This window comes from Sebastes fasciatus, chromosome 20 (assembly GCF_043250625.1).
Source record: "Sebastes fasciatus isolate fSebFas1 chromosome 20, fSebFas1.pri, whole genome shotgun sequence".
Taxonomy (NCBI): Eukaryota; Metazoa; Chordata; class Actinopteri; order Perciformes; family Sebastidae; genus Sebastes; species Sebastes fasciatus.
The window spans coordinates 16,819,501-16,950,800 of NC_133814.1; the positions used below are offsets into that span (position 1 = coordinate 16,819,501).

General features: G+C 42.9%; 1 protein-coding gene across 28 annotated transcripts; it reads right to left on the reverse strand.

Annotated features, from left to right (window-relative positions):
• Positions 1 to 6,807: 6,807 nt before the first annotated feature.
• Positions 6,808 to 104,781, reverse strand: tcf7l2 (transcription factor 7 like 2). Of its 28 annotated transcripts, none has more exons than XM_074621060.1 (16): positions 104,130 to 104,779; positions 103,904 to 103,970; positions 103,604 to 103,728; positions 69,275 to 69,376; positions 60,390 to 60,449; positions 24,761 to 24,893; positions 21,544 to 21,646; positions 20,483 to 20,569; positions 16,195 to 16,332; positions 15,939 to 16,137; positions 15,079 to 15,187; positions 14,363 to 14,425; positions 13,548 to 13,598; positions 12,438 to 12,510; positions 11,159 to 11,183; positions 8,991 to 9,141 (listed from the first exon to the last, which is right to left on the reverse strand). In XM_074621060.1, the coding sequence occupies exons 1-15, from the start codon at positions 104,316 to 104,318 to the stop codon at positions 11,177 to 11,179; spliced, it is 1,506 nt and encodes a 501-aa protein (XP_074477161.1). In that variant the 5' UTR covers positions 104,319 to 104,779; the 3' UTR covers positions 8,991 to 9,141; positions 11,159 to 11,176. The 28 variants fall into 28 exon arrangements, with proteins under 28 accessions (XP_074477144.1, XP_074477141.1, XP_074477140.1 ...); XM_074621058.1 differs by having other exon boundaries at positions 11,159 to 11,219; positions 104,130 to 104,778; XM_074621043.1 differs by lacking the exon at positions 11,159 to 11,183 and having other exon boundaries at positions 6,808 to 9,141; positions 16,195 to 16,317; positions 104,130 to 104,781.
• Between the last annotated feature and the right edge of the window lie 26,519 nt (positions 104,782 to 131,300).

Consider the following 131,300-nt stretch of genomic DNA (forward strand, 5'->3'; position numbering starts at 1 on the left):
TATGTTCATCCATGTGTTGAAAATGTCCTGACAATCACCTGATGTTAAAATCTATTAACATATCTTTTTCAACTGAACCTCTGATGAAATAAGTACTGAAATACTTTTCTTTGTTGTGTGAACTGGTTCCTTTCATTTCATGCTGTAACACTTATTTTCATCCAGTGTTGATTAAATAAATGTTCTAAAAATCAAAAGGATGTCTATTTTTGTAGCTTCTGTTGTAGGATTTTTTTTATAAATTATTTTTTTTTAAAGAAAATTAGGACAATAGATATTTTGAAGAACTATTAAAATGGCACAATTGTTAAGTAAACTTACTTTCTAAAGTGTCTGCTTATTCCAAGGTACTATATGACCTTTTACTGGCATTATTTATGAAATCTGACTTTATGACACTATATGACTTTTTTCTGACTTTAAACAATATATTACTATGACATTTTTATGATAAACCATATTGTGGCTTTTTTATTTATTTTTTTCTGATATACTATACTATATACTATGACCTTTTATGACATGCTATACTATGGCTTTTTATGATTTTATTACTTTTTTATGACAAACTACTATTTTTATGACATATTACACTATGATATTTTTATGGCATACTATACTACAGAGTGCGCACAGCCTGTTAAAGCTGTATCGCCCAGTTTATAGTGTACAGCTGCTTTTATATGGATCAACCAGTCATGGTGTTCAAATCAACTGGGAAAAAAAGTTCGGAAACTTGTGTTTGGTGGATTATTTCTCTGTTGTTACAATGCTAATTGGCATTGTATTTTACATCTTTGGAAAGCCTGTTTATTTACCTTCACAATGATGTCCAACTTGTAAGGATCATGCATTTGTGGGATGAGCAGCACAGCTGATTATGTGGGTAGAGCCCAAGAAAAAATTGCCAAAATGATCTGTCAATGGCAGGCTTTTTGAAACGTTAACTTTGTTCTTGTAAACCGAATAATCAAAAGTGGCCCAACAAGTGTTTGCAGTTTTGGCATTTATGTGATATAGGCCACGGCTTCTCAACCTTTTGAAACTTGAGGCCTACGTCTGATTGGTAAAATAATTCCGAGGACCACTTTCCCAAATAAATGACAAACCGGGCTATAAATATGTGTTATATGCCACTGTCAGGTGTAATGACCCACATAAATATTCAGCTTACCCTCACCCATCACTGCCGTCCAATATGAATCCAAAGTATTCAGGGTCATATTTCTTCACCACACGCGTTGGAGCTTTTACTGGAGCAGGGTTGTCTCCAACATCACTTTTTAGTTTCAAAACCCATTCCATTTTGTGTCACTGCATCCGAGAACATTATGTCTGTAAAGGGGAGACTCGTGTGTCCCCATAGAACCCATTTTTATTCACATATCTGGAGGTCAGAGGTCAAGGAACCCCTTTGAAAATGGCCATGCCAGTTTTTCTTCACCAAAATTTAGTGTAACTTTGGAGCGTTATTTTCGTTCTCTTCCCGACAAGCTAGCATGACATGGTTACCAATGGATTCCTTCGATTTTTTTAGTTTCATATGATACCAGTATCTTCACTCTAGCTTTAAAACTGAGCCACTACAACCTCTGAAAGACAGAATAGCGTCCGTCAGATTTTGAAGAGGTTACTCTAACCATTTGAAGTACCTCCGTGGTCCACTACGTGGCGCTCTGAGGCCCACCAGGGGGCCCCGGCCCACCGGTTGAGAATAGCTGATATAGGCAATACTATTGTTTCCAATAAAATGTGTTTGGTATGTCTAATATCCTTGGTTTTATTTGGAAAGTAGACTGTAATTATAATGCTTTACGGATGGGCTTTCTTTCGCATTATGGCTTATGCTTTTGCCCAACTGTTGCCACATGACCTTCGGTTACATCAGACGTTGTGGCATTTGATCCTAAAGGAGGACAGCAAGTTTATGAGAGAGACTGAAGCCAGAAAAAGGCTCTTCACGTTGTGGTCTGAATTGCTGAAATGTTCTCCGATGGAACATCCCTACTCTCCCTGTTGCTTATCCCTCTCCTCTGTGTACTCGATCGCTGCTTTCATTGTCCCTCTTTTTCCGAATCCATTGTAGTGCAATACACACAATATGTCCTTAATGTGGCCAAAATCTTTCTGATTAAAGGTGGCCTTGTTACTGGCACACAACAGGATAGTCCTTTAGGGAAAGCATTGTGCACCAAATTGTACCAAAATTTCCCTTGTGTGGTAGCCCTTATTTATTTCTTAGATAAAAGAGACGCTTTCATATTGGAGGAAAGAGAAAATCTCTCAAAATACCTACCTTTCATGTGCATCATTTTGTTCTTCAAGGTTAGAGGGCAATTGTTACTGAATAAAGAGTGGGGCGATTCTTTCAAAAAATAGTTTCGGAAAAGAGAAGGATATTTAGTCTACAAGTTACTCGTTGGTATGTATTAAAATGGATGAAAAATAGGTGTAACATTTCTAAAGGCAAAAATGCTTTTAGTTTCAAGGCTCCTGCCATCCAGGAGTTCTTTGTGTTTGTGTTTACTCTGTTTATCAAGAACTGGATTTTTTTCATGTATTTAGCTGAAGCTGCATGCAGCTCATATAGCAACATATGGCAAACACGTAGCAACAAATAATCTTAAATTAGTTCCCCTAACAAAGAAAAAAAAGGTGTAAAAAGGATGCATCCAATATCAAAAATAGATTTAACTAGCAAAATTCATTTAAATGACTCGTGACTTTTTCTTCTGCCAATCTTTTGAATGTTTTTTTGTTTATTTTAGCAAATTTATGTTAAACTGACAAGAGCCAAAAGTGACGGCATCTGCATGACTCCTGTAATTGAAATACTGTAGCACCAAAATCCTCTTTTAAGTTAATGTAGGCCAGATCCTACACTTTGTCAGTTTGCAGTGATTCTGCTAATGTAGGCTGTACTCTTTTTCCTAAAAGCACTTGTTGAGAAACATTCAGACCTTGATGTACGGTATTTTTTTCTTACAATGACCCCTTTGTTGCCATCTTCTTCTTCACATTCTTCTCCTATAGAGTGCAAACTTCGAATAAGTATTGATGTGACCTCAGCATCCTTTGCCTCCTCCTACAATCCTGCAAAAAAAAAGAAAGAAATCAATTTACTCCAGTTCATCCTTGGACACTTAAATCTTGAGATCAGGAGATACGGTCAAGAACTCCATTGCTTTTTGAACCAATGAATGTTGTTGGCAGAGCAGTGGTCTTCTTTAGGGAGCAGCGCATAAAGGTGCATACGGAGGTTTGCTCCTCCCTGATGAAGGTCATTGCAATGCATTGGTTCCAATATGTTCATTTGAACTATCCGTGCATTTCAGGCTTTGTAATTTTTGTAATTTCAAGAGCATTACAAGATCTCCTTTCACGAGAAAGAGCCAAACTAAAGAGCACCTTCGAAAACTCGCCGATACACAGAAAGCGAATAGCAACCCTCTGTCTTCTTTTCTTTCAACTTCACATTAAACCTAATTGGGGTGAGAGGAGGAATGTCATTATGGAGGACAACATAAATCTGCGAATATGAAGCCGTATGAAAATATGTCATCTTCAGCAAAGATGTTTATACTATAAGCTGCGGCCATTCCTTCAACCTTTCAATTTTGTTCTACTACCGTGATCAGGGTCAGGGGTATACGTCTCTTTTTTTAATAACATCCGAAACAAAACCTTTTTGTGTTTTATTTGTTGTAACCTAGGGGACATATTTAATGTTCTGCAATGTTTTCTGATTTGTATGCTTGCCTGCAGCGATGGCCTTCAACATTGTTCCTCCATGCCACACTGACATCAAAAAACATAATTTCTTTACTCAGGTATACAATGTCTTTCCTGCTTCTTGAAATGTAATAGAACCGTCACGGACGCTCGCGTGTTATACGTTGCTAGTCTAATGGTTTATAGTTCAAGGGTATAGCCCACACAAATGCATTAAGTGTGCATATTGTATACACTCAAAGGGAACAAAGAAGAGTCCCGCGTTTGCTTGATCACAACTGAACCCATCCCCCTGGTTTCACTTCTTCTTTGCTTGGTATTCACTAGAGGACGGTCAATACATTATGGCTCTGTTCAAGTACAACATGCACGCTGTATTTCGAGCTACACTTTAATACTTTTTCCGTTGTTTGCTTGAATACTTTGTAGATTCAAGAAAACTTCAAATAAATAAGAAATCATTGCTTCTCTCCACAGTGTATACGGAGTGAATCCATAAGATGCTGCAGTCACTTGCCAGCGTGTACACACAAAGACTGTTGTCTTGCAAAGCTGTTGTTGATCTATTGGAGACCAAGCCGAACAACACAGCCGCCATTGACTGCAACGTGTGTGCTGCTTCTAATAGACCATTTCACAGTTGTAAATGTGTCCCAGTTTATTTCCTGTTGCAGCGTATGATAATGACATCAGCTGACAGGAAGTAAACGTGGACCCAAGCTGTTGTCAAGCAATGCAATTCTGTTGAAACCATAGATATTATAAAGACAACAAAAACCTCTTTCACCCTAGGTGAAGGAGTTTAAAACTGTACCAAGGTAGGATGGGCGCCACATGGTTCCATCCTGGAATAGCAAGTCATTAGAACATGTCACATCTACTGTTTTATATCTATGGTTGAAACGGTCTGTATAGAACTACTGAGAGAACATTTCACAGATGAAACAGCAAGAAATTGACCATATTAACCAACGCAAAATTAAATAATTACGTTCCATAATATCAAACAACCTATGTATTAAAAGAGGCTTTGAAGTGCTGAATGTGTTGATGTCCGAATACACAATACACACAGCAATGTACAAGCCCCTTTGTCAGCAGCCTTGTTTAAGTGTTCATCAGCAAGTCGCTCCAGAGGTGCTGCTCTGAGCTAATCCTGAACTCTGGCCTCCACGTAGACGGAGGCAAGGGAATCGAGAGGTTCCCTACGGGGATCTGACAAATATCACTTTATTATTAATTTTCTGCTAGAGGTCCATTTGCATGACGCACTGGTATATGGCCGAACGGGGCCAGAGAGTGGAGGCAAAAGGGGATTTGTGTAATGTAAGTGTTAGTGATCGGAGCATCAGAACAGAACTTTTTTTGTACAGTAGTTCTTGCACTCTCCTCCAGTTTCCAGCATGGTCCTGTAGCCTTCTTTTTCTACAAATGTATGCACAATGTAGTCTTCTTTGTCCTCTTTTTGATACTTGGCACTAAAATGCATCTTCGGTTATGTAGGCAGTTGAATACAGACATATTTGGAGACCTATTTATGTACTGCATGTGTTACAGTGTGGACATAAATCGATTTCAGACGCACATTCAAATGTACTGTACATACAGTATAGCACAACCCAGTTGATTTGCCATGTGCTTCATGCCTTGCAATAGGTTCAGTTCGTACCTCACAAAGAGTACCAAATACTGACAGTGATCCTCCTCTCTGTCTATATGTATGCATATAGACAGAGAGGTGCATTTAGTGGAGAATTAAATCACAAAGGCTCACACAAGCTGCTATATCGAGATGCATTTTGATGCTTGTTGTGAACTTTAGTTTGTCTGAGCTGGAGCACAATCTGGTCAGTGTCAACATCTGGACACAAAACATATCTATTCTGAAGAATGAATGATAGATCAGTAGCTTCAATATTTGTTTATGTACTAAGATGTGGACTAAAACTGATTTTTAAATGATGACCCAGCATTATTAAGCTGTAAATTAAATAAGAAAGGCCACACTGACCTCACTGACATATCTGTTAAACGGAGAAGAACCTCTGCAGTGAGTATCCCAGGTGTACTCTGACACGATAACACTACAGAGAGAAAAATTAGAAAACATGAGTTTGCACTTATCTTGGAGAAAGTCATAATGTGGGGAGTAAAATTAGATTTTCTGATTCTGACATTTTGAACAAACATATTTCCTGACAAAACCTTCACTCACTCAGTTTGTTTGTTTTCTAAATTGCACACGATTGATTTGCCTGCAGACTGTGAACATAATTAGATATTTATTCTCTTTTATCAGATGTCTCCTGGTATTCTTTTTTTTAGCTGTACAGTCCAATATTCACATTAAAAAATTCCACATCATTTGTGATAAAGTATCGGTGAGTAAATGCAGTTTAGGGATCTCTGTGATCATATGAATGAAACATTCTCACCATGAAAAATAAAGGTTTATTATCTTTACAACACCCAGTAAATTGGAAATTGCTGAGGATCTTTCAGAACAAGTGGAGAAAACACTTGATCAGAACTCTGTTGTTTATGACTTATTAGATGGCTAAGTGAGTGAATTTGATGTGAAATAGTAATTGGCTTAAAGCTGCATATAAAATAACTGATATGAAGCATTTTAGGTACACAAAGTACTGAAAACGATGGAATTTGTGTTTCTTGAGCTGAACTCTACTAAAAGTCTTCATTTTTTGGCATTACATTTTTGACAATTAGAGTTGGGAACACAATGAGCTTCTCATTGATCATTTCTTGCTTTCTGTTGGTGCTTACACAAGAAACACTGTGTAAACTCTGTTTACAAGGTTGCTGGGTTTGAATACTACTAATTTGGCCATTGCATTTCATGAAACCTGATACAATATTTCCAATTTTTAATTGCAATGTCATAATTCTCTATTAGACTTTTACTTTAAGGTATCTAAATGACTGTCATATTCTCTGTTATGAACTGTAGAGGAGAACTGCAGCTGAATAAGAGCTATTTGCCAAGACGCTGTTAAAACACTTTCTTAGGTCGCTGCACCTGCCAGAGAATTTCCGAATAAAAGGAAGACACAGATGTGCACATACTAAGTTGCTTTTATTAATACAGAACTGCATGCTACAGAGACTGTACAGCATAAACATTTATTCATTACAAAAAAACATGGTTTTGGAACCATTTAAAATAACAGGAAAAACAAACAAACAAAAAGATAAGAGCATAAAATAGAACAGGAACATCACAGCCGTTAAGGAAACATTCAAACTATTTATCATTAGCATCTTAATAAACCAGAGAAGAAATCGACAGATTACAGTCGCGTCATGTCAACTACAATGGCACCGAGTGGATGATTCTCTTGTAGCTTTTTTTACAGCCTCTTGCAACATCAACATGCCTATTTTTTCTATCTACCTATATGTAGTAGTGTACTTAAAAGTGGCAGTTTGTGTATTTTTTTGTATTTAATAGTTTTTTTATGAACCTCCTAATATACATAATTTGGCCCTTGTGGGTTTATACAGTATGATGTCCGCCTTTTTATTAAGTTTAAATTTTAATATTTGACAATTTGCTACCAAACACATTTGTTATAGCAACATTTATACTACATACATAGCAATCTATGTAACGTCACAGCAAAGAATGGTATCGAAATAAAAAAAAAAAACGACAAAAAAAAAAAAAAGAAAAAAAAAAGAGGATCCCTACAGCATGGTTAGAGGGGCAGAGAAAATTATCACAAAATTTGGCACGGAAAATCTGTACACGAATCTACAGTCGGAGAGATGTGACTGTGCAATAAAAAAGAAGGGCTTTAGACACTTTTCCAACTACTGAAGACACGGCACCCACTGTCTTGTTTCAAGTTTTCTTTTCTTCTTTTTTTTGTAAAATGGCTTATAGACGCATTTCTTGAAATGAAGTTGTGCATACTTCTGTTCATGAGATCTACACAGTACACTGAGTGGAATCCAGGTTTTCAGCGAGGAAAGAAATCAATAACAAAAGATTTGCCTTTTAAAACCTCCGTGTAAAAATGGATCATTCATATATAAGTCGCTTACCTTAAGAAAAAATATTTGTACAATGTATTAAGAAAAAAAAAAGTCAAAAAGAGACACGTACAAGATACAACAAGCAATCTCTAAAGCAATAAATACTACTGGTCCTAGCGTTGTGACATTTTGAATTTAATACCCCCCAACCCTCCCCACCCCGACTTCCCCTCAAGCCCACCCAACTTGCCTGACTCCACCCCAAAGGTAAACAACAAAGAAAAAAGACAACGCAGTGGAAGAATGCATATTTAACACAGTAATCCCCCCCTCCCCATTATTCTGTACATTTAAACAAGAACAAGTAACATCACAATTAAAGTTGTTCCTCGGAGAGGTGTGTCGCCGCCAGCCTCATGCCCTCCTAGAGTTTGAACAGATGTCAAATGATTGGTTCGCAAGCTCGTATTTAATACAAATAAAGAAGGAGAACCAACTCTTTCAAGAAAAGGGCTCACTGAATAATCTAGCCTACCTTTTTATATCCGTCTTTTAAACATTTTGAAGTTGAACTAGATAATTTTTCTGTTTGCACTGTTTAACACTACAAAAAAAAAGACAAAAACAAAAGTCATAAAAATTTTGGCAGATTCACAAAGCTATACTACAGCTCATTGTATCATTTCCTTATAATAATTAGATTTTTTTTGATAATGACGGGTCAAATATTGACCAATGAACTTTAATAAAACAAAACTAAAAATTTCAAAGCCAGTTGGCACAGAAACATAAAGAGAAATGAACCGACAGCAAGTGAAATATAGCAGAGAGAGGGCCGAGAAAGGTGTGTGAGAGTGTGTGTGTGTGTGTGTCTGAGTGTGTGTGTGTGTGTGTGTGTGTGTGTGTGTGTATGTGTGTGTGTACAGAGCTAGAAAAGAGGAGAAGAATAGGGTAGACTATTCTATAGACTTGGTCACTAGCGACAGAGGCTGAGGGGCCGTGGAGGAGAGGAGCGAGTGGGAATGACACAGCGATGCCGAGGGCCGGGCCATTGAGGACGCCACAGAGGAGCCCGGCTGCCGCGAGGACGAGACGTCGCCGTGCTCCAGGGCTCCGTTGTGGGAGGAGGCGCCGGGCGTTTTCCTCGCTGCGGCGGAGTTTCCCAGCTGAACCAAAGATGGCGGTGGAGGCCCAGCCAGGAGGTGCGGGTGGTGGAGTGGCTGGTGGGCCGGTTTCATAGTCAGTGAGAGAGGTTGCATTTGTTCAGTCTGAGGTTTGGACTCTTTTGAGGAGGGGGAGGGGACCACGGAGGAGGGGGAGGATGGGGGGGAGTCTAGTAAGCTTCCGTCCGTAGAGGGAGGACTGGCACAGCTGCCTTCACCTTGGATGTAGCGAATGCACTTTTTTTTTCTCCTGAGGGACAAGGCAAGAGAGAGAGAGCATCTTTTAGCATCACATCTTCAAACCGCATCGCCTCTTAGCACTGCTGCCGACTTAAATGCACCTTTGCCTTTTTTTAAATCCATTACTTGAAACTGGTTTTTAACATAACAAATAAGATGTTACAGGTGCATTTAAGTAGCTCGTGCTAAGACAAAAAGGTGGTATAGAAATGATTTCCAAATACTAAACCATCAGACAAGGACAGACATGAAGGAAAGATCACAGGTGAAGCAGCTGGACAGGAAGCAGCAGGGAAATGGAAAAGCACATATGATGATGATGATGATGATGATGATGAGAGAAGATCAGATGGAGTAATGGTTGCTCTCTGGATGTAAACTCAGCCTTTTCTTACAGGCAGAGATACAGCTGGGGGATCAGCCTGTTCTCTCCAGCAACACTATGAGGTTACTGGACCCGTCTCACTCGTCTCCCTCTATCTGGCCCTACTCTCTCTTCTCCTGAGGGGACAGAGTTTGGATATGAGGCGTAAAAAAAAAAAAGTCCACACTACTCCGCATCTGCCCCAAAGACACAAGTGTGTGTGTGTGCGTGAGGGGTCAAGGCATCATGTTTGCATTCCTGCCTGAGGTCGGGACCCCTCCCCCCTGCCTCCTGAGTCCTGAGGCCAGGCCCGTTTCAGCGCTCGGTGGAACCGGATGAGCGAGCATGAGAGGAGAGGGGGGGGGGGGGAGTTAGGAGAGAAGAGGATTGTTGCATTTGTCTGTGGTGACTCTGCTCTGAAGGCTGCGTTCAGATTTGGTTAAGGGGGAATCTCTGCCCACCTCATCTTTACCCTGACCCTGGCAGTGACCCCTCTCTCAGCTCTCCACTCTATCACAAGGATGCCTGAAGGCCATGGAGCATTTAAGACTCACAGGGACAAGGAGTAGGTGAAAAGAAGAAGGTGTTTAAAAAAAAAAAAGGCTTTTGAGGCTGATCTACTGTTTAATTATCAAATCCAACCTTTTCCTGTGATTCTGAAGGGGAAATAGTAAATACAAACAAAGAGAGCAGATTACTGTGAATGAAAAGGAAGAGGGACAATAACATCACATAAAAAAAGGGCTCACGAAACCTTGATCGCATGCTAGGGGTGAAAGACAAGCATGCATTTCCGATAAGCTCGACAGTACAGGCACACAACACCGGACAGTATAGGAAAAAGTCTAGAAAAGAGTGGGGATCAGGCTTTTAGTGCATTCTGCACTGATACTGCAGCGCCGGGGTGGTGCGGAGTATCGACCCGCCGTAAAAAGGTATCATTTGCCACTACATAGACATCTTGCTCTCGATAACTGTCTGTCAAACTGCAACAAATGAGCTAATATCCATTTTTTAACAGACATATCGATTCATAGTATGTGCCCGTGTACGTTATTGATTTTCCCGTCTCGGGGGAAATTACACCAGATGCATCTTTTAGGAAATGGAGCCCAGAGAGAACTTTTAACCTCTCGGCTCCTAAAACGAAGACTGGATTATCACGCTTTCCCGTCTCCTGATCTGCTGTTATTGTTTAAGGAATAATGCAGTATTTTTTTGATAATGTGTGTTTCAGCTGGGAGGGAAATAAGAGAGAGCCAAGGAGTGGAAACACCAACAATGGTGGACTGTCTGTAGATGGGGCAAGTGTGATGTCTTACTTATTTGAATTTTTATACAAAAAGGTGTTGATGTCTTGTTGGACATTCAGTGCATTTGCAATTGTGGCAAAAACTTGAGATGTGCCCTTTCAAATCGGCTTATAAACTGCTAAGAATGACCTCAAAATAGAAAAATCTTCTGAAAAAAATTGAGATTAATTCGAGCCGTCCCCTTTAAACGATAAAAACAACACAAATGAAACGTGTAGCAGCGTAAACAAACAATGTGTTGCGATGGTTGGGTGTTTGAAGAGTTGTGTCAAGAGAAAAGAGGTGGGGCTGGGGGTGTGGTGCAAGCCGGACACAGAGAAGGGTATTACTTAGCAGAAACAAATACCTACCATGAAAATATTCCCAATTCAAAGACTGCTTGTGTCAGAACAGAAAGACAACAGGTAGGGACTAAGTAAGGGTTATTAAAGAGGAGTTTGGAGGAAGAAGAGGTGGAGAGGGAGGAGGAAGAGGGCACAGAAAAGAGTGTCACTGAGCAGGCCCTCAGAGAAAGCAGGGCTAAATTTGTAAGCATAACATTGTTATAAAAAAAGGACGCCAATTAGAACAAACATGACAGTTAAGATGGGAGGGAATTATCCACGGCATGGAGAGAAAATGGATTTCAACAAGTCGGATTGTAAATGTAAAATGTGATTCCAAATGACATTAGGGAAGATCAAGATATTTTTGTTGAGATGAAATATTCAGTAATCTTATTTAGAAATCCATTTTCTGCCACTGGGCTTGAACTGAGTTCAATGAGGAAAAAATTGCTGTGAGGGAATTTATAGCAGGAAGCTCCTCGGCGAGGAAAAAGGAGCAGAGGAGTTTGCCATCTGTTACCACACTGATGGAAACGCGTTTGAGAGGGATATCTGAGCAAATAATCAAGGAGGAGAAGAAGAAGCTGCTCATTGTGGATGTCTTCCTCCCATGTGGTTACTACAGCAGTTTTATACCTGCATGGTTTGCACCATAAACTCAGCTGGTCAAGCCCGAACAAGGCACGACACTTCTTTGGGGTATTTGCATCTGTTAGCCAAAGAGGTAGACACAAACATACACACAAGAGACAAATAACGAAAAGGAAAAAGAAAGAAAAAACAAAAATGGACACGTCATTGCACAGACAAAAACATGTAGCCAGGGCTTAGGTTTAGGCTGGCAAACACTGGGATGTCCTCCATATTGAACAAAGCCATCAGGCTTCCAGATCCTCCGAGCCCCGACCTGCCAGTTTAGACCAATCTCAGTGAGGCTTATTGTACTGTACACATCCTGCAATGAAACCCCCCACATCTTCATCAATACACACGCACAGACGCCATTCATACAAACACTCCGCTGTTAATACCCTTCTTCCCAAAAAAACAGGAGGTAAAAAAATCAAATAGTGGGAGCCTAGAGATAGACCGGCAGGGCGTGGCTGGAGGAAGCTGAGAGGTCACGATAGCCTGGCGGGACAGACAGACAGACAGAGGGAGGGGGGAGGAGGAGGAGGAGAAGAGGAAGAGAAGAGGAAGAAGAGGCAGCAGCGGCAGCAAGAGAGCGAAGGAGGAAGTCCCAGTGTACAGTTAGCCAGCCTTCACCTGGCCCCCGGCCGGTGCAAGCACACACCATACACACCTGCACGGGCCACACCAGTTATTCTGTTGGTCGAGCCCAAAGCGCGCTCGACACTTCTTAGGAGCGCTCAGGTCTGATGCCGCGACAGGGAGGGGGAAGCCAGCAGAGAGGAGGAGGGGAAAAGAACCCAAAAACCAAAAACAATAAGGAACAGAAATCAAAAAAAAGGAGGAGGAGAGAAATAAAGGAGAAAAAACAGGTAACAGTGAATCTATGAAGCTTGGCAGTGGCTCATTGTGCAAGAAATCCCCCCCCAAAAAACACCCGTAAAAGCCATTCTCAAGAGAATACACAATTAGTGTGTTTCAGACAAAAATCAAAACGCATGCAAATTATCATAAAAACGGAAACTTTTAGTAAATCTAAACTCTGGAGTTAAAGCTGAAGATAAGATGCTTGTTTGGCCGAGAGGGTATAAATGCAGGTTACTGCTAGATGTTATCAGTGGTTTCAAAAAGTGCAAGGTGGCAGTAGTAGCAGACTGCTAAACACAGCGTGGTCGTGAGTTAGCCCTACAGCCAGAGGAAGGATTAAAAAGGCTGGAACCTGAAGAGGGAATCTACTCTTTAGACCTGGCATCAAACTGTTGACTGTTTTCCATCAACATTGGCTGCAGGAAAAGCTGCCACTAGCTCTACCCAGTAGTGTTTGAGACCAGGTCTTGGCCGAGTAGAGGCAGATTTTAAAAAAGGGGGAGGAAGCCAAACTCATGCTGGCCTATAGGAAAGCGCAGCTACTGACAGATTAAGGAGGTTTACCCTGACATCACATCCTTCAGGTCATACTCCACCATGATAACTTTATATAATCACTTCCTCAAGCATACTGCATTGTGATTATGCCAAAATACGGACTAGACTAAATAGAAACATGAGTAAACTAAATGAGATATAATCTTAGCTTGAAGTCAAATAAACATCATTTTAAAAGAAAGGAAAGCAGCAAACAAAGCAAAAAGTGCATATTTAGATATAGAATTTAATCTTAAAAAAAGGCCTAATATTGCACAGTCATTTTTAAAATAAATAAATAATATACATTGATAAATAAAAAAAGAAGAAAAAAAAAAAAAACAAGTTAGTAATTTAATACTCAAAATGACATTAGCACCTGTAATCGGAGGGAGTGAAAGGCAAGGGTTTGGAAAATATTCTCTGTGTTCTGAAAAAAAAGAACAGATAGAGAGGCCTTCAAGAAGAAATCCGTCACCAAACGAGCGCAAAATACATAATAATAACAAAGCCGCCATTGTTTCCTCACAACACGATCAAGAAGAATATGAATCATAGGAATAAAAAAAAAAAAAAAAATCATAGAATTAGCAAACCTCCTTAATTTTAAGTGATTTGTTTTCTTATGTTGATATAAAAGCATGCATGAAAGCAAGCAAGGGAGCAGCCCAGCAAGCACACACACACTACACACACATACACACACATACACATAGTACAGTAGTGCAGTCTATCTGCAGGGCACAGGCATTATAAAACGGGGGCCACGCACACAACACTAGCAAAGTTAATGGCTCTCACAATGCTTCAACTTCACATTCTCAAAAACATACATATCACAATACCAAGAACGCTAAGGGGCAAAGTGGGGAAGGAGGGAGGGAAGGGGGGGGGGGTGTCAAGAGGGGAGGTGAGGAGGAGTGTGGGGGGGGTCATGCATATTCAGTTGTTATTAGCTAGGGGAAGGCTAGGGGAAAATGGGAAAAGGGGGGGTATTACAAGCAACTCTACCATTTAAATATTGCATTGGGAAGCATAACTATACAAAAAAAGAAAAAAAGCCAGGCACAATAACACACACACACAAAAAAACATAACACACACAAAAACTTGACTTTTATCTTGCAAGATGTCACATCTGCCTGACACATGATGGGGCTCTTCTAATATGAGAGATAATTGCAGCTCACTTACCATTGCTCTCTGCTTGCTGCTTTTCCCTTTTTCTCTTCTTCCTTTTCCCCTGTTGGTTAGCCGCCAAAAAAATAGAAAGAAAAAATAGACACAGACAGGAACCTTAGTTATTATATTGCAGAATGCCCAAAACATGAAACAGAGAATAGGACTGTTCTTTGTGTTTACTTATTTATTCATTCATTCTTTCTCTGCCTTGTGTTTTTTTTTTTTTTTCTCCATCTCTGCCCTCCGGTTTGTAACAGCCACTGCAGGCCAGACCAGAATTATCCCTCCTCTCTCTGCTCTCTTCTTCTTCTTTTTTTTCCTGTAATCTTTTGTCTTATTTTCCTCTGCTCTGTGAACATCTAGACATCTTGACGAGCTTCTGGGTTTTTTGGGAAGACAGATGTCTCAAAAGAGGCTGCTCGTGGAATACTCTGGTCAGCTTGATCCCAAGAACTAGACAAAGTTGATGAGAATCTGCGCACTTGTGTGTCAGAACAAAAGTGTCTAAGGATTCATATAAGAATCATCACGATCAGACTTTGTTACATATATTTCCTTTGTGTCATAACAAGGTGGGGCTTAGGTCAAGTCTCAGATATGAATATCAAAAAGAAAAATTACAAGAAGAAAAGAGATCCCTCAGGCTAGCAAAAGAAATCCTGGTGATGTCACCTAGTGAAAACGGGGGGGAAGAGCAGCCCGTTACGACTTGTAAAATTAAAAACTTACATAGTTGTCTCGTGCTGACCAGCCCGGGTACAGCTGCATGTGGAGCTGTCGCTCTTTCCTGGCCAGCTCGTAGTACTTGGCCTGCTCCTCCCGCGATAGGGCGTGCCACTGGAAGATGTGAAACAGAAAGATTTTCACCATGAACAGGAAACATATAGGTACGCAGGACTTACATCTACAATACTGGGCTGTTAACCGCATTCACCTTGAGTTACAGGTATAAAATCAACGATTGACAACGCCGTGGTTACGACCTGTCAATCACAAGATAGCCACTCCCTAAAGCATCCCCTGCTTTATGGTCTATTTGGCTCTAAATAAAACCATAATTTACTAAATGAACATCATAGTGTTTTGATGGAGACTTGAAACTAGCGATTGAGACCATAAACTCATGTTTACAATGTTTACTGAGGTAATAAATCAAGTGAGAAGAAGGGTCATCTTCTCATAGACTTCTATACAATCCGACTTCTTTTTGCAACCAGAGGAGTCGCCCCCTGCTGGCTATTAGAAAGAATGCAAGTTTAAGACACTTCCGCGTTGGCTTCACTTCTTAGACCCGGAGGTTGCCCAAAGCTCCGTAGTTCAAACCAAGACGGCAAACTTTATTACTCCTTTCAGCCTTGACAAAGGCAGCGCAGACTAGATCCCCTTCTTCCGTTCTTACCTTTCACAATAAAAGCCCTAGACATATAATATTCGTTGGCGTGTATTTCGCATTTTCATGTTTATTCGTCACGCTCCCGGTGTGTAAAGGCCAAAATTAGCAGGGCGGAGGATCCATTGGGAACCACTGCGATAAGCCCTTCAGTTTGACCATAACAGTGTTGGAGTGTGTCTAGTGGTTAGGACTTACCCTCCGACCCAGGATCTGGTTGATGGCAGCACTTTCCTTCAGTGTGCACTCGGCCACCACCTTGGCCCTCATCTCCTTCATGTATAGCATGAAGGCGTTCAGGGGCTTCTTTATGTGGACCTGTTTCTTTTTCTCCTCTTCCTTTTTAGCGTCAGACTGTTTCCTGTGGAGGAAGAGAAGGGCAGAAGGGTGAATCATCCTATGACTGGTTTTAAGAAAAGTAAGCATGCGTTGAGGCCGCTGGAAATGGACTCACGAGCTGTTGAGGGAGATGTCGCTGTGGGAGGATTCCTGCTTGACGTTGGGTGTGACGATGGCTGGGTGTGGGATGCCCGTGGTGTGCAAACTGTGGTGAGGGGGCACCATGTGTGGGGGGAACCTGGAGGACAGAAGACTGTGTAAATCGTCAGAATGGACACGGGTGAAATGAGGAGATGGAACACATGTATACAACAAGACTAAAAGGGCTAAATTCCATTTCCATCTTTCAATGACACGTCAAAGTACAATCTATTTCTTAGAAATGGAATTGGCCTTTAGCCACAAGTAAAGACATAAATGCACATACAAACATCCACATGAAAACGTCCAAGGCTGATTATTTATATTATATTCACAGCCAGATAGGATCGATTTTACTCTTCAAAATGAGCGTTAGATCAAATGTCACGCATTTAACTTGAGCACCACCTGGACAGCTATACACTTCACACAAAACAGCAAGTTATGACAAAACCATCAGTAAAATACGATTTAAAAGCACAAACGCTATATTGTGTGGCAATAATTAAGTGCAATTGCACAAGGATAAATCTCTTGAAATGCCATTTTTGAACAACCCAAAATACAAAATGATACAGGGAGCACATTTGAGCCGAGTGCATTTCTTCACCTTTATTTAATCAAAACCTCATTGAGATTTGTAATTTCTACCGATACAGGCGACAATTCATATAATGGATTCAATGAAGCGTGTTAGCTTGAGGGCTCTGCGCACCTTGAACTTTTCTATTCATAGTTACAGAGAGACTGCGCAGGCCGATACAGTATATCGGTGCTTTTAATGGAGCCGAGACTGATGTAGCACTCCTCAGGTGTAGAGGAGGTTTAAACTTAACAATTGTCACCTATGATAGCTGAGGAAATGGTTTCCAAATACAGTACCGTAGATGACAAATGGCATAACTTCAAGCCATTGTTATATTTGAGGAAACTGCATTTTTTAGCAGTTGCACTGATAGGAGGGTTTTGGAAGGGGTAAACCATTATTTCTTATCAAGGAATATTGCAAACTAGATTAAAAACGTTCTATCAAAGTCTAGTATCACTTCAGGTATTGGGTCTCTTATTTCCCTCCCATTCTTTTTCTGCCAGTTCAGCACTGTCAGCAGCACTGACATTTTTATCTTCATCCCTCCACGCTCCTATCATCATTCCATCGTCTCCAAACCGCTCCGCACATCGAAGGCCAGAAAACCCTTATTTGTGAAATCGCTTCACTGGCCAGAGCAGCCATATAAGACACTGTATGTGCCAGCGGATGTATGACACTAATTATTTGTGTCAGGATTATTTGAACGCGTCTTATCCGCATGTGTACGTTTGCAGCGCGCCACCTCGGCTCCACGTGACCACACGCAAATTTAAGAGAGAGAAGAGAGGAGGATGAAGGAGAAGGGAAAAAAAGGAGGAATAATTCTTTTTTTTTCTCTCTCTCTCTTTTTTTTTTTTTTAAAGCAGCTCATTATCCGGCTGTGTCTGGCTGCATGGCTCCGAGCCAGAATATAATGATGAGGATAAACTCGCCAGGAACAACTACTTTCTGTTGGAGGCCATCTCAGGGGAGTGCCAGTGCGCTCCCCCCTCAAACTCTTTCCCTCTTTTTCTCCTTTTCCCCTCTTCTCCCTTCATCACTGACACATTGGTGTTTGTGCCATGTCATCCCGTTGATGGGGAGCTCGGCAGCAGTGGCTGCATATCGCCCATCATTAGGGCTGCTGCGTTTTCCTCGCTCACTCCGCTTCCTCTCTCCCTTGCTCACCCTGCCCTCCTTCTCTCTCTGTGCACTTGTTAAAATTTCCTCTGTTCCAAGATCTATTTTTTTTCTTCTTCTTCTTCTTCTCTACTCCTCCCTGTCCCCTCACCACCTCCGCTCTCCTTCGCTTCCTCTCCCCTCCTCCTCCTCCTGCTGCCACTGCATGGCCCAGGTTATGGTTTAAACATGACGGCCATCCCTTTGAAGCATGGGGGCATCATCATCATCATCATCATCATCATCATCATCATCATCCGGGCTCATCAGCAGCAAGCAGAGCCTTGGACCAATTTAAGCAACACAGAGAGGCAGCAGAGACCCCCACCCATCCACCCACCCCCAACCCTGGGGCTCCTACGTCTCAATCTAAAAGGTAAGAATGGCTGGCGGTGTTGGGGTGAGGAGGAGAGGGGGGTCACTGGCGCAGCAAGCCCAGTGTCAGCCAGTGCCATTTAATTGCCAATGCGAAGCAGTAGCCCCCGTGCCTGTTTAATGTATAATGATCCGGCCGGTGCGCTTCTCCCGTTCCCAAGGAAAAGAGAGGGAGCGGGATGATGGGGGGAACATATCAAAGGGCAGGCTTAAGCATAAGGGGCAAAGGGGCCTTCACATCCTCCTACCTGTCACACACACACACACAATATCGTGGAACTGCACTGGCTCCAACCCCATTATCAAAATAATGTCTTTCATTTGTTCCGCTGACTGTCTCTACTCTCCTTGGCTCTTTTTTTCTTTCTCCCTACCGTCCTAAAAGAATGCATTTTTTAACAGGACCTAGGTGTAAGGTGCTCATTGCAGGACTACGAGGTACCAGATTCCCTTCCCTGCATCCTAATGCAGTCCGGGCTACGGCACAGGGGACTGATACTGAAAGCAGCGCGCTCCTGCAAAAGAACCCGACAAGAGTACAAGGCCAGGATGTCTTTTCTCTCCGATTTCCTCCAGTCAGCCGCGCTCCCTACAAATCGTTTGAGCCATCACAACAGTCTGGTCCGTTCTTTGAACAAAACCAAGTGGCTGAAGGCTATGTATAAAAGGATTCTGCCATTTTGCTGACACAATTAGACAGATTTTTTACTAGATTTTGTCAACAAATTGAGTTTCTTCTCTGCCCTGTCAAAGCCAGAATTTTCTTTTTTTTTTGGAGATGTGTTAAACCCTCCCATTCTCCAGAGAGCTCCCAGAGCCCTCCATCTATTCAGTTATACTAATTCAATTAGGGGCCTCATCACAGGGCATTAGCTCTTCCCCATGGCCAGTCCCCCCCACACACCCCAGCCTGTATATTCAATTAGCTGCACTGGAAATAAGATGATCACAATGTAGAGGCTGTCATTAAGGGACCAAATTAGCAGTCACTCAGAGAACCAGGTTGGCTGGGTGCTGCTGCCAGATGCCGATGTCTGGACAAACCCACCGTCTGACCCTTTGCACCTGAGACTTGCTCGGGAAGAGCTCGGGGCAAATCTGACTCTAATCCAGACACCAGAATGAGTTTAAATATAACCTTTGATGCAAGAACTGAATCCCTAAAAAGGACAGCAAAAAAAAACAGCTGAAAAACTGAACTGTCTGGGTGAGTTTACAAACTCAGCTTTCCCTTATTCTTAGCGCTATGCTTTACAAAAAATGTCATTCCCCCTTGCGACTCCTCCCTCCCCTGCATCTACATGATCCATCAATGTCACAGAGGTCTAAACACGCCGCCCTCAGGAGCTGCTTTTCCAATCAGGCTGTAATTAAACTGAAGCTTGGCCTCATCCCTAGACTCTAAACCAGCCCCGTCCATAGTCCCCTGCTGCAAGGGCGTGTAGAGAGAAGGAGGTGGAGGAGGGAGGAGGAGGAGAAGGAGGAGGAGGCTGTTTGTTTTTTGGGTTGTTGCTTTTTTGGGGCATTTAGTCATCGAAAATTAATTCTTTTCCACACAATATAGAGGACATACGTCCCTCAAGGGAGCCGTAAGCAGTTTAACACCAACTGACAAACACACACACATGTATACAAGATGGCAACAAACACACATACCCCCCATGGGTGCACTAATGTCCACAGCAGCACTTGAGCTGGACCCTAATGGGCTGGACCAAAGCACCAGCCAAGTGTCAGGCCCCGGCTTTATATCATCTAGCCGCCACCCCCCCCCCCTTCAAAGTGTTGCCGTGTTTGTTTATCTGTCTGGCTGCTCAAACTCACAGCATGGACATGCCCCGGCTCATTTCAGATCTGCCTGACATGCAGTGGGGGTAAATGTTCTTCAGGGGCCTCATTAGAAAAATTATAAATATAATTAATATTTGAGCACGCTAGCTGGAGCGCCACACTGGAGAATTGGCCTTTTGAACACAGAGATGGGGAGTGCGAGCTCTCCTTAAGGGAGAAGTTGCTGCTCACCGTCTCTGCTTTGTGTGTGTGTGTTGCTTGTGCATTGCCCTCACAGCCAACACAAACACACAATGTAAGTGTGAGAGTGTGTGTGTGTGTGTTTAGCTCCTAGGTCTCAGCTCACCTTGACATGGATGCGTTGACAGTGAGCGCAGTTGGGTAGGGGTGTCTGAAACCCCCTGTTGTGATTGGATAAACAGGTTGACCTTGCCTGCGAAGGGGGAAGAAAAGAAGAAAGGTAAAGGAACAGGGTTGATGGAAGAGGAGAAGTTAAAGCCCTTCGTCTCCTCTCCCTCTCCCCACCGTGGGCCTCTTTATTCTCATTTGATCAGGACAAAAATCTAGGGGATTGCAGAGCGCAGATCAAAGGGAGAAAAACTCTGAACAATTTGAATGCCACAAATCTTGATAGCGATGGCTAATTAAATTTCATAACCCTTCGCTCGGTGTCGACAGAGTGGGGCCCCGTTCCTCCCCGAGCTGGAACTAGGTGTTTTGTTGTGATAATTAAAGACGAAGCGCGGGTCTCTTTAATGGAGCCATCACGCTAATTGAGGTCTACACATCCAAAGACAAACAATAATGAATGTAAATTTATACCAAAAATAAAGTGCAGCAAATCAAAGGGCGCAGTGGCTGCGCTCGGGGCCTCTCTCGGTATTTAGATCGCGGTGAGAAAACATTAAATTAACAGAGCTTAATTTGTAGCCTTTTGTCATATTAACAAGTGTTGACAAGAGTTACCAGGGGAGAGCCCCCGTGTGGAATTGTGGGTAAAATACGGGCAATCACGGTTCATTACTCTAATTGGACCATACAGAGACATGCAAAATAGTATTTGCCACAAAGTAGCGAGTTAGGGTTGGCGAGGGCCTGAGGAAGCGGCGATGGGCCGCTGTGGTCCGGGAGCGAGTGCGTTACAAACTTAAAGGATCAAGTTTGAGCTTAAGAGGCCTTTTAACACAGAGAGGAGACAGAGACAGCTTCTGTAATTGACTTTGTGTGCGTAAAGAACAACATCCTGCAGTACAGTGTACACACATGTAAGGTGATATCTGCTGCTACTGTTTGATGTTATCCTCTGTAATGATTTGGCTTCATATACAGTTTATTAATCATAACAATATGTGGGTGTTGCTAGCCTTTTCACACGAGAGAATACAGCAGAGAAAGGGATTTGCTTACTGTGGTACTAGCCATCCTAGCGGATGGGGGATCTGGCCGACAGCGCCAGGTGACAGCGGGTAATAAGGAGATATATCTGGAGGATGTGGAGGCCTCGGGATTCCTGCGGAAGAAAAAGGAGGATGACAGGAGGCGCAGGGAGGAGGTGGACAGACGAGATGATGACAGAGAGAGAGAGAGAGAGAGAGAACCAAATCTTTGTCAGCGCTGAATTCACTCTTTGTTGAAGAGTTTCACATCTGAACGGGGCAGACATCACAGGAGTGCAGATGGGAGGATGAGGAGGAGGAAGAGGGCTTGTTGCTCGCATGTACACACAGTGCTAAATCACACTTCCTGATCAAAGGCCTTTGAGGCGGCGGCGGCACAATGTGTTGGAAGAGGCAGAGGGGAGAGAGGTGAGGGGAGAACACCAACACGATTCTTGTCACATTTGTCTACTGATTCGGAAGATTAATTATATAAAATGACTGAAGTTTAGAAGTTAACAGAACACAACAATATAATTAAAGGCTTCTCTGTGATCAGAGAGCGGCTAATGCAGGGTTGAGTCAGGCTGATGTACTGGCGTACTGACGTACTGGCTGGATGGATTTTACCTGATATTATACATGAAGAAGTCAATATTAGAAATGTGCAACAGTTACAGATTACGAGCTGAAAGTCAAAAAGTTCATTTTTTAATGACTACGTGAAGGTTCGTATTGGTTTGTTTGTTTGCATTCGTCCCAACTGATCCTCAGATTTAACATAAAAACTGAATTTTGTTTATTCCCCCAAACAGACGAACGGTGACAAAGATGTCCAATTTAAGGACAGCTCTCGCTGAAGGAATCGCCGAGCAGTCGCAGCGTCCGCGGTGTTGCCTTTGCTTTCCGTGGCAGCTGACAGGCGGAGAAACCGCATCGACAAGCTGCCCTGAACGAACGCCTTGAAAAGGTCTCGTACACAGCCGGGTGTGTAAAAATAACTTTCTCTCTCATGGCAAACTTGAAACAGGGAACACTAGACATGTGTAAAAAAGCACAGCAGGGGAAGGTGTGTGTGCGCTCGGTAGACCAGGAACTGGGGGGACTTTCATTTTTGGCTGATGTGCGTTTTCTTCCACACAGCTGGCTCGCCTGTGCAGCTGTTGTTGCAGATATTTTGACCGGTCGCAGAAGAGCCAGATCGATCTTCATAGATCAGAACTTGGCCGGTGTTGGCGGTTACACCCAAACTCTGCGGCTGGTCCAGGTTATCCGGGATCTGACTCTTGAGGGGGATTCTGTTACTGATGGACAACGTGCTGCGCAGAAACTTTTTTTCTTGGAGCACCGAAATAACAAAAGGCAAATTCTATTAAAAAGGAAAGCGAATATTATCCCATCGCCACCCAGCGCTGAAGACCTAATACAGCTCATTAATTAATTAAACACTGAGCCCAATTAAGCAGCCCTATTAAGCACTACATTAAACAGCAGCTGGCACATTATTTCCCCTTTGTAAGGGCCATCATAATAAGGGAACATTATTACCTAAAACATTGACTGAATCCACCAGAGAACACTGAAAAGCATGAAATTATTGCTCGCACTGGAAATGCATTAACCTGAAAGGATGGGCTGGAAAAAACATGAGGTCAAGATGCTCACGGAAATGAATGGAGTTGCCTAAAATTGTTTGCTGGGAGAGACGTGTGGGCAGAATCTGACTGATGAACGTGGACAACAGTCCACGTTATTGGTATTTTTCCGATACCGATACCAGTATCGGACATAAATCTGATACTGCCCAAAATTCGGTACTGGGCAAGTACGCCATTCTATGTACTGATTTGATACCATCATTTATTAACCCAGAAAAAAAATCATGTTTAATGTTTAACCGGAAATCAATTCTTGTTCGCCGCTCTAAAACAGTAGCCGTAACTTAATATTTCACAGTGGAAAAAGTAAAACTGATTGTTAGCAAAGCTCAGTTGGTCGAGCGGGTCGTCCTTTAACCACAAGGTTGGCGGTTCGATCCCCGGCTTTTACAGTCTACATGTCGAAGTGTCCTTTAGCGAGACACTCCACCCCAAGTTGCTCCCTGGGCGCTTACAGCAAAATACTTAGGATTGGTTAAATGCAGAGTTCAAATTTCATGTGTGTACCTGTATGTATATGATGAATGTAATAAAGGTTTTATTTATATTCTTTGTAACTGACAAAATAATTAAAGAAAGATCTACTGCATTCATTCTCTGTATGTGTTGTTCATGTTTTACAAAGGGGCAGATACCGCAAGTTCAAGTATCAGAATCGGTATCGGGAAGGGAAAAATTGCATCGGAACATCTCTACAGTCGAGGATCGAAAACCTGCATAAATCCAAGTGGTCACGTCTTCCATTTGGAGGATTATTATTATTTATTTTTTTTAGACATCATTGCGAGCAGACAGTCGTGAGATCTCTGGTGTTTAGATGAGACGACCTCCAACTTAATACAGAGGCTGTCTTGTTTTGAGTCTTGGCAAGTGGAGTTGCGGTCATGAGAAGTCGTGGTTGTTTGCTGAATTCCATGTTTTACGGGGAGGTTTATGAGCCACTGTTCAGGTTTTCTTGCAAGGCCACTTTGCACTGAAGCCAAACCACGTTAATGAGCGTGATGGCTAAATCAACCAGGAACAGATGAGAGCAGCAGTTGACACAAGAAGTACTTGAGATGACTTTGTCCCTCTTTAAGTCTCACAGTCTCGTAAACAGTCCTAGTTATGTTTCTGAGGTCATTAAATGAGCAATTAATGGACAAATTTGACATTTATATTTCATAATACTTGAATAGGATAGTAATTTAAACAACGCAGTCTACTTTATGGTATAACTGTATGGTAAATATGACATTTGACACATGTGACACAATCTTGAATTGTTTTTACAAGATTGTATCTACAGACAGACAGGCGGACGCCATCAAGACAAACGGAGTCGTGTATATGTGAACCGTGGTGGCGGCCAGGGCATAATAAAACATTTACACACCCATGGGTGCAAACACTTTCTGAGAGTTGACGTGCTTTATCTAAGGAGAGCTGCCTCTGTGGTTTTCTCAACTTCTTGAAAACGTACTGGGGCGTTCAGAAGTTTCATCCTGACACCTTTAAAAACAAACTGTACTCTAAAAAGGTGTTTTTCACAGGAATCAAGTAGCATGTTGCTAACTGAAAAAATACACATGCATGCAGTGGAAAAAATACCTGTTTTGGGATCCACGTCTGTCTGTAGGTGAGGTGGGGGGTTCCCCGGTGTGAAGTGCTCATTGCTGTAGGTGATCAGAGGTGTGAGAGGGTGCACATGGTGAGGGTGCTGTACCACTGGAACCTTATTAGACTGAGAGAAAGACAGAGAGAGAAAAAGGGGAAAAGAAAAAGAGGCCAGGGTGTTAATATTTGGGTTTCGGGGTTAGAGATCGCAGGCGCCTGCCACTGAATTACAACTCGAAAGAAGAGCTATCAAATTCACGGTGATCCCGGGGCCGCCAAACCGCCAAGCCACAGCGAAAATAGTGCGGTTTGTAATTAAAAACACTTCTGCGGTGTCACCCTGGAATTCAGTAACACAATCTAAGAGGCTTGGGGAGGTTGCCAGTTCACATTTGGGTCTGATGTTGTGATGAGGCACTTTTAACCACGGTTGCAGTCAAGTAATCGATCATCTGTAAACCACGAAATCAAGGCAGCGCGTGTAAATCCACAGTCATTAGCAGCTCCAGTCGGCGCTCTCCTCCTCCTCCTCCTCCTCCTCCTGGTACTCCCCTCTTCCTCATCCATTCCCCCCAGGGGCCCGGTTCACGGAGGGTAGAGGTGTATTGTAATAAAAGGGGTTAGGAGAGAGAGGAGGTGGGGCCCGAAAATCCATTTCTGCATTTTTGCCAAATTAGTTTTAGCTATGTAATCTTCTCTTTGTGCTCCTAAGTGGTGCAGGCCCCCTTTTTTCAATTACCCAAAGATTACAGTGGAGCTTTAGGGGTGTGCTGCCGTGGGCCCCTGCGTTAACCGGAGCTCAGCCCCTCTCATCAGGCCAAGGCTGAGACAGACACACACACACACACACACACACAGTCCCCCCGACCACAAGATAACCAGATTAGAGCTCTGCTGTAGATTAGGCTGCTGGAGAAGAGGCTGCTCTCGCCTCTTTACCCACACATCCTTATCCTGCCCTCAGCAGTCAAAGAAGCAGCACTAATCAGGCTTATCATAACATGGATGATATGTTCAGGGGGGAGAGGAGAGGAGAGCAGGAGAGCTGCTTATGTGTGTGCTCTCTCATAGGCCACACACCCTCATTAGTGACTTTAACCCATGCAAAAAAAAAAAAAAAAAAAAAAAAAAAAAAGCACTCCACTGTGGCACATTTCCAAAAGACTTTGAAAAACATTAATGGGACTAGATGTTGGCAGGGGGGCATACATACAAATGATGCTCAGTTGCCCGATGCTCATTGACAATACAAATGCAAAGCTGTGGGCCCAGGGCGAGACAAATGTGAGCAGAACATAACGCTGCAAACTAATCACCCGCCCGGGCTGAAGTTAATATCGGAGGCCCGTGTGAGAGCTTAATACAACCAGAAGTCCATTCCCGTGCTAAATTCTCACTGGGTAGCTAAACCATATGTATGGTCCGTACAAGCCTGGCCATCTAGACCTCTATTCTGTAGTGGCAGTGGTGGGGGAGTGGAGAACGGGAGGGAAGGGGAGGGAAAGGGGGGGGGCATTCCCTATTGCCATGGTCCCAATGAAAGATTAATGAACCCCAGCAGAACTCCAGGGAGGCAGAGAGACTCCTGGGACTCATTCACAGCCCTGAGCTGAAAAGGCTATGGAGGAGAGAAGCAGAGAGAGGTTGGGGGTGTGTTTGTGTGTCGGGTGGTGTGGTGGGGGGGGTGGAATGGGATTCGTTAAAAAAAAAAGAAAAGCAAGGCACTCCTCGTTGCTCCTGATCTGATCTGCACATCTAGAAATAGTGGGATGAAAAAGAATAAACTGGTAGAAAAACAATCAGGACGAAGGGGGTTATGACAGCTGATGAGTCTGCAGCTGGATGCTAGAAGATGGCCTCTTGTCGTCGTCCCCCCCACCCTCCTCATCTATCTCTCACCTCCTAACCTCCTCCTTCGCTCCTCCCTCGGGTAATGATGTGAAAGAATGTTGTCAATTCTTCATCTCTCCGTGCTGAAAAAGCTTTAGTGGCCATTTAAATGAGTTCTTTTGTCCAGGGGCCCCGGCCATTGAGAGGACAGTTCAAAATGCCCATCCACTGAGTCCACATTTAGACAGAGGGTGTTAGAGAGGGGTGTGTATGGGACCGAGAGAGACGGAGGGGAGCTAGAAGCCAGCCGATTTACATCATAGTCACTTGTGGTCGAAGTAGAGTGTGCTCTTTTTTTTTTTCTTTCTGAAAAGCCCAGAGCGAGGCAAATAACAACGGGCTGCTGCCTCCACGGTCGGCTCAGTCCACTACAGACGAGAAAAAGAACATGGCAACACAAACTTAGGGTTGCACAATAAATCAAATATTAATCGGGATCAAGATTTTGACTTCCCACGATTAAATGAATGTGATTGACTGCAATATTGACGTTTTAAACGCTCCGCTCAAACTGAAAACTGCATATCAAATCAAGCGCTCCCTAAATTACCAACCAGCCACCAGGGGGCGATTGAGAAGTTTTGCCTTCACTTTTGAGTAGCTGTGTACCCTACAGCGGCAGCCTGAGAAAAACTTTCCCGAATGTTGCAGCTGCAGTCCAAAGTAGAAGAGTAATATACTCTATTTGCCCGTCTGCTCTCTGTTATACAACAGAAGAAATCGAAATGCACTGAATTCAGGTGAAGAAGAACCTTATTTAAGTCTTATTTTGATGCAGAGATTTGTCAATTGGCAGGAATGTAGCACGACTTAAAAGTGAAAGCAGTGCTCTGTTAATTTAATTTTGTGTGAAAAGTTTTGCTAGAATTTTATTTTGCTTCTAGGAGATGAACTGTGAATAAGAACCAGTCTTATTTTGGTGCAACGATTTGTTTTATTTAAATGTGAAATTGTAATAAAAATATTTTGTCCCCCAAAATCAATGAATAATCTCCTAATATCCTTTTGGCCATAATAGTGCAGCCTAACTCATTCCCCTTTCCATCTTTTTACATTCCTTTAAAGGTCTTTTCTTTGATTTCATTCTGCTGACATAGGTGATGTTGATCACCAAACGCATATATGGTGAGCTGATGTGGACTTCCTGTGATCTGATATCTTCAATCAGCTCACCTGCTCACTCTACATGCCACGTGATCACCGCACACGCAATCCACTTCACCTCCCGCTGATGTCAAGGCAGCACCCGGTGGTCCCCTAGCGGAAAGGAGGCCCGAGCACCTGCCCAGTTGCCACCGCGGGACAATGCAAGCCCAGGACTCCTCTGGCAGGCTGCTGGGGTGCTTCAGCCGCACGGAGCCCAAAGAGCGCCGAGAAACAAAAGCAGGCAACGACGTGGGAGGCTTTTTTTTAACTCTCCCTGCTCGACAAAAGCCAGGGGAAAAGAAAGAACACTTCCTGCCCCTTACACCCCCGCTGACTCGCATCCTTCCCACCACCTCCGTCATTACAATAAACAAATATAGCAGAAGACAAACAAAAAACACGCTCGCTCTGTAGTCGTAAAGAGCAGGTTCTCGAGCCTCAAAAAAGAAGATTTGGCATTCAAAAGACCCTGCAGAAAAATTTAAAAGCGCACTCTTGTACGAACATCAATGAGCACATTGACTCCTTCCTCGTCCAGGACACATACAGCGCCCGCTGCTGAGGAGGGCCAGCGCTGTGAAGTGCAGGCAGCACACTTAAGTACAGCAGACACAAACAGAAGCAGTAGTTGCCGCCTCTGGTTATGTTATTGATATCGCCTTGGCTCTATTTATTCTATTCTATTCTTCTATTTCCAGCTTCAAGGCTCAAAGATGCCTCAAAGATGCTCGTATGCCTGAATTTAGTTTTTGGTGTCATTGTGATCACCGTCTACTACACATCTACGAGCCATTGATGGATAACAAACACCACTATTTTTTGGTTTCAAAAACTTCGAACAAAGTAACTCTGCAAACTCATTTCACAAGCTGCAACGCTGGAACGAGCATAATGTTATCTCAAGTGTAAAATATTTCCCATACTGGCTGAATGCTGTTGCGCCACCGTGTGAAAAGAGCCCCTTTTTTTGGAAGTGGACAAATGAATGAGCTGCTTCAAGTCGGACCTCTGGGGAGAGAGAGAGAGGAGGGGGTACAGGAGAAAGTGACAGCAGGACGGAGTGAGACAAAAGGGAGGGAGACGGAGAGGTGGAGCCCGGACAGGAAAAAGCTGTTGGCCTTGCATTTCCGCCTGGTGGCACCTCGCAGGGCCAATTTGAGCCCTAAATGTGAAGGTGGCGACCTCGCGGGCCCAGAGGGGTGGCTGGACGGGTGGGGGGGGCTCGAGCCTCTGTCTCTCTGCTTTATGTCATGATATGATGAGTTGTCACAACAGCTTGCGGGGCGCTAATGAGCTGTAGTGAGGGCCGGGGCAGGGGAAGGGGAAGGGGAAGGGGAAGGGGAAGGGGAAGGGGAAGGGGAAGGGGAAGGGGAAGGGGAAGGGGAGGCCAGGAAGAGAGGAGAGATGTGGGGATGACAGTGCCGTGATGGATTGGGGTCCTCTCAGGCCTCCGAATTCCAAAGCAAGCAGAAAAAGCTGCCAGAGCGCCCTGAGCCTCTCCCAGAGCGTGCAAGTGGCCCACGTCCAAGGCACATGGAGCGACACCACGCAGAAAACACACACACAACAGCAATACTAGGCAGCTCGGGGAAAGTGTCAGAGTAATTTGTATTTGATTCCAGCAAAACAAAAAAGTACAAACTGTGCTGCCACCGATCTAATGAATCATCTGGTATCACTCAAATTCTGTTTACACACATGATTGCTGTTTTCCTCTGGGAGGTATAGAGTGCCCCCTCCAGGCTAAAAGATCTTCATCTCCTTGCAAAACATTCACACACTAGCCCTGGTAGCACTCCTCAGTCAAATCAATCCTCAGATTCAAGCAGACAATCTAAAAGGAATACTTAGAGATTAACGCCAACGGAATATGAAATGCTCCGACAAATTAAAGGCTTATCAGAGCCGCCGATCCTGCAGCATACCACGCTGATTAAAAAAAAAAAAAGCAGCTACATTTCAGAGATAATATTTCTTGGTTAATCACTAGAGAGGGAAAAAAAAAACTCCACAATATTAAGAACCTGGGAATTGTAGAGGGGGGAGCAAAAGGATTTAAAAAGCAGATATGGAGGTGTTGATCAGTTTTCTCTCGCAGAGAAGATGCGTCTCCGAGGGCAAGGGGGCTCCCGAGACCACAGTATATTTAAAAGTTAATCTATTCACTTTGCTGCAGTGACACGCCGACTGCTTGATCAGAGCGCCGAACAAAAATATTATGTGGGCCAGAGCCTTTGCTCCCCTTTTCCCTCCTGCTCTCTTCGCTAGCACTCAAGTCGTTCGTCACCATTTATTTTTGCTTCCCATCTTTGATAGTCGGCACATCAAATGGAATCACAGAAAAGGACGTGTTCTGATATGTCACAGACAAATAAAAAACTGCGCACAAATAGCTTAAATATGAAGTGGTATTTGGTAGAACTGTTGTGTTCTGTGAAGACAAATCGCCTCTTAAAAGACACACACGTGTGTTAAAGCTTTTTTTCTTTTCAATGTAAACAGCCTCTTGAGCTCTCGTACCTGAGTTTAAAGGGGGCTTCTCTGAGAGGTGATATTGTATCGCGGTGTTAAGAGCCAGACTGAATTCTGCCTTTTGAAATGCAATCAGCCCCCTCAGAATTTCAGTTGAAAGCCAGGCAATTAAGAATCTGAATTGGGTGGCAACATTAACAAAGGGATATGTTAATCTGCGAGGTTATTGAAATCTTATTTTACATTTCATGGTTAAGACATGAGCTCGATCAAATAATGTTTTGTCGAGTAAATAATATTCCTCTCGAGAGAGAACCGTGTTCCTCAAAATGCACTTTTTAAATTAACTTGGATGCATTTATCATCTAGGCCTCAATTTAAGAGCATCAATAACATTTTAGGGATTTTTTTAAAAGTGTGTCAACCCATGGTTTGAGCCATTAGCATTAGGGGTGTAAGAAAATATCGCAATATTATGGTTTGTGATATCGATTCTCAAAAACACTGTATTGATTTTTAATTAATAGTTTACATGCAAAGATGAACTCAGTCAATACTTTATTACATTTGCAAAAAGATGCGCCCTCTCAATGTATGTGCCCTCTCAAAGTAGTGTTATGATGTTGGATGTTACAGGGACTGTGATACATGCAAATGCAGATCCCACTGTTTTGATTGCATAAACTTTTTATTACTCAGATTTTATGCATATGGCGGTGTGTTCTTTATACGACAGTTTCCCTAAAATTAGATTTAAATAGCAATATATCGCCTTGCTTACAGTATCGCAATATATTGAATTGTAAACCCTGTATCATGATATTGTATTGCCAGATTCTTGTCAATACACAGCCCTAATTATTATGCATATTTCATATAACACGCACAAAAACATGTGGCGGGACACATTTTAAACACTTTAAAAAAAAATCAGATGGCCACGACTCTCTCCGCCCAAATACTACCACCACCACCACCCCCCCCCCCCCCCCCCTCCCTTCCCCTCCACTACCAACCTGCACCACAACAACAACAACAACAACAACCTGTCAGAATAATGCTAAAAGCCTTCAGTGTGTGAAGAAAAAGCAGAGACAGTGAAGAAGCAGGGGAGCGGTTGCTGCGTTACTCACCCAGCTGCTCAGATTGAGGTGCCAGCAGCCCACCTGCTGGAGGAGAGAGAGCCCCGGGCCCAGGACTCCTGCCTTGGCTCCCGTCTCCTCCGGCCCGGCTGAAGCTCCATCCCGCGGGTACATGACCCCCTCGGTCCCACCCCCGCCCCCTCCTCCTTCTCCTTCTCCTTCCACCTGGCCCCCCCAGCTCCTCCTTCCTTCCCTGTCTCTACGCCGGGGAGAAGCCCTTTCGCTTCTCTTGGCCGCTTCTCTCCTCCACTTCTCCTTCTTTGTCTGCCTTGGCTCCTTCCTCCACTGTTCATGTGTGGTGCGTGTGCAGTGTGTGTTTATCGTCCCCCCTCTCTTTGCACTTGGTGCCGTGGCCGGCTGACCATTGTTCCCTCAGGTTTTGACATTAGAGAGTGTGCGGGTTCAGGGTCTGAGGCCTACTTTCACCCACAAACACACAGTCACCCACCCACAGCCATCCTTAAAAAAAACTCTAACCACAGACGCTCTTGCTCTTAGCGGCCAGAAGTCTCCTCTTCTTCTCAGGGAAAGTTTTGATGCCGGTGACAAGAAGCACAAGAATGTGGACAGAGAGGAGGAAAAATTACTCTGAGCAGCTTCTCAGCACTGCAGCAGTCTTCCCACTAGCAAAAAAAAAAATACTCACAAACACACAGACACACACACACAAATCAGTTATTACCCAAATCCCTACTGTACGTTGGGTCTGTGTTTTCTTAGAGTATATGTGTGTGTGTATGTGTGTGGGCTCTGCTGTGCCTCCAGGATGCCCAGAGACGAACTGGCAGCTTGAAAAGCTTTGGCTACAAGGTAAAGCGAGCAAGGCGAGAGATGGAGACAAAGAGGAGAGAGCAGGAGAGGGAGAGAGATAGAAGAAGGAGAGAAAAAAAAAAAGGAACAAGACACAACAACATCCACAAAGGGAGGGCAGGCTCAGCAAAGTGTGGCCAACAGTCACTTTATCTGTGTGATGCTGACAGTCCCCTCTTCATACCCGCTTTCCAGGGGGGGAAACCGAGGGAGAGGGAGAGGAAGTCTTCACTCTGACACGGACGTGGCACCTTTTCGTCGCAATCCTTTTTATTTTTTTTCCTAAACAATACCTCAGAGTGGAGAACAATTCTTCTCTTAACTCCGTCTCCCATTCAAGGTTCATGTGAACAAGGCCTCCAGCCCCTCCTCGCCGCCCTCTTCGTCTCTGCAACTATTTCACCTTCAAATCCATTATTCTTCATGTCAAATGATGAGTCTCGCACGGTCAAGACTTTCTTTCAACAAGCGCAAAGAAATTCAAGAGATCTGTTTGGCCATCAGAGCAAGACACAGACATGGTGCATTAAAGGGGAACTCCATCAAATACATGAGTTCTTTATTTGTTATTTTGGAAAACTAAAAATGTTCCTAAAATCTGCCACGTTATTTTTTAACAAATACTAGTTTAAAAAAATAAGTCAATGCAAAAATCTTTTGTTTTTTCCTGAGATGGCTGAGAGAAAAGATTTGTTCCCACATTAAACATTTAATCTTAGGGGATTTTATCAAGATTATTAATAAATAAAGGAACAAAAAAATGTTAAACCCCATCAGATAAATACATTTAATTTTTAATAGTGACTTAAAAATATCACAAAATCTAACAACAGAATTACCCGTTTCTAAATGTAAATCTAATTTGTATTTTTACTTTCTATAATTAACAAGCCATGTCATCCGTTTATTACCTTTTATAACCTCTAACAACCTGAATCTGACTAATTACCACGACAAATTAAATATTTATAGGAAATAAAAAATCCATGCAAGCACAGTAACGTGTAATATATTTTTAATATAACCCGATGAAGGTTATTGAAGGGGAAAATAATTATGAAAAAAATAAAGGGAATTTAGAAATGTTGGAAAAAATAAAACAAAAAAATATCTTTAAAAGCGAGGCCAATAAAACAAAAAGGATTAATGTTTTTCAGCTGTATTAAGGCGTATTAGAAGTTGGCAACAGAAACAACTAAAGACTTTTCTGTTAATACGCTGTTCCTTTCTTTTCCTGCTGCACTCGTTCAGCCTCTCTGTCTCTGTTAGGACCCTGCTCGTCCCCTGGCCTGCAGCAGGCAGTCCTGAGGCCCTTAAAGCCAAAACAAAGCCCTGGGAATGTCCTTTACACAGCGTGGACAATAGCGCCGGGGCTCTAGTTTGACAAGTAAAAGAGCCCCGACAAGGCGGTGGCTAATTGCCTGCCCTCCCTCTATTCAGCCGGCCTGCCACACTCCTGCCATCTCCTTTTGTCCCACGTGCACTTTCTTAAGTAAACTGCCAGTTCGCCAGCGAGTGATGGACAGCTCCCAATCACCCGGCGACAATGGCATCAACGCCACAACACAAGAGAGCACAGGGGGAGAAAAAAAATACTCTATTCCACTCCACTGTCTGAGATGTTCGCACGAGACCAAAAAGTGTGCAATACAAGAAAAAAAAGGAAGGACAAAAACTTTACAAAACAACGACACGGAACGGCCTCTGACCTTTTACACATTCATTATTTTCACAGATAAATTTGAACAATGCAAGAAAAAAAAACGCAAAGAGAAAACACTTTAAACAAATCTAATGTCAAAGTCTCTTCTTTTAACCTATACTGTAATAATTACGGTATAATTGTGTTATTGACAAAAATCAGATTTGATTCAAAATGACATTAAGATTATAGACATGAACTATAAAAAATATTAACCCTGATGTATTAATGTTAACACAAGCAGAGAAACAGCAGATACGATCAAAACTCCTTGAATGTAGATGTCAATACAACATGTAATATTTGAAATTGCTTCAATAAAAATAATGGTATTTATCAAGTAGATTTAATATAATTGTGTCTAACCATACAATAAGCAATAATAATATTTAGTTTGATGTCTTAGAATAATGCACCCCTGTCAGGCTGTCAAGACAAAGCAATCAAACACTGCCTTTCATTATCCAAATTGTCAATCTGTCACTTAGCAACATAAGTGTTATAAATTGCCAAACGGAGCCCATAAAAAATAACCATGAATAAATTCAATCAAAACATTATATTTAAAGCCAAACAAGCAGTGGCAAATAAAAGCACAGCTGTAATTAAAATGTTGAAAAGTCTTACCATTTAAAAGAGCTGTATTTGGGATGCTGCTCGGTTCCTGGTTAAAACAAGCATGCTGGCACTCGTGGTAGTGCACAGACTCCAAGCAGACTCCCACCACCATGTCAGCCACTAATCCACTGGGGGGCAGCACCTCATCTACGGCAGCCCCTCGCTAACGCCCGATGGCTTAAGCCGATAAGAAAGCGGTCGGAGGACCGGGCGAGAGCCCAGGTACGCTGGATCAACTTAGGACGGCAGCCCCTTCAGGTCCCAGAGCGGAGAGTACCGCGGTGGCCAGAGATGGCTGTTCACTCTCAGCCCCCTCATGCATTCACACGCACACTTCTCAGGCTGCGCTGCTCTTCTCCGCGTCTGACCGGGACTCCCTCTTTCCCCCTCGCCCATCTTCATATCCCCCCTAATAAGCTCTTTTGTGTCCATCTCTCTTTCTTTGATAAGTTGAAAGAACAACAAAAAAGAGGGAGAGAAAGAGAGAGGCTTTCATTCAGCGGCTTGGCAGACATAAAGGTAGTGGAGTGCCGTCTATAGGAGTTGCCCTAACTTGGCTAAACTCAAGCAGCGGGGTGTCTCTCGTCATGTCATTAATCCCCAAAACTAGCCACGCTCCATTCACCGCGAGTCACACTAAATTAAATACAAAATCAAAAACACAAACGCCGGGCAGAAAAAGTGTCAGGAAAAAAAAAAAAAAAGGCTAGAGAAATCATTCCGATCCGGGGCAAAGGGTGTGTGGTGTCGCAGCCACGTCGCCCCTCGGTCCTGCCCGTCGGTCGCCCCGATTTTTGATGTAAAAAAAGCAGCCACACAAAAGACAAAAAGCAGACATTTATCAGCGAAAGAGCCCGGCATTGTAGTGCAGCTTTTGCACCTCCAACTATCCTGCCTGAACTCTCTTAAGACAACTGAGAGGGGGAAAAGGAACCCCAACTCCAAAGTCAAACCTGCCACACAACAAGCCAACAACAGCAGTTAAAACAATACCAAAAATACCAATAAATGGATACAAGCCCTGTGTGGTTTTCGGGAGAGCTGGCAATAGAAAATTCAACCCGGCCAACTGGTGGCTTGAAGAGAGGAAGCCCACTCTTAAAGCCGTGATCCGACCATCCACTATACCACCGCTGTGAGCCTTTTAACAACAGCAGAAAAAAAATGACTATTGATCTTCAAATAGCGATAATTGAAAAGATCAAAAAGATTAAACAAAAAATCAAGAATGTGCTGACTTACCATGTTGTGCTCCTTTTTTTGTTGCAAGTTTTTTGCTTAAATAAAAAAAAAGATTTGCTCAAAGATGCAGCATTGGAGGTGTCAAATTTTTGTAGCCGTCTCTTGATCGTATTACTTCCACCGTCCTGGTTTCCAATGCGTCTGAACTTTTTCCCTTTCTCTTTTATTTTGTTTGTGGTACCTAGCCTTTTTTTCCCCTGCTTAAGACTTTAAAAGCCTTCAGCTCAGCAAAGCAGCACAAATTATCTTGCCACCTTGCTCAGCTCTGATGCTTTGGCCGCTAACTTTGGAAGGCCCTTTACTACTGCATCAAAATTAGCATTGTCAAAGCAGTTAATGAATATTAATATTGTATTTGTCATTGGAGCTGGCCCATTGCTGAACTCCAAGTCATCCATCAGGGACAAGATTAAGCACACAATTATTTCTGACTGACAGGGACCAAATCTGGAAGATTTTTTTTTTTTTTCCTTCAACAATTTAAAGAAAAAGACACAACATCATCTTAAGGTACCTCCCATGAGACGAGACAAGATTAATACACTTTTAATGAAGCAAGATTTCATGGTGCATGAACAGCGGGATCCTCGAAAAAAAAAAAGGAGAGGAATATAGAAATATTTTGACTCATAATTTTAAACATTTTTTTAAGGGTTCGAAATCATAAATTACAAATAATTTTGATGACGGCAGACTAAATTTAAATTCAAAGAACATGCCTCTTTTTTTCTTTTTCTTTTGATGAACGGATTTATTCTCCTTGATTTTCTTTTTTTTTTTTTTTACAAGAAGATCTGGATTTGATTTTTTCACCTTTTTTTTTTGTTGGAACATTAATAGAAATAAGATGTACAAGCGCTGCTGCACTGTGAACAACGCTGGCGCTAAATTTAACATGAAACATTCATTAAAACCCTGGACCTCCAGCGCTCTCGGCAGAGCCCGGCGGAGCGCCGACCGCTGAGGACCACACAGGCAGCCTCCATCAGCACCACCCGCTGCAGCGCTCCAGCTCCATCCTGGAGCTCTCTCCCTGCTCTGCCACCCGCTTCCCACTCAAACAGCTTCACACCGGGAAACCACGGCTCTGTCAAACACGGCTCTCTGCACAATTTTTCATCAAATATGTCACAATGCACACGTTTAAATATTTCCAACACAATGATGTCATTCCAAATTTTTCTCGGGGAAATTATTCCTGGAACGGTTTAATAAATATAAAGCTCTCTCATACCTGAACTATTTGAAGTATTCCTACCGGTGCCTGTCTTGAAAAATTAAGCAGATGACATGCCATCTTCCTCACTCCTCTCTACACAAAGCATCACTGTGTCTTTTGCATGATTTTAAAAACCCTTTTCTCTTTTCTCACATATTGCAAGCAACACAAAGTCGAGCTTCGAAAGCAACATTCACAATGCTTTTTCCACAATTATCTGATTCCTTTCAATGATTTCCGTCCAGAGGAGTGGCCGCATGCAAAATCTTATTTGGGTCAAATTAAAACTTATTTTCTACTTGCGCCCTTCTGAAGAATACAATGATAAAATAAAGGAGAAAGCACAGAGGGGGGGTCGCACAAAAAGAAATGGCAGATGTGGGGCACTAATGCCAGTAGCCCAGTGAATCGGTGTGAGTGCGGGGGTCAAGCTGCGGGCTCACCTTGGAGCGCCGGGCCCCTGCCGACCACCCTGCCGGCTCCCTAATACCATTAGCAACCCTTAGATGAACATACTAAATTGGCCTTTTGTTCTCCGGGTGCCGATCCAGCATCGCCGGCTCACTGGTGTCACGGAACCAAATACAGATGGTTTCTGGGATGAATAGCGCGCATAAGAAAGCGCTCCGTCTACCCGGTTCCTCCAATCTCCAAAAGCCGTCGGCTTTGCCGTAATTTTTTTTTTCAGCGCTCCGTTCACATATAAAACTTTAGATATCACTTTGTTATGTTTTTAATCAATTTAATTAATATTATAAAGTTACCTAAATGTGTATTATTATATACACTTAATTACAATTTAGAACTTATATTTACAAAGATCTCACAATAAGACGTCTAATGAATTAGACTCGATCCAATTCAGAATGATAAATGTAATAAAATTAGGGAGCCAAACTGGATTTCATCAAAAATAACTTCATTAATTTGAGCCTAATAATTATTATTTTGAGCCGGACAAATTAAATAAATTGTTGCCCAAAATATCAGAGAAATAAAATATCCGCATTGCAGCTCAGACAGTATTAATTCCCATTAATAATACAAACATTAAAAATATGGATCTTAATTGTAGATCTTAAAATTCAAACGGCTGCGGAGGAACGGCGTAAATTAAATTCTAATTAAACAAATTAATTGTTGTGACACGAGCTCAGACGCTGATTAAGTGTTCACGTCTATGGAAACAGGCACCGAACACAGAATCCCACCGCGGCTTTAATTCAAGTTGAGAGCCTAAAACAGGTCCAATCTAGGTGAGGAGGAGAGAAGGGGAAGAGAGGGAGACGAGAGGGAGCAGCTCTGTGGCCCAGCGTGATCACATCAGCGCTGGTATCAAATTAACTCTCTGACTTTGAAACTTATTGATCTGCTATTAAGACACTAGTGAACTTGATGAAGTGAGTGCTGTAGGTGACTCTGGGACTTCAAAGTCTCACACCAGCCACATAAAACAAGTCACTTTGATCCCCGCTCCGCTCCTCGGATCTGGAGAGGGGGCTTCAGAGGAACCCCCCAATTCTCCTCTTCTCCCACTCACCCCGGGCCCGGGCTCCAGCTCTCTCTTTCCCTTTTTCCACGTCTGCCGCCGATGCCCCGAGAACCGGCTAAAAAAGCGCCGGCGCCACGCAAACGTTCAATCGCTACACATTTTTTTTTATACAGAACAGTCAGTTCAGTGGTGCTTTTTTTGATTCACTGAGAAATAATAAACCAACACTCACACACACAGAATGCAATATGATGTCAAAACAACTACTAGAATAAGGCAGCCATGTAAGCGCACTCGCATTAAAATTCAGTGTCGATAAGGAGGGGATTCTTCATGCCAAATACGGCATGTAATAAGGTCGGCGATGAGAGAGACAATGCAGAGTGGGAGATAGCAGCACTATTGTGTGCTGAATACATCCCCCTCTTTGCTTAAGGCAAGTCTTCCCACTACATTAAATACTGTGTGCTGCCAATCACACCTGCCTTTTTTTTTTCATTTTGTGCCACTGGGTGGAGGTAGTAGTTAATGTTTTCAACATGCAGCGTATCACTAGAATATACTGAAGCAGACACAGCCGGCCCACAGAATTCTTCCATCTCTTACAAGCTAAAACCACTATGGGACAAATTTAAAAAATAGAAAACAAGGAAACAAAAAATTTATTTTTTTCCTCCTCATTTTTGCAACAAGACAGGCTGCAAGAGTGAGGAAGTAAATCTCAGGTTCGCCCTCCACTGAGCTGCTAACTTAGCAGGACGGAGTAAAATAAATATTAACGGCTAAATTAATCATCGGCAGGACAGTGTTTGCGCTCAGGCTCCAGTGCTCACAGGCAGGGTGTGTGTGTTTGTGTGTGTGTGTGTGTGTGCGCTTGGAGTGCCGGTGCTAAGCTGCGTCTGTTTAATTAAGAGGGGTAAAACAGATGACAAATGCGAGACAGTTAAACATTTAATGTGTGCTTATCTCCCCCCTCATTTATTTAGTTGGGAGCGATTCAGAGTGGGTGGCGTTTAAGAGTGATGCGCCGGCGAGAACGCCTGTTGGAGTCAGAACGCAGCAGCCCCGTGCGCCGTGACAAGTCAGCGAGCGACGCGCAGCCATTTCCCTGACAATTGTTTTGACGTTTTGCAACTTAATTCTGTTTGATGAGAAAGAAAGGGGGATTACGTGATAAATCAAATAAACACAAATTCTGCTGCACAGCTGTTTGTGGGGGAAAAAAAATAAAATAAATGAGTTTCAACGTAAATGACACAGTGTCACTTAATTATGGATGTGGTATTTATAGCAGCCGTGCCGAAATTATCAAAATAAACCATGCAATTAAAAAATGCAATTGTATCAAAAGGTCTGGTTTCTCCTTCATTTCACCTGACAAAGATTTAATTTTTTTTTTCTTCTGGATGATCCCCATTGTGTATGTGGTGCTGATGCACATTGCCTAGAGTCAATGTCAAATCCCAGCTCCAATAGTCCCGCAAAAAAATACAGAACGAACAGTGCCCGCGGCGCTCACATCCCTTTACTCAACCCACTTGCAATATCTCATCCAAAGTTATCACTTCCAATGTGACAATGTTAAAATGAAAAACAAAAAAATATATATTTTATATATATATATATTTATATATATAGGGAGAGAGAGAAAGAGATAAAAAATGGGTGGCGGCGGTGGGGGTGTGGATGGGGATGGGGAAAGAGAAGCTAAAAAAGCAAAAAAAAAGAGGGAGAGGGAGAAAAAGAAGAAAAGGAGGAGGTGGAGGAGAAAAAAAAAAGCCCTGTGCCACGAGCATATATAAGAGAAACCTTCACCAATTAGTGGGGAGAAACGGGAGAGGGAGCTGCCGCGGCGTCGGCACTCAAAGAGCCAGGCCTCGCGGCGAAGCTGTCATGTCGGCAGGATTGATCAACAGGCCTGCTATTTCTAATGGCATGTTGTCATGAAGCTGCAGCCATGGGGAGCCACCTGCCTCAGTCCTCGCACAGCACTCTGTATGTGTGTGTGTGTGTGTGTGTGTGTACGCGAGTGTGTTTGTGTGTGCATGAAAGATGGGGTTGGGGGGTACTGCAGCAGCCATACCTGTTCTGTGCCCATATATCTTTTACTAACAATTTAAAAACAGCCTGGAATCCTCCTCCCACTCTCTGGCAGTCTACCTTGCCTATCCCTGAAGGTGGAAGAAGAAATGTGCCAACCTGGATTGTTCTTTATTCTCACAGAGCAGAGCCAAGCTATTGTAAAATCCAACACAATGTATACAAAATGTATACGGTGTTGTGTAGAAAGGGGAACCGTAAATGAAAGGGTTGTTTCAGAATAATAAAACTAATAATTCAGTAGAAATGCAAATTATTCTTTTTAATCAATTTCACTTTCTTCACGGGGAATATTTTCACAAATTAATTCATCAGTCGTACTGAAACAGCACATTACATGGATAAAACTATCCTGAGTTATCATCTGAAAAGGCGTTGCATTTGATTATTTCCTTTTTATGGAGAAAGAAGCCGTCAAATAAATCAGCCGACAATAGAAACGCGTCTGCAAAATGCCATCGCAGGGAGAGCACAATCAAAAACAAGGAAATTGCTTTATAAAAAAATAAAAACTGTCACGTTATCCTCGTTTTTCCAGTAATACGGACGACAAAAAAAAAGAAGAAAACGGCTTCTTTTTCGGCCTCCGCGGGCAAACAAGCACCGGCCTCGCAAACAATAAAAAGTCAAATAAAAGTTACAGAACTTGAGAGTTCAAGGTACCGCGGGCTACTTGGAGTGCGTGTCACGTACAGTTAACCTTTTTATCGGGCGCGCCTGTGGTCTCATCAGTCGATGAAATTCTTTGCCCGCGGCGGTGGCTTAGCCGAGGGACACGGACCAATAGAAAAATATTTCATTGTGTTAGCATTTCAAATGGCGAGTGGAGGGTGGAGAGGAGGGCGTTTGGAGGGGCGGTGGGGGAAGAAGCTCTAACCGATCGTTGCCAGCGGAATTAATTGCCTATTCTGAGAATAATGTCCCTTATCCACGATCCTCGGAGGGCCGAACGCTAGCAGAGGCCACTTTTTTTTTTTTGTTTGGTGTCTTCAAAAAGAAGAGCGCTTAGGGGTACTGGCCGTATTAGGGGTTTAGCTCAGTCCCCTTTAGGCCAGGAAAAATAATCAGAAGCACTGAACCAAACTCCACTAATCCGTACCCCAATTAAAAACGCAGAACCCATTACACTTTACGTTAATGTCAATCGACAAATAAATACTTTTAAATGAATGATACATTTATTAAAACATTGGGAAATTCGGACTAATAATTAGATAAATTCGATGAAATTTCACTTTAAGAGGAAAAGAACATGAGAAGTGAAGCGGCTACGTTTGGCTTTCAGCCAGCTCCCGATAAATGGCTCAAGATGGAGCGACCCCGGTGGTGCTTCTATCCTTTTATTTAAGGGGATTTAAGTTCAGGCTCTGTTACACATTGGCCAAGCATATGCAATGACCCTAACTGATATTGGTGCATCTTTTAGCCACATCTTAATCTAACCTTTGTGAAGCTCCGCGGCTTTTCAGACTCAAAACAGCATTAAAAACGAGTATTGTTTGGAGCGAGGAGGGAGGCAGCCCTGGGAGACGACTTTGCCGAAAAGCCGGGCCCGGGCTGGAAAAACAGCTGCTTATGCACTCCAATCAGTGAGAAAACAAAACCAAAACCCAGAGTTTTTTTTTGAGGTGGTGGAGGGGGCATCCCAAATGCTCCATCCCTGCATATCGACCTCTACGGGCCCATTCGCGCTAGGTGTCGATTTCATCCCTCGGCAGATGGACGGGCGAATTCGCAGCAGTCCCCATTACACGCCTCTCCGTCGCTCATTGTGAATTCAGTCAACGAAGTCAATCTTATTAACTTCCGCGCCGGTTCACACATGACATTTTCTTCAATTTTCTCGCCGACATCAAAAACATCAATTAGCAGCTCGAAAATGGGAAGGAGCGAATGACAGAGTCCGATAACGCCGACTTATTTGAAGCCGAGGGTAAATCTATTCTCCAGTTTTGAATGTGTTCATTACAATTGCATTTTCAAAGAAGACCTCCAAATAGCAAAGAAATTAAATTTATCTCCTAGAAATGTCCAGAAATTGTTTTTCCCCCCCCCCCCCTCTTTCTTTTTTTTTTTTTTTTTTTAATCCTGTGTCTATCTCTCAGCCTCAGTGGGTGACACAAAGCATTGTGGTGCTGCATTTTCTTTTTCTCATTAGAACAGATCACAACTCCCACAGAAGTTGAAACCCTATACTGTAACCTCTGGAGTAACCCGTAAAAATCATTTTAAAAGGAGTCCAACATTTCTTTAGGAAGAAAGGGAGGCGATAAAGTAGCTCGCTTGTGACCTACAGTTTTAACAAAAATACTATGATGACGATGATAAACGCAGTATCTATTCTTACCCAACAAGGGGAGCTATTATCAGATTAAAGACGCTTTACAGGAAAAACGCTATGCCCTTTTTTCAAAATCAATCTTCACATAAGCATTTATCATTAATTTACAGACTCACTGAATTTTTTAAAATTTATTATTACATTGTGTCTGCCTTGCAGCCACAATGTCAGTAGGTTATTGTGCTAATTAAATGATATGTAAATAAAATAATATTTTTTTTTAATAAATTATATCTTAAATTCAGGACATTAAACAATTTAAAAATTCATTCAAAAATTTTTTTTTTTATATATATACTGCTTATTACTAGGACTGCATCCTCTACATAAATAAATATATTATAATACATTTCTAAAATAGTGGAATTTACAATCCTATTTAAAAATAGTTTTTACATAGATTAGATGTTGTTCTGTTAAATAAATAAAACAAACAGCACATCTGCTCAAAACCCAACTTCCATTTAACTACCATTTTATCCACAGCCTCATTGATCATTTCCTGCTCCTCTACATCACGGTTACATCAAAATGTGAAATACAAACCAACACATTAATGAAGCCCTCTCATGGCTCAACTCTTCTGCCTCCCGCCGCTGACGAACATGTAACTCAATAAACCTTGGCCCGTAACCTTTAAGTAAAAGGCTATTTTTTGCCGATATCCAAACATTGTCAGACGGCTTCCTCATGCTTGAGTTACATCTCGGAGGGGGTGAACAAAAGCAACTTTAGTGGCTGTGGAAAGACACTCGTAATGCGAGGGAGGGTTGGTTGGGTAGGGGGGGGGGTCGGTCGCACACGGAGCCGTGCGGATCACGTTCCTCCGGCCCATTGATTTCTGATCTTTTGACATTATTTAGTTGCTTTTTATTTTCTTGCCCGTCTTTTATTCCATGTCACAAAAGACAGGAATGTCCAAACAAGTGATGTCGGGAATATCTACTATCTGTCAAAAGAGCAGGCTTTTCCCGGCATTAAAGCGACCAAATGCTCTGACGCAGTGCCGAGAATCGGCGGGATGAAAATATCACTCTTTATAATGGAGGCTAATCAGATTTCGGGTGCCGTTTGCCTTCTAGCTAAAGGGAGATAGAAACGCGTGGAGCAATGGGGCTGTAACCAATACACTCCCAGTTCATCGCCATCCTGACCTCGAGACAAAAGGCCTTCTATTTCTTTTCCTCGTATCTAATCTACATGGTATGTACAGCCAAGAAAATTTTTCTAATTTTCTAATTTCTGCTCTAAACAGACATGGCTGAAGGGATGAAGCGGGCATGCTAAATGCAGGACGAGAAAAAGACGAGGAGATGCATCTATAAAACGTCTGTCGGCTGAATGTTGAACACACAGCACTGATCAGTTCCATTAAGCGGGGATTTGATCATCTCCCCCGCGCGCTTTCACAGCCCGGCTTCAGATTAGATCACTGTGAAAATGGTCAAATGGTGTGTTTATCTCACTGTAATTATTTTGATGCGGATGACAGAGATTTGGATGTTTGCATGTGGCTTGATGAGTGTGCGCGGCGCGAGCCAAGACGCGCACACGCAGACACACATGCGCCCGGCAGTGGAAAAGAGCTGAATGGGTTTTCCTCTCAATGCCATTAACCCATTAGATAGTTTCAACAAAGGCCCTGAGAATAATGTTTAATGTGCAGGGGGGAAAAAGAGCACGGTGCATGTGCAATTACTGCGCCGTAATCCTCAAGTTAGGACTAATATTAATGTTGTTGGTGGGTGACACAAATGGACTTTCAATGAGATTGAAAGAGGCAACAATGGAGCTAAGCTTACAAATGCAACCAAAGCAAGGAAAACACCAGCGCACACATCTATACGTCGGTGGTAAACAATAATATGTAGCTCTTTGTTCAAATTCCAGGGCAGGCTGTGTGCTTCCAAAGAAATTTATCCTACAGAAAAACATTAAAATTGGTATATTGTAGTTGATAACTGGAATAATTTGCAGAACAACTCCCCTGGCAACCAAGTGAACTGACCTCTATTGTGTTTGGTGGAGATGTTTCAGTCCTTCCAGCTGCTGTTGCACCCAGGACGCCCCTCAACCATGTGGTGACCTTGAGTGAAATTGTCTTTATCCCGCGGGGCAACTTTTAAGAACTCCGGCACACTGTTGCCCTTCCACAGCCTGATAATATATTCAGAGATCATCTGTGTGATGGATCCGTCCCCCCCTGTCTTCAATAATCACCTCTATTTTCACTTCACTCGAGTTAGGCTGTGTCACTAGATTACTGGCCCTTCGTATCTACCTTTCCAATTACTTTTAAGAGTTTTGGGTGGACAAATTTGTGCTTTCATATCCCGTGTTAGCGGATGAGTCGCCGCTTCTGGCCATGAAAGGAGAGTTTTTAATGAGCTGAGGTGAGGTTAATTGGTTCGCTAAGATCCTCCGAGTCATGTGCCTCTATATGAAATTAAGTCCATTTCCTGGAGTTTCTCCGGACGTACTTAATAACAAACACTTCAGCCCAATTTCCCACAGAGAGGGGGGGTAGGGGGAGATACAGGGAGAGGGCGGTGGAGGGGGGAGAGTTTGGTTGTTTGTGCTTGTTTTATTCGCCTTCGCCATCCCACCCTGTACACGCTATCTGTGTTTGTGTTTCTTCAAAGACCCGACGGTGTAATGTCAGCTCCCATTCAGAATTAGCGCTGTTGCTTATAACTGCAAATGCAGCAGTGTTTTCCACAGATACCTGAAAGCTAATTACCAGCCACATACTTTGTCTAAGGTTTGTTTGTAAAAAAATCTGCAATTTCCATGAAGCTGGATGGTGTATTTATGCAAGTTACTGTGGTTGCACATTTGACATTACAACATAATTACTAGGGGTGTAAGAAAATATTGAATATTGTGTTTTGTGATACTGTATCGATTCTCAAAAACGCAGTATCGATTTTTAATTAATAACAGTTTACGTGCAAAGATGTGCTATTATGTTGGATGTTACAGAGACTGTAATGAAGGCAAATGCAGATCCCACTGTTCAGATTGCATGAAAAAGTAAACTTTTTTTAAAAATCAGATTGTATGCATATGATGGTGTTCTTTTTACTATGACAATTTTCCTAAAATTAGGTTAAAAAAAATGCAATATATCGCCTCGCTTACAGTATCGCAACATAATATTGAATCGTAACCCCTGTATCGTAATACATATCGTATCGCCAGATTCATGCCAATACACAGCCCTAATAATTCCCTGCACAAAATTCATAATTAACCAGAAGTGAGTTGCAAAGTCAGAATGCAAGAATCAAAATAGTGTGTCTTATGGGGAGAGCATCCCCCAAAAGTGTGCATTAACTTCTCTGCAAATCAACTGCTGAGTACTGTGGTTCAAGAAAACTTCACATTGTGTCTGTATACATAAAGGTAACATATCCAGGACACGTTCCACCGTCCAAGATCTCATGCATCAGTGATAATGTGGGTCCTTTTTTAACACATGCAGTTCCAAACTACCCTTTTTCTAGTTCCAAACATGATTGTGTGTATTTATTCATAAAGACACAGCATGAAGCTTTTGCTGTTGTTTTCATTTCTCTAACAATAAAGGTAAATGTGCAGCAGTCGGCCAATTGTAGGGGAACCGCTGCACTAATCCTCTGCAAATGATTACTGGTCCTTTCACTTGCTATTAGGAACTACATGATGTGAATCTGCCCAGACTAAGCGACCTTGTAATCAACACGGGTGCAAATGTGTTAAGTTCAGCGTCGCGTTGAGAGGGGTTCAATGGACCTGACAGTGTAATTACGGGTTGCCGCCACAATGCAGCGGCCAGCGCACTCAACACTAATTCAATCCATCTTCATTTCCAAGCGCAACGCCCCTACCATTGATGGATAGTTATCATTAGAGAGTGACAAAGCACTGAGACAACTGAGGCGTGAGCTGCAAAGTGTGTGTGTGTGTGTGTGTGTGTGTGTGGATGCCGGGCGTAAAGTCAAGGAGCAGGAGGATGCGTCCTCTCAGATACACACTATTGCCCCGGACGGCAGGATTATATATTACCACGGGGATGAATACGGAGAGACGGAGCGGGGGAAGGAACTTTGGGTCAGGGAGCAGGGGTTTGCATCCTTCACACACAAATAAATACATCGAATACCCACAGAGTACGTGTACGTGTTCACAGCAGCTTGGCTCGCCGTGACCCCGACACACAGAGAGGCGATGGCTCGACTCACCAGCCTTTTATAGCATGCTGCTCAGACACAAACACACACACACACACACACACACACACACACACACTCGTACAGGTCTGGGCACCGTCTGCAGCCAAACACTAAACCACAGACTGTGATTGAGGCCGACTGGTCTGCTCCTCTATATTTTCAGTCTATATATTCAGTCCACCCTGGGCTGTATATCTTAATTATGTGCTCTGCCTCTTTTCCTAAAAGAAGGGGTGACAGAGTGTGCTAGTCGGGCCCTGAAGCAGCAGCAGGCCACTGAAATGAGGCCCTTTCCAGTATTTATGGGGCCTCCAGCTCAGCCACTGCATCATTACATGACTTTTAAGCTCCGGACAAAAACACCGTGGATGCCTCGTTCCCCGCGTCTTTCCTGGCACAACGCGCTCGCACACAACAGATCCTGTTTGTGGCATTTTCCGTATCAAGCTGTACGCCTTCAAAAACAAAACTGGAAGTCTAAAAAACTTTTTCGGGGGAAGACTAACAGGCTGTGAAAGGCTGTAATGAGTAAATAGCTCAGAGGGTAGAAGGGGGAACAAATGGCCAGAAGAATTTTAGCACCGCGCTGTGCTCAATGTGATTATCTCCTTTTTCCTTGCGGGTCGCAGCTTTAGGGGTCACCGCCGCCTTATACTCTCAGTCTCACACACACACACACACACAGGTTTTGCCATTTCAATGACTCAATCGCATCTGGAGCTCTCCATCGATTGTGCTCAGTGACCCGGCAAAGGCCCATGTGGCGAGCGTCTGCCCCACCTCTACTGAATTAGACCACGTTCGAATGGGAGCACCGTCGCCCCGTGTCCGTCAACCAGGAGGTGGTGCTGCTGGGATGCAGAGCACTACTTCATCTTTTTTTTTTTGCTTATGCCGCTGCAAAAGCAGACGGGGGGATTTGTTTGGTCGGGGTTTTTCCATAATAGTGGGGATTTAAAAAGGCTTTTTCCTGACACCTAGAGTTGTAGACACATCCTCAAAGACACAGACGCGCTCTGTTTTACTGTCGGTGTCGATTTAGCGGCGGAGAGCGCGCGTGGAGGTTCACAGTCAGGTGCCGCTGCCTGCTTGAATGCATAAGATTCTCAGACTTGTGAGCTCTTGTTCTGTTGGCTCACTGCGAGGAATGAATGGTTCGCTACAACCTCAGAGCACATACACCCACGCAATTAAATCCGTTGCTTACTCATGCACATTCCTAATGTGCCATTATACACTCACACTGTACAGCTTTGGCGATTTGCGCGCATACATGCAGGCATGAGGCTCAGCGGCCAACGTGCTGCCGTAGACTGGCTGGCCTGCTTGCAGACCCTGCAGTTTGTTTAGCAACACTCCTTTTGACGACGCCCGAAGGGTGCAATTAAGCCCAATTAGAGCCTGTCAGTTTTATTAAGAGGCACAGACTGGCCAGGCTCGGGGGCAGTGAGGGGTAGAGGAGGGAGGAGGAAGAGGAGAGGGAGGGAGGAGGAGAGACGGCAGCACCGAGCTACTGCTACTCTTGAGAAGCACCACTGAGGGGTGTAAATATACTGTATGCCAACTAAACAGAAATGACAGCTGTGACAGACGAAATGACGAACCGGTGTTGGACTTAGAAATTTGCCAAAGGCCCGATCAAGTCTTCATAACCGGGTCAGGCTCCGCAGGTAACCTCTCAGTTCAAATACACAGAGATTACCTTTATGATGCCACATAAAAAGCTACTTAAAAGTGCAGTTTTGTGATCAGAGAAGCCAAAGGGATCAATGGATGACAAAACCAACTCGTCTATAAATACTCTCTGGCTGCAGTGAATGCAGACATGTGTGGATGCAGATGTCACAAAGCATTTTCGGAAAGGGGGATCGGGGGGCTGTGTAGTTATGTGAGCCTGCCCCTGATATATTAGTGTGGTTGTGAATAGAGCAATACAGCTGGCTGGGAACAAAAAAACTGCAGCATCTCTTTCATCAGCAAATCAAAAAAGGAAAAAAAAAGACGCAAATGAATGTATCATTCCCTCACAATTCCTTTTCCGTCGACCCCTCGACAGAGATGTTTACAGATAGCTATCATTCCCCCTCTTTTTCACATTTGCGCTTGGACATGTTTCAAAAGACCGGGCCTTTTCATCTCCCCTCTCTCTGTGAGGAAATTTGCTCCTTAATGGCTTTCAAAACAGGAAGCGCAGACAATAAAAAAAAAAAGGAGAAGTGAGGAAAAACGCTCCCCCCAGCCCCCTTCAGTCAAACGCATCCTTTTCGCGGAGCCGAGTGCAGCGGCGCACTGCTGCCGTGCCAAGGTGCCAACTGTGCCAGTCACACTGACCTCCATCTGCAGCAGGCAACTTGATACCATCTCTCCAACCGCCGCCGTACTCCCACTGAATGGGTTCGCTCAGTCACAGTGGAGTCTGAATGCCATTCAAGGCTCAGGCTCGGAATTGTGTTTCGAGTTTGCGCGCTATTGTATTCTTTGTTCACAGCTGCTGTGTAAAAAAATCCTTTATCACTAAACTGAATACTAAAACGGTTGTATTGGAGGAATGCACACGGGAATACATTACTGCCGACGTGCAAATCATTCCACTATCAGGCAAATTAGAGATGATTTTACCACGAGTCTTTATCAATGACCCTCAGAAGAGTGAGGTTGAACTGCTAGGGACCGGCTCAAATTACTACTTAGGCGCCTCTCCTGCAAAGTGCTAGGCTTACTATTTTAATAGTATATGTAGGTGTCTGTTTACTCATGTTGTATTCATAATTCCGCCTCCTGCAGGGCATCCGTGTCCACTGAGTGCCCTTGAACATGCCATGAGTAGTCTTTCTGCGCCTCAACTAAAAAGAGACCTGAAAGACAGCTACACACGCTTCCGCACAGTTGGATAAAACAAACCTTAACCACACAACTCAACCTCACCAAAGAACTTGCTATTTTCAAAAGATGTTCAGAAGAGTGTTTTTTTTTCTCTCTCTCTTTCCTCGTCTTTGCTTTTTCTCTCCCTGGGTAAAACAAATGCATCATTTTTCTGTAAAAAAAAAATATCTATACTCCCTCCTCTCCCTCCCATTGTGCCATTTCCGTGTATGGAAGTGTTCCCTCCCATTGATTTTTCTCCACAGCCAGGGCCCTACCCAACACGAGCCGCTTCCTCGCCGGTGTCATCTCCTTGTGCCTTTTAACTGCGTTGTACTCTTGTGGCATTATGTACAACTGCCAAACCGGCGTTGGGGGATGAGGGGGTGTGTGCGAATGGGAGGAAAAAGCCGATACATGCGCTCAAAAGTTTCGGCTATTGATTTCTTTTTGATGCAGATGGGGGGAAAAAAGAGAACTGTTCAAAGCTGCGGAGAGCCTTTTTGATCACCACTACAGTCGAGCCAGTTGGTAACGTTCGCTGGTAGTAAGGATTGTGCGTGTTTGTCTGTGCATTACATCGCTTTGTTATGCATTGTGTTCGGGGTTCATCCTCTGATGCGGCGCGGTCAGAAGGCTTATTAAATGTAACGACCAACATGCACTCCGGTCATGACTTCTCGGTGCGCTTGCATCATTAATGTGCGCAAACGCCTGGAGAAAGTGTCAATTCCGATGGAGACTAGTGAGCAGATTAGGCCTACAGCTCCATCTCAGGGAAGAAAAAACACGAAAAAAGGCTTGTGAGAAAACACAAAGATGGGCTACTCGAGGGAAATGAAATGTGCAGCACAATAAATGAGAAATAGAGAGATATATATATGTCGGGAATATCCATATGCTTAAAGACAGGAGAGTGAAATCAAAGGTGCCATGTGCAGAAATCCAGAGATGGAGGAGGGAAGCTAGCAGCCAGTGCAGCAGCTCCTCATCCACAGACTCCAGCTCCCCGCTCTGCCGGGCCCCTCTGTGATGTGTGCCTGTGTCCACTGGGGGCTACAATTAGCCCATCAAACTCATTCCAGCCGGGAATCCACACCGCCTCTCCAATCCCCTTTTTCTGGCTCTCCGAAGCCCGGGCTCCTCCAAAGAGACAGGCAACTTGTAAGACGAGGGGAGGTAGCCTTTGATGTGCCAGGTTCTGCCGAGGCCTCCCTTTTTGCTCATATCAAGGCTGAGGAGATGCAACAATTAAAATGGCGGGAGAGGCAGGCTGACACCGCAGTATGCAGCTCGCCTGCACCTTGGACCTGGCCCTCACAGGTAGGGGGTGCACCTCAGTATTAGAGCAGCTCCCCAGTGACTCGTGAAGCAATGACAGGTTGAGAAGAGACGTTTCTTTATGCCAGTGCTATAAATCTGTCATGTGGCTTCTGATTGGCTGGCCTTGTTTCCAGTCACTCTATCCCCGTGGCGGTGGTGGTGCAGCATTTCACAACAGTTTCTGGCCAATGGCCCTGTGCTTACTTTAGTGTTCAAATAATTCCTCTATAAATCAATTAGTCAATGTCAAATTTGAATTGTTTAAGTATTTGATCACGCAAAATTTTTGTTTTATATTATTTCATATCTTTGGGTTTTGGACAAAACAGGGAATTTGAGGATGCCACCTTGAGCTGTGCGAACTTGTAATGGCCATTTTCCTAATTGTCTGGTATGAGTATTAGTTGCAATCCTAATTTTATCGTGACCCTAGCAATTAAAAGCCGTGAAGCTCTCATGTAAATTCAAGTGTGGTATATTTCTGTTGGGGGTTTTATTCCAACAACATGAATGCAGCTCCAAATGTATTATATGGAAGGATACACTTCAAAAACCTGTTTTTTTTTCCTCAACAATGTCTCTAAATATATGTATATTCTGTTTTTAGAAAGCTCCCCCGACCTCGTCTCTAGAGATCCCATGTCGTGTCCATCCAGACCCCAAGCTGAACAAACTCTGGGCCAGTGGTTGAGACGGGCTGCTGCTGCGTTACGTTGTGTAAGACACAGCTCCACGTCTGTCTCTGCTCCAGTGGGGCTCGGTGGCAGACAGCCAGGTAATTACACAGCACTGACTACCAGCCCGGAGAGAAAGGCCCACTGCCACACACACAAAAACACTTATTTGTATGTGAGTATACAGATCACACTACCCCACCTGCACACAAGATATCTCTCTCTCCTCCTCGCACACACTCACACACACTCAGAGGCCCCAGCCAAACACAAGGACTACATTATGTCAAGGAGGATTACAATGACTCCAACCTGACCCGGCTCCGCAGCTGCTCTGCCTCTGGCGTGAGTGTGCCTGAGTTTACTGTTTGAGGTAAAAAGACTGCCCACAGTTTAAACAGGTGTGTACTTATGCAGATACGCAGCTCGAGCATGTGGTTTGCATTAGCTGCTGCAGGGGAGCCGGCGAGAGCTTTCTGCGGAGCAGGAGTCTGGACCAACATGTCATTTTGGGGTTGGTGATCTATTCACTTTCAAATCCCTGAACTCAGGGAGTTGATATTTCCTAAAAAACAAAATCCCCCCAAAACTAGTGCTAAACTACTGACCATACGCAGATTTAACCCTTTAAAAATGGAGATCGCTGTTTGCATGATCCTATTTAAAACAATAATAATAGCTAGAGCATTCATTCTTTTTGCAGCAGAAAGCTAAGGCTTCTGTCTTTTGTGTCATCACGTTGTACGCTCATGATGGCGTCGTTACGTTACGTTACGTTACGAAACTATATATATATATAAATGCCGTTGCACTTGATCTGCTCATAAAAATGAGCATATCTCAAAAACGAAAAAATGTGCATAGTTCAAATAACGTATACTGTGTTTAGAAATATTTTGTTCATGATTTTACATTTAGAAATCTTTTGGAGCAACACGTTTTGTGGGTTAATTTAGTAAAATGCACTGAAACAAATGTCCAATTTTTGTATTTATGATACAATTTCAATACTTTTATCAATTATTACGGTTTATTGACTGACATAACCTTTTATCTTAGGTTGTGCAGATTTTAGGGATATGAAGTATTTGAAGATATTCCAAAAAATGACGTCACAATAAGCAAAAATACCAACGTAGGCACTGGCGGACCATTTCTATTTCAGGGTTCAAAGGGTTAATCTCTAAGCATTAATCTTTCTGAATTATTGTCGATGACTTCTGGAACAGAAACAGTAGGTGTAGTTGTTGTCTCTTTATGATTGCATCGGGGGAAAAAAAGCTAAAATGCACCATATTGAGCATCTACCCAGGTTTCTACCTCCGTCACATCACATGTACGCACGTTTTATCAGCTCTGTTCAACTCATTTGCTTGCTTGAACTTGAACGTGCACAAAGATCCCTGGCATGATATCACTATTTCTTAAAGCTCTTGCAACAGCTTAAGACGTCCAAACACAATGGTGCATAACAGAGTCATGACTAACTCTGCCACACAGTCTTAAGACTGAGTGTCACTTCAACAAAGCACATATCTTAAATTATCTTCAGGGCTGATTCCATCAGTTTGTTTTTTTATTCTGCACTAATCCCAACACGTTAGTGTTAGTAGACTGATAATTCATTATGTGATTATTTCAATTATCACGAGCACATTCAATTTCAAAACCAAGTTGTAGAGTGAATGGCTGGAACACAGCAACAACATGGGTTGGCCATTTTATCCTGACGTAACAAAAAGCACCAAAAAGTGAGTTGGCATAAAGGCAAGTAAACTGCACCGACAAAACAAAAAGGAAGTCATGCTTCAAGGAGGCAGGAGGTATTCTCTCTCTCTCTCTCTCTCTCCCTTGTTGGTTCTTCCAGACTTTATCCAAAGAAAGAATCTTGTTTAAAAAAAAAAACTGCAATGGATTCCAGTGAATGCCAGTGAGAATCAAGCGAGCTATTCATGCTGCCAGTTGATTTAGGCACGCCTCGCTACACACCAATCAGCCCGGTCCCCGGCCTCGCCAGCCACTCACTTGTCTGCCATTCCAACACAAGATGGAGACAGTGCCAAAAGTTCCAATTAAAATATCCATTTGTGATGTCTGTGCAGAAAAAAAACGAACAAAAAAAAAAAACAAGTACCAGGCTTTTTCGATAGCGTAGGAGAAAATACAACAAAAGCTGCCAAAATTCTGTGGACAAGCCACATACTTAAGAGTTTTTCTGTCTACACAAACTAAATAAGTGCGAGGAGTGTGTGTGTGTAGGCAGAACGTGTGTGCACGAGAGAGTAAAGCGAGACAGACAGAGCGTGTGTGTGTGTGTGTGTGTGTGCTCGCACGCCGGGAGAGGGAGCGTCTTGTTATGGAGGAACAGAGCATGTTGCAGATAAGAGGGCGACGCTGTTCAAAGGGAAAGGCAGGCCGGTAAAGTGCGCGCCGATTCGACATCGTCGCCTTACTGTCCCTTAATGAGCCTGCAGAGGAAGTCTGGTGTCCATAGAATCCGCTCCTGTCTCGCTCCAATCACGCTGCCGGGCTTTTTATTCAAATCTCACACACAACTGTCACACAGCCAGTCTGGCCGCGCTGTTTATCTTACTCCAGGAGGATGTTAACAAGACAAATGAATGAATAAATACACAAATAATGCGTTTAGGTAATGTTAATAATGTATGAAATGGAAGCTGCTTTTTGACAGAAGCGCTGCACTAAGGATTCTTCCACAACTTCGGTGACAGGCTTGTTTATTCTTTTCCCAGCATGCAATTCTCTGCATCTTTTCGCAAGGCGACGTCTGGCCAATGCTATATAGCACATCTCGCTGATGAGGGAAAAAGTGGTCTGACACATTAGTTCAGACTTCTCTCCCATGAAATAATAAAAACCATATAGCGCGAGGATTGAGCCGTCTCTGCCTTCATCCAGAACGTCGAGTATGATGATCCTCCTTAATCTCGTGGAATCCACGTCTCCTTTTTCACCCCATCACACTTCCCCTCCTGCTATTACATGACTGATTCCAGTGACGTTTTAACAGGCCGTTCAATTAGAGTACATTTTTTGGAGAGGCTGGATGAGTAAATACGAAAGCATGTGCACACCTGCACAGGTATGCGAGAGCAGTCGAATCACCTGCCTCAAAAGAAAGTGTCCCAAACTTCCAGGACTATTAGAAAAAACAAAACAAAAACAGCAGCAGGGGGGGGGGTTGGAAATGCTCAAAGAAACTGACTGGGTAGGAAAATAAGTCTCACATCAAATTCCTTCCCTGGGCCGAGACAAAAGCAGGGCCTGGCGCTCAGGCACCGTCGACTACACACACTTGGAAGAGGAAAAAAAATAACAACACGCACATCAAAACCGGAGCCAAACAAATCCAAGAAAAAGTTCAGATAGGTCTTCCGTGGAACTGCCAAGAGGAACAAAATCAAATAAATTGGGGGGTTAGTCTCGTTCAGGCTGGCCCGACAAACCTGAAAACATTGTTTAGAATATATGAGGGAGGTGACGGTGAGGACGATGCTAAATGACTCAGAAAGCATATACCCCGTGTTTACCCCTGCAAACTCCAAAGAAAAGCCCCTCTGCTGTTATAACGCGGGCGGGAACAGAAAAGTGAATTCAAGGCGGCTTAAGTGCTCTCTGGAATCACTCAGCATTCCACCGTCTTCAACGCACACACACATCCACAGAGTTAAAATTTGACTGTGACAGTGTATTCATCCATAACTGTGATTTGTTCTTTGGGGAATTTGGCGGGGGTTTCATATTCTTCCCCCCCATCTTTCCCCATGCACTCTAGTCCCTATCTACTCTCCCTGTCCAGAGAGCTGTCTCCATCACTCTCAATCATAAGTAAATATATACAACAGACAGTCGCCATAGCGATTGCGGGATCACTCGACGCCAAAGTCATTACAAAACCAGAGGGAGTCACGAGGCGGCGTAGTGATCTGGAGCTTATAATTAAGGACGCAGTTTGGTGCATCTTTGAAACACCTTTTCTAGTGTTATTATTAATTGCTTTTCTGATTATTGATTGCTATGAGGTACATGGTTGAATTCTTAAATGATAATGTCTTAGGGCGCGTTCACAAATAGTTCCTTTGGCCAGTCCGAATCAGAGTGAAATTGATACTCATGGTTCATTTTCTATTTAATTTGGTTCAGTTTCGAAGTGCAAATTAAAGCGGACCAAATTTTAAAAATTAATTTGCTGAGGGTACAAAGGAGCAAATTTATCTTTTTCATCTCGAGAGGGAATCGCAGACTTTGAAATATTGCTATCTGTTTTTTTCACTGTGACTCGCCACTGGTCTACTGTACTCATGAATCCCTCCTCCTCCAGTTTATCTTGAATTATTTTATAAATGTCACTGTTTTTAGGACTTTATTTAGCATATTCGGTATGTTCTCTTCGGCCCAGATGTCAAGCAAAAATTTTACTTCTGCAGAAGTATCAAATGAGTATGATTATTGCGTTCACAACTGCCCAAACGAACCGCTCCAGAGTTTGTTTAAAAGGGACTAAATGTTGGCTTGTGAAAGCGCCCTTAATCCATCTTAGCGCTGTCCTGGGTGCCCACAAGATATGGGTATCAACACTGGTATAAATATTTAGGCTTCAAGTGTCCAAGCCTAAATATTTATTTAAAAAGCATTCCTGGTGCTACTGAATTCAGTCCTGCTCAGTGATAATAGGAAAATAAGAAGTGTTAGGACCATTTATAAAGATTAAGTGAAGCTTTCTAGCTCACATCAACGCTGCGTAATCTTAAAAGGTGCAGTGTGTAGGATTTGGCGACATCTAGTGGCGAGGTTGCAGACTGCAACCATCTGAAACTTTTCCTGTGTGCAAAGCGTGTAGGAGAACTACGTGAAAACGCGAATGGCCCTATCTAGAGACCGTGTTTGGTTTGTCTGTTCTGGGCTACTGTAGAAACATGGCGACCGGCTTCGTGAAGAGGACCCGCTCCCTATGTAGATATAAACTGCTCTACTAAGTTAACGAAAACACAACGATTCTTAATTTCAGGTGTTTAAACACTAAAGAAAACATAAATATTAATATTATATTCCATTTCTGCCAATAGATCCCCCTAAATGTTACACACTGTTCATATAAAGGCCTTATTATGGCACGTCAATACACAAGAGTTCTCCTGGAGACCACTAAAACGTTTTCTATGACTTGTGACTTTATTTGAAACTTAAAAGTCTAGCATTAAGCAGCGACTGTATTGTGAACCCAGGTCACTAGTTTCCCTAAAGACAACAGTGAACAGTGACTCCAAAAGAAGACATCCCATGCACTGCCTAAAGACTAAAAGATCAGACAAACAGCGTCTCCTCTGCTACCACAGTTTTGGTTGTTGTTGTAGTAAACTGACAGCTTCCTACATATAGAGAGAGACAGTCCTTTGTTGTGATTGGTCGGCTCAAATATGCACACACACACACAAAATAAAGCGTGCTCCTCTAAAAAGTGGAACTTTTCTCAACTTCAGAACGGCTGTCATTTTGAACGAAGCACAATATCGCTGAACTAGTTCTATATTTTCAGCCCCCTTGTTTTTTGACTAAACAACGGTCGGTGATTTCACGGTGCTACCTGCAGCACATGCACGCTTCATCATGTGCGCGTGTGTGAATTAGTGTCATAACACTCAAGAGCCCAAAGAATTTCTGCAGGCCACCCCTGGGATATTCACTAAATCACTCTCAAAAGTTCACTTTCCAAAACTTCCTGGGAAGAAGGAGCAGACATTTCTGAGGCATAACAAAAGAGGGTTAGTGAGAGTAATAACATTGTGTTTAATCCCACACAATTCTGCCTCGTACCGGAGTGAGAACAGCGAGCCAACGGGGGGAACTTGCAGCGAAAACAAACCGACGCTCCTGCAGACGGATGTGTGTGTTTTAGCGACGCGTAGCAACAGAATCAGGAGTTTATCTTTGACAAATTACCTAAATATATGCTGAAAAGTTCAGCTGAGATGAGGTGTATGTTGAGAACACGTTTTCCTCCTGCCCCCTTCTTCTTCTGTTTCTACATAGTTCCCCTCCTCTTTGTGGCTCTTCCATACTGCTGCTGGGAAAAAAACGAGGTCACGGATCGCCTTACTCCAGCCTGCCTCCGTATGGTCACAACCCACCCCCCCTCTCCTTCCTCCACACCTTCCCCTACCAGCACCTCTCACTCAAAACCTCATTCCATCACTGTGGCCAAATCCGCCTCATCCATTCTCCCTCCTCCTTCTTCTTCTCCCCCCCCGTTTCATTTCTTCCCTCCCCTCTTCTCTCCTCCTCCTCCCACCCTCCCTGTGCCCTCAGCCCAGTGCTAATTGGTAAATCTGTTGAACCATGCCAGCACCAACAATGAGACACCTGGAGTTCTGTCAAAACAAGTTTCCCTGTGAAACGGGCCTCCTGTGTTAATACAGTAGCGTAGGGGAGCTGCTGTTGTCGCTCACGAGGCCGGCCGCTGATCGCGCTATCTTGGGAGGAAGACGAGTGCACTCGAGCGTCGCTCTGTTAGGAGTGGTCCCATCATAAATCAGATAATTTATCAATATCACTCCTGAACCTTGATCCTAGTTCTTTGTGCAAGTGAACCATGACCAAATCATGATTACCACATCCCTCTAAAAGTTTCCTCTTCCTCAGTATCCGTCTCTGGGTTAAACAAGTTCACAGTGTTGTATGCAAACACACGAAACATATAACCTGACCTGACCCAGCTCCGACTGCCTGTCGTCTAAAACTCAGATCACACCTTAGACGCGGCGATACTACATATACACTGGTGTAGACAAAGGCGTGTTTGTAAGACACAAACATACACGCAGAAAGACAGGCACACCCAACAGTGATCCTGCCAGACCTTGTCAAACAAGTTCTAGCAAAGGTGCTTGTATAAGAGAGGGAGGCAGATAGTTGACATGGGAAGACGGAGGTTTGTTTTGTTGCTTCTTTTTTAAAAATCCTAGAGGACTATTTGCACAAGAAAGCCTCATTTTACTTTCTTTCTTTCTTTTTCTTTTTAGACAACTGGCAACAAAGGCCCTGCGGAGTGTGCAAAATCAACAAGCAATTGATTAGTCAAACAATTCAAGTAGGCAATCCACAGAGCCACGGTCACCTCAGAGGAGATTAATAAGTTACCCTTTGGGTTTCATACTGCCAGCGTCTATCCAGCTTCACACAGACGGACTGAAGCGAACCAAAACAAGGCTCGCTGATGTCCTCGGTGTGTCAGATCTGCAGTCAAATCAAGACTGACTTTACCTTTAGGTTCTTTAAATTACAGCTTGTATTCAGGGGATTTTCTTTAATAAAAAGTTGCAGGACAATGACAGAGGAATTTGAATTAGAGGATATGCGGTGTGTCCAAAATCTTCAACCAGTAGGGGTGTCATGATTCCGATTATAAATAGGAAATGGATCGAAATTAGCTTCCGATCTAGACCATCGAAATCATAAGCAGGATCGTCGATTTAACAGTAAATGACAACAAAACCGTATTTTTGTGGATTACAGCACACTATGTACTGAGGTGGGTCACACAGATAATGATATTGAAAAGACGCAGCTTTTTATATTGTCCACTGTTGTAGTCTAATTTTTTAAACACTTTCTAAATAAAAACGGAGTTCAGTTCTCTTTTTAAAGAAGAATTTTAAAGTGTAAACAACAGCTGTCAGGGCATAAAACCAATGATCTGTTGATCTTTACGACTACATAGTCTAACAATGACATATCTAAATCGAAAAAGTCAAAGAATCGTGACATTCCTATCAACCAGTGGACATGAACGGTGTGTGTTATTGCTCCATCATGTTTTACGTTCAGGCCCAGATGTTGCTCATAAAGACCGCAAAACAGCTTCTCAGAGAAACACAACATCCTTCTCCTGCTGGAGGATTGCAGGCTAATTCAAACCAAACACATCCACAATAACTCCCAAAGCTAAAAAGGATGTCATTAAACCAGAACGGTTAGTCATAAGACAAATAAAAGAAAGCAAACAGAATCCTTAACACAGAAATGAGTTAAAAGCCAAACAGAGCTGAACAAGGAAGCACCTCGACTACCCCGTGAAGCTGGACAGTAAGCACTTATCCCGTCACCTGGATTCACATTTTTGTCAGACATTTAAAAAAGCACACCAGCAGCAACAACAAAGCAGCAGCACTGAATTATAGCACAAAGCAACAACACAGCATCAGCATCATCATCATCATCATCATCATCATCACCAGAATTTAGGTTATTCATTCATTTTTGTGTTTTAAAAAATCATCAATTATCAGTTGTTAATTTGCGTGTGGAATCAGCCAAAAAAATCCAACAAGATATTTTTGGAATTCAAAGGTCTCTCACCAAATGAAATTGGTGAAGGCTCAGATCTGACTGTCCGGGGAATTCCCAGCAGAAGGGCCCCTGAAAGGCAAAGATGGACGTTCCCAAGTCACACAATTATATCAGCTCTCCGTCTCCTGCTCACACACACACACACACACATCTGCACACAATCCTATAGCCGGCCAGGTTTTATGCAAAAAAAAAATCCCTCCCTGGTGGAAATGAAGCATCCCCTGGCTTTTTAGTTATTTAAACTACTACCTCGTCTCTGCTGGCTCAGCTTTCTCCTGGGTGCATGTTCGGCCCCATTATTATTAATCTAACACGGATACACTGGCTCTGCGCTGGTTACATGGCTGTTTGTACTGGCTGGCTGGTTGTTAAAACAATATTTCACTTTGGTACGACATTGTAACCTCATCTCCTCAGCATCCGTTCAGAGGAGCAGTCGGCTGGTCTGGGGATCCACTGTCGCATCATGATCCGGCACAGAAGAGTAACTCATTTCACTTGATCTTGATGTTTAAAGTGCAATTATGTAAGTAAATGAAAGTAGAGATGTTCTGATACCATTTTTTCCTTCCCGATATTGATTCCAATACCTGAACTTGTGGTATTGGCCGATACCGAGTACCGATCCGATACCAGCGTGATAAAAAAGACAGTTATTATTATTTGAAATATTGCCAAATGGCTCTAACTACAGTTACACTCTCTCCATTAACACCACACTATTGTTGTTTGCTATCGTTACCTGACAAACTAGCTGAAATCAGTTCTTCTTCGCTGCTCTAAAACAGTGGTTGCCAGCGGCAACCATGATACATCCAGGGCGACAGCACAGTGAAGGCTACTGTCTTGGAGCGGCGAAGAATAATTGATTTCCTGTTAAACAAGTTGGTTTTTTTCTGGGTTAATAAATGATGGTATCAGATCAGTACATAGACTGGCGCCGATACCCGATCCCGAATTTTGGGCAGTATCGGACGCATTTCGGATACTGGTATCGGTATCGGAACATCTCTAAATGAAAGTAACAAACTGTGCGGACTACGGGTCCCCAGAGCAGCCATGTCTGCTATTCTTATCGCTTCACTGTGTGCACTAAAATTGAAGTTGTTGTGTCTTACTAGCTGTTCAAATACAAGTTTCTTTAGAGGAGGAGGTTAACCTGGCAGATTTGCACCTACTGCTCCTAAGAGCAAAAATTCACATCTTTCTGAGAGATGTCAGGAGATGATAGAGGACAGGAAAGGAAGAAAGAGGAAAGAAAAATAAGTGAAGGGAGTTATTGATTTGCTAAGGAAGAAAGGACATGCTCGTGGAAGTCTCAGAACATGCAGAGAAAAGCAACAGGGCCTTTAGTTTACTGAAGGGCTCCGGGACCTGAAAGCTACTGTGCAGGTCGCTTTCTCTGCAGCGAGATCACTGGGATCTATTTGTACTTGTGCTTGACCCCGGGGCCAGCTTGATAACTTTCCATAACAGCTAGACAGTGAACACTGTGGTTATTGGTAAAACACACACACTTACACATAGTATGTGTTATCCTTTTAAATGTGCGTGTCCGACACAGAGTCACACATTCCCTGAGGTGGCTTAAGTTCAACAGGGGTTATTTAACGGTCAAATAGCACAGCAAGGAAAATAGACGACAATGGCCCTCGAGCTATTCACACACTGACACACACACAAACACACACACACACACACACACAGAAACACACATAGTCAATACAAAAAGCTGCTGTTTACATTTCCTAGAATAAAATGTTGTAATGAAGAGGCTCCTTAAGGCCTTTAGAAACTGGGGGCATAACGAAAAAACAACATGAAAATACGAAATTCTGCGAATATTATATGTCAAGGGCTTTTATTGTGAAAGGTAAGAAAGGAAGGAGTGGATCTGGTCTGCGCTGCCCTTGTCAAGGTTGAAAGGAGTAATAAAGTTTGTAATTCGGGTGTTTTGAATTGGGGTTGTATGAGGTACTTCTCCATAGTAGGTGTATTACTTATAGTAGGTGATGGTCGGCGTGCTCCCAGCATCGAGAAACCGGGAGCACCGACACCGGAGCAAAGCAATAGACTGCTGGGGAAGGCAGAAAAAAAATATTTTAGTCACATAAAAGAAAGACTCACCTAAAAAAAAAGATATCCGTTTAAGTGTACGCTATATTTAGAATATTTTCCGACGGCGAACTGAACTGAAACGTATCTTTACTTTTTTTTTCATCTGAGCCTGCTGGCTTTGTAGAGAACATAGATAAGTTTCACTTTCAGTTCAGTTCCCCGTCAGAAAGGGCTGTCTGATAATAAGGTAAAGAAGTGAAAATATTCTAAATATAGCGTACACTTAAACGGATGTACATTTTTTTATGTGAGCCTTTCTTTTAGGTGGCTATAATGTGTTTTTCTGCCGGCCCCGTCACAGCACTGTATTGCTTTGCTCCTGTGTCGGTACTCCTGTCTGTTTCTCCAAGCTGGGGGCGCCGACCGTCATCTACTGTAGGTAATACACCGACTATGGATAAGTACCTCATACAACCCCACTTCAAAACACCCAAACTGTCCCTTTAAAGTGTTTAGGTGTTCTGTTAAGTCCATAAAGTAGCGAGAAGACTCTTCAGTCATTGTTGTGGTTCTATTGCTGACTAAGCCAACACTGAGTGGATTGTCTGTGGGAACAAGCGGCCGTCCAGACTGCTGGACAGATGCAGTGACCGAGGTGCTCTCATTTTCATTGTCACGGAGCCCGGGCCTGACGCTACGTCTCGACGGCTTCAGATTTTGGCCCGGGTCAGTGGCGATGATGTCAGCGTGACCCCTTGAACGAAAGTCTTGTCTGGAGAAGACAGTGAGAGACGGCTGACGGGCACAATGGTCTCTATCTGACGTCTGAGTCACGTGCCCAAAACAACTGGGCTTTAATCACGATGGTATTTGTAAATTAAGATTTCCATATCAATATCTATAATGATACAGTCTGGAAATTCAACTGAGAAATAATGTATGTCTGTTATATCAATCCTACATGCCAAAAGTGACCACAACAGTAAATAAATAAATGGGTGAGATATGAGCTTCCTTGCAGCAAAGGTTAAGGGTGGATGGATGCATGCACAGAAAGAAGACAAAAGCGGGGGAGAGGTTATTTGGAAAACGGCTCAAAATGCAGAGGGAAAGAGCAGTTTAAGGTCGGCATAAGTCAGGATAGAAAAAGCCTTCTAGGTGAAGCCTGTGGACGGTGTGTGGGTGGCGCCTGCTGACCACGGGGTCGCTCATTAACAGCTGAGGAAGCCAGGCGTCCCAGAGTTCTGGGCAATTGTCTGGCTAACCCAGGTGCACGGCCCATTCAGACCACAGGAAGCCCCCTTTATCCCCGCTCCACGAAAACGGACAGAGACGCGGTCAGGGAAGGTGAATGTGATCCTGGATCTGTCTTTTCTAAACGCAAACCTAGAGTAACAGTCGCATGCGCGTCCAGTCCTTTGGCCCATTGTTGGGATCCACAGAGTCATTGTGGCGTGTCTTTTCTGAACGCTCGGCTCTGTTAGTTTTTATTATATCAAAAACACGTCAGCTCTTTTCACACCGCCTCTCTCCAGTACACATTCTTCAGAGACTGAATGGGAATAAAATAAGCATGTTCAGTAGTTGTAAAGGCTAAGGTGGGAGGTCTTGCAGGCCATAAAAATGGCCAGATTCCATCACTTCCTCCACACTAATTACCATACACTTGGAGCAAGTGCCCTCCCTCTCTTCGTCCCTGTGCCCATGCTTCACTACCTCTGACACACACGCACACACACACAATAACACACAGCGAGGCGCAGTTGGGAAATGGTTAACACTCCAGCCGTCCCCTGCTGCCAGTGAAAGCCCACAAAACAATGGAGACATTGTTCGACCAGGGCTCGGCTCTAGACTCTGAGGCTGTGTGCGTGTGTGTGTGTGTACGTGTGTGTATGCACGTGAATGTCAGGGAAGTAGTTTGTGTGTGTATGCTCTTAACATTTGCATGTTTCTGCCCCAATTCCCAGAATGGTAAACGGGATTCAATAAGAACGTCTTAATGTTTAAAATGCTTATATATATATATATATATATATATGTATATAAGGGCTGTCAAAGTTAACGTGATAATAGCGCGTTATGTATAACTTTATTTTACCGCCACTAATTTCTTTAACGCATTAACGCAACTTGTGATTTTTAGGTTGTAGCGGGCTCATTTTAATAGCTAGAGTGAAGATACTGGCATCATATGAAACTATAAAACCTAAAGAATCCATTGGTACCAACCATGTCATACTAGCTTGTCGCGAATGAGGCTAAATAATGCTCGAAATTTGCACTAAATTTTGGCGAGGAAAAACTGGTATGGCCATTTTCAACAGCACACTGTTGTTAAATAAATTAAATACTTGACAAATCTCCCTTTAAGGTACATTTTGAACAGATAAAAAATGTGCGATTAAATATTTTAAAGAACCGACAGCCCTAATATACGGTATATATCTCATTCTAGAGGTGTTGTTCTTTATTTAAAAAAAAAGTTTGATCACATGACTGCCAGATGAGACGGTTTAATACCTTTCAGCCAAATAATGTCATGACATCCCCAACACGAGCCTGGATTCCTTTACTGCAGGATTGTTGACGCTATCAACACACGCACACTTTAAGTAGTGGATTTACAAAACAATCTGGTATGTTATGCTGTGTCACTGGGTGTGGTAAAAAAGAAAAACATACACACTCCACTTCCTAAATTCGGCCACCAGCTTTAAGCTACTTCCTGCTCAGTATCCTCTTCCCAGTCCACAAATTAAAACATCACAATAAAAAGAGGCAAGTTGACAAAGCAAGAGGACTGTTTGTGATCTTTCCCTCAGGAGCTGTGTGAGGCATAAAAATGTTTCTTGGGAGTCTCTCCCTCAAAAAAACACACATCAATAGGTGGATAAATATTGAATAACTTTCAGCCAATGGCATAAAAGTTCAGCGGCGGCAGGTTTTGAGGCTGCCTGCGGGGCGGTCAGGCACTTCAAAGGGTCCTAGCGTGGCCCCCTTTGAGGGCATGGTAAACAGGGGCATACAGCGTGCCCTCAGAAAGACCGGCCTGCGTGAGGTCACTTCCTCTTTTTCTCGGCTGATCCTCCAGCGTTCCACCTCGACTGAGCCTTCCAGCCAGAGAGATGAGAGCGTCTGTCTGCATCTCCGTCCCTGTCCATCTCTCGTCCACAACTTTCTAACAGGCTTTATCAACACAGCCATCTATATTTCCCCTCCTCTATCTCTCGCTGTCTTTCCATTGTTGTTTCAACTGTCTCAGGGTCACTTCAGATTGCGGTTATCTAGCAGGCCAATCCACGGCTTCTTCTTATCACTGCCAGTGCAGCCTGCTAGCGCTTCGGCCACGGGGGGAGATCAAGGTGCTTCTTCGCATTTGTAAACAAAAAGAAACTACCGTTTACAGCACGATTTATTGATAAGAGGATCAAGTACTAGAACATGCAGGCCTACATCTTCTGGAAAAAAATAAAAAAAGTCTGATTGAGTGACACCAGTGGGAGTCCGTGTGGGGTTATCATTGGCATTCACGACGCTGTCCACAGTAATCTGTCTTTTCTATATGTAACAACAGCCAGTATGATGCAAACCAAGGAAACATTCAATCCCACTTCCTCCTCAGTCAGAGGTGGATGGCGGAGCAGGATGGCAGGAGCGGCAACCATACAAGCTGCATTTCACATTCAATTTTATCACTCTGCGCTAACAGCGAGGTGTGCGCCTATGAGGCGATGCTGCAATGCCTCTGATCTTACCAGCCTGTGTGTATTCTATCAAACGGATCACACTGGGGCTGGGCAATATGACCACAAATATTACAATATATTCTCTCATATTGATCAGTGTCAGTCCTAATCACGACGTCAGTTTAATAGCGCTCCCCCTGCTCCGTTCTTCTGTCTCCTGCTCAGAACTAAAGCCCGAAGAAAGAGAGAAACCAGGAGGTTCATTAAAGTTTCAGATACTGAGTTATTTATCATCAAATCCAACTGTGTTTTCACCCTGAAAAGACACCTTTAGACGTTTGGACGAGTCTCTTAACTTCACTTTTAGTTGTGGCTTAAATTGCCATCTGAGGGCAGAAACCTCAGATCCCAATCATGACCAAATCTAATCGGTTATTCCTCGGCCCAAGGCCCATCTGTGAAGAAAATATAATAGAAATCCAATGATGGATAGCATAATATAATATAAAAAATTTAATGGTAATGTAAATGTCACTTTTTCATCGACATGAAACACATTTCGTTTTACATCTCACTAATCTATCAGTTACAAGCATTTTTGTAGCATCTTTCCACGTTAATACTCAATAGGTACGGTCACTACTTTGTGTTCCTGTGAATGGATCTGGTCTTCAGCGATATGCAAGCTTATTTTTCTCCATCTGACTGGTTGTCCATCTTTGTTGTTTCAAGTTTTGTTTTCGCCCCACAGCAAGTTTCTGTTTTTGGTGTTGCCTCTTTGTTCCAAGCCTGTTAGTGTTGCGCGCCTGACTGTTTGTATTAGGCTACAACTTTCTGTGTACATTGTGAAAAATAGACGCTTGAATTTATTTTGCCAAAAATAAAACACAAAAGTGTTTTGCTATTATAATAGATAATTTTAGAACCCAACTTATCATCGGGCAATCTAATTAAAGAGGACATATTATGCTCATTTTCAAGTGCATACTTGTATTTTTGGTTCTACAAGACATCTTTTAACATTAAATGTTCAGAAAATGCTTTATTTTTCTCATACCGGCTGTGCATGCAGCACCTCTTTTCACCCTCTGTCTGAAACGCTCTGTTTTAGCTCCGCAGCCCGAAAAGCCCAGTCTGCTCTGATTGGTCAGCTGGACCACTCGGTTGTGATTAGTCAACCAAACCCAAACTCTTCAGACTCCACTCCAGTTCTGCTCTAACTAGCTTTGTTTGAGGGCGTGCCAAACTAGTCGCTAGGCAGGTTTTACGCAAATGTGATACTTGGTGACATCACAACGTTGCGGAAGAAAAGGCGGGACTTCAAGCAAGGCGTTTCAGGCAGTTTGGGCAGTTTGTACCTTTTACATGCACAAAAAAAGCTATATAACACACTAAAGGAAAGGGGGAAAGCACAAACGCATAATAGGTACTCTTTAAAAAATATATGCATTACAACATAAATCTATGTAAAATGACATCACTAATGCATTCTGAAAAGTTGGAGCTGCAACCGTTACACTTTACTGCGTGTTCTCAAACTTCCTTTAAAAGGGAATCGTACAGCAGGAGTTTAGGTGGATGTGAGGTGGTAAGTATTTACAGCCATATGACTCATAGCAGGATAAAACCTCAAGTATTTACCTGCAGCTTTTCTGCTGCCTACGACCAGTTTAATGACTTCACAGGAGTCGGGACTCTTTTCTCAGCGTCTCCTAAAATAACAGAGTAAGAAGAGGCCCCTGAACTCTTTGGTATAAAAATAACACGAGCATCGCAGGGAGAGATAAGGAGGGCCTTAGCCGGGCTTGTTTTGTTCAGAATAACGCTGTCATCGCGAGCTCTTTGTCTTAAACACAACTTTTGACAAGGTTTCTGTTTCAAATAAACAGCCTTGTCGACTCCTGCTATTTTAAGACGTGCTTAACTTAAACGGGCAAAATACCAAGGAGGCCTCGGCTTGCCAACTTTGAGTTACTGTTCTAGATGGTATTTATTACATGCCATAAAAGTAATTGAACTGATCAAATGTCAAATGTGACTCAGAGGGACACTCTGTCTTGACGATGTAATATGTGTGATAAAGAAAATCGTCCTCCTGTGTGAGCTCCAGAGCCATGACGACTACTAACTGTGTTGTTGCACCGAGCGCATAAACAAAAAAGGGTCAGCCGTGTATTATTAGCTCCGGCGCTGAACGGTTACCACGGGAGATATTGTATTCATGAGCACACAAACTTGGAAGGCTTCTCCATCTAAAAAATCGTTTTTCAAATTTTCATTTTCATAACAATATGTAGATGATGTCGATGCCCGACTCCAAAACGAAAAGTAACAACTGTGCCAATAATGGCCCGGGGGCATTCACGATCACCTCACTAATTCTGCTCAATCCCCAACACTCATTGATTTTCCTGGCTCGCTAACCCCGTGACCACAAAAACGTACACCTCCCTATCTTCAACCTTTCCGCTGACCTCCTGAAAAACTTCATGCCTTTAGCTAACTACTAAAGTTCAGCTGCTCATGCTAGAGCTGCTTGCCTCTTAGATATCGACATGCCTGGGGTGGATGCTCTGTTATGTGTATGTGCTGCGTATGCCCCTACGGCTGTCCGGCCAACTCTGCTGCCAGACTACTCCTCCAAACTCCACGGATAGGGTAATCAATGTTGAAGGAACGCCCACACTTCCCTCAAAGACGTTAGCAGCCCAGCATTAGCTCATTCTCAGGAAAAAAGTTGTCAGCATAAGACCAGTTTTCCATAATCTTCCAGCTCAGGCTGGGTTTGGTTATCATTTTCTCTGGGATCGGCTGTCCAAAGAACAACTGCTGCACCTGCCACAGCGCCTCCTGATCGCTCACTAACAGACAAAAAGCTCCACTTTTCTGGGATCCACAAAACTTTCAAAATGTGCACGCTTACATAAAACTGACTTGGTGTGTTAGTGACTGATTTAAATGCAAACAAATACGCATTTTTTCCCAATCAAAACATCCACTCACAGGGAAAAGGGGAGGGCTTTAACGCCGAAGACGTTGGGTGAGAGAAGAAAAGCAGGGCTTGTTTGTCTTTCTGTCATGAATAAAAGGGAAGAAGAGCTGGTGAAAGAAGTAGAAAAAGTACCGGGCGGAGTTTTTACTTACAACGATGTGTGCCGGTGACGGGGACCTGGCATCTTTAAGTGCTTGTCTACTTTGAAGACCTCCTTGTTGAACATCTAGCAGGGGCCATTTCATCTGTAGGTACTGAATGGTAGAAAAGGGAAACAGAATGGAAAGAAAGAAACAAAACATGTTAAACAATGCAGAAAAGAACAAATTAAAAACAAGACAAAAAAAAAGGGAGACGACATTTCTGGACGGGTGTTATGGGTGTGGAAACTCAAAAACATGGAAAAGCAAATAAAGATCTTAAAAGGCGAATGGTGGATGTGGGTGAGGATGTATCTGAGAGTCCAGCAGGAGTGCACACAGTAGTTGTGTGAACCAAATTACACATTTTTTTCAGAATATACAGCACAAAACTTTTCTTTTAGTAGCCAAGAAACAAAAAAAAACTATATTTTCTTCTGTAAAGTAGCTGTGGGGTGACTTTGGATTACATCAAATCACTAATTTGGAGTTGGAGGAGGGCAGAGGTTAAAGGTACTGTACACAGCGCATGGCTTTAAGATGACCTAATGTCATAAATGTGACTGTTGTCAGACTTTTATTGGAAGCCATAAAGAGGTTAAAGCGTGGCGTCTCACCACGCTCCTCTGGGGGCTAAACCTCCTGACTGCTCCCATAAATGATTGACTTGGCCTCTATCACAAGTCTCTCCCTCGCTCACACACACATACAGAGAAAAACAGATAAGCAGAAACAGGGGTCATGAGAAACATCTGTCTGTGTTATAAACTGGGTGGAGTCCTTTTAATTTGATGACATGTGCTGTGTCGACTGTTCTGCCTAAAATGGTCTACCTTGCAACTTCATACATTCGATCCTAATAAAAGAAATACCCAAATTTGCCAACATTAAAAAAAACACAGATTCATATGAAAAAGAAATCTACTACTGTATGTGACCATACAGCAAATTCTCTGTAGATGTGCCCGGTGTTGACCTTGCTATAGTATGTGCTCCAGACTGTGCTTGTCAATGTCACGGCCACCTAGTTTGAGGGAAAGAGGTCACGGCAGCTGTTTCGGCTCTGAAGCCGTTGGAGTGGGTACTAAGAGGTGAAGGGCCTAAAAAAGGTGAAGAAGGGAAACTACTGAGGCAGCAGCAGTTCCTTTACATTCAAATATAAAACTCAGTGGCTAAATAGGTGATGGCAGGTCTGGATTTACATGTAATGAAAATGGGTTTAATCTAAAAAATACATCAGATAGTCTTTCCTGACAAAGACTATTAAAAGGCTCTCACGCTCAAATGAAAAACCCCAATTTTGGCAAAGAAAACAAGTTTGTCTCAAGAAATCAAATGAAAGAAGAGGAACAACCATCAGTGCTGGTTATTTAATACAATAACAGGCCAGTTTTGTAACCTTGGTGCCACAGATACTTCATAAAAATGGGCCTTCATATAAGCTATAACAGTCCGACAGGTCAACTTTGGACTTGGATCTGGGCCTAAGATGCCATTTGGACATAAACCTTCAACATGATCAGGAAATCTAAAACCCAGAGAGCCTTTCCCACATGTTTGGAGTTTGTTGCTCCATTTAAAGATGCTATCAGAATCCTATTCAATTATATTTCATGAGTGATTGAGATCATGTGCTTCTTTGCAATAATGACATAAGACTTAAAAAGCTTCATGCAAATTCTGTTACATTTCGTAATTATCTCTAGGGATGTCATGAGAACAAATACTTTGGTATCAAGTCGATGCCAAAATTCGGAAAACTTGACGGTACTAATTTTTCTACAGTACCGCAGTTACCGTAGATACCGCCAGGGCTCTTGACTAACGCCGTCCTGTCATAACAGGGACGCAAATGTGTTTTGAACGCTGTAAACTCGCTATCGATGCATTTTTTTCCCTGTTCCCAATGCTACATTGATTTATGATTATGATGTGTTCAGGCTCTATTCAGTAAAAAATGAACAAGCATTGGGTGAAGGTAAACTCTAACTACTGCTGACCCGAAAAGTATAAATCCCAAAATAGACCATGAAATAAGGAGTTATTTCACAACATTATTCATATTCAAGTTGTTTCGAGTTTCGAATACCTTAGAATATTTCTCACTGAAGCTTCGAAGCTCAAAAAATGGTATTTGGGACAGCCCTAACTTTATCACGATGTGTTCAAACGCAATCTTTTAAAATGTAGTAATGCTGAGAAACTTGAATAAATCCAGTTGTTTGAAGGAGATGTTTTCACAGCAATATAAAATAGATGCAAGAGAGGGATGTTTAAGTACATGGGATTTATTGTTTTACTTTTTTTACCGTAGAATTGAGAATCGTGTCATTTCACTAGTGTTTGTATCAACTACTAAACTTCTGGTATTATGACATCCCTAATTATCTCAGCATCATTATTGGCCCAGAGCCCAGGATCACATTTTGGCACTTGGTGACAAAAAGTTTGGGCATTGTTGTTTTATAAATTAGAACTTCATTGCAATCATTGTCCTGTTTGTCAGTTGTATAGTGATGCAGGTACATTGGATTTTCTTTGTGTTGCCATCCAGCGAGGGTGACGGCTAGTTTGTATGCATGTCTGAGACCGTGTGAGTGTGTATGTGTGTGTGTCTGTATGTGTGTCAGAGCTGGTCAGAGAGTGAGTGTGTCGCGACCCTTCCTGAGACTGTGTCTAAATCAGTGGTAATTAGCGAAGAGTTCACTGTGGGGTGCCTGCCAGTGGTAGACGCTGGAGGGAGTTATTGACTCCATGTCCTCGGTTACAGCCCATGCAAGGGAGGAAAAAAACTGTTTGCTGCCTGGTCTTTCTCCACCACTACCACTCATTTATGACCCCAAGACGGGTTTTATTGCTCAAAAACTGGGGTTGTTTATGCTTGTTTGTATGTCCTGCGAGTGGAAAAAAGGAAAGGTTGTAAAAACTCCAGAGTTGAGGTCTTGTGGGTTTTTATGGACCCCCCACACTGGGTATTAATTGCCATGAAGTGGAGGGAGGAGGAGGAGGAGGACGGGGGTGGTAGTGGTGTTGTAACAGTAAAAAGAGGAGGAAGAGAGTGACGGGGCTGCTGTCATCTATGAGGTAATTCAAGACAGTGTCCATTGGTGCCAGGGTAGGGGGGGTTAGAAGACGGGGCAGCGCTGGAGAGAAGGGGGGAAATTGTGAATCCAGTCATGGGAAAGTCTTGCCATTGCGTGTGCACACATGCTCACACATGCAAATATTCAAACACAGCTGCAGCCGGGAGAAGGGGGCCAAGCGAGAGGACATTCGGAGTAGGTGGGTAAGCAGCGTGAAGGTGACACCCCCCGAGCGTGGTCGAGAGACACTGAAAGACTACAGAGAGAGGGAGGGTGGCGCAGCGCATGCCCTGACAAGTGGCTCCACTTCAGCCCCGCTAGTGCAAATGTTCTCACACACTAATCTCTCCTGCAGGTTTTACAAGCATGCCAAGGAAAACGGAGCCCTGGCAAGCACCGGGCTTTCCGACCACCCCCCCCGGCCCCCTTCCTCTTCCTAAAACCCGCCCGCCTGCCTGCCTGCCTGCCCCGCTAACCGACGCACCGCCTGGGCTTGAGTAGGCCATGACCTCTGACCCCTCTCTGCCGCTCAAAGCCCCTCCCTGTTCCCCCTCACTCTGCGACCTGAAAACTCTCCCGCTATGAGGGGGCCCCCCGGGTAACTCAAGAGCCATTCCAATGTGACAAATTGCTCCGGAGTTCCAGGATAACTCTCTCCTCTCCTCTGTCCCTCTTCCTGCCCCCCACCCACGCACACAAACACTAACACGCCCCCCCCCCCTTGACAGACCCCCACCCCTGGAAGAGCCACCCAGTGACTGCGCTCCGGCTCCAGGTTGTGCAGCAGACGGCTTCTCCTTCTCCCCTCTCCCCCTTCAGCCTCCCCCCCCCACCCTTTTCTCTTCCCCTAGCCTGCGCCCCTCCTCGCCCGGCCAGCCCCACAATGGGAGCTGAATGACTCAATTGTCTCTGATGAAGTGAAAGACAAGGGAGTCCTCTAAATCCTTACAGAGGGATGAACTCACTCTCACTGTTCCGATTTTCCTGTCCTCTACCGCTTTCCCAAGCACAAGGAGGGGGCTGGCGGTGGGGGGTGGGAGTTGTTTACAAGGGCTACGGCTAATGATTATTGTCATTATTGATTATTTTGTCTGTTTCTTTTTTTTAATTAACCATTTAGTCTATAAAATCTGTCGGTAAGCGTGGCTGTTCCCAGAGTCCAAGGTCCCAAGGTGACGTCTTCAAATTGCTTTTCTCAAACAAAAAACAAATGTATCCTTTAGGGCTGTCAATCCATTAAATGATTTAATCAAGATTAATTGTATGATTGTCCATAGGTAATCGCGATTAATGGCAAATTAATCACACTTTTTGTATCCGTTCAAAATGAACCTTAAAGTATTTAATACTTTTATCAACATAGGGGTGGGCAAATATGCTTGCTTTTTGCAAGTGTATGTATATATTTATTACTGGAAATCAATTAACAACACAAAACAATGACAAATATTGTCCAGAAACCCTCACAGGTACTGCATTTAGCATAAAAAATATGCTCAAATTATAACATGGCAAACTCAAATACCAACAGGCAACAACAGCTGTCAGTGTGTCAGTGTGCTGACTTGACTATGACTTGCCCCAAACTGCATGTGATTATCATTAAGTGGGCATGTCTGTAAAGGGGAGACTCGTGGGTACCCATAGAACCCATTTTCATTCACATATCGTGAGGTCAGAGGTCAAGGGTACCCTTTGAAAATGGCCATGCCAGTTTTTCTTCGCCAAAATTTTGCGTAACCTTGGAGTGTTATTTAACATCCTTCATGACAAGCTAGTATGACATGGTTGTTACCAATGGATTCCTTAGGTTTTTTAGTTCCATAAGATGCCAGTATGTTCACTCTAGCTTTAAAACTGAGCCCGCTGCAACCGTAAAAGCACCAGTTGCGTTAATGCGTTAAAGAAATTAGTGTCGTTAAACCAAATATGCGTTATTATCGCGTTAACTTTGACAGCCCTAATATCCTTACACTGAAGAAGCCAGAACCAATTTGGCTGTATTGGCAAAATACTATGTTGATCAATTAATCTGCTATATGATTTAGCACTATTATATTGACTATACTATGTTCGAGCAGGTGCTTTCCATTTGCACGCTCGACCACTCACCCGTATGTGAGTTACTGCTGCTGCTGCTGCACCGAGGTCGGGCATGTTATGAGCTACAGAGTGTTAACCCAGATCCACACTGACTGTCATCGCAGTGAAAACAAGCTGGGGGCCTCGGTCCCGGTGTCACGGCCCGTGGCAGAGGTGGAGACAATCGGAGGGGCATCCTGAGCGCTCACACATCATCCTCACACGTCTGCACAACCGCCTCTCACCGCCGTTGTTACTAATTCAACAAAGCTGGCACAGGAGCAATTTTGGCCTAAAACCTGGTACCGGTAGACTCTGATCCTCCCAAATATAAACCATTTATTCCACATCCTATCAAACATTAACCAAACGTCAATACGCGGCATTGACAGAAAGAAGGGGTAGGTCGGGGGCGGGGGGAGAGAGAGAAGTCTTACTCAATATATTTTTTAGTGAGAATGACACGGAAAGTGCACGGATTGTTCTGCCCGTTTCTGGTCAACGTTCCCAATCTGATGTGTTTGTCACATGCGGCGCACGGCTTGTTCGTTTTGTTTTGGATTAAGAGCAGAGGGCTTTGGACCAATCAGAGGCTCCTTATGTGCCAATGTGGCTCCCGAACACTGGTCCACGTTCCAGCAGGGCACCGAGGGACAGATGATGAGGACCACTGGGGCTCCATCAAGCATCCCAGCCATGTGAGCAATGTGAGGAAGGAGGGGAGACAGGCAGCGACAGACAGACAGATAGCAGCTTGGGTTTAGAGTCAACATATGGATACTGGGTACTAGCAGATCTTCCACCCATCTGTGGCTGCCTCGTATGACAGACATGACATAGCTCTACGCGGTCGTCATGGGCGGCGTACACGGATAACACATGTATGTTCGCGGCGACATACTGTACATGCTTACTCACCCATTCACACCTGAACAACAATGCTCACCCACATTTGAACATACCGTGGGTCGACGAGCCCCACGGCGGCTCCTCTGGGGAGAGAGAGCGCGCTCAGAGATGGGATTGACAGCTTGCAGATTACACCAATCAGACCGCTACTCTAAAGAGCTTTATTTAAGTCTGAAATGATCAAGGCTAGTAAGAGGAGCCCATTCAAAGCTCTGCAAGTAAACTGCACCGAGCTTAAGAGATTAGTCCATCCAGTTTGACTACAATTTTATCCCTTTTAAAAAACGAGAGCCGAGCATATTGTCTTGATCTGTTGCGGATATTGCCGGCAGTCTTTGTCCTCGCTCGCAGGTGCCGGAGAGGAAGCGGAACACGTGCTTGTACAAACGCGTAATTTGCTGAGGAGGGGACGGTCATTTTCTGTAATTGAGGGAGGGGAGATGCTTAATGCAACGCAGACCCTTTGAAATCCCCACCTGTTTCTGTGTACAGTACCTGTCTTTAGAGGAATGGGTTTTACTGTAAAGCATACCTTGACAAAATTGGGAGAAAGTTAGCAGACACAAGAGGGCCCATCACGGCCGCTTTGGTTCTACTAATGCACATTTTATGAGTAAATATTAAAGAAGAAAAAACACACACCCCACCTGCTCTAATAGCCAGAGGCATTTTGCAACCAGGAAAATAAAAGTGGAATGTGGGATGGCCTGGGGTTTGTGTGCCCTGGGGCGGGAAGGGGTCCGCTGGGCCCGTATTTACTCCAAAGCCAGAACCGCTTGGGGGTTCCACTGGCCTTGACAGCACTGGGGCCGTCGACCTGATCCAAAACCTCTCCTCCTGCACCTCCTCTCCCTTTGCCAACAATCTCCACCTCCACATTCTCTCTCTCTCTTTCTTGCAGAAAAACTCAACCCGACACTTTCATATAAGCCTTTTTTCCACATGGAGAATGTGCACATGACCTCTCTTTCCTCCCCACCCAACTCAGACTTTACTCACCCCTCAAAACGAGGCTGTAGAGACAAGCTTATGAAACTACTATTGTTCATAATATCTCAGAAAAGTATTGCAGTCAAAAAGGGAGAATTGCTTCGTTTTTTTAACGGATCTGTTTGGTGTCCTTTCTTTACACTTCTTTCCATGTACACTTGACTTTTATCTGGCCTGGTTCTGGAAGTTAGTTTCGCTCTCTTAAACACTGGTTCATGAGATAAGTATGGCTTTGCCCCGACGCTGTTTACTTAGCAAGTGTGGACAAATGTGCTGTTCAAACACCAGCTGATTGACCGGAAAGTTTCAAAGGATTGCGCAACACGTAGCCGACAAATTCATCTGCCACAATCGCAAGGAGACAAAACTGTCCACTAGTCAAAACGTTTAGCAAAAAAAATGCGTCTTTATCTAAATTGATCGGATGATCATAGCAAAGATTAGATACACATAGTGTTCTCAAAGGAAGTGTGAGGGTGACATGATTGCAGTCCAAAAGCACACCAACTTCTCAACAAGCCTCAGAAAGTAAACAGCGCTCCATTTCTGACTTTTGCACCCCCTCCCCCCCTTTCCCACTGTCCCTCTCCCCGTGTCATTAAGAGTATCTCTTGGCTGCTCTATAAATATTGTGGCAGGGAGGGTGAAGGCCAGCAGGAGCTGGCTGGTCTTCCGTCAGCCCCGCTAATGAACAGGCGCTCTGGCACCTTTAGCATCAGGCTCTGCTGCAGAATGCCTCTGCTTTCAGGTGGCTCTCTTCTATCTGAGTGACTCTTCTTTTCCTTTACTCGGACACAAATATAACTCTGACTCGGACCACTAGGGTGACAAGTGGCTTATGTGTTATGAGGCTGGAAGCTCTGATAGTTGCAATGGTCATAAATAGGGGTGTAAGAAAAATACCAATACACATGAGTATCCCGATACTAAGTGTTGAGATACTGTATCGATTCTCCAAAACGCTGGATAGATTTTTAATTAACCTCTTAAAAATACGATGTAGTGGGCTCGGTTTTAAAGCTAGAGTGAAGATACTGCCATCATATTAAACCTAAGGAATCCATTGGTACCAACCATGTCATACTAGCTTGTCGCAAAGGACGATAAATAACGCTCCAAAGTTACGCAAAAGTTTGGCGAGGAAAAACTGCCATGGCCATTTTCAAAGGGGTCCCTTGACATCTGACTTCAAGATATGTGAATGAAATGGGTTCTGTGGGTACCCACGAGTCTCCCCTTTACAGATATACCCACTTTATGATAATCATATGCAGTTTAGGGCAAACCCATGCATGCGTTATAAATGTGTTATTTTTGCTGATTCTCTAAATGGTGTATTTCTGGTGTGTTCTTTATACTGATAGTTTTGTTAAATTTGATTTATAAAAAAAAAAAATTGCAATATATCACCTTGCTTACAGTATCGCAATATATCGTATTGTTACCCCTGTATCATGATATGTATTGTATCGCCAAATTCTTGCCAATACACAGCCATAAAGGCAGCTTAATCAAGTTGTCTTGTCGCAGTTAATTGAATGAATTAACAGAGTGGGATTACTCGTCAATACTCCCCAGTCTGGTTAGTAAAGGCTAGAAAATAAATATCTCCATATAAAGTGCACAGTTATTCCAAATATACAATCCAGTCTCCCACAATATTACGTTCCCATACAACTAAACTGGATTCTCTTACGTTTCCAGGGAAACATATTTATCTCCTGGATTACGGTTGGAGTTATAAACAGTTTTAAAACACGTGGTTAACATTGTGAATTGAAACAAAACAAAAAACGCAACAACACTACTGGGTTAGGTTTAGTAAAAAAACATCATGGTTTGGCTTAAAATGACTAAATTAACCTGCCAGCCTCCTGGGGGAAAGTCTAGAGTTTGTTTGACCCATTCCCTACCCCAGCCGCCCTCCTGTAGTGGACTTTCTCGCTATTATTCCAAATAACTGTCATAAACGGTCGCTCAACCTACTGCATCACCTGTTCCGTAATTGTTAGGAGACAGGGCTGAAAAATAAGAGTGGCATAGATGAAGCTTATTTTCTTTGGCGTAATACCAAAACAGAAAAACACCTGATGTTTGTATTAAGGTGCCATCAGATCATCGACGTGGAGAACAAGTCCCTCTACCTTCCTTCCTGTCAAGATATCCAGTCATGCGTGTAACAGGATATCAAGATGTACTTATTCAAAAGGCAACTGGATTTACTGGTTATGTCCTGAGGACATTTTGTCACTTATCAATTCTTAGGACTAATTAACATCTTGGATGGGCGTTAAACGTCTTCGAGGTTAAAACAGAAAATCCAGTTGGCTTTGACATCCTGTTTCTAGATATAATATTTTCCTGTGTGAGTATTGTAACATTCAGTATATTTAAATGAGCATCGTTATTAATGGTAGCCAGTAGAGGACCCACAGCTCAGAGGAAGTAGGCTTGTGGATTGGCAGGCCAAAGATCAGGTCCAGGACCTTCCTGGTTGGAGCCTCGTACACACTGACCTACTTAGAGGCTACATGGAGGTGAACAGGCACGTCTGCAAGCCTAGGTGTGTCTGAGCCCCTTACGCAAGGCCAGGCAAGGCAAGGCCGGGCCAGGCCGGGCCAGGCCAGGGGGTAGGAGGAGAAGAGGTTGGGCAACTCGTGCACACACACTACTACAGTACATGCTTACCTTTTGTTTGCAGGAAGCAAGGTTTGGGGCGTGGAGGAGGGGGGGAAGAGTTAAAAAGGTGAACAGCAGCTGAGCTCTGCTGAGGGAAGAAAAGTAAAGCTGATTGCACAGCGCCCACGTTCTGCTGGAGAACGCTGTATTTGGTATTGTGCTTGGAGGAGAGCTGAACGCTGCCCTTGATGTTGGGCGTCTGGTTTTGTTCTGCGAGAGTTCACTATGAATTAGTTAAACGGTAGACTGGATATAAGGAAGCTACGAAACATGCCTCAGAGGGAGAGAGTGTGTGTACACTCTCCTGCTCCGCAAAGACTTCCGATATTGTGAAAACACTACACGCCATCACACAATTCCACCTACGCATATTCATCAATCAGAAAGCATTACGTCGAAGGCGTCACACATACATACCAACAAGCAATTAATCTTCATGAAAAGCATCATAAGGAACCAACGAGACTGTTTTGTCTTTTTCCACACTTGCACATACACCTTGAAGCGGTTCAGCCTCCATATTCATGAGGCCTACTCCCTCAGCATACCTAAAGTAGTCCAGGATTTTAACTCACATATCATTTCAGGTTATTGATTCATAGCCTCACGCTCATTCATCAGCCATCTATTTTAGGTTCAATTACTAATTTATCGTTGTTTGTTACGCAACATGGTATTTTATACGTGCATGAAGGAAGGAAAAAAAAAAATTCCCACACAAGCAATTACATGCACGCTCACACAGTGGGGTACTGCCGCTTTGCCACTAATGAATAAATAAGTAATAAGGGCTTGGTTATTGGAGCTCATTAAAATAGGAGATGCTTCCATGACAATAAGACCCGAGGAGGGTCAAGGGAGGCGGCGGCGTAGCTCGGGCCAGAGTGGGTGGCTCTCTCGCCCCCCATGTCCCTCCATAACCTGGCCACCTCGGCGCTCACCTCCAAATCAACTCTGCCGGCGATGCTGCCCTCATCTTACCCTCTGCATCCCCACCTTTTCTGACACACAGCAGCGTCTTCGTGCACACACACACTCACACATCTCTCATGGTTAATTACCACTTAGCTCAATCACGTGGTGATCCGTCCCCCGCAACACAAACACATGCCAATTATTGATGAATCTTTAATATGGCGTTTTACAAAGTCTCCATCTCATTTCCTACCACTGAGCAGGTGATTACTCTTCCAATAGGACAAACAGAGAACGGGATTTAGCATATATTACATGCATAAGATTGGGAATAAATTAGCTTAATGTAGTATTATTGCAGGGCTGAAAAAAAAGTGGCCATTTGGGGGAAGACGGATAACTTTTTTTTTTTTCTCCTCTTGCCTTGCATCTCTAGCCTAGAACTGCATAAAAACCCCCGCACAAAAATCCCACGCCGCGATAACATGTCAATAATGAGCTGAGGCCATCTATTGATCAGCTTAATTTTGCATCTATTAGCTGGGGAACGGCTTGCTCCGGGGGCGAGGGAAGCCAGGCGCTAACACGCACCGACAGGCTGGATGGAGATCATTACAACTGATGTTCACACACACGCTGTGATTGACATGGAGATAAGGCAGAGGGAGAGCCCGGGCTCGCACGCCTCCCCGCACACTAAGCTAATGATACACCAAAACGTGTGCTTGGTGTGTGTGTGTGTGTGTGTGTGTGTGTGTAGGGAGCACGATAGAGAGCGTCTATCTAGAAAGAGAGTTGGAAGCAGGAAAAAGAGGAGAAGAAAAGCAGGCCACACGCCTTTGCTAATTGGCACAGTCAGACAGGGAAGCTCATAAAAGAGGAAAAAGCATTTAGTGGAGCACCTCGGCTTTCTGGATCGCCTTATCAAGTCTGTGTCATTTAAATACAGTTGACTGCGCCACTGAAAAAAGCCCGGCTTTGACCTGGAATGCACGGCTTCATCTGATGCTGCCTTAATTTAGAGAGTTTGCATAAGAAACTCAGTTGAGAGACGTTCATTATGAAAATCATTTGTTTTCCTGTGAGCGAATGATTGCGAGCTTTCTGTGCCCCGTGTCGACACGGCAACCGAAGCAGCTTTTTTCTCTCCTCTGAGCATTTCTCTCTTTTTCTCACATTCAGAAGTAGTGACATAGAGAATGAGGATGGATCCATGCTAGGGCTGGGACGAAACACCTATCTCTCCCGATTCGATACCATCACGATACTTGGGCGCCGATTCAATATGTATTGCGATTTTTAGGTATTCTACAAGTACTGCGATTCGATATTACGATTTATTGCGATTTTTTTTTACTTTTTTAACCCTAGACGATGGGGAAAAGTTGAACCATACACTTCTAGGGACTTTTACTTTGGATAATATCTAAATTAATACAGTAAGGATGGACATGTCATGTTTTATACTTCTGGTTATTCCAAATAATCTTATTTCCATATATGTATTTTGTATATACAGTTCCCTTTGTCAACAACTTATTTTGAAAACCGGACGTAGTTACACGTGTATACTTCTGCTAACTTCGCCAAGTCCGTCGCTTGCTCTCCTCGTTAGCTCCGTTCTCTTTATACATCCATGGTCAGCTCCATCGGGGCTGTTTGAATGCATTTAACATAAATGTCAGTATATGGGTGCGCTACAGTTGTAGCGTCGGCCGATTTGACCATGGAGATGCGAGTGACGACTGGCTTGACTGCATGTTACCGCAATACGATAAAGTTTCCTATCCATGACAGAGTTAGCATGAAGCTTTAGCCGTAATGTCTAGCTTTGCTCTGTCATATCTGCCGGTTTCTGCTTGCTTACTGTTTGTTTTGGTTGACGGATACGGAACAGATATGACGTCACGTTACTCAGACTACAACAATAAAAGCGGTAACTTCCTTTTACCTCTGCATAGACTCAAACGAAGCAAATATATAGATTCTGTCATTAAAATCCTTCCTCTAATCCATGCACAGAGAAACAATACGGTGTGCTGCCCTTTTTCCTCCCGCTAACCTATCCACCACCACCACCACTGCTGCTGCTGCTGCTGCTGCTGCTTGCTACAACGGGCCTGGCTTGGCATTGATGCAACCAGCTGCAATATAGGATGCTGCATGTTATCCACACAGAGAGAGAGAGAGAGAGAGAGAGAAAGAAAGGGAAGGGCCGGGCAACTGGAACTGCACCTTTCCCCATCCCCATCACCATCACCATCAAAAAGAGACGACTGCATCTTTGTGTTCACCATCTGTATATGTGAGTTTTTACGGGGAGGAGGTCTTGTTTTGTGCCAGATTCAGGTTCTATGGAGGTGAGGTCAAAAAAAAACAAAAAAAAAAACCCTTGGCTACAAACTGTGTGTTTTTGTCAGCTGAGGGATGCAGCGAAGGGATCGAGGGAGCAGCGGGAGGAGGGAGGGAAGGGGGGGGAGGGAGAGGAGGAGAGAGGAAAAAAAGCCCTCAGCCAAGCCATCAAGTTGAACATTGAACTTCACAGTAGTAGCTGCCTTTCTATGCCTCTCCTTTTGATGTTACCTCCAAAGCAAAGGATCAAAGGCTTGGAGTGTGGCGTGGGGAAGTCCCAAGCTCTTAGCCTGCCAGCCTGTGATATATGCAAAAGTCTACGCCAAAAGAGAGAGAGAGCGTGGGGCAGAGAGAGAGAGAGAGAGAGAGGGGAGCAGGAAAAAAAAGAGGAAGCTTGCATGGAATGTGGCTAAATAGTATGTTTTGTGTCTAATGAATGACAAGGGGATGACGCAATCAGTTAGTTACGGCGTGACGTAGAAGGATAGAGTGCACGCGGTTTTAGAGACTGGGTGATGCTCGTGGAGGGCTGGGCATGGTGATGGGGCGGAGAGGGGGGGTGGGGGTGCTGGCAGTGTTTGTTGCCCTCACAACTTCCTCCCCCCACCCTCAACAAGCAACGCGGGACAGCCTCTCTCCCCCACATCCACCTCGCACCAACCCCCAGCGCCTCTCCGACATCAAGGGGGCGAGAGAGGCTGTGTCGTCTCGACATAAATATACAGTGTGCCGTTAAAAGCGAAGCGACTACAGCAAACACGCCGTGCATCCTGGTTGTCTCTCGCTGGAGCGCAAACACACACAACAACAACACACACTGTGGGCTCAGCTGGGCCAAAGAGGGGAGCAGAGGTGTGCTAAACTTGACAGATCTCTACGAGACAAACACAATCCACACACACACAGACACACACACCCTTTCCCCAAGGCTGTAGGATTAAGAGGTCCAGCTGGCTGACAGCAAGCCCTTCCTTCCCACGTATCCCGTCGATCTCCCCCACCACCACCACCCCCTCCTCCACACCCCTCACACATATATCCAACCTCCACCCCTCAACAGCCCCTCCCACACCTCCAAGCCCAGGTCTGCCAGCCATCCAGCTCACCGTGCATGCCAGGAGGACACACCTGAATTTGACATCTATTAACACCCTGAGCCCTTTTCACCTCCCTACGCCCCCATGCACGTTATCACAACGGAGGAAAAATTCCCTCCAGAGTATTCAGAGACATGGTAAAATCCTCCAGAGAAATATGGATGTTGGGTGGAGAAACATCTAGTCCTTCAGTCTGTGCTACTGGTTGTATTCTTCAAGTTACAGATTCCTTGGAAGTAAAAGGGCTTGAGAGATGGAGGAAAGAGTGGAGGTATGAAGTAGGGGTTGGAATCACCAGAGGTCCAACGATACAATATTATCACAATACTTGATATCACAAGTCGTGATACGATCTTATTGCGATTTCAAAATGCTGAGTATAAGATAAGATATATTGTGATTTATTACCTTTTTTCAACTGCAAATTAGGCAGTTTGTCAACATCTGTTTTATCTAATAAGTTCTCAACAGTTTTCCCTCCGTTCATCTCGGAGTTTTCATTCACATATCTTGAGGTCAGAGGTCAAGGGAAACCTTTCAAAATGGTCATACCAGTTTTTCCTCGCCAAAATTTTGCATAACTTTGGAGCATTATTTAGAGTTCTTCCCGACAAGTTAACATGACATGGTTAGTACCGATCGATTCCTTAAGTTGTCTAGTTTCATATGATACCGGCAGCGTCACCCTAGCTTTAAGACTGAATAGCATTGGATTGTCAAGAGGTTAATAGTTTGTATAATAACAGATCGATACTTGGCGTTCGTGGATCGATACAATAATGCCACGCAAAATATCGCGATACTATGCTGTATCGATCTTTTCCCCCCACCCCTAGCTCCCATACAACTAAACTGCAAACACATTTTAAACAAACACCAGACTTTCCCCCAGAAGACCGACTTTTTTACTTAACCTAACTAAGTAGTTTTGTTGCCATTCTTCCCGACAAGCTCTAATGACATGGTTGGTACTAATCGATTCCTTAGGTTGTCTAGATTCATATGAAACCAATATTGTCACTCTAGCTTTAAGAATGAATAGCGCTGGATTGTTGAGAGGTTACTTAGTTTATATAATAAAAGATCGATACTCGACGTCCGTCAATACGATACTGCCATGCAAAACATCGCGATACTATGCTGTATCGATCTTTTCCCCCACCTCTAGTGTGATGGATGCTGAAGATAACATAATGAGCCTTGTTGATGGAGGAATAAGAGACAGAATGACAGGAGAAAGAGCTGGAGTAGGAGGAAGAATATAAACCTTACTGAGATCTTAACCCCCCCTCCTCTTCCCCACTTCTCAACAGCTGCCAGGTCACTTTACGAATGTCTGGAAGAAAATATGCAGCAGGGTGTCGTCTGAGTGTTATATCATTTTGTCGACAGGGAAGCATGTGCTCTTGAATGTGCAAGAAAATCAGCGTTCGGTATTCCAATATTTGAGATGACTGAAAGTTGGGATTAGGTTATTAGAATCGGTTTAGCACATGTGTTAGCATGCATCTATGCCTGGAGGGAATGGAGATGCAAGCACGAAGTGGTCAACGCAGGAAGCGATACAGGATTTTTGAGGTTGATACCGAACATATTTGAGAGTTCAACACATCTTTAACAACTCAATCTCCCAAAAAAGTGTTTTTAAGGAACCAATGGGAGGAGGTTGTGTTCACTAATACTGACTGGATAGTCACAAAACATATGAATTCTTAATCGTCCTTGTTACCTCGAGCCGGAGGTGAGTGACAGGCCGAATGTGGGGAGAAGACGGGGGCATGATTTAGGTGAAGTTTGGGTGAAACAAGAGCGGCAGCAGCGGGGTCTCATTTCGGTTGTGATCACAACCAGAGGATGCTAAAACCGTGCTTAGGGCTGCCTTGCCCCGATGGATACCTAATGAGAACAGAGGAAAAATCTATCCGGTGATTCACCATGATACCATCGACAGAGGCATATCGCTACCACGGATTGGGTTGGGTGTGGAAGGAGAAAGAAAAAAAAAACAGTGGTGTAAGGAGAGAATAAGAATTAGGGAGTGAGAAATGGAGAAAGGAGAGAGCAAGAGATAGACGGGAGGGGGAAAGAAATTCACAATGATGACACGTAAGTGCAAAGAGCGATTAAGGATTTACTTTCAAAAGGACTCCCATTGATCTTTTTTGATAGACCTGCAATAAATCAAACCGGATTGACTCGCATGAGAACCAACCCTAATCCTTTAGTCAGATCCAGGAGAACTCCAACCAAACCAGCTGTTAATTTAGGCTTTACAAGATAAAGCGGGAGAAATCCAACCTGATGTACCCTAGGGCAGAGGCTTACATCATCTCTGTAAAGCAATCAACTTATTGCCAGTTTGGAGAGGTAATCAGAGCACATACTGAGAGGAGGAGAGAAGGGGAGGGATGTGGAGAGAGAGAGAGAGGGAGGTGGAAAAAGAGACGGCTGAAGAAGAGGTTAGAGAGAGAACAGAAGAATGTAAGAAACAATGGAAAAATGAAAATTGTTATTTAAAAAAGATTTTTTTTTTCTGCATGCTGGGCAGATACACTCTGACTGAAACAATGAAACTTAACTTTGAAACAAAAAAACATGTTTACACGGAGTACATCTCCAATTATCTCCAGAGGGCGAAGATGAAACAGAAGAGGAGCCAGCTAGCTGCAAACAGGAGCTCTCCGGGCTGACAGCAGGGAGTGGAGGCAGGCTTCAGCTCCCCTCCTCCTCCTCCTCCACCTCCTCCTCCACACCACCCTGTAATTTCCCTGGAGGCCGGCCCAGACCTCGTCCCCATCCCCAGTGGCCGGTGCCACCTCAGCCGGGTCCTGCCAGCCGCGCTGTGGCTGCACCATAGCACAACCATAGTAATTAAAATGGTTATTTTTGTTTAGGGGGGAAACAAGAGAGATTTTTTTTCCAAGCTCTGGGCGGAAGTATTGCAAGACCATCCAGCCCACACTGAGAAAACCATACTGATGTCGTTTTCTGTGTTTGAACTGTATGTCATCAGCAGGTTTTTTTTACTTCCTCTTCTTAACTGGGTGTGTGACACCGCAGAGGAGGATGCACAGGATAGAGCCTGAAAACCACACAAACACCCTCCCTATGACACAAAGACTCATTAGCGCGCCATCTCGCCTGTCTTTAATGTCCTGTTTACAACGCAAAACAACCAGATCAGGACTGAAATCCAATCACGGTGCTTCGCAGGGCCCGTCACGTCGGCCTCGCAGGAGAGCTGAGGAGAAGCAGGCCCTGTAGTCTCTGGACACTGTCCAAGAGAAACCAAACCTCAGGAGTCAAAACAAAACCACACATAAAATCAGAGTTAAAACAGCAGCCTCTATTCAGCCCGTCGTGACCCCACCAGCGCGCACACACACACACTTTTGGACCCTCTCCTGGTTACACTGTGTGCACACAGGGATCACTCCGACTTCAGCGGGGCGCCTCGCACATCGCCAAATTGACTGAGGCTTGGTGACTTGGGTTTTGACACGGGCTCGCACACATCCATGTAAAGGAGACTGCCACTTAAGCTCGACTCACATCAGTCTGTGCTATCTTTAGCAGCCGGGCTAAACTGTTAAAACCACACAACAGCTCCCCCCCGTTCCCCTCCTCGCCAGCCTCCCCCCCGACTTCAAAATAAGACTCGTTGGCAGTGGCTGCCCACTGGCACCTCCCTCCGCGGCCGCGAGGTCACACGTTTAATTACACAGAAAGTAGTAATCTCACCAGACAGATGGCAAGCAGGCCGCCTCTCAATTACTTTATGCCCAATTGAATCATTACTGATGTTATTTGCTAAATCGTGGCGCAACAGGAAAATACCACAAAACTGGATTTGTGCGACAAGTGGGAGGGGAGGGGGTGGGGGTTACGGGGTCGCGGACGGTGTTAGGACAGAGAAGCAGATGTGCCACTTGCCAAGCAACTGTGACAGAGATCAAAAAGGCGTGAAGAATACAAGCGCAATGGCTGTGTTAGCTTTTGGGAAAAAAAAAAATTGGAAGTTTAATACCACAGTGATCAGTGCCAGAAAAAACAGACCCTTATTTTTCTCGAAACCAAAACTGGTACAGAACATTGGCCTATGTGGAAACAGTCGGCTCCCGGCAGCCCAGTTGAGGAAACCGCATGACAAGGCCAATTTAAAACGTGAAGAAAGTGTCCGTCTCTTAAAAGTGAGCCAGGGAAAAAGAGTTCTTTCTCTTTAGGACAACCAGTTTGTCGTTGGGGAGCATCCCAGTGGGCTCGGAAAAAAAACCCGAACGGCAAAGTGTGAGCGGTCTCATCGCAGCATCCGCCCCCAGTCGATGCCTCGCTCGCTCATCATTTCTCAGCTCCTCCTGCCAATGGCTTCTGTGAACAATTAGAGGTCGACTTTCCCAGCGTCTCAGACCACAGCATCTCAATCTCTGGCCAGGGAGCTCCAACAGTCGCGCTGTCCGGCCAAGAAACAAGATTCTCCTCAAGTTCAGGCCCGAGTTTAGCTATTTATTCATCACTAACTGTTACTAGTGAGGCCTCTTTTTCAGCCCGTTTATGATTTAACACAACCACACAGCTAAATAACAGCAAATTAACTGCGCTGACTGGCCTCATTAATGTCAGGCATTAAATGTTTTCAGTTAGACCATTACTGAATGTGTGAGGCCCAATCACCAAAGCGTGGTTCAAGCATAACAAAAAAAGATGACCATAAATCCTCCAGCAGATTGTTCAGCCCATTAGGCTGTTGTCAGGCCATTAAATAGGCGTTATCGGTCGCTATAAGCAGCATAGATGTAGGTCAAAAGGGGCCTACTACACCCACTGGTAGGTTTTATCATCTATTCACATGGTAGATCACTGAAAAAAAGGTATAAAAGAACATAACAGGGACCTCTAGGGACTGTAGTAATTATGACAGGAGCAGAAGAGGAAGTCAGACGCTGTATATTGACAGCGTAAAACTCCATATACGAGGTCAGGGGTGATGGATGGGATACAAAACCCAGGAGACCACCATTCGCATCCCGCGTGAAACCAACAACGTGTAGTTGTCTTTGTGTTCACAAGCGTTAAGTTTCACTTTCATTTTGCAAACATACGTATTTTCAGGCAAAACACAATGTTGTGTTGTTGCCTAAACCTTAAGAAATTGTAGTTCTTTTGCCTAAACCTAAATAAGTCGTAGTTTTATTACACAAACTTAAGTGTTTTTATGGCCTAAACCTAAAGAAGCCTTTTTATTTGTGTTCCAAACATAACCTTTCATTCAGTTTTACATGTTAGAACGTGTTGCTTTTAAGTTTTGCTTTCACTTTTACAAGTAGGCCGCTAATGACCCACATCTGTGGTGCTTTTAGTGACTGACAATGCCCATTTAAAGGCCTGGTAACAGTCCAATCTGGTGGATTGTTGAGGTAACTTGGCACATTAATCCATAATAATTACCTCTTGCATCAATTGGTGTCATATTAAACCACAACTTTATGCATCATGCCAGGAGCAGCCAAATGTATGTCATGTAAAACAACTCTTGTCTACTTACTGTACAGCTGAGGCCGATGTTTACTTCTAAATTTACTACAGCATTAGAGGAAGAACATTAAGGCTTGAATAACTTTACAACCAAGCCACGTCATATGAAACTACACACAGCGGTAGTGAAAAACATTTGTCCTACTGGTGACCGTAATAAGACTGGCAGCTCGCCACTAACTGGGAACAGTTGTGTTGAGAGGCACGTCTACTGATGTAAAATGATCTGTGGGAGCATATAGAAAACTTCCATGCGTTTTTTCTTTTTCTGAGTCGGGGTGAGGAATTGCGCTGGCCTATAGACGGCAGCCAGCAGTTGTTCTCCCATGAGGGTGGGCAAGTATCTGGGAAGAAACGAGCGGGCGGATCAGGAGAAGATGACGGCTAGATCTGCATATTTACAGCACAGGATTTTCAGATTGCACGACTCCCAAAGGCGAGTGTAGAAAACGAGAAGAAAAGGGTCCACGGAACTTCCCCTCGGAGGCTCGGAGGGCTTACAGTAATGGCTCCCAGGCACATCCACAGCCCCGCTATCCTAAGAGGACGGGGGAGGTTTCCTGTTCCACTTTCCAGTTGTGATATTGCTCTGCACCGCTGTTCAATACCACAACGTTCACAGGGAAGTCAGAGACATTAAAACATTATAGAGGAGTTGAAGGGGCATTTATACATAATGAAACTGGAACCGGGCAGGACTGAATCTGATAATCACACAGAATAAAATAGTTTGGAAAGCAATTAGTTTTATTGCTTTTCTTAATCAGAATTAGGCAACAGATGTTACATCATGGAATATTTCTATCACTAGCCCACCGCCCCTACCTCATTTCACTTTTTTTATAGAAATAAAACCCATTTAGTTCCTTTTTGCGTATCAGCGCCGCATTATCAATACCCAGTTGGACAACGGACACTAGAAACTGAAAGTGAAAGTATCTGCTCTGTACGGAGTAAGATTTCACACACAAAGGACGAGAGAGAGTTGACAGACAAGACGATGGCGGAGGATTTGGTGTTTAAGTGAGAAGGAAAGGCGCGTATTTGGCAATACTTCAGATTTAAACTCAATGCTATAAGGGAACTATAACATTAATGAGGCAATCGCCGTTCAGAGGACGGACCAGTCTCCGCCAGTCTGCGCAGCGCCGGGTGGAAACCCGCGAAAGCTCGACCAGAGGACTGCCATCCAACGATAAAGATCAAAGTAAGCGCTTCTACAGATATTGAGCATCAAATTTTCTTGTAAAATGTCCGGTGTTGTCACAAGTTTATTAACCGGTGGGAAAGTTTCCTCACAGCCACATCCCTATCTGACACTGAAGGATCACTTGTTGGAGCTCACAAGCACATGACAGGTCTCACGTCTGCAATGAACTGGCTATTGCACGCCTTTATGGCGTTTTGATTCTCGGTGTGCCGTGCAACTCCAGCTCCGTCAAAATGCAACTGCATAGCAAAAACAACAGATCGTCTGGCCTTCAAAAGTTTTGCACGTTGTTTCATTCTTACCTGTAAATTCTTTAAACACTTGAAGCTTGAGAACAGAATGCGTTCAGCTGTTACATTAAGATTAAAACAGCTTGCTTATTTAGACAGCACTTGAAACATAAGCGACGGCGCTTAAAGCAAAACAACGATCCTCACATGTCAAAGTTTATTTCAGAGCACAATACCATCTCTCCCTATAGAAGCGCGAGAGCAAAGTATGTGCGGTATACGGAGCGGCTGCAGAAGGTGCATGCACAGGCAGCATACAGCATGTTTCGGCTTTAAGCCACAGGACTGCAGTGCCCATTTGATCCCCCACCAGCAGGGAATTCTAGCTGATGCCGTCTCCCAACGGCCAACACTCGACTGAGTGCCCTCGCAGTCTTTCCCCAGCTGTTGTACGGCAGCGCTGGCACCTGTCTCTGACAAGCCTCGGCATTCACACCGACTCTGGTTTCCTGCAGCCGGCTGCCTGGCAGTCAGGTGACAAATGCTAACACACACTGCCTCCTCTGCAAACACGTACCGGCGAACCAAATCTAGAGAACCAAGGAGGCACTTAAGTGTGATCTCAGCCACTTTAAAAGGCATCGGCATCATAGTGAGAGAGGTCTTAGCCTCTCGTATTTCTCTGTCTGATAGCGAACCCTGCCCCTGATTCAGGCTGTGGCTTGGAGGCTGTAAACCAAAGCTTCCCTCAACGCCTCTCACCCGCCCGGCTATGCTCTAACCACTGTTTTTGCATACCGCTCAGCTTGTGTAACCGTCGAGTGGTTTTTGCCCCGGCGAGACAATGGCTGCGTAACAGACTAAACAGAGTGGAGCCATCGAATGTGTTGCAAGAAGTGATAAACACAAATCTGTACAAGCGACGGAAATAACTTGAAGCATTAATAATAAAAAGCATTACAGGTGTGAAGACTTCTCAGGTGAGCGGGTCACCGTGCTGCAGAGGGCTTTGCTTATACCCACAGTAAACATCACAATCCACACTCTAATTATAACTCAATTTGAAACTCACAGAGTTCACAGAGAGTATGAAAGTCAATCTGGGTCAGTCAGACTTTGTAACACCACCAACATTAACAAAAACCCTACGGCAATAGTTGTTTTTAATTCAGCTTCAGTTCAGTCTTTCACTCACTTCTAATTACATAGAAATTAAAAATGTTTGTTAAGACACTACGTGATAGATTGACACTAGAAGGTCACAGGTCTGCTCTTTTGGGGCATTTAATCACCACGACTGGTCCCGGCGCCGCCACAACTGCTGCATATAGAAAAAACTGTTATTTAACTCGCAGGATGTGGGGAGGGGGGTATGGCAAAGCATTGTGGTACTCACTCTGCCGCCCAGCCGACCACAGCCACGTTTCCCCACCTCATTTGCTAAGCAATCCCTCTTCCCTCTCACTCAGTGCATCTTTTTGTCATTCCCATGTCCAGGCTCCATTTGTTTTGTCCGCTGAGACGGCAAAGAGGAGGGAGGGGGGAGTGGAGGGAAGTAGGGAACCAGGTCTCAAGGAGACTGCTCTGCAAACCAAAGAGCATCTTACACATGTACCCACATCCACCCAACCCACTAGGCAAACACACACTCTCCCCCTTGCCTGGCTAATGTGCCCTGACACTCGTACATCACCCGTAAATTGGCCAAATGAATTAACCACGGCCCCTGCTTAGCTTTACGGGCTTTAAATGGATTTCCTCCTCCCCAGGTCTGCCCAATAATTGCATTTATCCATCTTGTTGAAGCCGGGGTTTACACACTCGCGAAAGATCACGCCAATCCCCCGGATGCATTTTCCGCTCCGGTGGAAAAGAGTGCGAGAGATTTGTCATCGGATCATAACAGGTAATTCAAACAACAATTAGCTCGGCGACTCCGCCGTATGTCAATGTCCTGGCTCCTTGTTGGACAGGTTGGTTAGAGCGATGAGGTGCCTTCTATCTCTTCATCTGTCTGTGTATCTCACTGTGATGAATTGAGCCTTGTAATACTTTTTTTTTTTTTTTTTTTTTTATCTATCACCCAAGCCTCCAGGTTAATGCAGCAAACACTCACAGTAGGGAGGAAAGTAGCGGCCGTGAGTCTTCTTGGTTGTTCACAGAGGCCGAGCTGTGAACACCAGCATCAGTGGGGGTCATCTCCGCACTTGTGAATGTTTGAACAGAAGTGCATTAGACACTGGGGGGGCCCAAAGGACAATTCAGCTATGTAAACACGCAGCAACTTCCTTCCCTCAGCTCCTCCAGGCCTGCGCTGAGACGAGCCACTGTTTAAACAGCACACACAGCATTCCTGTGCCTGGGCCCCGGCCAGCTGCTGCATCCTCACTGCAGGCCTGCCCGCCTGCCTGAGCAGAGGCAGACACAGGCCGCACAACGGCAAGGGTCATCCCCGACACACAAAGGGCTTTTATAGACATGCAAAACCGGACTACTAGAAGCGCTGGCTACTTACAAACGCTGACCTCCCACGGAAGAGAGATTAGCTATTGAAACTAAAATCATCACGTCGCCGAAGGATCCGTCCTGTAATGACGAAGCTGGACATTTATCTTTATTAATATTTCAAATATGTAAAGTGTGGCGGGCAATAAAGATAAGGGAGGCAGTAAAGAGGTGATAAAGAGCCTCCCGGTTCTAAAGGGCACTGTGACGTGCATCACATGACACAAAGGCCAACCCCGCCCGGCGATGCCAGGCTCTAATCTCAACTTTCATTATGACTGAACAAGTTTCAGATTCACGATTTATATCTACAATTAACCTCTGGCTTACATGCAAAGTAAAATAACTTGAGAATAAATGCAAAAAAAATGTTCATCATACAAATCACCTCGACATTTTCAAAGATACTATTATATTAAAAAGTGTTCAACACTATCTGGCGATACGATACATGTCATGATACAGTGGTAGCGATACGATAAATTGTGATATATTGCGATACTACAAGCAGTTTATTTAGCAGTAACATTTTCTTACACCCATATTTAACACAAGGATTAAAGGCTGTTTAGATACGACCAAGACAAGTTACAGGCCAGTACCTCCTTACTGGTTTATCCACGAAAGACAAACTTTGGAATTTGTGGTGTTAATTTTGGACTTCGACAGGGATTGCTTCACTTAAATAGCTTCCAAACCAAATATGAAATTCAATCTCTCGCTCCAACAGTTTGGAGCAAGGGACTGCTGCCACGGGGGAAACCTGCTGGAATAAGACTTGTGTCCCATTTTGGGTCAAGACCCATTATTAGAGAAACCAGGATGTACTGCAGAATAATCATCCCAGGGGCCAAAGTATGTAAACTCGAGTTCGGGAACATGTGCAGCACTAAATCTACATTTAGCACAGAGGTGTACTAAATCAACCGTCACTCAGGTTTTATTATAGGAAGACTACAATAACTACTTCCTCCCTGTGTCAATGCCTCAGCAGTGGACTGCCAACAACGACGGTGCACTGCAGGTCATTATGTCAATCAAACAGTCATTTCAGGGTGACTGGACTGCATTGTTTTTCCACCACAACAAGTGTGCACGTTCCCTCTTGCTTATCATAGTTCATTTGGTTCCTCTGTCTGTCCGTCTGTCCGTCCATCAGCTCGTCCCTTCTGGCTGAACGGCGAAGGCCACTCATCTCACCTCGGGACAAGTTGTCCAAACAAGACACTCCATTCACTCTGACCCCTGGAGGGAGGGAGCCAATTGACAATTCACTCAGTGCCGTGAGTCAATTTGTTCACTTTTGGAATTGACCCCGAGCCGCGGCCGACACAGCGGCCTCTCACTGGAGGGGAATGAATATGAGGACTGTAGGGGGGTGTCATCTTTTTTTAAGATGAAAACATGCTAAAACAATGTCCATGCATTTCGAGTTTCAGTGCTATGCATATCACAAGTAGAGTTAAAAATGCAAATATCTATTTTTTGAGAAAAACAAATATTATTTGAAAGTCAAACTAAAATGTAATGAATTTAAAATTAAGGCTGTCAAAGTTAACGCAATCATTTTGCGATTTTTAGGATGTAGCGGGCTCAGTTTTAAAGCTAGAGTGAAGATACTGGTATCACATGAAACTATAAAACCTAATCAATCCTTTGGTATCAACCATGTCATACTAGTTTCGGCCGAGGTATAGTCAAGTCAGCACACTGACACACTGACAGCTGTTGTTGCCTGTTGGGCTTGAGTTTGCCATGTTATGATTTGAGCATATTTTTTTATGTTAAATGCAGTACTTGTGAGGGTTTCTGGACAATATTTGTCATTGTTTTGTGTCGTTAATTGATTTCCAATAATAAATATATACATACGTTTGCATAAAGCAATCACATTTGTCCACTCCCATGTTGATAAGTGTATTAAATACTTGACAAATCTCCCTTTTTTATTTTGAACAAATAAAAAATGTGCGATTAATTTGCGATTCGATATTTTAATTGATTGACTGCCCTATTTAAAGTATAAAGTATTGTTTACCAACTGTATACAATAACTCTGTAATCTATTTAAATGTGTGCTACCAATCATATTGCAGCTTTTTGGAGCCAATAAACACACACAATACCTGCTGGCAATCCAACGCTCGCGTGTACAGCGTGGGCCATGTGTGGTTGTTGACAAGCTGTTCACATGACATGTTAGCTAGCTCAGTACACAAGTTGACAGCTGTCTCTTTACAAGAGGCATATTATGATTGTGTGTAAATAGGTTTCCAACAGCTGGTTAAAGAGCTAACATGGGAATTTAATCTTAATCTGTTTTCCACTGGAATTGGTTCATCAACTAGAAGAATCCAACGCCGGTCCACACGGCACGCCAGTGTAAAGGGGTTACATTATATTAGCCTTGTGCATTTTAAAGTAATCTCGCCAACATTTTTTTCCCCTTCCAAATCCTACCATAATCCGCAAGATTAGCAGATTAATTTATTTCTGCTTGCACTCTTTAAAAACCTCCCTCACCTTTCGCGGGCGGTTATGAATCCACCACCTTTTTTTTTTTTTTTTAACGACAAACAAGCAGACGATCACCTCATTAGCGGACGCTTCCCGAACACACGCGCACATAATCGCACACACGCGCTCCTCGGAGCTTATCCTGCTACAATTAAAAGTTTAATTAGTAGATCAAAAATACACGGACTGGAATTTTATCACCTTAAACTCCTCCATTATGTGTTTAGCGCACACACACAGAGTGCCTCCTTCCCATCTGAGCCATTTTGAAGAGATTATCAGCATGCAGAAATTCCCTTGACTGTATTAAGACTGGAGATACAAAAACAAGACTGATGGAAAACAACATCTGCGTATTATTCGGCACGTAGCTACACACAGAGTTTGATATTATTTATGTTTAATACGTAATTAGAATTTAAATATTGCAGAATATAGGAGCTCTAACTACCACAAGATAAATAAACTGAGGTAACATACTTGTTTGCATTTTATGTTGAATTATTCCAGTATTTTCTACTACTACTGTCTGATTACTCATGTGCAAGAAAAAGGGGGAAAAAAAGTATTTAAAAAAAAAAAAGACACTAGCATGAATGAGATTCTTCTTCTGTGGTGCGTTCCAGAGCATTCTACCACATCCATAAAAGGCTGGTGTACCACAGGTGTTCACTGCACACTGGCACGGCTAGTCATTATCTAGCCCGACATGATCATTAAGAGCTGTGATGGCAGTGTGGCACCTCCTACCTGCGTGCACACACACACACACACACAAGCTGGAGAAAAAAAAAAACTCCAGTGGAGACTCAAGCACTCCCTATCAGTCATTGTAAAAAAAAAAAGGGGTGAGAGGGGAAGCTCCTTTCTCAACGAAAAGCATGTCAGCGCCAGTGCACTTTGACCCTTCCCAAACACACTCCACAATCCAAACAGAAAGGCCCGGCACTGCCAGAATTCCTCCAGCGTCACAGTGGCCCTCTCACCCAGAGCTTTTAAGGCAAATTTTTTGATGACGACGAGTGTGGGAAGCAACGTGGAGGAGCGGGTAAGAGGGGGGGGGGATTCAGAGGCAGAAACCACACACATGAACACATGCCTGCCCGTCAAGCGTGGCTGCAAACTGAAACTGCTCCAATCCGTGTTCCTCTCCGCTGTTTTTTTTCTTCAACAGGAAGATAAATGTGAAGCCTAGGGGCACTATTGTTTGGACATTTAACCAGGAACTGTCGCTGCTCTCATTGCCCTGGCATTAACAGCAATTATGCGCTCTATTCAGACGGCTTTTGTGCGTCCGACCCCCAGCCCCCCCGCCGCCGCCGTCGCCCCCTTCCACCAAACACACATTTCCCGCTTTTCTCTGTCCCCCCCTCTTCCTCCTCCCCTTGCCCCGTGCTTTCCCTCCCACTCCGCTACTGGTGAACTCATTTGGCTACTGGAGCACTCTGGTCCCATTATGAATGAACTTACAGAAATATGCACATTCAAGGCGAGGAAAAGACGAAGTAGAAAGAAAAAAAAGAAAAGAAATGCACATACCAGAAGTAGTTCTGGAGTGATACCCGAGCTCAAACATTTCTTCATATAACATTCTGGGGATTTCTTGGGTTAAATGCACATTTACAGGCTCTACAGGACAACAAAACACTCAAACTGCCTCGCAAGAAAATGACATTTCCAACGATTTTGTAATTATGACACTTTGTGAAAAATACCAATTCTACAGCAGGTAATCATCTCTTGAAACTAGCTAATCCCAACCATAACCTTCATATCTAAAAGAAGCGATCAATAGTCATTTTAAGCTTATCTTTTTCAGCTGGATGCAGCGCAGTAACACCAATGCCAATAAAATCTCATCATCTATAATCTATCTTATCGCCATTTTCAATAAGCCTTTATTTATTTGAAACAGCTCCATGGAAGTTCACTCTATTGGCTGGAAACGAGAGGAAGCTCCATAAACAACACTGTCAACACGTGTACTTGTACTAGAGGCCACTTAACAGGGATGAATGGATCAGCTATACACTGAGTTTGAATTTTAAATTCAATAAGGGCAATGTAATTTGAAGGTACTGACAGGAAGTCTGGTGTATATTCATGTTTAGAGCTGCAGCGATTAATCGCAATTATTATTCGGCAACTATTTTGGTATTTGGTCAATCGGTTTGAGTATTTTTTTTAAGACAAAATTGAAAATTCTCTGATTCCAGCGTCTTAAATGTGAATATTTTCTGGTTTCTTTCCTCCTCTATGACAGTAAACTGAACATCTTTGAGTTGTGGACGAAACAAGACATTTGAGGACGTCATCTTGATCGACATTTTTTGACAATTTATAGTCGGGATGCACCTACACCGATAGTAGATTGGACATCGGCGATACTGACTCATATAGCTGGATCTGGTATCGGTGACAATGGAACCGATCTATTCAATTCAATTCTATGTTTGGATACTACCTACATTATAGACTGGAATTTGAATTGCTTTAACTGTTTAAGTTTTGACCAATTTGTTGCTGCATTAACAAGGTTTCCACTTGAATAGCAATTCCTGATAATTTAAGATTTTTTTGCCAAATGGTTGGTTTACGATTTATTATTTTAATAATAAATATCAATTCAGTAAATGTGTATCTATGTATTGATTTGTTACATTTTGTTTTACAAAGTTAGGAATGTTTAAGTCAAGCCTGATGTTGACTTACACATAACAGAATAATCCCAGTCACTTCCACACAGTGAGGCATACAGTTTATTATTCAAACACTGGTATCGGATCGGTTCTCGGTATCGGCCGATACCCAAAGCCCAGATATCGCTATCGGGGCTGAAAAAGTTGGATCGGTGCATCCCTAATTTATAGACCAAACAACTAATCAAAACATAAACAACAGATTAACCGACAAAGAAAATCATCGTTCGTTGCAGCCCTATTCATGTTTAAGTATTCCAAAATGCAGACTTTTCCTTTAAAAAGAGAAACAGAAAGAGAAAATGCTCAAAGAAAAAAAATAATGTCTGGTTCTGTCTGTGCACATCTCCGCACTGCTTTTGAAATTAAAAGTGAACTTGCCAACAATTCTAGTAGGGACTGCAAAATGTGCCGTCCACCAAAGGGAAAAACACAGTAAATAAAAATAAAGCAACATGCTCTGTATATGGGTACAAATTTAACCAGTGGCCACATGCACACGCACACACACAATAATTTAATTTCCATGTTTCAGGGAGCCCCAAGCCCTGTGGGCCAGGAGCACAGCAAGCCTATATTTAACAGATGACAAAAGTTGCATTCCAGATGTACAGTACTATCTTTGTGTTGAGCTCTATAGAAATGCATGGGAGAAAGAGGGAGCGAGGGGGGTGTATGCGGCTGGGAGAGGAGGGGGGTTACACTGGGGGCTGGAGGGGGGGGGGCACCAGTGCACAGCTGCTAAACTAATGCCTTTTTTTTCTTCCAGGCACAGAAAAGCAGAGTGTGGTGGCTCACTGACAGAAACAAGGAAGGATACAGGAGGTGGTAATAGATTTATCCATTCTGGGAATAATTTGTTTTACCAAAAAAAAAGAAAAAGAAATACCCAGGCTGTGCTATGACTTAATGAGTACCAGGCATAATCTGTTACATTGAAGTCAAAATTAGGCATCAGATTAGCTGGTTATTGCATTAAAAACAATGAAGTCAATGATTTAATTAGAAAAAGGTTCAGCCCCGAACCAGACTTGACTGCAGCTGAACGTCAGCTACACCCAAGCCCAGCCACCAGGGAACCACGACTCCCCTTTGCACTAGTTAAAAATCTGATTAGAAACACACTCACACATTTTTATTTTTTTTTTTGCCTCTGTGGTGTTTCAAGCAGAGTGACAGATCGACGTAAGCTCTCGCTCGGCTCAGCCTGCCAACATCATCAGCATTAGACAATTAAGCCCCGCTCGCTGAGAGAGAGAAAAAATATATATATGCATCTCCTCGGTAAATATTTACTGCACAAATCTTTTCCATTCATTCACCAGGCACTAACAAAACCTTACTGTACTCCCTCTCTCTCTGAATCCCCCACCACCACCAGCACCACCACCACCACCTCCCCTCCACCCCTACATCTGCGATTCATTGACTTTACAATTTACCACATGTCGAGATGGGAGAGGTCGAGCCTCCATCTGAATCACGGCACAAATATGCAAGTGATTTATTGTTTTAAAAACCCTGGGCCGATTTAGTGCAACTCCACTTTTCCCGAGCATTACTCCTATTGGCAGACCATGAACAATTACAGTTCGGACTAATTAAGCTCCGAGAATGTGCTGTGCACCGCTAATGTCTAGCAGGCCCCAATTTTAATTTAATGGTGCCAAACTTTGCCTCCCAGCCCCCCCCCCCCACTCCCACCTCCTTCCTCTTTCTCTAACTTAACTCCTCAAATCCAAAGCAGATTGTGCTTTTTATGACTGTTTATTGAGTCGAAGAAAAATAAGGACCTTTTCTTTCCCCTCTCCTCGCATAGGATGAGAGAACCAGCAGAGAGAGAGAGAGAGAGAGAGGAAGAGATGGAGCACAAAAAGGAGTAGTGGGAGGGAGAGAGAGAGCGGGAGCTGCTTCCGCCATACTTTGTAAACAAAAGTGATTTGCAAGACAAAAGGAGCGCAACCTTCCAACTAAACTCAGAGTGCATTTTGCGGCTAGAGGCACAAAATGCGGCCGCGGTGCGCCGCGAAACCCCCCGCGGACACCAATTAGGCCCCATTAACATGTAAAGCCAATTTGATAAGGTGTGGGCCCTATCCCTTAAATCCGCATTAAACTATCTTTCCTCTTGTCACAGCCAAAAAAAATCCATTTACAGCAGCCGAACACACATAATCCATATGATATACCATTGTTATGCTTATGCCGCTGCCACGTTTTAGGAAAGATACTGTCTGTCTGTGTCAATTATAACAGATAAGGCCACAGCGAATGTGTGCACGTGAGCACAAAGGAGGTGGTGTTGCATTCACGTCTGCATGTTCATTACAATAATCTGACCAGAAAATCCTCCATTATGTCTTCCGAAAATAAAAAAAAAAATGATAAAGGGAGATTATTTTTCCCCCAAGAAGGTGAATCTGCGGCAACATCCTGGCACGACAACACAAATGAGACAAAGAGGGAAAAAGGGGAGAAAAGCTATTGTTTCAACCACACAAAGCCTTGTAGTGGAATCGCCACGGGTTCTGGGAGCGTCTTTTTTCACTCTAAAACACAGCGGTGGATGCTTGGTGTTGCGTTTTCACCCCCACCACCCCCACTTTCTTGTTCTTTTTTAAACTACTCGTAATTATACGTCGAAACTCAAAACCTCCGCCAAAAGTCTCCAGGCTCTGAGAATTATGGGGCCAGGGGTGGCGTCAAATATCTTAACATTCATAAGTCCGAGAGGCAGTAAATAAAGCCAGTGGATTTACGGCCCTGCAGCCCCCGATGCAGGAGAGCTGGCCGCCCAGATCCTGCTCTCTCACTCCCTGAGCCTCTGCGTCTCCAGACCTGTTGAGGTGTGATGTTAGCCCACAGCACCGCAGTTAACCCGCCGCCTTTTTTCACAAGCCCTGTGTGTTAGCATCGGCAGGAAACAAAAGGTAGAGGAAGAGAGATAGAGAGAGCAAAAAGGGAACAGGGGGGAAAGTGAAAGGAGATAGAAAACCGTGGGGTGAACTGGGCAGGCCACTTCTCCGATTCAACCTGCACCCAGTGATCCAGCAGGCCTTTGTGTGAGGTTTGGGGAGGAGGGAGACGGAGAGGAGGAGACAAGCTTTTAAAGCCCGGGCACAACGTCATGTCAAATTGCTAAATGATACTAAATTGTGAGCCTTTTTGGACTTAGCTGGTAGGAAAAACAAATTCTCACTGATTATGGCTCCCAGAGGTCAGACAAATTATGGTAACCGACACATGCAGGAATTTATTTTTCTCCCACTCAAATCAAGCAAAGAGAAAAATCACAGGTAAAATGTCCACATAGATCAGGATTACTGCCAGCTGACTGAAAAATAAATCTAAATTTATCAGATTTTTTTTCCCTCTGAGAAATACCTGAAAAATCTCAATTAAATAATTTAAAATAAATATAAAAACAGATATTTAAAGGCCCAGAAATCCACATCCTAAAAATAATATCACAGCATCGCCCAAACCGAAGAGGACCAGAAGAAGAATAAGAAGAGGAAAAGCAGCTAGAATCAAAAGCCTTTCATGACAAGACAGAGAAAGTCTCATTCCAATAATATTAGCAGTCATATTCAGCAGCGCCTCACATGACACGTTAGGGAGCAAGACAGCTAATCAATGTCCAGGTGAATTATTTATGCCAGCTTTAAGTCTAATACATTTATATTACAGCGGCCGCTGACTTCAAAGCTCTAATGGCTGGACACACAGGGCGCCGCAGACAGTGGGGGCCGAGGCGGTACAGTAGGAAGATCACCGCCAGCCCAAAACCATGTTCATCACCCACAGTCGCTGTTCAGGTGTGGATTCAGCTTTGATAAATGTGCCAATAAAGCATCTGCTCAATAAATTTGTTCTGATCTTGAAAGTGACGCAGAGAGGAAACCAAACAACAGGTAACAAATCAAAATTTAAATAATAAAAAAGGGTGCTTCTTTTTCTGAGAATAGTATTTCAGGGGTGGAATTAAGAGGGCAAAAGGTCACCGCCGTCTCGCCGCAGCATCCTCCAACCACGCTGCACAATTTACTGCTTTTCCAACTGCTGCATAAGCACAATGAAGCGAGCGCTCCACGGACGAGCACCGGCCACAAAAGAAGAAAAACTACAAAACCTCTGCCACCGAAACAAGGAAGTGCTCTCAGTTGAAATCATGTGTGTGTTGTTGTGTGTTTGTGTCAGAGCGCTGATGAGAATAATGAGTGACTAATTCCACATACCAGCCGGCAGTAGCGTTAACAAGGCTGACTAAGAGGGGAAAGAATGGCAAAATGTTCTCATATGTGCATATGCCGGGAATGATAAAATCTTTTTTAAACTATAAAAACACACACACACAGGAGTAGTGTGTGTAAGCAGCAAAAAAATTATTTCATGTGAAACCCTGGGCGATTCGTGTTGAACTCAAATTGTGTCAAACACAAAAGGAGGCATTATATGTGTCAGATGTGCATTTATTTTCAAGGTGTGCAACAAAAAAAATAGCAGTTAGCTAAAGCTGAGGTGGTGGTGTTGGTGGTGGTGGTGGTGGTGAGGTGGTGGAGGAGGTCATATTTCCTAATGCCTGGTCTTTGCCTTAACCTTGTAAAATGAGATGACAGGTCCTAAAGCGCAGACTTGTAATTGCAACCGTTTAAAATAGGGGGGCTAAAAAACACCCATGGTTGAGGAAAATTATGCCGCTTAAGGATCGCCGTTGCCCAGTGGGACTGGCAAGGTGCTGAGCAAATGAGTAAGTGTGCATAATTATAGCGCGGCTGATTGTGTCTAAATAACATGAATTTATTTATAAATATGGGTTTACATAGCACATGCTTTTTTTTTTTTTTTTAGGGGGGGGATTCCTCATTAGAAGCACATGCATAGTGTTATCCCATTCAATAAATCACACTTTTAAAAAAAATTATAAATAAATATCAATAAGAAATAATTTAATGTTTTAAATTAAAAAAAAAAAATTAATGCATGCACCTTTAACATAATGTCTTTATAGCTTTTGACACATGCAAATCACTTTTACTCATTTGCATATTGATTTTTTATTTGTGTGCTTTTTGCATTGCTTTGCAGTGAATGCTCATGTGCTCAGCTTGTGGATAGAAAAAAGGGCATGTTTGATGAGGCTGTGCAAACACAAGCCAAGTGCATTATTCAGTGGGTTAAAAAAAAAAAAATGCACTTGTAGCCTTGCACAATAATAATAATAATTGTTATAATAATAATAATTATTTATCATGCATTTAATTTAAAAAAAAAAAGTTAAATTTGAGAGGGAAGTGGAAATGTCAAGTGCACATGAGCTACCATAATAATATCCGATTTTCATAGCTTTAGTTAGCACTGTTAGCATGCTAGCTGCACGACAAAACATGTACTGTACACTTCAGGAGCTGCAAAACTACAGTTTTTACGCACTTTTTCTGGGTGACAACAACACACACCGTGTCCGGCTGTCTCAACCCGTGTGTGTGAGAGACAGGAGAGTGTGTGTGCACATACAAGTGGTAAATAAATGAAACTTACTGTGCGTGCTGTTGGAGAAAGTGATCCATTGGGAAGGTAGGGGCTTGTGAGATCTGGGATCATTATAAATGGATAGCCCGGGTACGGTGGGCTCTTGAACAGCCCTCCATCTTGCCTTTTCGCAGCTAACATGGCGAAGGGTAGGTGGGGTAGGAAACAAGAAGAAAAGTTTGTTTTTAATAATAATAATAATAATAATAAGCGTGTCACATTTAAAGCAGGAGGAGTTAACCTCCGTCTGATACAATGTCACAAAAAATAGAACGCCAGGCGGAAGAATATTGCAACAATGTAACTCACCCTCCTCTAAACTTTCTCTTGTTTTGTCTCTGAAAGTTTCAGATCTAGGCGGAGGCCGTCTTTCCGCCTTGAAATGCAATGAAAACACAGGGATTGCGTTAAAGTTAACACGATAACTTTCTTTTTTAAAAGTCTAAAACACATGAGAGGGGTGACAAATGTGTAGAGGCCGCTCAGAACAACTCAGCAGAGCAGCGCGTTTTTTGATGCCGCAAGAAAAACTTACCTCTGAATCCGACGAGCTGTTTTGATTCGTTTCCGACTCGTTTACAAGAGAAGATTTGACATCGGCTAAATCCCTTTCTGCCGAGGAGTTCTCCGAGATTTTCTCTTCCTGCTCCCCTTCGTCTTTGAAGGAAATCATCTCATCGTTTGCACCCAGATCGTCCCCTCCACCGCCGTTGAGCTGCGGCATTTTTCCTCTCTCTCCGCGGTGCAAAAAATGTGTGGAGCAAAAAAAAAACGCGAAGTTTTTTAAAAACACCCCTCTATGATCTCGGCGAAAAGAAAAGAAAGTCCGAGTTTAAAGTTTTTTTTGGAGAGGGGGGGTCTTGTATTGGCGTTTTCCACAAAAACACAACAGCTCTGGCTGTGTTTGGTTTGGTACAAAACTTAAAAAAAGAAAGAAGGGGGTAAAATCTTGGCAGGGAGAAAGGGAAGCCGGAGAAGGAGCCGAGCCGCTCGGATTGAGTGAGTTGAAGTTGGTCGGAGTGGTTTTCAGTTCAAAGGCGGCGCTGATTGACAGATAGAGAGGGATGGAAATAGAGAGAGTCTGGATTCAGGATTATTGACAGGGAGAGAAACACACAAGAAACTAATGAGATTCAAACAGGGAGGGACTTGAAGTGACGTTTTCATAAATAGGAGGAAAAAAAGGGAGAGAGAGAGGAGGGAGAGAGAGAGAGAGAGAGAGAGAGAGAGAGAGAGAGAGAAAGAGAGAGAGAGAGGACTGCAGTGAAAAAGCATGTGAGGAGAGAAAAAGGCAGTTTTGGGGAGCAGGACAGTGATGGTAAAATAGGAGGAAGATGCTTGTAAATGTGGATTAAACGCACATATGGGCGGTCTCCTGGTGGTGGTGGAGGAGGGAGAAAATAAAAAAAGAGGGGTACTTCCTCAGGCAGTTTGACTCCATTCCTGTCACACTGGGGCCAAATTCTCACTTTTGGTTTTTTTTGCTTATAAAATAAGAGGCCTATCAAATTCCTATTTTTAATCTGCTTTTGTCAGATCTATTTTTTATTCATTACATTAGATAATATTTCCTCAGATCTATTTTTTTTTTAGTATGGGGTTGGTGTTGCTGCCTTTTTCTTGACAGGTGTGATGTCCTCTGGGACTATAACCTGGATTCCTCTCTGGCAAGCACAGACTGTTTTTATTTTCTCCCTCAGCAGCAACACTGGACACAAATAACTCTTACTCTTATAGACATATAAAAAAAAGACCTATAGAAGATAATGCATGCTGTCGGTGATTGCAGTTATTTAAAAAAATAAATAAATTATGAAATGATCCCTATATGTCTACAAAACCATATTTTGTTTTTGTGTCCTACTTTTTGTTCATTTGACATGCACACCAGTTATTCTATGAAGAATTTTTTTAATACGTGTTCCTATTAATTAAAAAATAAATAAATACAGATATAAAAATGGAACAACAAAGAAAGAAAATATTTAATATGTTCCTATTAATTAAAAATGAATAAATAAAAATAAAAATAAACAAATAGAAATAGGACAACAGAAAAATTATTTAATGTGTTCCTATGAATTAAAAATAAATAAATAAACATATAAAAATGTGTCAACAAGGAAAGAAAATATTTAATATGTTCCTATTGAAATAAATAAATAAAACATTTAAATAAATAAATACAAATTAAAAAAAATAGGACAAAAAAATATTTAATTTGTTCCTATTAATTAAAAATAAATTTAAAAAATGGAACAACAGAAAAAAATGAGTTAATGTGTTCCTATTCATTGAAAAATAAATAAATAAAAATCAAAGAAAATGGAACAACAAAGAAAAAAATGCAAAAATTTAAAATATTTAGAGATGAACATAAAATAACATACAACACAAACTGCTATTGCATATAATAACAATATATATAAAAGCAATAGGAGGGGGAAAAAACCTGCTGCCTGCTCCAGCTGAACAAGGGGATTGTGCATGTGTGTGTGTGTGTGTGTGTGTGTGTGTGTGTGTGTGTGTGTGTGTGTGTGTGTGTGTGTGTGTGTTTCTGTTTGTGTGCGTCGGTGATGAGCTCAGCACCGGTGATTCATTAAACCTTATCTCATCAGCTCAGGAAATGCAGTTTCTATTATAGCCGATATTTGATGGAGCAATCACAGAATCAACAATGAATTTCAAATGTAACAGCGAGAAATAGAGCTGATACATACATCCAGGTGACACTTACACTGTGTTGCAACACGGCTGGCTGCTGCTGAGCAACAAAAAAAAAAAAAAAAATCACTATAAGATCAAAACAAGACGTAGGAAATGCTGATTAAAAAAATATTGTTTCATGTCATCACGCTGTAAAAACAAATGTTATGACAGTAATTCCTCTGCATCTGCTCTCTGCAGTGTTGTCAAACAGCAGTGAGGAGGAATTATGTGCACAGTTGCAGTGCTACAGTGTTGTGAATGTGCCTACCAACGCACCTAGACCAGGCAACACCATGAAAGCACTCAGTGATCACTGATGTGCTTTATCTGGATGAGGTCTGTGTTAGCTGGCTGCAGCCCAGCCAGCAGCGTCAGGGAGCAGAGGAGGAAGGGGGGAAAGGGATCGCCATCTCTGGTTCTCATCCAGTGTGTCAGCCGGTGGAAGAAGAGGCACCCCGCCGCTCGGGGCCCTCCAAACCTGAGCCCACACAGGCCAGACCAAAGCAGAGGAGCTCCAAGCTGGCCTCTCCCCGGATTGCCTCAGCAGGCACCTGAGAGTTTACCGGGGGCTGGCAGCGTGTTATCGTGCCTGCCGTGGGGACACCTGCCTCTGATGCCGCCCCGGTGATTCTAATCTACAGGACCCTTTAATAAGATGATGATAGGCTGCGTTGCCACTGCTGCTCTCAATGATGGAGCGCGGAGCACGGCTGTTTCTGTCGATGTCGGTGTTATTTGTTTTGTTGTGGGTTTGGCGTGCTCACCTCTGCTTTAGTGCAGCTGTGGTTTGGTACAACTGGGGATTACCTCATCCATACACCTCCATGTCTCAGAGGAAAGTCAGAGAGGCATCACCAGTGTCTCATCCATACACCTCCATGTCTCAGAGGAAGTCTGTGAGCTTCTCTGTTGTCATCGGCCTTGATGGTGAATCCATACACTGATTCTGACCTCAGCGAATTGAATTGACCTTTGAATTGTTCACCTTTAGATTTGGAGTCGGCAATAATCGGTGGCAGATTTAATTATGATTCCGTCTCTGTGGCAAATTGAAGCTATAATAGTAAATGTAGGGCCGTCCCGAATACTGCATTTTGGGCTCGGGAGCTTTGGTAGCAGTCGACGGCGAATGTTCGAAGCTTCGGTCATGTCTCCATGACATGACTCGGGAAGGACTCTTCTTTCTCATCTTTCGGTTTAATTAAATGCGTTAATTTTTAAGGATGTATGTATATGATGATCCTAATCAAGTTTAAGGATTCTGTTATTCTACAGTTGTTTGTATTATTTGTTATGGAATAAAAATACATTTTCCAAAAGGTTTGGCATGTTTTATGAATGTTTGTAATCCAGAGGGGTTAAAAAACAAAACAAAACAAAAAAAATATGAATCCCAAAATTAAAAATCAAATATATACAGAATGAGCGAATAGTCGAATATTTGGGTCCAGCCCTAAATAAATGCAAAACACAAGTACTAATACATGCTACTTTCATATTTTCATATCTCATTGTGTTGCCTTCTATTTGAATTATTGTGCTCTATATGTTTCTGGGAGCTTCAAAAATAAATATCAACACATTATTTACATCTTATATTCATATATATGTTTGCTTTTTGTCTTATCCTACCTATTTCATGCTACTTGTATATAAACAAAACACTATAATGGTGACAAATATGCTCCAAAACACCTGCCTAAAATACATATAACAATATGCATATACTGTATATACAAGATATAACAATTATTATTGCTTGTATGTTGCATTTTATATATATGTATATTTATTATATATTTTAGGATTGCACTCTTACAGGTAGCCAGAGAGCGTTTCAGATAATAGACATTTCAGCTTTAATCATTTTTGGATTTCAAAGGATTCTGGGGACATGATTTCTTTTAATGTTGAATAATTAAATAGTCGACCCAGAGTTTGAATAAGTAGAGTGAATAAGAGAGGGGTAATACCAGGAGTCTCTTAAGTCCTCTGAATCCCACTGCACATATGTTTATGTTTGTTGATCCTGTGGCTTAAAAGGGAATAAATAAATAAAAGAAGCTGTCAAATTAAATGAACATACACTGTACGTAGTCTAGTTTATACGCAGTTGACATGGGAAAGCTTATATATTATATTTTATAGATCAGTGTTTTGATGTTGATTTGTTCTTTGTCATAGAATTATGTTTGAAAAGTACAACTTTCACTGAATGTTTTGTAATTTTGATTTAACAGCTTTTATTCTACTTTTACACGGCTAAATGAACGCCTGGAAAAAAAGAAGAAAGAAACGCCCGGTCAAATAAATTCAACATAAGTACTCAAAGAAACAGATTTCTCACACAGAGCACCAAACTACTTTGAGAAATCACCTACTTCTCTGTGAACACCCTCACTGTTTCATCTCGAGCAGGGGAGGCAGCAGTGCACATCCTCCTCTGTGTTTGCAAACAGTTAATTACCCATCATGCATCCATGTTGCCAACCACACCAGCTAAAAGGTCTCTCATTGCTGATTAACATATTACTGCTGGACATTTTCTCTCTTTTTTCACCCCGCTCTCGCAGAAATATGCTTGTTTTATGGGAACTGTGGTTTGATTTATTCCGGTAATGAAGTTTGTTCGCTAGATAATAAGCGAAACTTAACATTTAACTTTAGTTGAGTGCAAATTTCCTCTATTGTTGGGAGGGATGCTGTTAAGTATTTTGGCATTTTATCGTCGGCACAGCTCATATAAATTCTATCAGCGGGATAATACTGTGGTTAGCAATAATTACATGTATACTAATGGACAGGAAGGAGAAATAGATTTACCTGATTATGAAAAGACTGTTTCATACTGTATATTATTCATTAGAGTAAAAGCAAACAAATATCTAGTTTGTGCGTAAATTGTGTTTTCTTGAATAGTTTGCTTGTTAAATTCAGCAGAATATTTCTGTGTTTATCTCTTGAGAAATATGTGTATTGTATTTGTATTGGGATTTGTATTCAATACACCAAAGCAACGAGGAAAGAGTTGCTTTATGGAAACTATATACATACTGCATCTAGCCTATATGTGTATTTTTTCTCTCTTATTGTACTTGTAGAAAAGGAGCTTCTCTGCTTCCTTACCCCTCAGCGCTCTCATCATTTGACACAATGGGACAATTGATGAATACAAATAAAAGCTTTACAGCATTTGCAGGAATTATGTTCTTAAGTCCTTGAATTTAAAAAGCTAACGCTCAGAGTGTTATGTTGACCAAAGAAACGTTACGTTAGTGTTGAAAAGCCCTCTTTTTCCTTTTTCATAAATGATTTTTTTCTGTCTGTTTACGATCCACAATCACAAAGAAGACGGCGGAGGAAGAGAATAATAGCGTAATGAAGAGTGAGTCACATTGGCCTGTGACTCTGCACTCATCTAAAATCAATATCACCCCCCAGAGACGTCTCAACTAATATAACAAACAGCTCAACAAGCATTTCATTAGGTTAAAAGTTTAGGATCAAAATCTCAGGATGCAGCACAGCCTAATTTTTTCCCTCCTCTTTAGAAAAAAATCCCAGGAGTGGGATCAGGAGTGTTCTTGTGAACAGCCTGGACACTCATGATTAATGTAAGCACACTGCTTTTCATATCACTGGAGGTATTGCACGTCTCCACAACTCATCCACACACAGCATCGTGGGAACCGTATTAAGCCAGCTACAGTACGTGAGCTGTCTCCCGCCGCCTCCAAAACAAACAGCCAAGCGTTTTTCAGAAATGGACGCGATAGTCATTAATCAAGGTGTCCGAGGCAGGTCCGTGAACTCTCTAAACATGGAATCCACCAAGAGAGACGAGGTAACCTACGGTATGAACTGGCGGCCAGCTCACCTGTCCGTCACGGCAGCATCTCGCAGGGAGAGGAGAGCCAAGCCGCCGCTGCTGGCTGGTAAATGTTACTTAAAGGTCAATGGTATACACACCAGTGGGTTAATAGTTTGAGTCACACTGGCTTTACAGGCAGGTAGCCAAAGGGATTCTTACTGATTTGTGTCTTGATTGGAAGAGAAGGCGCTGTGGACTCATATGCACCGCAATGCAAACTCCAGCTATAGCACAGTGTTGATTTTATCACTGACAGACTGCATAATGAAACCAGAAAAGGAATCATAGATGGATAAACCCCCGACGGGTGTTCTTCTTAAGAACGTGGCCCCGTGTGAAGAGACGGATGTAAGCTCTTATCTCGGTGTTTCCAGTCTTGATTGCGAGAATCTGATGAGTTTTTAGGGATGTTTCGTTTGTCAGCTGGTGAGCCACTAATGTAAAAAGTCAGACAGCAAATTTAAAGTGGAGGTTTATTTTTGGCATCATTGGGCAAAAATTCCATAATAACCTTTCAGCATATTGTAATTCAAGTGCTCTGAGAAAGACTTCTGCACGTCCTCATGGCTCTGTTTTCAGGCTTTAAAAAAACTAGCCCGTGACGGGAGACTTTGGCCAATCACAAGTTATTTCAGAGAGAGCGTTGCTATTGAGCGTTCCTATTGGCTGTGCTCTAGCTGGTGGGCGGTGCTTGGTATTTCCTCAACATGGCAGAATATTGATTCATATTTGATCAGTGTTTGATCGGAGTTTGCGAGTGATTGACAGCTGCTTAGAGACGGCAGACTCCAGCTCGGCTCTGATTGGTTGTTTTCCTTTGGTCTATGAAATCTGGCAATTTTTAATCATATTTGCACCATTTTTACCCACTGCAGCTTTAATCTCTTGACCTCTGTGTTTTTAAACCCTCGGCTGCCAAAACAACAAAAAGCCAAAAAGCAGATGCACGGGACAAAAGTGGCTTCCTGTTGACCTCTGCTTTGTGCCTGAGGAGCAAATAGGAAACTCTCCCTTTCTCTGATGGTCTTGTATGCGGGACCCTCCACATCTTTTAATGGGGAGAAGCCCTTTCTGATTGTTGGTTAAGAGACTGGGAGCATCTTTCTCAAACAGGAAGCAGGAGGCCTTTTTTTTGTGAGAGAAGTAAAAGAAGGAACAGTGTCTTCTTCACGTTCCTTCTTCACGACAATGGGGCCATAATTAAAATCACAGCGAGGGTAAGTTGACCTTTCATAGCCTGAATGAAGGGTCATTATGTGCACGACAGAGGCAGGTCGTCTTTGTGAGGCTTCGTGTGAGTTTGGAGCAACGTTTTGTGCACATTTGTTGGCTATTTTGTGTCTAAATTGTGCATCTCAAGCTTAACTGAGGCCTTATTATATTCATCGCTGTTTATCCAACGTTGTACAATAAATGAAATCATATCATATTGATATAAAAGACAATCTATTGTGCCGCTCTTACTCCTTGAATTCCAGTGCACATTAACTGGGTTCAGGGCTATTCAAGACACATTAATTTAATGAAGGATCTCCACACATTATCTAATCATTTTTATAGAAAATCAAACCACAAAGAGGAATTTAAGAAATTGCAGCAAACATAAAATAACCTTTTTTTTCTCATTTGAACTTCTCGCTGCTGCTCATTTGCTGAGTTATAAAGTAGCGGCTGCTTTTTCTTTCAGTTCTATAAATCATCGGAAAAAGCTTCAGAACAGAGAAACAATTGCATCTTTAACGCTCTACATGCACACTTATTAACGAGCGACACAACGGAGACGTGACCTTGAGGCAAATGAGTTGCCTCTCGGTGCAAATCAGAGCGCCGTCCGTGCGTCGTGTTCATTTGGCTATGTTTTCATTAACAGAATGGAAGATGAGCCCGTTAATGAGACATCAGTCTGCGCTCTTTGTTCAACGCGGGTCAAAAGAAATCTAAACACCATCCAAGGTTAAGTTGCGAGCAGGTTATAGTTGATGCGAAGGCTCGTATTTCTGTGGTCACATATTCCTCTGCCACTATCTCCTGACAAAGAGAACAGGAAAACAGCATCTAGATCTAAACGGAAATCTATTCATCAGACCGTGAACTGTGGCCACATGTATATAAACTAATGTTTTTATTTGTTAAAAATATTGAGATTGTTCAGCCTTTATTAGGTAGTTTATAGCAAAGAATAACAGTAGGGTGGGGAGTTTAGATTAGCAACCTGTACGTACCAAACGTCTGTATGTACATAGAGTATACTAGGCTTCTTTGTGCCATCAACACCTGTGAAAATGCAACATCAGTACATATACAGCATCAGCTTGTAGTATTATTCTGTAAACAACTATAGCATTTCTGTATTCAACAACATATGCATTATAAACCCTTTCATAGCTCATCCCTCTATAAGACTTTAGATGCTTATATTATGTATGCTTTTGCACTGTAATAGCTGTGTATACGTCAAACTTATACGTTGCTGGGGACATCCAGGTCGGTCTAAGGACAAAAGGTTTTAAACCCATTGCAGCATTAGTGTATGATCCAAGCCAGACACTGGTGGAAAAACGAGTATTCAGATAAAAATCTAAATCTAAAGCTAGGGTAGGTAATGTAATTTAGAAATCTTTTTGTTATATTTGTTGAAATTCTCATTCAGCGGCTGTAAAACTCACGGTTGGGCCATACCAAGCAGACCTCGGTCGAGCGTATCTGTAGAGTAAAAAACACTTCTGACACCCTCCAGTGCCAATGATGCCAAAAATATACTGCCTACTGCCACTTTAATACTTACAATACCAAATTACTTTCCACCACCGTCTGTACTTGAAGCTCTCTACATACAGTTGTGATAGTGGAGGTTAAAGCAGGAAACTCGTGGTTCAAAGATTTAAAATGCACAACTTTGTGTAAAACCTCAAAATTAAAAAATCAATTGAAAGCGTCATAAATCCATTAAGAACACCCACATTCAACATCACTATGAAATGTTGGCTGTCAAAAGTTAGCACTGACCCTGCAACTACTGGATTAAAACAAAATCCCTAACCTATTGTCAAGTAAATGGAGATGGCAAAAATAATTCAACAGAAAAGAAGACAATGAAATACACTAAACTACACATTTAGCGGTGTAATTCCTTTCTTTTTGTTGTCAATATGACACACACTGTACGCTCAAAGCTGCTCTGAAAGCTCTTTTGTTTTAATGTTTGACTCTGATGGAGGGATGTGAAGTTTAAGGGCACAGTTGGCTCAAATATTGATTACCTCTCAGGTATTCCTTTTTCCTGAAAATTGATCCCAAAATCGTTTATTATCATACGGATAGTTCTGTGTTAGGCAGATCAGATACAGCGTACTGTACACACACATACGCACCTAAAGGCCCCAAAGCTTCATTCTTCAGATAGAGTTTTTTTTGGGCTGCAGCCCTCGTGGTCTTCTTCAAGGATCCTAATTGAGAAATTAATGCAGAAAAATCAATTGGCCTCAAGTTTTGTGTCCAATAGACTCCTGAAGGCTTCAAGTGAGCAGCAATCAATGCTTTCCACACGGGTGACTCCAAAAGCTCCCTCACTCTTTTGTTTATGCGCTCATAGCTGGAGGATTTTGATATGTGAATTTCAATGAAATAAAACACTAATGAATTTTCCAGCTTTTCGAGATCCCCTTGTGATGCACAATGTATATTCCAGGGCATGAAGCGATCTCTTTGGTCAGCACTTAAGTATCGCTTAACACGAACAAGCTTTCTAAGAAGAAGGAGGATATATTGTGCAGAGATTGTGCCCTTACCGGCAACACTTTTGAGCCTGCCTTATTTACACTTCAAAATGAGGATCTTTTAACATTCTGTGATCATCCGCGGCATTGTTGAAGCGGCGTGTTTTGTGCATCCCTCTTGCCTAGAGGACATCAGCTTATTTAGGGCCATTTTAAAGCACTGAACATCATCATCAGGTCAATGAAAAAGCAACCTTGAATTCCCTTTGACACAACTGTCTTTTTCCAGCACTCAAACAGGCGTGAGTGTGCATCACTTAAGGCAAAACAGAGAAAAATGGGCATAAGAGAAAGGCTCAAATCTTTAAGTATTTTAACAATTTCACCTCAAACACAACAGCGTTTTTCCTGCTTTTTCTCTTTTATGGTCAAAACCTGAACAAGAAGAAAACGGACATTTGCTCGTGGTTGTTGCACGGGTGGAAAACGAGTGCCATGTTCTTTCTTTGTGCTCGTTAACCACCTTCCGAATTCATCATAAGCCCAGAGATCAGATCACAGTAATATTTGATCAATATTAATAAGGATAGGCAAACTCCTCCAGTAATTACCACAGTCTCTGGGCTTTGATTTCGACCATTACTAACGCCTCTGCATCTTTAGATTAAAAAAAGCGACCCCCTTTTATTTTGTAACATTAAATCCCGACATGCATCTTCTAAAAGCTCTAATAAGACAAAGATAAGATTTGCATCCCCATACAAGTGTCTTTTTCAATTGATTATGAAGCCGCCATTGATGTGCGAGAAATTGATGTTTTCCTCTGTTCTTAAGGGCGGCTAATAGAAGGGGCGGACTTCGAGGAGGAGACTTTGCTACTTTGATCTTCAATCAGTAAAAAATCCCACTTCTTCTTTGTCAGACTATATTTGGTAAATAACAGTGACAATCTGCAGGGTGTAGAGATGGAGGGAAGGAGAGAGAGAGAGAGAGGAAGAGCGATTTGTTGAAGCGATAAAGAGGGGTTGCTGAGTGGGAGAAAGAGGGAGGACGGCGGGAGAAAAGGGCATAAAAAGGGAAATATGTTAAATTGTTAAACAGTGAGATGAGACTTTTAACATCGCTCTCCCCAAAAAAACATCACAAAGTATTGTTTGATTCTCATCAGATGCCAAAATAGCTGAAGCTGTGTGGTGCTGCCACCTCACACGACCGATGACGAGAACTATTTCTTACCTTGTTTATTTTGGGCGAATCAAATTTTACACGGCTGCCCCTTCGTTTCTGTGAGTGACGTTATATGATGACACACACAGTAGGCTTCTAATTAGGCCCTATGAAAAACAACAGGTGGATGTGAGAAAAGTAATAAATCATTCCGTCAATATGGCTGCCAACAGAACTGTTGTTTTTTTTTGTTGGTGGACGGATGCACAAGATGTTGTGTGCACCCCGACGCATATTTTACATAACAGCATCATTTCTGTGTGGCATTTTGTAATCAAGTTCTCAGTGATGTTGCTCGTGGCTAAATATGCGTCCCCTTGGCGTGGGAAAATATAGGGTATATCCCATATGCTATATACTGTGTATATCTGTAAAATATGCCATAAAATTACATATTTTACAGGCAGAACAAATGAGAAAATGTTGGATGACATTTCGAGAAATACTCTTAGATGAGTGGATTGATACCACTCTCAATGCCTGTGCGTAGCTGGTGCCAGCAGTCGTTTAGCTTAGTTTAGCATAAAGATTAGAAACAGGTGGAAACAGCTAGCCTGGCTCCCCCAAAAAGGTAACAAAAGGAGCCAACAGCACTACAGCTTTTACATCTTCTATCGAGTTAATTAGTGAATTTTAGAGCTGGCTTATTATATCATTATTATTATGTTTAGAAAAACTGACTTGGTGGGTTTTTATGAATGCTTGCATATCGCTGCAGAACATTTGTGCGGGAGGGGGGGAAATTATTCATACGGACCTCGATTTCTGCGGATTTCCACCTGCGGAAATATATGTTTGATCAATGAAATCCTTTGTTCCAAGTGATGTCATACCTCCAGGTATAGCTCCAGGTAGTTTGCTGCCTAAATGGGGGAACGTCTTATCAATTTGGTTTCTCGCCACCCAATATTGTACGATAAACACAGAGATGACGACCTCAACAACCAAATAAAAGACAACATGTGGCTTGAGATCGGCCAGCAGCTGGGATACGATGAAATTATATGTTGGTCAAGGAACGAGGCTTGCCATAACAGCTAGCGTTAGCCACAAATTTGGGGTTCGATTAGTTTATGTATTGTGTAGTTAACATTAAGACCTTAGACATTCTCTGTCTGAATAAGGTTTTGTTGTGTGGAGTGGACACAGGCACTATATAAAATAAGGGATATTTTTTGTTTTGTGAAGAAAATGGAACGTGGCAACGCGGCTAATTTGCACCGGACCCGTTGTGCATAGTAGGCTTTTCAGCTAACCGACTGCTGGCTTAACCGTACAAACATGGGAGTGGTATCGATCATCTCATCTACCTCTCTGCAAGAAAACAAGCAAATTACCCAAATGTCAAACTATTCCTTTAAACTTGATCACACTTTTAGCCTCATTAATCATCATTATAAATAAAATAAAAAAAGCAAGAAGTGGCCAAATTCATATCATCCACTCAAGAGTGTCCAATTTAGGTGTGACAGCACGTAAATGAAACACTGAATTTGCAATATTTCATGTATCCAATTAACATAAAAGCTGTTATGTATGCTGAGAACAAAATGAAGCTTTAAGCTTTTTTGTTGTTGTTTGTTCTACCTTGGGTTTCTATCTTTTGAAAGAGACAGGTGAAGTGTACCCGTGGGCAGAGAGAAGGTGGAAAACACCCGAGAGAGTCGTGAAGGGGACTCATTGTTGATGTTTTTTCAACAGGTGATGTTTAAAGTAGAACAATTAGGTAATAAAAATTGTCTGAATTGTGTATATATACTGTAAATAGATGTTTGATTTGTATATGTTTGATTAAGACAGGAAAAAAAAGAAAAGAAGACACTTCCCCTGTGTAAAAAAAGTAAGATAAAGAACAAACAAATAAGCTACATAAAAATTAGAAATGAGAGAAGGTTGAATAACAAAGGCTTGAATAGAACGCTGATATATATATAAATATAAAAAAAGCTCACAGTTTAGTTGAAAGGGACATGAGACAGGAGGCGGGAGCTGCGATGGTGAGCTGGATAGACAGAGCTGGAGATGAAGCCAGAGACAGAGGGATCTCAGTGGGAGGTTGTGGAGAGGCTGGGGGCAGGCTCCAGGCAGCGGAGAGGGCAGGGAAGGATTCATGGCCCAGGATCAACAACAGCACACTCAATAAACCCCCACGGACACCAGGGAGAAAACCTAATATGCCTTTAACACATGCAAGCACTCATTTACAAATGTTTACAACCTTTAAGGAACAAAAAAAAGGTGATTTGATGCCGTTCGATATCAACTCTGCAACGGCCAAACAGCATACTGGGGATAAACCTGAAACAGAGGGCAAATACAGCAGACAGTTGTTTATTTTTTTGTCTTTAATATTATTTTTTTTCAGCTTTTCAATTGTCAAACAGCGGAGAGAATGAGAACAATCAATACAGTACAGAAAAGGGCGGAAAGGTCTGATTTACACTTACTTTTAAAAGTAGCATATGAAGGCACTCATAATATTATACAAGTTACAAACTCATAAAGTCTCTTGAAGAGTGTTCAGTTTTTGAGACATCCCGACCAGTAAGACCTTACGGAGAAGCCCAGAGGATAGAAGGGTAGCAGGTTACAGGGACTGTATGTAAGTTTTTACACGCATAAACATTTTTTAATCATTTTTAATGCTAATGTGTGAACTAGTTGTAACCTAACCTAAAAAATGAGACCTTCCGCGACTTTCTGTTTCCTCTATCAGCCTGTAGACTGCTTTTAATGTGAAGAATGCAGGACGTTTTTTCGTGATGTGATGTGACGTCATGCCTTTACTCTCTTCAGCTCTGCTACAGGGCTAACAGTGTGCAACCATAGCTAACGTTTGGTTAGAAATGGAGTCCACCAATGACAACAACTGACCAGCCCCCACCGCAACTCAGCCTCCAACACAAACTCCACGGAAGCACAAAAAAAACAAAGTTATATCTAGTGAAGCTCGTCTTGCAAAACAGGAATGTGACCACTGACGTCAGGGGGAAACCTAGGATCAACATCGGCCAGGCCTTCAATTCATGGAGGGACCTTCGTTTGGTTTTGGGTATCAAAACTGACCCCAAGCTGGCGAAATTTGTTTTGGACAGGTAAGCTAACATTACTGCCAAGAATGTGAAATATATAGTGATATTGTGGTTTTAGCTGTCAATCACCTTCAGTCTTGTGTGTGTCGCCTAATTTTTTTGCTCGCTCGCGTCTATGTAATGCAAGCAAAAGTGCAAGCAACAGGACGCTGACTGTCGTTGATTTAATGGCCGTCAGCCATGTTGAGATCAGTTGAGGAAATACCAAGCACCGCCCACCAGCCGGAGCACATGAATTAAAATTTGATCAGCGCTGCCTAGTTTGACCGTTTGATCGGAGTTTGCAAGTGATTGACAGCTGCCTCTGTTGAATGAACAGCCAATAGGAACGCTCTCTCTCTGAAATGACCTGTGATTGGCCAAAGTCTCCCGTCACGGGCTACACTTTTTAAAAGCCTGAAAACAGAGCCATGAGGAGGTGCAGAAGACCAGTTTTCTCTCAGAACACTTGAATTACAATATGCTGAAATATGCTAATTTCTTTTGCCAAATGATGGCAAAAATATTCTACCTACTGCCCCTTTAAAAACTGTCTTTTCTTTAACACACTAATTCTATAATCACCTTAAATTCACGAGACTTTATAAACATTTAACATCATATTCATGAGGCAGCTGCTTTTGATAAAGCGAATTAGACTTCAAAACACTTGAATTTATACAAGCGTGTTTTCAAAAGATCTTGACAGAAGATGTAATGAATATATTAATTTCACAACGGTTTATTTATTTATATAGTTGCATGTATGATTTCCAAATAATAAGACCGTATGACCCCACCATTGTTGTGTGATATTGATTTTCAAAAGTATAAGTGATTCATGAATATGGATTGAAAGAAAAGGCAAAAAAAGCGTTTTAGACACACACTACTGATAAGTCTGACTTCACTCCTTCCCTAAAGTGAGAGGATATAAGATTGTGAATGTGTGTGCTGCAGCTGAAAAGCTCCGGTGAGGACTGAGGGCTTCGTGTAGTGGTTACCGGCTCACTGAAGCCTCTGACCCAGCGACCACCAGCCTCTCAAAAGTAACTCAAGCCAAAAGTGAACATAAGAGGCTCTTTCTTCCAGCCCTGTTAGAGCTCGCATCCATAAAAAGCTCTGCTGGTTCACTCAGTCTAAAGATGGTCGACTCCTTCAAAACATCTCCGACCAAAAACTATTAAAACTCTTCTCACAAGCACTCCCTGTCCCCAAAAAATGTTTTATATAGAGTAATGAGGGCTTGATAAGCAGCAGAAAGGATTAGGTTTTAATACGTTTTTGCAGTACCTTTACTCTTAAAACAAAGTGCTTATTTCACTTCTGTCTTTCGCTTAAATTCAAATACGGATGAAGAAGATGTGGAAGAAAACTTTGACGTCTTTCTCAGGGAATGAAAATTTCAGAAGGGCTGTTGCTCTCCGATCCCTGCAGGTCCATTAGTGGCCCCGTATAGCCCACCACGACGGCGGAGGAAAACCTGTGTCAAAAAGTCTGTTTTCTAACGGAGCCTCATCTGCATATTTGAATAATACATAATGCTTATAAGCATATTAAATGGAATGTGGCCATGCACGCGTCATTTGAAGGCAGAGATTAGACCTTCCCAGTTAATTATAAAGATGTCAAATGTCAGCGGGTGAACCCACGCCCCGGGGTCGCCCCCTTTAGTTTGGTGATTATATGCACAAACTATAGATAAAGTGTCATCATACAGGCTATTAAGGTGCTGGGGCTTAAAGAGAGGCTTTCCCCTTCGCCTTTATTACTATGCAGAATCTGTCAGGGGAAGGGAAACGAGACCACGCACTCTTAATGGTTTCTCAAACAGCTACAGCCTTATGTTTCCCCCGCACACACTTTGAAATTAATAGGGAGGCTCAACTGATGTTAACTTGCTAAATTAGCTGGCTTAGACCTTTAAGTTTCGGAAATCTTTTTGAGATAGCGCGCCTTCGCCTGAGACAATAGTGAGGCTGTGTGGGCTTGTTTTGGTCATTACTGTACTATTAAGGCCCAATCAGCTCAGCAGAGGCAGCCTTGTGGAAAGCAGCGCGGGGCCTGAGAGAGCACCTTGGGTTCACCTTGACAGGACCGCCAGTCAAACGGGGCAGCCCTCTCTGTGTTCCTGTCAATCTGGCTCCCCCTGTGAAGTTCATTTAAAGGGAGGAGCAGCGGCTCACTAGCTCCTAACAGGTAAGAGGGGCTCATATTATCAGCCCTTAGAGGGAGCAGGGCAGAAGTCTGATGTGCTCTTTCAACTGTACTAAACTGTCGGTACTGTAGCTCTCAGCTCGCCGACTGACTAGACACACAGACACACACACACAGACACACACACACACACACATACAGACAGCAGCTCTGTCGGCTGATTGGAAAACAGAGAGAAAGAGCAGAAAGTGAAGGAGAATAGGCAGGAAGATGAGAAGAACTGATTTGCATGGGGAAATGGAGATGTAAAGAAACGAAAAGATTAAGGGTACGGGAATAAGGATGAGATTAAATCTCTCGGCTGGTGTGTGTGTGTGTGTGTGTGTGTGTGTGTGTGTGTGTGTGTGTGTGTGTGAGACAGAGAGGAGGGGAGGGGGAAGAGGGTGAGAAAACAAGAGAGAGAATGGTATATTTTCAATGGAAGGTATATTGCAATCCACTTTTCTGATTTTAGGAGTACACTGGGGGGATAAGGAGTTTGTTTTGGTTTGGGGGAGCTGACACAACATCCACTGCTTCCACCGTCAGGCAATCCCAACACACACACACACACACACACACACACACACACACACACACACCCCTACATGAGGCCCCAGCCCAGCCCTTCCAGCTTCCTCAATATTTCATGGGATGAGCCCATGCTGACTAACTCAAGGCCATGCAAGCAAGGCTCCCTAACCAACCAAAGCGCTCGTAGTCTGCAGAGGTTCCCGGTTGCCAATATCCACGATCGTGGAAAACAATAACATTTAGTTGCAGTTCCCAGGAATGAAAATAAATGAGACAAAGAAGAACACAGTGAATCCGAGATGACTGCCATAAAATGTAAATGATGTTATGTTTGGAGTGCGGCTCAAAAGAAGCGAAGGTAAAGGTGTTAACTGGCATCATAACACGTTGTTAGCGAGGTGCAATAAAAAGCAATTTTGCACATTTTGGAAGGTTGAACCTGAGCGCAATTACACGCGGGCTCATCTTTGATAGCATCCTGTGGGTCTCAAAAAAGTTCTTGAGCTCAAACTTGTTTTTCGGATGATTGCACGAAGTTACCTCATGCAAGGTTCTTCAACTTTTTTGTGGGGGGGCGAGCTTTTTGTCTCCATTTTGGCCTGCTGGTCCTCCCTTACAATCCCAGTTTTCTATCCAGAAAACGTATGAAATAAAAAGCCCTAACTGGTCACATGCTCCGGTGAATTATTTAACACACTCAAACAAAAGGTGCCCTTACATTTGTTTGATTCTGTGTGAGCGGTTGGGTAGAGGATAGCACTAACATGGACGAGGTTTGTAGTTTAACCCCAACTGGAGCTCGCCGAATGGCATATATTACTTTCCTGCTTTAAGGATAAAGCTGGCGCAACAAATTCCATAAAAAGACCAAAACCAACAACGTGGTCGTCCATCCTCAAGACTTTCTGACCCCTTCAGCCTGTCTGTTGCTCTCAGCCCCATTGACTCTAATTGAAGACCTACAGTCTTTAGAAACGGGTGAAAAATATATATACTCTCATTAAAAAAATGAATTGCCATAAACAGTTTGGCATAGTAGTTTCTTTTTTAGCAAATGTTACTTTCAGTCATGCTTTAGTGCACTAACAAGTATGCAGCTTTTGGCAGAAGGACAGTGTGTGTGGAATCAACGTATCTTCAGACAGCACTTCGTATGATATTTTACAAAAAGTCATTCCTCATTTTTTGTGCGATTTCCAACGAATGTCCAGCGACACGTGTCAATTTCCGCTCATTGCATGCATACAGTCTTTTCAAAATAGACTTTTGTCTTCACAGGAAACAACTTGGTTAGGTTTAGGCAACAGAACTACTTGGTTAGGTTTAGGAGAAGATCGTGGTTTGGGTAACTCTGGAACTTAATTACGGAAGTTACGTGACAAATAAATCAACGTTGACTTCTGGTTTCACACGGAGTGCAAACAGCGTTCTCCTGGGCGAAAGTCCAGAGTTTCGTTTCACCCGCCAATCCAACAGGACCTCTTCCCTACACTGCGTTTGTCGCTCTTTATACTTCCTTGTTCAAATTATGTAGATTAATTGATTTTGTGGGATATGAATTAGAGTACATTACTTCTCGTAGGTATAGCTACGAACGTTGTATGAGAACATCCTGGTGGAATTGACTCAAAATAAACTACATGTTCAAAGTGATAAAGGAAGTGCAACATTGCGGCTGAATGGTTTTTAATAATTTTTGGGAAATATTGGAGCTCTATGGCAAAGAGGAATAAGCTACATTGGGTTTTGGCTACACAGAGGGTACTTGTTAGCAAGATGAAGTCATTGTTGATGATTTGTTAAATAAAGAATATCAACAGACGTATCATTTGAAAGTAATATGGAGACATTAAGTGTTGGGGGTAATATAGATATTGATAGATGACCTCTGAGCCACAGCTGGGTCACCTTACAGTTGCTGAAGGTGACATACAGCAGCAGTTCATCCCCTCAACGAGACTCTGGAAGACACGAGGATAAAGATCATTGTGTTGTTTGTAGATTTTAATGAAAAACCTGAAAGTGTATACAGTTATGGCCTGATCTTTGTTTTCCAGTCTATTCAGCGCGAATATCGAACCATCAAACACTCCAATTTTCGCCACTCTGCCTTGTTTTGTCTAGATTTTCTTCAAGCCGAGTGTCATTGGAGAGTAAACTATGTGTATGCTTTCAGTCCTTTGTATTTTTTTCCCTCCGCCTCCCTTTTCTCTCTCGCCGGATGTGTGCGAGAGAGCCAATGCGCACTTGTGTGTGTGTGTGTGTGTGTTTGCAAACGAACGTGTGCAGGCTTTGTTTTTCTTTTGAACATCCCTTTGATGTTGCTGTTTATTTATTTATTTCTCTTCCTGCGAAGGCCCTTTCTCGGCGGTTAGGGCTACAGCGGATTGGGCGCGCGTTACTCTGAGTGCCATCCATCAGCGAGGAGCCTCTCTGACGGATGAACCGGTGACCCCGGCTGCCTATAGCACATCAGCTCCAAGCTGGAGCTGCGCTGGGGGATTTTTGTTTTTAAGGAGATGTAGTGTAACCAGGAGGGCCTCTGCTTCATCACCACCCTGTCTGGCTGAGTATCAGTGTGCGTCACATGTAAAACAACTATTTCATCTCTGGCCAGGAGGTATTGCTTTTCTTTGGTTTCCCAATGATAATGGAGCTCTTGTAGTTGTGGGTGTACTTTTTGATACCTGTGTCTTTTCTTGCTCAGTCTGTGGGTTTTCTGTATGGTGGTGTTGTGGCTGAGTCCAGTCCAATGAAAAGACTGGGACTGACCATAATGCTTCATCATAATATTCATAGGTCCCCCAGACGGGCAGAATTAAAGCAGAAGGGACAATTTGGACATACGGAAAGTTCTTCTCTCTGAGAGTTGCTGAATCTGTCCATGGTGCTGAAACGACCTGGCTAGTGTCAAATGGGGTGCTTAACCCAGATGCAATGGATGGATAGGCAGACGACTGGGATGCAATGTCTGAGTCTATAATCAAATTGACTTGATTTTTTTGTCATTCTAGCATTTAATTGTTCTTTTTTTAATTTTAAGGAACTTTAATTATTGTGCTGATTACTTTGAAATCCTGTAGAAACCTGATCCGCCAAGCTAGGAAGATGAATCATGTCGTACGCAAGCGTCAATGTGTCAGTGAAGTTAACATCAACTACGACCGTTTCCTAAACCTACGTGGTTGTGTTGGCTAAACCTAGCTTCCTGTGAAAACAGAGGTTTATTTTGAAAGGACACTATGTAACAAGCCTAAATTAACACCTGGTCCGTCCAAAAGTAACGCAAGAAGGGTACCCCGTGCGACTGTCTCCAATGCCGAGGGACCACTGACCAAGAGGCAGTATTTATTGAGTTGGGAGTCAGAGTGTGTTGGTTAAATTGCCAGACTTTACAGCAGAAATAAACATCTTTACAGCCTGGTACAACAACTGTTTTTTGGTCTCTATAGCTAATTTCCCAGATCTTGACAACTGTATGCGGGGTGAATTTTTATATAACTCACCCGTTTAAATTATATTAAGGCTTGAAGTTAGGCATACTCTAGACCTGTCCGCTCTGCTGCGTCACCCAGCCGCCTCTGCTCCAATGAGTTCCCCATTTTTTAATTAGTCGGGAGTTTGACTGTGACGGTAAAGGCTATTCAATGGCAAAAAGTAGCTGGATGGCCTTAAAGATAGTTTTCCCCTGTACACATTCATGACAAGCCAACTATTACTACAACTGTCAGTTTTCGCTCGTTACATGCATAGTCTTTTCAAAATAAACTCCTATGTTCACAGGAAATGTAGAGTTTCCACTCGTTACATGCATACAGTCTCTTTTCAAAATAAACTTCCAACGTAGGTTTACTTACGCAACAAATCTACTTGGTTAAGCTTCGGAAAAGATCGTGATTTGGGTTAAAATGAGTACGCTTGTTACTTAACTGGTGTTAGTAAAGTACGGAAGTTACATAACAAAACTATAGTAAAATAAGCCAACGTTGATTTGGTTTCACACAGGACACAAACAGCGGTCTCCTGAATGAAAGACATGTGTTTGTTTGACCCAACCAACCTCCCGTTCCACCTGCCATACTTGGACTTTATCGCTCTTTATGCTACATTTGTTATTCTGACTGTCTAATAATGATGCAGGTGGGTTTACATTGGAGTCCAGATGCTAAAGGGTGCCTCGGTGCGTCAGACGTTGAAGGGGCATTGACCAAGCGGCGGTATTTGACGAGTTGGGAGTGAGAACGGGTTGTTTGAGGACTTATATAAAGTACGTACAAATAAAAACTAAAAACTGAACTTGACCATCTTTCTCCTCCAAGTTCAGATCCTTCCATCCCTCTATGTTGATTTCTTGTTCTTCGGAGCAAATCTTTCGGACCATGGCGTCCAGGTTCATGTTCGGCTTGTCTTTGACCACGTGTCTGGCATTGCTGGGATGGTGTCTCCTCTGGTGGATAGCCATCATCCATCAGTCTGTATGTCTTAACCTGTGGAGTTAAACCTCTGACAGACACCTACTGTACTGAGACATCCTGACAGCTGAAATAAACCTGGGCCCTCGTGTCCTTTTGTCTCTGCTTACTCAGAGAGGTGTGTCGACTGACATGCATCGCTCATTATGTAAGAACACTCTATGCATATATCTCCATTTCTCTTTACATTTATAGTTTATTTATTATCCTGCTGCTGTAAGGAGAGTATTTTCAAATCTTTTAAAAGCCATGTAAGTGGAAGACAAACTATTGATGCAGTGCAATGCACACTTGAAAAGGCCCGTGGACCTTTCACATCTACTCAGCCCTGGAATTTAAAGCCATTCAGTGCTAAACTCAATAAAGCACATACTGTATACTGTATAGCAAACTACTTATCATTAGATTCCTGAAACTTGAACTCACATTCCTGCTGGTGCATTATCAGTGTCTGCTACCATTTTGATGCCTTCTAAGATTTCCTTTCTCTGAATTCCAGCGGCCCCTCGTACCTGGCGGACAGAGGACAGACCTATGATGCTGCGGGTTTCCTCAGTGGAATAAAAACACATGTTCACAGAAGTATTGGTAAACAGGCAAAGATTTCTCTGATACCTCTTTTGGTATATTCTGAAGGAACACACACAGTAATGGCATTGTTTTACTGTCTTCTGGTTGAAAGTTTCAAACTTGTTTAACTTAGGGAGCAATTGGGATCTAGAACATGTATATAGGTGAACAGGAGGAGCTGGGGATGAAAACACCGCCATTAGAGGACTAGCAGCTCTGTCTGCTGAGCCACAGCCACCCTTGAACCTCCGTTAGGAGGCGGGTTTGAAACAAAGAAGAAAAAAGTTACACAAATTGTACGTAGATGCATAAAAGGAACAACCACATGTACTGAGGCAAAATCTTATCAAATGGGGGTCTGTGACCTAATCTGTATCAATGTAGGGGTCCTTGACACCTTGTTCTAGGTCAATGTTTGTACTGTGCATACAGCTTTTTTACTGTCCAATGAGGGATTTAACGCTTTCTGTTGTACCAAATAAAGTGATTTGTCTAAACTGTTGCTTGTTTACAACCTGTCTGATCACCTGACTACTGTTTCTTGTCTCGTCTGATTTTGCTTTTGGAGGTGTTGCCGTGTTCCCAGACCTCAGCAAATGCTCGCAAATACAATGGAAATAAGAATAATGGCCAAAGTCATTAAAGTAAGACCCAAGTTGTGATAAACTGGATTTTTCCTTTTAGAAAGTCGCACATAAAATCAACAATTTCCGGTTACAAAAGATGTTTTTTTGCAGTTACAAATGGTTAATATCAACAAAAATGTCTTTCTACTCTAACCTTGGTGAGATCCAAATTAGCCAGATGGCATCACAATAATGTCTGGAGCCACTTTAATGAACTCTTCAATGGCAGAGCAACTTTAGTACACAACTTCGCCTTCACAGAGAAATAAACTGGGTTTCTGATTGAATCTCAATTGCACACGTTATTATGCGTAAATAAAAGTAACCCTCCCGACAATGCCTCAATACGTCTAAACGCAGCAGTGTTAAATGTTTTACTTTGTTAATCTGCGCCGACAGCAAAGGGCTTATCTGAAAGAGTATAGAGAGAAATATGGAGCGAGGATGCTTCCTTACAGTAGGTCCAACATAATGAACACAATGGTGCAGACGTCCACTCTGCACCAATAGGAACCCAAGGCCACAGCACAATCACACAACACTACACGCCGCTGGAGATGAGTGCTCCAGCTACTGACCTCCCTGCATTCTTTATGGAATGACAGGTACTCATAGCAAAAATAACTTACTTTTCCATCCCATTGTCCGGCGTCAGAGAAAGACCACTCACTTAAATGAGCACTATGAGTGTCCATTGAAAGGCACTAGATGTGTGCAACTGTAAGATCATTCCCTTTCTAAAAGAGATGTCCTTCAACCACTGTCATCAGCTTGGCGTACAAGATTACATTTGATTTCAATGGGCGGCAACAGCGGCAGCTTGTCTTATAAAACTCATGAAAGAGATTTTTTGTCTATTGGTATCATTTCTATGGGCTGTATATTTCAAAAACACTGGAATGCTTTTGCATTGACCAAGACACCCCTGCCACCTTTTGTGTCCCCCACCCTTCCTCAGTCATTGAAAAATCCTCCAGGTACATCCAACAATTGTTATTATTTGTATGGACATGGAGATGGAGATGGAGATGGAAAATAGAACAATTACCTACAGCCTAACAAAACTAGAAATCAACAGGCAATAAACAACACAGTAAGTCTACATAAAAAATAATTTTCCTAAAGCTGGAGTAGGCAGTATATTTTTAGCATCATTGGGCAAAAACTCCATTATAACCTTCCAGCATATTTGTAATCCAAGTGGTAACCCAGGGTAGGCAGTTTTCTGGAAAAACGGCAGAATTTGAAATACAGCCTTCATCCTTCAGCTCTCCTCTCTTCCGCTCATGTCTAGAAGGTAACCGTCAAATTGCAAAAACTTGCAAAATCTTGCAAAAACGCTTGCGAGACTCGCTGCCCGACGACCTATCCTATCCTAACCTTAACCTTAACCTTAGCCCACGTTAAGATGAGCGTGGGCATATGCACACACTTCATACAGTAACCTTACAAGTAATCGTCATTCATTTCAAATGCCATCCTGATCATGATTGTGATCTTAATGCCGTTACATAGCAGCAATTCTGTGAGAGTTACCGTCCTGTTTTCTTTGCAAACTTGTGGGCTTGTAAAGCCCTTTGTGATGACATACTGTGATTCGAAGCCCTAGGGAGCTACAACATCGGCGAAGTATTTTAGATGGAGAGAAAATGTTGCTAAACGTTTAGCCTGCTGCGGTTAGTTCACAGCTATGGTTAGCAGAATGATAAACTATTATGCTGTATTCACTCTACGAGCGAAACAGCTACAGGCTGCAAGTCATTTTCAATGGAAGCCGGTGATATGAAGTTACTGATACCTGACATTTATCACTGCGTGACACACTACAAATTAAGTTGAGACCAGCTCCAATGACGCTGTAAAGCATCAACCAATCGTTTTTGTCCACAAAAATGCTGTTTATTTAACATCATAACCCTAACCCTAAGTCAACGAGTGCTTCAGCATCACTTCAACAGTGACTCAGCTACGAGCTGGTCATGCTTTGCCGTTTTGTTGCTTTTGTCGCTCATAGTGTGAATATAGCTTTAGAGAGATGGAGAAAAACTATTGCTAATAGTTTAATCTATTAACATTTTCTCTCAATCTCTGAAACGCCTCGCCGATATTGTCAGACTCTCTCTTTTTTTGGGTTGCTTTGCAGAGTAGGCGGTTGTTGCCAACGCTGGAATAGCAACTTTTCCTGCAGGATATTCCGCCATTGAACCTGGCTTTCACCGTCTGAAGGGATGTGCACACGCATCTGTATTTGTAGAACAGTCAATAAGAACGCCTTTTCTCTGAAATGACCTGTGATTGGCCAAAGTCTTCCGTCACTGGCTTGATTTTCTGAAGCTTGAAAACAGAGCCAAAGTCTAGTTATCCCTCAGAATGCTTGAATTACAACATGCTGAAATGTTATTATGGAATTTTTTGCAATGATGCCAAAAATATACTGCCTACTCCAGCGTTAAGAGACAAAGTAAAAGGTGGTTTTGTCTGCCAGAGAGTGTTTGACTTGGTTTGAATCGCTTTTGTTCTTGCGGTGGTTCAGTTTGATTTCGCAATATCATTACACAAACAAAGAAACAAAAGGCAAATCCTAAATAAATCCATGTGGTTTCAAAGTCTGGCCAAATATTTGATTGAGCTTTCAATCATTCTTAAAAGGCAGGTATGACAAACAGAACCTGTAACACTGGTAGTCATACACTTAAAATGTACCAAAAACTTAATATTAGCGACTTTTAAGAATCAAAAGTACTATTTAACCTAATGTTGCTGTTATTTTTTGAGGCAGGGCACCCATCTGAACTGAAACTGAATCTATTTCCTCTAACGTACTGTTGACCTAATATTTTCTTATTTCTATAAAAGTGAAAGATGAAAGTAGTGATGCATTTTAGAGAATTATGACCGATGGGAAAATGTAAATTAAAGAAGAAATCTGCATCAAACACACAAACCTTTTCATGTTTCATGTTGCCACTGTAAACATCAGTCAGTAAAACAATGCAGTGAAAAAAAAAAAACTTTTTTTAAGTGAGATATATCAGTTTTGTGCAGACAGTATTTGCATAGCAGTCTGGGAAGGTGTAACTTAATAAAGCTGTCAATCTTCCGTACCTCCAAATGGCCAGAAAAAGAGTTGGTTTGATCAGTTTAGTTGTGTTTACCTTAAACTACCACACTAGGCTTCATTGGGAAGTAGTCGGCTCTCTCCTGCACAGATGAGGAAGTGTTCACATTCTACCTTTATCTCTGTAAACACACCTAACTATGGTTTGAGGAAGGTAAATTCTCATTTACATTTGTTTCAGCTACAATGAACACGACTACTTTGCGTGCTTCGCTGTTGTTTTATACCAACTCAGGCACGACAGAATGAAGGTGATTGCATTATTTGGTTGCCAAAGCACAAAGTCCCGCAAAGCAGACTGCTGGGTGGTGTGCAGAATCTGCCTGGCGAAGGTCTCTGGACATGTTTTTTTCTCCCTCTCTCGGTCTCTGGAGGGGGACTGTGTGAATTCAGCATTTTGATCCCAGAGTGTAATCGAGCGTCTCCTTGTCTGGAGAACCGCTGAGGGATTGAAGCGCGATCAATCACCCCTCTCTGGACTGTCCGGCCGTTTTACATGTGGCTGAGTCTAAGCCGCTCGCTGGCGGGAACGATGAAGAAAGGAGGCGTGAAAAGTTTTCATGCTTGTGTACGAGCTAAGTTGATGGTTTTCTGATCACGTCAATGTAGCATGACGTTCACTTTCACTGAAAGGAATATTTATTTTGTGTACCACCAAGTCTTGTATTTTAGGAGCTGTTCATGTTGGATTTGCACCAGCAATTTATGCTATAAACATCTTCACATTATGGAAAAATAACATAAAATCTGATAATCTGAAGCAGAATTGTCCCATGAATGGTCCTCAGTTGGGTCAACCTTTGTGGTTCACTTTTTATCAAGCATGCCAGCAGAATAATTAATATGTTTTGACCCCCTCCTACGTCGGTCAAAGGAAGGCCTATAGGCCAAAAGTGTTGTTGGCCTGTTTAGCATAAAATGAGCGCATTAATACCTGGAGACTCAATTATTTTGCAAATAGTTTGGTTGGCACTACAGGTTACGAGAAACGGCCAACTTTGAAGACCTCTAGCTAGACACAATGCTGGCAATGGAACTAATTATAGATAACAGTAGTGCATGAATTACTGCACTTGATATGTGTCTTTCAAAAACATCTTTTTGTGATAATAAAAAACAAATAGAATTTAGGTTGTATGCAAATGTATTTTGTGACTGGATATTTTTAATATTATGAATCAAAACAAAGGAATTCAATCCTAAAAAAACAACTGGATTTTGTGTATTTGGTGACTTTAATTGAATTTTTAAAGTAAAAGTAAAATTACAGCTCATTTGTCTCAAAAACCTTCCATCCTACTATATAGTACAGCGTTATGATTGCTGCGGTTTGGGTTCAATCCCACCTCTATGTCAGCTCTTCACTCTTGGCCGGTAGATCCAGACGATTCTCTTTACCCATAATCCCCCTGCTGACTCCTTCCCCTTTCTCTCACCTGATTAGAATTTCTGCCGTGGCCTCTGGGATTGGACGATTTCAACATATTTTATTTAACTGCTTTTGTAAGCCCTAATATTCAGCAGCTGTGATCTATGGCTGAATTACAATTTTCAGGGTCAAGGAGGGACTTGGCTGTGGAAAAGAGGTGGGTACGA

Bases quoted from the DNA above. Each gene is read 5' to 3' on its own strand.
- tcf7l2 (XM_074621040.1), bottom strand. From the start codon at position 104,318: ATGCCGCAGCTCAACGGCGGTGGAGGGGACGATCTGGGTGCAAACGAT. The intron at 16,138-16,194 runs GTGAGTCCATTT...AACCAGTCATAG, and splicing joins GACATCTCCCTCAACAGCTC to GATGATTCACCCTTCTGCCC. The intron at 15,188-15,938 runs GTAAGTCCTAAC...CACATCTTCCAG, and splicing joins ACCAGATCCTGGGTCGGAGG to TGGCACGCCCTATCGCGGGA.